The sequence below is a fragment of the Ovis aries genome, chromosome 1 (genome assembly GCF_016772045.2).
Source record: "Ovis aries strain OAR_USU_Benz2616 breed Rambouillet chromosome 1, ARS-UI_Ramb_v3.0, whole genome shotgun sequence".
NCBI classification, from domain to species: Eukaryota; Metazoa; Chordata; class Mammalia; order Artiodactyla; family Bovidae; genus Ovis; species Ovis aries.
In genome coordinates, this window is record NC_056054.1 from 85562026 (window position 1) to 85683921 (window position 121896).

Sequence of the window (121896 nt, forward strand, 5' to 3'; positions counted from 1 at the left end):
GTAATAAGACCAAGAAATAAAAAGCATGCAGAGCATTCAAGGGTAGTACCAAATAGTGGTTAACTCTACGGGGGATCTAGGCTGGGGAGAATTCAGGCAAAACTTGAAAACTTTACAGATATGGTGATGTTGGTTTGGGACATGCATAATTTATCCATTTCAATTACTCAGCCATAAATAGAAATGAATTTGAGCCAGTTCTAGTTGAGGTGGATGAACCTACAGCATATTATACAGAGTGAAGTAAGTCAGAAAGAGGAAAACAAATACCGTATATTAACATGTATCCTTGGGATCTAGAAAAACGGTACTGATGAGCCTATTTGCAGGGCAGGAACAGAAACTCAACCAAAGAGAACAGACTTATGGGCACAGCAGGGGAAGGAGAAAGTGAGGCAAATTGAGAGAGTAGCATTGAAACATATGCATTCAGTTCAGTTCAGTTCAGTTCAGTCACTCAGTCGTGTACGACTCCTTGCGACCCCATGAATCGCAGCATGCCAGGCCTCCCTGTCCATCACCAACTCCCGGAGTTCACTCAGACTCACGTCCATCGAGTCAGTGATGCCATCCAGCCATCTCATCCTCTGTCGTCCCCTTCTCCTCCTGCCCCCAATCCCTCCCAGCATCAGAGTCTTTTCCAATGAGTCAACTCTTCGCATGAGCTGGCCAAAGTATTGGAGTTTCAGCTTCAGCATCATTCCTTCCAAAGAAATCCCAGGGCTGATCTCCTTCAGAATGGACTGGTTGGATCTCCTTGCAGTCCAAGGGACTCTCAAGAGTCTTCTCCAACACCGCAGTTCAAAACCATCGATTCTTCGGTGCTCAGCTTTCTTCACAGTCCAACTCTCACATCCATACATGACCACAGGAAAAACCATAGCCTTGACTAGACGGACCGTGGTTGGTAAAGTAATGTCTCTGCTTTTGAATATGCTATCTAGGTTGGTCATAACTTTCCTTCCAAGGAGTAAGCGTCTTTTAATTTCATGGCTGCAATCACCATCTGCAGTGATTTTGGAGCCCCCCAAAATAAAGTCTGACACTGTTTCCACTGTTTCCCCATCTATTTGCCATGAAGTGATGGGACCGGATGCCATGATCTTAGTTTTCTATGTGTAAAATAGACAGGTAATGGGAAATTGTTGTAATAGTGCAGGAAGCACAGTGTGGTTCTCTGTGGCCCTAGACGGGTGAGATAGAGTGAGAGGGAGGTTCCAGATGGAGGGGACATGTGTATACCTACGGCTGATTCATGGCAGAAACAAATACAACATTGTAAAGCAATTATCCTCCAATTAAAAGTTAATAACTTTTTTAAAAAAGAAATTTATCCATACCAAGATGAAGAAGTGAAAGTCAAAGTAAGTGTTAGTTGCTCAGTCATGTCTGAGTCTTTGCATTTCCATGGACTGTAACCTGCCAGTCTCCTCCGTCCATGGATTCTCCAAGCAAGAATACTGAAGAAGGTTGCCATTCCCTTCTCCAGGGGATCTTCCCAACCCAGGGATCGAACCCACATTTCTTGCATTGCAGGAAGATTCTTTACTGATGAGCCACCAGGGAAGCTTATACCAAGATGGGAAGCACTAAAGTTTTAAAAGGTAGAGCATGGTCAGATTAGAAAGGTCACCCTATGGGGCAAAGTGAAGAAGAAATTTGGGTAGAATATGTCTCACAAGCCAGACAGAAAGACAAATTGACAGACTGGCTTCTTTTTCCATTCCTCATGATGCTTTCTCTTTCTGTGCATATCTTCCACCCCTCACCCACTTCCAAGTCCTGAGGGGACCACTGTATATCAGGTTTTTATGGGGAATAAGATTATTCATTTGTTTCTGTGCTTCTAGGTTGTGATTAAGACAAATGGTATAAGTGTGAGAGAAGATACAAGAACAAAAAATCTTGTCTCGTTAGACAGAGCTATAATTATTGCAGCATTTTCCCAAACGTGACCTTAGTGAAGGGCAGTGGGCAGAGTAGTTCCATGGCCAAATATTTGGAAAATTCTGAGTTAAACAAAATAGAAAATATTCACCATTAAGATTTTTGCAGAGCTCTTATTACACTACTTTACATGGTGCCTCTCCAAGAGGGGACAATTTTATAAAATGTTTCCCTAATATATTTGACCTCAGAACTTTTTCCTGCAAATTATCACTTCCCAAAATAAAACACACTTTGAGAAATGTTGAGGTGAGTTGGAATTTTCTGATGAGGTAGTGATTACCCTTTTGCTGGCATGTTTTAGAAGAGATTAGCCCTCATACAGATGGCGTAAAAGGACATTTCTTCATTGAGCAGGGTATTAGATTAAACTACTTCTGAAGTCACTTTCAACTCAACATGTCATTATTCTGTGGCTATTGATGATTTCCTCATGCCTGAAATCTGATATGTTCTACCTCTAATATTTCATTTTATTATTGATTTTTAAAGAGTAAGAAGTTTCACCCATTAATTAAATGGTAAATATAACTGGGCAATGATGATTGGATTTTTTTCCCTCAACCTACATAAGGTCATTCAGTCCCAGGATCAGACTACAAGAGTTTTCTTGGGCAAGAAACCTGATCCTCCTCCCACTCCACCCTGAAGAGCAGCTCAGTTCCAACACCATGCTCAATTGTGTGGCTTCCTCTCAGAAATGCATCTACATGACTCATGTAACCTAAGCTATGCCTGATTTTTTTCCCAGGGAAAATAAAAATCAAATACTTTACTGTTTCAAAGGAATGCTGTCACCAATAATGTAAGGAGGGTTGGGAAGGAACAAAGCCAGTCACTGTCTAAGGAGATGCTAGGAGGACACACCTACCTGTTGCCACTGGAATAAGGAGAGAGGCCCTGTGGAATGGAGTCATTCAGAACCAAAGATGAGGGACAGGAAGAAGGGCAGGAAGAAATTGAGGAAGGAAAATCATTTCTCTGCTGATTGAAGAAACTGCTAGTCTTTCACAGTCCTGCTCAGCCCAATGATGCTTCAGTCCTTGACACTCTTCCCACTTAACTCAGTTCTGAGTTACACAAGTACATCTGTTTGGCAAAATCTAAATTACAGCCATAACCTTAAGGGAGTCTTTAAAATGTGCCTTTTAGCTTTCTAGCCTCTACTGCACAGGAATGCATACTAGGAGAACGTTACAGCGGCCATGGAGAAGGCCAACAAACCCAGCATCCTCCAGACACAGAGACACAGCAAACCCAGCATCCTCCAGACACAGAGACACAGTACTTCCCTGGTGGCCCAGATGGTAAAGAGTCTGCAGTGCGGGAGACCCAGGCTTGATCCACGGGTTGGGAAGATACCCTGGTGAAGGGAATGGAAACCCAGCCCAGTATTTTTGCCTGGAGAACCCCATGGAAAGAGGAGCCTGGAGGGCTATGGTTCATGGGGTCGCAGACAGTCGAACACGACTGAGTGACTAACAATACACAGAATACAAATAGAATGAGTTGAGTGGGGTTCAATGACAAGTTATAATCTACTTCAGAAAGCGCCTGGTGATCCATTTACCCCACCAGCCATTAATAGCCAGTCACACTTAAGGTGAGTCTGAGTAAGGAGGGAAGATGTTTAGCATACTTTCTTCCACTTTCCCCTCCCACTCCTGTGGCAGACATTAATAATCAATCCCATCACTTCTGTGTTAAATTTAGACTCAATTTCAAATGTCTTTTCAGAACAATGCATCAGGCAACTAGTAACATCAATCAGAATTAACAAGAAAATTGAAAACTGTCATACTTCATTCAATCTTTATAACATTGTACTTTAAAAAATTTAGGAAACTCCTGATCTATCATCTATTGCCATAAAAATGGTAAGGAAACAAAACAAAAATCTCCCTCAAATTCAGAGATTTAAAGCAACACTCATTTACTCTTGTTAATGTATCTTCATGTTGACTAATCTAGATTAGGCATGGTTGGGAAAGCTCTGCTCCCCAGGTCCCTTATCCTCCTTGGAACAGTGAGCTAGTCCAGGCATGTTCTTCTCATGGCAATGACAAGGGTAAAAGAGGTGCTATGGAAATTCCCTGCCTCGGTTTGGAATGGGTATACTACCACCTCTGTGCACAAGTCATTAAAAGAACCAAGTTGAGCCCAAAGTCAGGAGTGGGGAAACAACTTTCAGCCACAATAAGGCTATGGCAAGGGTATAGAAGCAAGAAGTGGTGAAGAATTGGGTATAAAAATGCAATAAGTCACAGGTCCTCATCTAGGATCATTGTCAAAATTACATGTAATCTCCAATTTTTGTTGCCAAGAACTTTGAAAACTTCTTCCCTACATTGTAAGACACTGGCCTTTGTCAATTAAGAATGTAGATCCACATAGAAGTGCAGATTGATCCTAGAAGCATTAAAGTGAGTGTGAAATCTGCTGGTTGAAGAAGTGATACTCTTAGAACTCAATGCTACAGTGAGTGATGGTCATACTAAAGTGACTGAGATAAGGGCCATATGTACTTGGAGTAGTTGTATTTGCTCTCAGCAAGGCAGTCACCATAACATCAGAAGCATGCAACAACAATCACTTTCACGTAAAGGCACCAATTTGCTACTATTACTCAGCACTATTTATGCAGGAAATTAATAAGCTTAAATTTGTCATTTTGATAATCTTAAAAACCAAATAAAACTTACAGGTAATAATAAGTACTAGAGTATATAGGGAGCTGTAAAAAAAATTTTTTATGCCATAACTAAAAAAATAGCTAACAAAAAATGTTTTAACCATATAATATTATGAAAACCATATATTTTAACTATAAGTCTTCATAAGCAATTGTATAATTTGATGTTATATATTATATCTATAATCACTATTTTGATATCAATTAAAAGAAAAATATAAATACATTATGAGAAACCCTGTGGCTCAATGGTAAAGAATCCTCCTGCCAGAGCAACAGTCAGGAAACACGGGTTCTATCCCTATGTTGGAAATATCCCATGGAGAAGGAAATGACTACCCATTCCAGTACTCTTGGGCTTCCTGGGTGGCAATAATGGTAAAGAACCTGCCTGCCAATGCAGGAGACATAAGTAAATGTAGGTTCAATCCCTGGATCAGGAAAATTCCTTGGAGGAGGGCATGGTGACACACTCCAGTAGTCTTGCCTGGAGAATCATCTGGACAGTAGAGCCTGGCAGGCTACAGTCCATGGGGTTACAAAGAGTTGGACACAACTGAAGTGATTTAGCAAGCAGGCATAAAAACATTTGTTGGATCCACCAATGGTATAAATGCCTTTGAATAATTTGGCATCAGTGAGACTAAATTTCACAACACTTAGTGTTCCTAATTCCTTTCAAGACAGCTTAGTCTCAGTACTTTAATTACAGATTATTCTTTCTTCTCTCTTCTTTTATGCTCACATCTATAAGCACTAAAGCCCATGCAGGGTGGGGAGAAGGAGGAGAAAAGATGTTGGTTTTAAAAACTAGTGGCAGAATCCTTATAAGAGAAAAATATATTATACTTATAGCATCTTGATTGGCCTCTGGCTGTAGAAAGATATTCCTTATGAGTGCAGGATGGGCAATCAGTGAAGAAAGAGGATCAAATTGCCCTGTGTAATAAGAAGTTTTTGTGGAAGGGGGAGTTAGGGGTGGAATCTGAAAACAAGGTAGAAACTGAGGGAGGAGCTAAATGAAAATGGTATCAACCAAAAAATAATGCAAGAAGCTGCAAATAGGAAGAGAGTTTATTTGGGCTCTTACAAACTGCAATTCCAGAGACACAGATTTGAGTTGCCCCCAAAAGAGCGTTCTGAGGAAGAGAAAGACCCAGGGGCTCATAAAGACAAAAAGCCATGGGAATGTTAAGGCACCCAGTGAGACTTGTGATTGACTCTGACTTGAGTCAGAAAATATTCATCCCATGGTTGCAAGGATGGTTCAATGTATGCAAGTCAAAGTGAAATACCACATTCATAAAAGGAAAGACAAAACCACATGATCATCTCAATAGACTCAGATAAAGCATTTGACAAAATTCAACATCCATTCATGATAAAATCTCTCACCAAAGTGGGCATAGAGGGAACATATGTCAACATAATGAAAGAAATTTATGATCAATGCACACCTAAGTTATAATACTCAATGGTGAAAAGCTGAAAGGTTTCCCATGAAAATCTGGAACAAGACATAGATGCACTCTCTCACCGCTTCCATTCAACATAGTACGGGAAATCCTAGCAACAGCAATCAAACAAGAAAAAGAAAAATATGGTATCAAAATTGGAAGGGAAGAGATAAAACTGCCAAGATTCATAGATGACATAGTATTCCATCTAGAGAACCCTAAAATCTCCACACAAAAACCATTAGAATAGATTAATTCAGCAAGGTAGCAGGATACAAAATTAATACAAAGAAACCTGCTGCATTTCTATATACTAACAATGAAATATCAGAAAGAGAAAATTTTTTTTAAATCATGTTCAAAATTGTGCCAAAAAAAAGAAAATAAACCCTTAGGAATAAATTCAACCAAGGAGAAGAAAGACCTATAAGCTGAAAACTGTAAAACACTGATAAAGGAAACTGAAGATGAGTCAAAGAAGTAGAAAGATACCCCATGCTCTTGGACTGGAAGAATTAATATTGCTAAAATGGCTATACCTCCCAATGCAATCTACAGATTTAATGATATCCCTATTAAAATACCCATGACCTTTTTCATATAACTAGAATAATCCTAAAATTTATATGGAATAACAACAACAACAACAAAACCAGAATTGCCAAAGCAATACTAATGGAAAAGAACAAAACTGAAGAAGTAATATCTCCAAACTTCAGACAATACCATAAAGCTACAGTAATCCAAAGTGTGGTGTTGGCAAACAAACAAACAGATGTATAAATCAATGTAACAGAGCCCAGAAATAAACTCACACACATATGCTCAATTAATCTACAGCAAAGGAGGCAGGAATATGCAATGGAGAGAAGACAGTTTTTCAACAAGTGGTATTGGAAAAGCTGGAGAGCTAAATGTAAACCAGTGAAATTAGAACACTCCCTTACATCATACTCAAAATGGCTTAAAGATATAAATATGGCACTATACCATAAAGCTCCTAGAAAGGAACATTGGCAAAAAACATTTTCAGATATAAATCATAGCAACATTTTCTTAGATAACAGTCTTCCAAGGGAAAAGAAATAAAAGCAAATACAAAACATGGAATCTAGTCAAACCTAAAAGCTTTTGCATGACAAAGAAACCATCAACAAAACAAAAAGACAAGCAAATGGTAGAAAATATTTGTGAATGATGCAACCACCAAGGGATTTGTTTCCAAAGTATACAAACAGCTCATATAAGTCAGTATCAGAAAAATAAACAACTCAATCAAAAAATGGGCCAAAGAAGATATACAACTGGCTAATAAGCATATGAAAAGATGCTCAACATCACTAATAATAGAGAAATGTAAATCAAAGCCACAATAAGGTATCATTTCACATGAGTCCGAATGACTATCATCAAAAAGTCTACAAATAATAAACGCTACAGAGAATTCCTGGGTAGTCCAGGGGTTAGGATTCCATGCTTCTACTTCTGGGGGCATGAATTTGATCCCTGATCTGGGAACTAAGATCCCTCACACCACATGGTGTGGCCAAAATAATAATAATAAATGCTAGAGAGGGTGTGGAGAAAAGGGAACTCTCCTACACTATTGGTGGGAATGTAAATTGGTGCAGCCACTATGGAAAACAGTATGGAAGTTTCTAAAAAAACTAAAAATAGAGCAATCATTTGATCCAGCAATTTCACTTCTGGGCATGTAATCATAAAGGACAGAAACTTGGATTTGAAAAGATAATGCACCCCCAAAGTTTGTAAAAGCATTATTTACAATATCTAAGACATGACAACAACCCACGTGCCCATCAACAGATAACTGGCTTAAGAAGATGTGGTATACACACACAGTGGAATATTACTCAGCCATAAAAAAGAATCAAATATTGCCATTTGCAGCAAGATGGATGGACCTAGAGACTATTATACTAAGTGAAATAAGTCAGAGAAAGACAAATATGATATCACTTATATGTGTAATCTAAAAAATAGTACAAACGAATTTACCTACAAAACAGATATAGACTCACAGACATAGAAAACAAACTTACGGTTACCAAAGGGGAAAGAGGGAAGATTAACTAAGAATATGAGATTAATAGACACAAACCACTCTACATAATAAACAGCAAGGATTTACTGTGTAGCACAAGGAATTATATTCAATATCTGGTAATAATTTGTAATGGAAAATGACCTGAAATAATATTAATATATTGTTATATTATTTCAGAGTATATATATATATATATAAAACTTAATCACTTTGTCATATACCTGAAACTAATACAGTATTGTAAATAACTATACTTCAATTTAAAATAAAAATAAAAATCAATATTTGTCCTTAAGGAATCACAAGTTGTTTTAGGGTAGGGGTCCAGTAAGTAGATAGACCGTCACAAGTAAGTTTAGGGTAAGGATCTGATAAATGTCTTGAGTTTCTGGCAAATGTTCCAGATGACTTCATCAGGTCAAAATTTGATTCCATCCAGGCTGAGACAAGCAAAAATGATGCTTCCTTAATGGCCTCCCAGCTCCATTTTAGAGAGCACTCTTAGCAATACTAATTCCATTTTTATTTTCCTTTCATCATAGAGAGAAGGCTGGTAAAGTAACAAGAGCCCAGACAACAGATGGCTGTGTATAAATTCAAGGTTGTGGGCATAACTGTGGATCTTGAAGAACAAGTATAGCTAATATCTATTTCAAAGTGCTTGATGAGCTCTGCCGCAATATCACACAAACCTGACACCAACCTCCACACATCATGAGTAAAACACCTACAATATGTTTCAAAGCAATCAGAGAACTGTTTCCTTCAGGTTAACCAGGAGCAAAGAAAAGGGAATATTCATGAAAGGTGAAACAGAAAGAGGAAGAATTTGTGAGCAGAATATATAAGCAAGAGGTGACTAGGAGAAATGCAAGCAGGTAACTAGATAAAACGAAAGACACCCACAAATTTTAATTTCAGATCACATTTTTTTTTTGGTCTAAGGATATGTCAAATATTGCCTGAAAAATGTTTATATTTTAAAAAGTAGTATATTGCTAAATGTAGCAAGCCTCTTCCACCCAAGAATCTTTTGATATGTTGTAGCAAGCATGTGTTTCTCTCTTTAATTTGAGATGATTAAAGATTTCTCCCAACATTCTAGGAGATAGGAGGACCTGAGAAACTCCAGACAAGTGACTAATACGTAATACATCCACTTACCTTACCAGCTAGTAATTGATACTAACCCAGTCGTCTATTTCTCCCGTCTTTTAAGAGTACTTTAAAATGGGGACCATTGTCCCAGCAACCTCTGGTGCTACAGGGAATAAAATGTAAAGACTAGAAGTAGGCTTCCTTTTCTGGCATTATGGACAGATTAGATACTCTGGACAATCTCACAATTGAATTAACTAAAATGCAGGATAAAATGTTTCTTAGAATACTTTGAATGCTTCTGAGTCACTTTCACAGGAATCTATAGAATCCAGAAATGAAATGAGAGGAGGAACTCCGAGTGGTAAGCAAGTATGAAACTCTGCCTCGATGGTTTGCGCTAACTCTGGAGACGCATTCAATAAATCCACAGGATGCATGGCAGAAAGGAAAACCCCAGATACTACCCAAGATAGGGTAGCAAATAGAAGACCTCTGTACCAAGTTGAGATGGCAAATGTCCACACACCCAGGAAAAAAGTAATGAAACCAAACCTCTCTCTGCTGGAAGGAGCAATCTACCTCCACCTGTATGCTGGCTGGAAGAGGAAAAAATTCCACCTAAGATCTCATAACCAGAGGGCTCTCTCTCATGGGTTCACAGTGTAAGTTCACATCAACTCTGTGATCCAAAAATTCAAATTTAAAGGGCCCCAGGGGAATTCCTGAAAAAGAATGATGGAAGCATCATGAAATTATTGATTCTTTCTGAAACTCACCCTGAAACTAAATTGGACAAGCTAAAGATGCTGGCAAATGCTCGCCACCAAAGATTCCCCACCCAAGTGGAAAGCTGGGAAGCAGACCTGAGAATGAGTGTAACTATGAGGAACCCTCATGGGCTATGGATCTTGGTGCAAAAATGACACATTGGGGGTGGAAGAGGACAGTAGTCTCTGTCTTTCAGAATCTCAGATACCCAGGAATTGCCCTCTAGTGTCTCCCACTGACAAAGCCATAAGGAAGCCAGCCGACATGGGAACCCATGAAACAGGGCCTTAGGTGTCAGCTCCCCACATGACAGAGCAAAGCAGAGGAGGGGCAAAGAAAAGGGCCACAAGAAAACATGCAAGCAACCAGTGCAGCCATCCCTTCCCTTGCTGCTGTCATCCTGGCAGCGCCTGTCAAGCAGTGACCATGAGGTGGAAAGCCTCTGCCTGTCTACACTGACCTCTCAAAGCTGTGTGCAGCCACCCAACATTTTGAAGTCATTTGGTACTACAGCACAACCCAGGCTTAGCTTGAAAGACACAGAAATTGGTATTCTACCACTTCGAAGGACTCTGCTAATAACAAAAAAAACCCTCAATAGGGGACATTGGCTTAGTAATGTCCTTTCCTGAGTAATGTCCTTTTCCAATAGTCATGTATGGATGTGAGAGTTGGCCTATAAAGAAAGCTGAGCACTGAAGAATTGATGCTTTTGAGCTGTGGTGTTGGAGAAGACTCTTGAGAGTCCCTTGGACTGCAAGGAGTCCATCCTAAAGGAAACCAGTCCTGGGTGTTCATTTGAAGGACTGATGTTGAAGCTGAAATTCCAATACTTTGGCCACCTGATACGAAGAGCTAACTCATTTGAAAAGACCCTGATGCTGGGAACGATTGAGGGCAGGAAGAGAAGGGGACAACAGAGGATGAGATGGTTGAATGGCATCACCGACTTGATGGACATGAGTTTGAGTGGACTCTGGGAGTTGGTGATGGGCAGGGAGGCCTGGCGTGCTGCAGTCCATGGTGTGGCAAAGAGCTGGACACACTGAGTGACTGAACTGAACTGAGTAACAGGGAAAGTAATTAGAAACTAGAATGGCAATCAGTTGCCTACAATAGGAAGCATTTGGTAGAACTGTCACTGAAGTAATCTGGAAGATGTATCTAGTGAATTTATAACCCTAGGGAAAGAGTTCAAAAACCAAAATGTTAGTCATATGTTTTAGTTACAATTGGCTGCATTCAACAAGTTGCCAGGGGGAAGACAGGAGCTCACAGAAATTTGGCAGGTTTGCAGAAAAGGGCAAGAAAGAACAGAGTCCACAAACTGAGGAATTTGTACAGTGTCTCTCAACCTTGGGGTAAGATAACATTCAGGAAGTTTTGGTACAACAAAGGCCAATTAAAACTCAGCTTTGGGGCAAATACCTAGTCAAGGTAGGGACATCTGAATTAGTCATCACTACCATCAAAATGATAGTAGAGGTTGTCAGTAGAGGTTGAATCAGCAGTGTAATAACCAATAAATCCTCTCATTGGAACAATGGCTCAGGGTAAAGATAATGTGCTTATCTGGGATTTGGGTCTATTTTTTAAACACAGATTCCAAAAACAGAATGTGATAAACAGCTTTTTGTAAATTTGAAAACCATATAGGACAAATCAATTCCTAGGGGGGAAAGTCCTTACCAACAATAACTGAAGAAATAGTAAATCTGAATATTGTTACAATCATCAAATTCACTGGGTCACAAAGGGTAGAACATGACTGAGCGATTAACACAGACACAAAGAAAACTAGATTCAGAGAAATTCACAGTCAAATTCCATCAAATATTCTTATAAAAAGTAATTGTAATCTTACATTAATCCTTCCAAAGCACATTAAAAAAATTATTCCCCCTCCACAATTCATATTTTCAGGCTGCCATAATTCCATACCTAACCCAGACAAAGACAGTACAAGAAAGGAAGCTGATCACCAAGTTAAGCTCTACTTAAGAACAAAAGAATATCCTAGGGAAAATATTGTAACCCTGAATCCCAAAATTTATAAAATGATAATGTAACATAATCAAGTTAATTTTCTTCTCAGGAATGAAAGTTTGACCTAAGATTAAATATGATTAACCTAAATATTATTTCAGTAGATTTAAGAAAGGGCTTCCCAAGTAGCTCAAGTGGTCAAGAATTTGCCTGCAATGCCAGGAATCTGGGTTTGACCCCTGGTTCAGGAAGATCCAGCGTGGGCGGCTGTGACGTCCAAGGTCAGGGGCAGAAGCTGGGAGGACCCCATGCCCGAAGGGTGGCAGCCAAGAGGAGCTACCCTGCATCCGAGGCCAGGGGCGGCGGCCGGATGAAGCGACCCCATGCTCGAGGCCAGGGGAGGCGGCCAGGAGGAGCAACCCCACATTCAAGGAGTGGTGACTGCGCGGGCGCGGGAGGGCCTAGAGGAGCTATCCCATGTTGAAGGTCAGGAAGGGCGGTGGTGAGGAAATACCCTTTGTCCAAGGTAAGGAGCAGCGGCTGCACTTTGCTGGAGCAGCCGTGAAGAGATACCCCACACCCAAGGTAAGAGAAACCCAAGTAAGATGGTAGGTATTGCAAGAGGGCATCAGAGGGCAGACACACTGAAACCATATTCACAGAAAACTAGTCAATCTAATCACACTAGGACCACAGCCTTGTCTAACTCAATAAAACTAAGCCATGCCCATGGGGCCACCCAAGACGAGCGGGTCATGGTGGAGAGGTCTGACAGAATGTGTTCTACTGGAGAAGGGAATGGCAAACCACTTCAGTATTCTTGCCTTGAGAACTCCATGAACAGTATGAAAAGGCAAAATGATAGGATACTGAAAGAGGAACTCCCCAGGTCAGTAGGTGCCCAACACGCTACTGGAGATCAGTGGAGAAATAACTTCAGAAAGAATGAAGGGATGGAGCCAAAGCAAAAACAATACCCAGCTGTGGATGTGACTGGTGATAGAAGCAAGGTCCAATGCTGTAAAGAGCAATATTGCATAGAAACCTGGAATGTCAGGTCCATGCTGCTAAGTTGCTTCAGTTGTGTCTAACTCTGTGCGACCGCATAGATGGCAGCCCAACAGGCTCCCCCGTCCCTGGGATTCTCCAGGCAAGAACACTGGAATGGGTACATGAATCAAGGCAAATTGGAAGTGGTCAAACAAGAGATGGCAAGAGTGAACGTTGACATTCTAGGAATAAGCAAACTAAAATGGACTGGAATGGGTGAATTTAACTCAGATGACCATTATATCTACTACTGCAGGCAGGAATCCCTCAGAAGAAATGGAGTAGCCATCATGGTCAACAAAAGAGTCTGAAATGCAGTACTTGGATGCAATCTCAAAAACGACAGAATGGTCTCTGTTCATTTCCAAGGCAAACCATTCAATATCACGGTAATCCAAGTCTTTGCCCCAACCAGTAATGCTGAAGAAGCTGAAGTTGAATGGTTCTATGAAGATCTACAAGACCTCTTAGAACTAACACCCAAAAAAGATGTTCTTTTCATTATAGGGGACTGGAATGCAAAAGTAGGAAGTCAAGAAACACCTGGAGTAACAGGCAAATTTGGCCTTGGAATGAGGAATGAAGCAGAGCAAAGACTAATAGAGTTTTGCCAAGAAAATTCACTGGTCATAGCAAACACCCTCTTCCAACAACACAAGAGAAGACTCTACACATGGGCATCACCAGATGTTCAACACCGAAATCAGATTGATTATATTCTTTGCAGCCAAAGATGGAGAAGCTCTATACAGTCAACAAAAATAAGACCAGGAGATGACTGTGGCTCAGATCATGAACTCCTTATTACCAAATTCAGACTTAAATTGAAGAAAGTAGGGAAAACCATTAGACCATTCAGGTATGACCTAAATCAAATCCCTTATGATTATACAGTGGAAGTGAGAAACAGATTTAAGGGCCTAGATCTGATAGATAGAGTGCCTGATGAACTATGGATGGAGATTTGTGACACTGTACAGGAGACAGGGATCAAGACCATCCCCATGGAAAAGAAATGCAAAAAAGAAAAATGGCTGTCTGGGGAGGCCTTACGAATAGCTGTGAAAAGAAGAGAAGCGAAAAGCCAAGGAGAAAAGGAAAGATATAAGCATCTGAATGCAGAGTTCCAAAGCATAGCAAGAAGATATAAGAAAGCCTTCTTCAGTGATCAATGCAAAGAAATAAAGGAAAAGAACAGAATGGGAAAGACTGGAGATCTCTTCAAGAAAATTAGAGATACCAAGGGAACATTTCATGCAAAGATGGGCTCGATAAAGGACAGAAATGGTCTGGACCTAACAGAAGCAGAAGGTATTAAGAAGAGGTGACACGAATACACAGAAGTACTGTACAAAAAAGATCTTCACGACCCAGATATCACGATGGTGTGATCACTCACCTAGAGCCAGACATCCTGGAATGTGAAGTCAAGTGGGCCTTAGAAAGCATCACTACGAGCAAAGCTAGTGGAGGTGATGGAATTCCAGTTGAGCGATTTCAAATCCTGAAAGATGATGCTTGAAAGTGCTGCCCTCAATATGCCAGAAAATTTGGAAAACTCAGCAGTGGCCACAGGACTGGAAAAGATCAGTTTTCATTCCAATCCCAAAGAAAGGCAGTTCCAAAGAATGCTCAAACTACTGCACAATTGCACTCATTTCACATGCTAGTAAAGCCATGCTCAAAATTCTCCAAGCCAGGCTTCAGCAATACTTGAACAGCGAACTTCCTGATGTTCAAGCTGGTTTTAGAAAAGGCAGAGGAACCAGAGATCAAATTTGCAACATCTGCTGGATCATGGAAAAGCAAGAGAGTTCCAGAAAAACATCTATTTCTGCTTAATTGACTATGCCAAGGCCTTTGACTGTGTGGATCACAATAACCTGTGGAAAATTATGAAAGAGATGGGAATACCAGACCACCTGACTTGCCTCTTGAGAAATCTGTATGCAGGTCAGGAAGCAACAGTTAGAACTGGACATGGAACAACAGACTGGTTCCAAATAGGAAAAGGAGTCTGTCAAGGCTGTATATTGTCACCCTGCTTATTTAACTTTTATGCAGAGTACATCATGAGAAATACTGGACTGGAAGAAACACAAGCTGGAATCAAGATTGCCAGGAGAAATCTCAATCACCTCAGATATGCAGATGACACCACCCTTATGGCACAAAGTGGAGAGGAATTAAAAAGCCTCTTGATGGAAGTGAAAGAGAGTGAAAAAGTTGGCTTAAAGCTCAACATTCAGAAAACGAAGATCATGGCATCCAGTTCCTCGCTTCACGGGAAATAGATGGGGAAACAGTGGAAACAGTGTCTGACTTTATTTTTGGGGCTCCAAAATCACTGCAGATGGTGACTGCAGCCATGAAATTAAGAGACACTTACTCTTTGGAAGAAAAGTTATGACCAAGCTAGATAGCATATTGAAAAGCAGAGACATTACTTTGCCGACTAAGGTCCGTCTAGTCAAGGCTATGGTTTTTCCTGTGGTCATGTATGGATGTGAAAGTTGGACTGTGAAGAAGGCTGAGCGCTGAAGAATTGATGAGTTTAAACTGTGGTGTTGGAGAAGACTCTTGAGAGTCCCTTGGACTGCAAGGAGATCCAACCAGTCCATTCTGAAGGAGATCAGCCCTGGGATTTCTTTGGAAGGAATGATGCTAAAGCTGAAACTCCAGTACTTTGGCCACCTCATGCGAAGAGTTGACTCATTGGAAAAGACTCTGATGCTGGGAGGGATTGGGGGCAGGAGGAGAAGGGGACGACAGAGGATGAGATGGCTGGATGGCATCACTGACTCGATGTATGTGAGTCTGAGTGAACTCCGGGAGTTGGTGATGGACAGGGAGGCCTGGCATGCTGTGATTCATGGGGTCGCAGATAGTCGGACACAACTGAGACACTGAACTGAACTCAGGAATATCCCCTGGAGAAGGGCATGGCTACCCACACTCCAGTATTCTTGCCTGGAGAATCCCATGGACAGAAGAGCCTGGCAGGCTACAGTCCATGTGGTCACAAAGAGTCAGACACGACTAAGCAGCTTATACTTTTCACTTTCAGATATAAGAATTTAATAAAATTCAATCATTTTTGAAAACCTTAAGAAAGTAGAAACAGTCTCTAACTTATTGAAAGGTATCTAAAAATAACCGATAGCCAACCATACTTAAAGCAGTGGTTTCAGGACAAATACTGGGACTTCCCTAGTGGTCCATTGGTTCAGATGCCACACTTCCAGTGGACAGGGCATGGGTTCAATCCCTGCTCAGGAAACTAAGATTCCACGTGCCATGTAGTATGGTCAAAAAAAAATTTTTTTTTTAATTTTAAAGAAAGAACAAATACTTAAGATTTCACTTACATGCGAACTCTAAAAGCTAATAAACATAACAAAACAGGAAGAGACTCATAGATACAAAGAAGAGATGTGGTCACCAGAGCAGGGATAGTATGGGGATGGACAAAACAGCTGGATTAAGATGTACAAACGTCCAGTTATAGATTAAATAAGTCATGGGGATATAATGCACAACACAGGGAATATGGTTAATAATATTATAACTTTGTATAGTAATAGATGGTAACTAAACTTATCATGGTGATCATTTTGTAATGTAAAGGGACATCAAATCACTATGCTGTACACCTGAAACGAATACAGTATTGTAAGTCAATTATATGTTAATAGAAACAAATATATAAAGATAAAATTTTTAAATGTACTGCTTTCAGCATTTCACTCTCAGTCACTGACTGGCCCAAGACACAGATGCCTATTTACCATAACTTCTATTTAACATTGTACTAGAGATCTTAGACTACAGGTAAGGTAAGAAAAATATTTTTTAAAGGATTTGAAAGCAATAAATAGGCCAATATCTGCATATCATGACTGTCCACATACAAATTCAAAAACAGCTACAAATCAGTCAAAATCCCATGAAAATGTCAATCACATTGCTCTGCACCCTCAACAACCAGTCAGAAATCATAATTTTTAATAGATACATTTTAATATACTTTTTTTAAAAAATACATTTAGCTAGGGGAAAAACTTAACAAAAGATGTACATCTTTTTATAGAAAAAAATGTAAAACTTTATTGCAAGAGCATGAATGATCTAAAGAAATGGAGAGACATACCCTATTCCTAGTGAGAAAGATTTAATATCATACTGAAGATAATTCTTATCAAAATGACCTTTAGAATCACGTATACACTTTACAGATTTCCAAAATATTGTTCACAGAAACATACAAAAGGAAAAGAACTAGGAAGAGAATACTTAAGACAAATTTTTGAGTATCTATGTTTAGGTGGGGCTGAGAAGAGAATTGAATTGGGAAGGTATTTTTCCCAAGGTATTGGAGGCTTCTGAGGTTTTAGTAATGTTCTGTTCCTTAATCTGGGCCATAGATCTGCAGGTATTTCTTATCTTTCATTAAAAGGTACATTTGTGTTTATGCACTTTGACTAAATGTTTCAGAATTCGAAAAAACAAGAATATTTGCTCAAATTGTCCACTAGCCTATCTAGTTCTCTTAAAAACTCCTGATAATGTTAGCCCATTAAACTATGTAAGTACTGAGATTTAGTTGGCTCTAAATCTTGTTCTTCATACCTTTTTCCTTATCTAGTACAGGACCTGGGATGGAAAAACAGCTCCACAAATTATTTAAATGAGTGAATAAACAAAGCCTCATTAACTCTATGTAATGGCATGCATCCATCCGAAAGTCAATTATTCTAATCCTGTGAACTATGCTTTGTGTTCACATGTCTCTAAGCCTTGCTGGTGTTCCTATAGTTTCCTGCCCACTGTCTACTGGATTTCCTCTGCTGAAATGCTTGACTCACTTCCTCATATAAGTTTAATGAAGTTGTCAGCAAAGCCCTTTTTCATCAGACAGCCTAACTTGTGTTTCACTTAAGGTCTTATTAGCATGCCTAATTCTACTTCCTGAAACAGTTAATTAACCTTCTAAATTTGTGCACATGGCCTGGCATCACATTTAGTTTGCATCTACACACCAAGGGAAGTTGGGGAACCCAAACCACTTCCTGGGACTTGAGTAGCATGGCAAGAGCACCTGGGACTTTCCGGGGAGTTCACGAAGAATGGATTCAGGTAGTAGTTGGAGCAATGTAAATTGGGCTTAGCTTTCAGCAGCAAGGCAACCCACTCCAGTATTCTTGCCTGGAGAATCCCATGGACAGAGGAGCCTGGAGGGCTAGTCCACGGGGTCGTAAAGAGTGGGACACGACTGAGTAACAAACACACACTCAGCAGCAACAGTGATAGGAGCTCATCTGCTCCAGCCTGTGGCAGCAAACTCCTGAGTCCACCCTGACTGTGTTTTGGGGTTTAGTCCCCATGAAAAGCTTCCACAACACAGATTATTTCTCCCCAGAAGATTACTACTTTCTTAAAAAGAGACTGATGGTCCCCTGCATACCTCTTAGGGGCTCATGCTCATTAGCGTCTCGAACATGGGGTTTCTTCTGATGACTTTGACAGAATAACACCAAACAACTTGAGGCAGTTGGTTTCATGCCATTATGGGAGAAATTGGGGGCCTGGGGAAGATGAAGCAGAGCTAAAGTATGTCCAGACTAGCCCACTCCCAGGCAGCCAGAGAGACCCCCTGACTCTATCAGAATCTCCTCCGCCTGCTTCTTCTCCCCTCCCTTCCCTGCAGGGTTAAGAACTACCAGTGTACACTGAGTTCCTGCAATACACCCAAAGTTCCCCATGGAAGAGGTATGGATTAAACTCTAAATGTGATTCTGAGCTAATTCCATATATAAATATAACACATTCAGAGTAGGAAAAAAAACTTAACAGAATTCTAGTTCTTGGGTCTCAATTGCTTCCCAAGGTACTTTATGGCCAGAATCACGAACCCGAGGCTACTTCCCACCTCTAACAGCACGTCCTCTCAAAAGCACCAGCAGTTTTCAACCCTAGGGATGGAATGCAGTGATACCATTTTATCTGGCAACCCAAGCTGCCTTCTGGACCTAGAAGATGCATAACTTTGAGCATGTCATGCAAACTTCTTCACTCTCCCTTTTGGGTTGTTGATAGGGCAAAGGTTACTACATATATTAGGTGGTTTGAGAAGAGTGTGTACCCAGTAAACTGCAGCTACCTGACTTAATGGTAATGGGCTTCCTCAGTGGCTCAAAGAGTAAAGAATCAGCCTGCAATGCAGGAGACCCACGTTTGATCCCTGGGTCAGGAAAATCCCTTGGAGAAGGATGTGGCTACTCACTCAAGTATTCTTGCTTGGAAAGTCCTATGGACAGAGGAGCCTGGCAGGCTTACAATCCATGGGGTCACAAAGAGTTGGACAACACTCAGCAACTAACACACACACACACACACACACACACACACACACACCTGACTTAATACTATTATTATTGTTCCATCTCCCTCTCATGTCGCAGAGATACTCTCTCCCTTCCTTCCCAGAAATGCTTCATGAGACAAAAGCACTGACTGAGTCAGATTGTCCTGGATTCTAGGACTTCTCTTGTGGTTCAGCGGCTAAGACTCTGCACTCCCAGCGCAGGGGGTCTGAGTTTGTTCCTTGGTTAGGGAACTAGATCCCACATGCCACAGCTAAGACTTGGCATACCCAAATAAAAAAATTTTTTTTAATGTTCTGGGTTCCAATCACAACTATGCTGATTGACAGAAGTACAACCTTCAGCAAGACCCTTACCTTCTCAAAACCCATTGGGATAATCACACCTCAAAAACATTGGGATAATCACACCTCAAAAACCTCTTACCAGATAATTTCTGGAAATCAGTCAGTTCAATTCTCAGTAAACAATACTCTATTACTGCCTCAGTTTCTCAAAATTGCTAGTATCCCAATACAGATTACCTTAATTTATACAAAAAATTATTAACATATTTAATCTTTAGAATCAGTTATTTGTAAATCAGGAAAAATTTCTCATTTGTGGGAACACTGGAAAGATATTTTTCAATAGGAGGTCTCCCTGCATCTTTGGGGCCTCACTCCACACCCACATGCTTTAAAGAACAACTTAAGAACTGCACCCAACTTCTAAGAGGAGGCTGACGCCCGCTGTGAACCAAAAAACATTCCTGTTCCTGTTCTTAAAAGTGTAGGACAGCATGGGGTGATGAAGCAGTTATTTCCTTGATGCAATGCTCTTTTCTTTTTGGTGGGTGTTCCCTCTTCTCTTAATTTGGCAATTTAACATCTTTAATTAAAGATACTTCTGTAACCTAGAACTACTATAACATGTGTATCTACCCCGGGGACACATACGGGTATTTCCAGGGCTCACTTTGTCTGTTGCCCTCTGCCTAATGGGAAATGGGGTGTGGGAGGGTGTCTTTGAGGCTATGTGTGGGCAGACTGATCTGGCTGAGAACTAGTGACTCTCATAGCACTTTTCCTTCAAGTAAAATTCCTTAACAGTTGTCATAAACTAATTTAGGGATTTCTCTCTTTACTGACCTTACTCCCCATTACCACTCCCAACATACACACACACACACACACACACACACACACACACACACACACACACTGGCTATTACCTCTGTGATGCTGGATTTGGTCACCACAACATATCCAGCACCAAGCACCACACTGTACACATAGTATGAACTTATTAAGTATCTGTTGAATGAATGAGCAAATTTAAAGTTTCCTGTGGAAGTAGATGCTTTATGTACCTCTCTCTTTTGGGATAAATTTCATTTTAGGGTTAGAATTTTAGGGGTCAATAGTTCAGAGTCATTGAGGTGAGGGGGAAGTCATCAGACAGCCTTATTTCTGACATAATTGGACTGGAGTATATGGTGTGGATGTGTAATTACATGGACTTTCTAAGGCCTCCAGAATGAAGAGACTTACCAGAGACTTACCCAATCCTCACCTCCAGCTGAACAATCAGAGGCCTTCCTGAATGGATCAGGCCACATGGAGCATGGCAGAAATCAGATTCAGTTTAGTTCAGTTCAGCCGCTCAGTCATGTCTGACTCTTTGTGACCCCATGAATCACAGTACGCCAGGCCTCCCTATCCATCAACAACTCCCAGAGTTCATCCAAACCCACGTCCATCGAATTGGTGATGCCATCCAGCCATCTCATCCTCTGTTGTCCCCTTCTCCTCCTGCCCCCAATCCCTCCCAGAATCAGGGTCTTTTCCAATGAGTCAGCTCTTTGCATGAGGTGGCCAAAGTATTGGAGTTTTAGCTTCAGCATCAGTCCTTCCAATGAACACCCAGGACTGATCTCCTTTAGGATGGACTGGCTGGATCTCCTTGCAGTCCAAGGGACTCTCAAGAGTCTTCTCCAATACCACAGTTCAAATGCATCAATTCTTCGGTGCTCAGCCTTCTTCATAATCCAACTCTCACATCCATACATGATCACTGGAAAACCATAGCCTTGACTAGACAGACCTCTGTTGGCAAAGTAATATCTCTGCTTTTGAATATGCTATCTAGGTTGGTCATAACTTTCCTTCCAAGGAGGAAGTGGCTTTTAATTTCATTTCACCATCTGCAGTGATTTTGGAGCCCAAAAAAATAAAGTCTGACACTGTTTCCACTGTTTCCCCATCTATTTCCCATGAAGTGATGGGACCAGATGCCATGATCTTCATTTGCTGAATGTTGAGCTTTAAGACAACTTTTTCACTCTCCTCTTTCACTTTCATCAAGAGGTTTTTTAGTTCCTCTTCACTTTGTGCCATAAGGATGGTGTCATCTGCATATCTGAGGTTATTGAGGTTTCTCCCAGCAATCTTGATTCCAGCTTGTGTTTCTTCCAGTCCAGCGTTTCTCATGATGTACTCTGCATAAAAGTTAAATAAGCAGGGTGACAATATACAGCCTTGACGTCCTCCTTTTCCTATTTGGAACCAGTCTGTTGTTCCATGTCCAGTTCTAACTGTTGCTTCCTGACCTGCATACAGGTTTCTCAAGAGGCAGGTCAGGTGATCTGGTATTCCCATCTCTTTCAGAATTTTCCACAGTTTATTGTGATCCACACAGTCAAAGGCTTTGGCATAGTCAATAAAGCAGAAATAGATGTTTTTCTGGAACTCTCTTGCTTTTTCGATGATCCAGCAGATGTTGGCAATTTGATCTCTAAGCCTACTCTATGGATGAGCAACTCCAAAAGAGTGAAAGTGGAGGGAGGCTGGCTGGGTCCAACATGTTTGTTTCTTTCTGAAGTCAATCAAATAAGTTATTTCCTCCCATTCCCCACATGTGGGGAAGAATGAGCTGGGCCATGGATTAAGTACAAGGCCAGATACATCATTTCATCCTGGAAAGACCCACCTCCACCAGATCAGCAATCAGTTAGCCAACAATCTGGTGAACCCCAGGCTGGGGTCATGATGCTTAGCCTAAAAAGGGCCAGCCCTTTTTAGTGTGACGGCTCACTGTCACACTACAGTGTGACAGGTGACCAAGAGAAGGCCCTCCACACCTGGCCTGAGCTGCTGCAGCTGTCAAAAAACAAAGAAAATGAGGTTTTCATGTTGTGAACCAGGCTGATACCATTTACAGTGCCATCGGAGACAGAAAGGCACACATACAGAGAGAGAGAGCTTCCAGGCCCGTCTAGCCAGGTTGGGAAGTATCCCCAAGTTCCCAAGTAAATGTCAATGGAGCCACTCACTGGATCAAGTGAAACAGTGGCCCCGGTCTGAAGGTCAAGTTTGTCTAGACCTGAAACCCTTATCCAAGGTCCTGAAGGGCGAGGAGGGAGTAGGCAGGTCCTACATACTTTATAGCAGTCAATCCTCAGCCTCCTTCTCATTTCCCTCCTTCCTTCTGGCACCTCATCTCCTGCCCAAAGTTCCCAGCATTCTTGCACTTTCAGCTTCCCAGAGGCCACCCAGATCTATTCTCTCTGGAGTGTCCCCCCAAAATCACAAAATTAAGTCTCTAGTTTTCCCATCATTATTCCTGACCCCAAACTCAAGCTGCCTCAAGGAAGCTAAACTAGATACCAGGAAGAAAACATATCACTGAGTTAATTTACACAAAGGCTCTCCTTTTTTTTGTCCCAAACACAACTTAGTAGAATTACACGAGCAGGTGTGTCTTCTCTGAATGTAATTTCTGGGATGTTGCTGCAAATCACAATCCCCTGGAACACTAGCCTTGGGCTGAAGCTGACAGTGAAGACAGCACAATAGAAGGAGAAAGGAATCTGCGGCCTCGGTGGCATAACTGAGTTGATGATTGTAACATGCCTGGAGCCTACCATTTTCTTCCTATGGATTTCTTATCATGTAATACAGTGATTTCTTATTATTATATTACTCATGGGTCTGGTGGTAAAAGTAAAGTCTGATGCTATAAAGAACAATATTGCATAGGAACCTGGAATGTTAGGTCCATGAATCAAGGTAAGTTGGATGTGATCACATGGGAGATAGCAAGAGTAAACATCAAATTTTTAGGAATCAGTGACCTAAAATGGATGGGAATGGGTGAATTTAACTCAGATGACCATTATATCTACCACTGTGGGCAAGAAACCCTTAGAAGAAACGGAGTAACCCTCATAGTCAACCAAAGAGTCTGAAATGCAGTATTTGGGTGCAATCCAAAAAATGATAGAATGATCTTGGTTTCTTTCCAAGGCAAACCACTGAACATCACAGTAATCCAAGTCTATGCCCCAAAAACTAATGCCAAAGAAGCTGAAGTTGAATGGTTCTATGAAGAGCTACAAGACTTTCTAGTACTAACACCAAAAAGACATGTCCTTTTCATCATAGGGAACTGGAATGCAAAAGTAGGAAGTCAAGAGGTACCTGGAGTAACAGGCAAGTTTGGCCTTGGAGTAAAAAATGAAGCAAGACAAAGGCTAACAGAGTTTTTACAAAGAGAATTCACTGGTCATACCAAACACCCTCTTCCAACAACACAAGAGACAACTCTACACATGGACATCACCAGATGGTCAACACCGAAATGAGATTGATTATATTCTTTGCACCCAAAGATGGAAAAGCTCTATACAATCAGCAAAAACAAGACGGTGGCTCAGATCATGATTTTGTAAGTCTGCAAAATTCAGGCTTACATTGAAGAAAGTAGGGAAAACCACTAGGTCATTCAGGTATGACCTAAATCAAATCTCTTATGGTTACACAGTGGAAGTGACAAATAGATTCAAGAATAATTCAACAAATAGTTCTTCAGAGTGCCTGAAGAATAATGGATGGAGGTTCATAACACTGTATAGGAGGCAGTGACCAAAAACCATCCCAAAGAAAAAGAAATACAAGAAGGAAAAATGATTGTCTGAGGAGGCCTTATAAATAGCGGAGAAAGGAGAAGCTAAAGGCAAAGAAGAAAAGGAAAGATACATGTATTTGAATACAGAGTTCCAACGAATAGCAAGAAGAGATAAGATAGGCCCCCTAAGTGATCAACGCAAAGATAGAGGAAAACAATAGAATGGGAAAGACTAGAGATCTCTTCAAGAATATTAGAGTCCTGCAAGGAGGTCCAACCAGTCCATCCTAAAGGAGATCAGTCCTGGATGTTCCCTGGAAGGACTGATGATAAAGCTGAAACTCCAATACTCTGGCCACCTCATGCGAAGAGTTGACTCATGGAAAAGACCTTGATGCTGGGAGGGATTGGGGGCAGGAGGAGAAGGGGACAACAGAGGATGAGATGGCTGGATGGCATCATGGACTAGATGGAAGTGAGTCTGAGTGAACTCCGGGAGTTGGTGATGGACAGGGAGGCCTGGCGTGCTGTGATTCATGGGGTCGCAAAGAACCAGACATGACTGAGCGACTGAACTGAACTGAACTGAAGGAAAGGGAACATTTCATGCAAAGATGGGCACAATAAAGGACAGAAACACTATGGACCTAACAGAAGCAGAAGACATTAAAAAGAGGTGGCAAGAATACACAGAAGAACTGTTCAAAAAAGGTCTTGATGACCCAGTTAACCACAATGGTGTGATCACTCACCTAGAGCCAGACATGCAGGGCTGTGAAGTCACGTGGGCCTTAGGAAGCATTTGTTATGGACAAAGTAAGTGGAAGTGATGGAATTCCAGTTTTGCTATTTCAAATCCTAAATGCTGTGAAAGTGCTGTACTCAATATGCCAGCAAATTTGGAAAATTCAACAGGGTTGGACAGGTCAATTTTTATTCCAATCCCAAAGAAGGGCAATGCCAAAGAATGTTCAAACTATAACACAACTGCATCCATTTCACATGCTGGCAAGATTATGCTTAAACCTTCAAGCTAGACTTCAGCAGTATGTGAACAGAGAACTTCCAGACGTACATGCTAGATTTAGAAAAGGCAGAGGAACCAGAGATTGAAATGCCAACATCTGTTGGATCATACAAAATGAAAGAGAATTCTAGAAAAACATTTACTTCTGCTTCATTGACTACACTAAAGCTTTTGACTGTGTGGATCACAACAAACTGTAGAAAATTCTTAAAGAGATGGGAATACCAGACCGCCTTATGTGCCTTCTGAGAAACCTGTATGCAGGTCAAGAAGCAACAGTTAGAACTGCATGTGGAACAATGGACTGGTTCCAAATTGGGAAAGGAGCACATCAAGGCTGTGTATTGCCACCCTGCTTATTTAACTTATATGCAGAGTACATCATGCGAAATGCCAGGCTGGATGAAGCACAAGCTAGAATCAAGACTCCCAGGAGAAATATCAATAACCTCAGATATGCAGATGACACCACCCTTATGGCAGGAAACAAAGAACTAAAGAGCCTCTTGATGAAATTGAAAGAGGAGAGTTTAAAAGCTGGCTTAAAACTCAACATTCAGAAAACTAAGATCATGGCATCTGGTCCCATCACTTCATGGCAAATAGATGGGGAAACAATGTAAACAGTGACAGACTTTATTTTCTTGGGCTCCCAAATCACTGCAGATGGTGACTGCAGCCATGAAATTAAGACAGTTGCTCCTTGGAAGAAAAGCTATGACCAACCTAGATAGCATATTGGAAAGCAGAAACATCACTTTGCCAACATAGGTCCACATAGTTAAAGCTACTTTTCCCCTAGTCACATGCAGATGCAAGAGTTGGACCATGAAGAAAGCTGAGCACCAAAGAATTGATGCTTTCAAACTGTGGTGCTGGAGAAGACTCTTGAGAGTCCCTTGGATTGCAAGGAGATCAAACCAGTCAATCCTAAAGGAGATCAACCCTAAATATTCATTGGAAGGACTGATGTGAAGTTGAAGCTCCAATACTTTGGCTGCATGGTGGAAAGAACTGACTCATTGAAAAAGACACTGATGCTGAGAAAGACTGAGGGCAGGAGGAGAAGGGGGTGACAGAGGATGAGATGGTTGGATGGCATTGCCAACTCAATGGACATGAGTTTGAGCAAACAGTAATAGATAGTGAAGGACAGGGACGCCTGTCATCTTGCAGTCCATGTGGTCACAAAGGAAAACAGATTACTCTTTACAAAATTCTCCCAGGATTAGGGGAAGTGTGTAAACTGAGCAAATGTAAGATTAGATTCTGACTTCATTTATAGATCTACCTTATGACCCAGCAATCCCACTTCTGGGCATACACACCGAGGAAACCAGAATTGAAAGAGACACATGTACCCCAATGTTCATTGCAGCACTGTTTATAATAGCCAGGACATGGAAACAACCTAGATGTCCATCCGCAGATGAATGGATAAGAAAGCTGTGGTACATATACACAATGGAGTATTACTCGGCCGTTAAAAAGAATTCATTTGAATCAGTTCTGATGAGATGGATGAAACTGGAGCCGATTATACAGAGTGAAGTAAGCCAGAAAGAAAAACACCAATACAGTATACTAACGCATATATATGGAATTTAGGAAGATGGCAATGACGACCCTGTATGCAAGACAGGGAAAGAGACACAGATGTGTATAACGGACTTTTGGACTCAGAGGGAGAGGGAGAGGGTGGGATGATTTGGGAGAATGACATTCTAACATGTATACTATCATGTGAATTGAATCGCCAGTCTATGTCTGACGCAGGATGCAGCATGCTTGGGGCTGGTGCATGGGGATGACCCAGAAAGATGTTATGGGGAGGGGAGGTGGGAGGGGGGTTCATGTTTGGGAATGCATGTAAGAATTAAAGATTTTAAAATTTTAAAAATAAAAAAATTAAAAAAAAATAAAATAAATATTAAAAAAAAAAAAAAGAAGAAAAATAAATAAAATTAACAGGAATATAAAAAAAAAAAAAAATTTCAATATTTTATTCATTGTAGTTTTATACAGAGAGGGTGAGATAAATGGGGAGGGTAGCAAGAATGCATATACAATAACATATGTAAATAGATGGCCAATGGGAATTTGCAGTATGACTCCAGGAACTCAACCTGGGGCTCTGTAAAAGCCTAGAAGGATGGGATTAGATGGTAGGTGGGAGGGACATTCAGTAGGGAGGGGGACATATGTACACCTATGATTAATTCATGTTGATGTATGACAGAAATAAAACCAATACTCTAAACCAATCACCAATCAATTAAAAATAAATAAATTAATTAAAAATAGTTGAAATGAAAAAGACAAAATAAATACATTGCATTTGAATGATATTAATCCTTGTTACTGACTTTATTATTTATTTTGGTGCCCTCTCCCAAATCTACACCCAAGGCCAATCCCTCAGTTACTTCACCCCAGTCATAGTTCTGCTATTTCTTTAACATTTTTTTTTGACATGGATTTTTTTTTTTAAGTCTTTACTGAATTTGTTACGGTATTGCTTCTGGTTTATGTGCTGGGTTTTTGGCCACAATGCATATGGGATCTTAGCTCCCCAAACAGGGATCAAACCTTCATCACTTGCATAGGAAGGCAAAGTCTTAACCAGTGGACCTCCAGGGAAAGTCCCAGCCCTGCTACTTTTAGTTGCAATTTTGTTATAGCAAAAAATCATTCTCAGATTGAATAAAAGGGAGGGAGAATTGCATAAAAGTAGGGAAATTGGCTATGGATATAAGGTAAATACTAGAGGAATTCTAACTTCAGTTAGGCCTGGGAAATGCCTACATGCTAACTCTGTATTTCAGGAAGGAGAGAGAACAAATACAGGGAGATGAGAGCCACAGCTTTGCAACCAATACTGCTCACGGCTTAGTCTTGCAGGATGTCTCGAAAAAAGCAGTATGAAACCACTGTGTCTTAGAACTCCTTGGAGGAGGATGGGCAAGCCATCTAAAGGCTGACATTCCCCCTCCTCTCTTCTCTGTCTTGGTAGAAATCCACCTGCTGGAGCTTTGACTCCTTCACCCTCCCTGGTTGTGTGTCCTGCCAGGCAGGCCCTGGAGAAGTCCAAGCCCCCTCCCAGGTCCCATCTAATCAGGGTGCAGGTATGATGGACTTTCCTCAGCCAGTGCCAAGCAAGAACACCTTCGTCTACGGCCTCAGTGGCCACAGCGTTAGGACCGTGAGAGCAGAGAAAGCCATCTGGCCAGGAAAACAGGGTCGGTGGCCAGATCCAGGCTGGGCCAGAAGCTGGCTCTGGTACAGATCTCCACATCCCATTTTACACAATTTCCAGGGCATTTAAGCTTAACTATTCTTCAAAGAATAATAAACTATAAAAACACTAGAGGAAAATAAAAGAGCATAGCTATGCTATTTGGGAGAAGCAAAGGCTTTCTTAAGATGCAAAAAAGCAAAATCATAATAAAAAGCACTTTCAATTTAATTGTACTAATAATTAAGCTTTGCCCCCTGGGGGACGCTTGGCAATACATTCTCACTTGCCCAAACTTGGGAAGTGAGGTGGGATAATACTGGCATCTAAATGCACTGAGGCCAGGGCTGCTGCTAAACATCCTACAATGTACAAGACAATGGAGGCTGATCCAGCCCAATCTGTCAATACTGCCAAGGTTGAAAAACCCAACCATAAACAATGTCACCAGACAAGTTAGAGAGAACGAAAAGCTGTTTGGTATATATATCCCCAATAAAAGATTAGAGTCTATTATGGAGACTTACAAATCAATAAGAAAAAGATTCCTCATTGTTTTGATTGGTAAAATTAAAAAAAAAAAAAAAGATCCAGAGAGATGACATGGGGTGGGAGGTGGGAGGGGGTTCAGGATTGGGAACTCATGTACACCCGTGGCTGATTCATGTCAATGTATGGCAAAACCAATACAGTATTGCAAAGCAAAATAAAGTAAAAATAAAAAATTTAAAAAATCTAATAGTATCAAGTGGTAATGATAATTTAGGAAACAAAGCCTCTCATATACAGCTGGCAACCATGTGAATAGGTATAGCTCCCCAGAAGAGAAAGTTATTTGACAGAATTTTTTTAGATTTGAAATGGTCATAATCCATCAATGGAGCATCAGTGAAAGTGAGGGTGTACATTTGTAGGTCTATTCCTGAGAACACAGGTGTAAGCTCCTCCAGGCATCTTCCTGACAATGGGATCTGGAGCTATCTCTGACCTAACTTCAACCATGAAGACAGAAAAGAGAGAAGGAAGGCCTGCTATTGGCTGTGTGGACAAAGCCACCTTGCTACCTGAACTGTTCACCTTGCAACTATCATGTGAGAAAACATACATGTCTGGTTTTCTTTAATCAGCTATATTTGGGGTCCTCTTTGCTGAAGTAGCTTGCTTTGACCCCACTAATACAGTTGACCCTTGACCAACATAGGGGTTAAATGTGCCCACTCCCCCTGCAGGACCTCACATCCATGGTTAAACATCCAGAGATTTATGTACATATTTACAGATTCTTTGCCACATATTTAGTGAAAAAAAAATCCACACATGAGTAGACCTGCACAGTTCAAACCCAGATTGTTCAAGAGTCAACTGTACAATGTGGGTATGTGCAGTGTGTGTAAACACAGAGAAAGATCTAGAAGACTACACACAAAGCTCACAGTAGTTTCCTCCTAGCTGGGGGATGGGTTTGGGATGAGTGGTCAAAGATTCTGCAATGTTTTTCTTTTAAGTAAGAGAAGGTATTCACATATTATGCATGTTTTAAAATATCTTTTAAAAACAATTGACAAAGATCATGTTTCCCAAACCTATTCAACAAATGGTAATTACTATCAGTAAGAGGCAGGTGCAAGGTAACTGAAAGCATATGCCTTGCTCTCAGGAGACCCACATCTGCAGGTATGTTCCAAAGTCAGCTGCCAGACCTTAGTCAAGGTGCTTTCATCTCTGAGGCTAAGTTTCTTCAGACACGAAATACGTACAGTAATGCTTCCCTCACATGGCTGTTGTGAAGAATAAAGGAGAGAAAGTATGTAAAATTCTTAGAATGATGCCTGTCATTTGAAAAGCATTCAATAACTGGAAGTAATAATTATTGCTATCGTTATTATTAGAATATGTGTGAAAGCCAAAGAAAAGCTCTCTTTTTTACTAGAAACATGTTTGTGAGAATAAAAATGAAAGGGTTATATAGCTGGCAAAGAAGGAAAGTAAAAAAATTTGCTTTCATGTCACATGCATGTATTAAGCACCTATTATGTGCTAGATAAGCATGACCTAGTCTCCTGCCACTAAGAAGCTCAGAATCTAGTTGTGGAGACAAGTGAAACTGAACCTGTAGGTACTATGTAGAACCTGTAATCTGTGTAACAAGAGAAACTGGCCATGCCTTCTACAGTTCATGGGAGAGACTGGAACAGAAACAGCTTTCGAAGGGAAGATGGTAGAAAACATGAATAGAAATATGAATAAAAGGCAGGAAAAGTCAGGATAAGGGCAGTATGGCCAAGTGGAAGCCATATGCAACGAGATGAAAAAGGGCACCATCGATGTTTGCCAGAATCCAGACATGGAAGTAGTCACAGGGGTGAGAGAGGAGACTCTAGAGGCATCAGAGGCCCAAACAAACAGGGAGGTCTTGAAATGCCATGTTTAAGACCTGGCAGCCAGGTGGAGGACGGGTTTGAAGGGAGTGAAGCTGGGAAGTAGGAGGAAAAGGAGGGAGATATAACTGAAGTTAGAGCAACAAACACAGTAAGAGCAAAAGGGACCCAGAAGAGAGGCTACACTGGAGGCAAAATTCAAAGTAACTAATGCATTGGACACAGGGGAAGAGAAAAAGGAAGACGCTGAGGATGGCCATTGGGTTTCTAGCCAGTGACTGGTCATAGCTCTGAAGCGCAGGGTTCAAGCGGGGGTGGAGAGAGCCATGCAGCAGATCTGTTTACCAGCTTGGCGTAAGAACAAGCCAGTCGATTGCTATGCTGCAGGTCTGAGGTGTGAATGAATGCCTGGGTGTGTTACCAGATCCTGTAGCCTGACGTTGGACAAGACAGCTGCTGGCCTCTGCTCTCCACAGAAGCCTCCACCTCGTGGCTCATGACCAAGTGCTCAAATATACCCTCGAATGGCCCAACTCACATCTAAATGCAGAAATGTCTTTCACGAGCATTTCTGCTTTCATTTAAACCTTATCGGCTGCAAGGGTTGCAGAGACAGAGGGAAATGTGTTATCCTGTATTAGAGTCCCTGGTATGCATGTGCCTAATCTTTAATATATTCAATTAAATCATGAGGAAATAATTATGCAAACCATAATTTCACCATCCGCAGGGAAATTATTAGTTTATTATTCTTGAGAGGTTTGTATCAGGGCATCTAAATTTTTAGATAAGGAGCTAATTTTAGTTCCCCTTCTGCTAAGATTTTATCATACTCTGGGGTAATATATACAAAAAAGGGGAAAACGTGTGAGGTCCCTGGGTCAGGAATACTGTGATTATTAATGAACAGAAATTTATCTGTTTTACTTCGTTCTTGTTCAGTCTTTAAGTCGTGTCCAACTCTCTGCAACCCCATGGACTGCAGCTTGCCAGGCCTCCCTACGTCTCCAAAATTCCTTCTTACATACTATCTCATTTATTTGTAAAGATAATATAGTGAAAATTTCAAAAAAAAAAAACCTAAATTAGACGAGTCAAATTTTACGTGGGGAAAAGCCTTATTTTACATATATATATAAAACCAAGCATATAACACTTTTGAATTGTAGAGTTCATGGCTGAAAGAGACCATTCCACAGAGCGTCATGCATTTCAAAAGTGAAACGAAGGCTCAGAGCAGCAGGTGGACAGCTTAGTGAAGTTCACACAGTTGGGTCGTCACAAAGAAAAGACTAGAGCTCAGGACTTCTATCATACATCCAGCATTCTCTCCTCCACCCTACCCTATTGCCCTAACTGACATTTTTCATTCTTTCCAAATGCATGTTTCACTTTTAAAACTGAAAATGTTTCATTATCCCTAGTTGGCCAAACTCATCTCCCTTATTCTGTCTCTACCCACTGGCTTGAACCTCTGCTCTCTGCTGGGTTTTCTCAAGTTCATAAACTTATCACGCTTTCAAAACAAAACAGTATCCCTCTAATCCTGCCTCCCCCTCAAGTTCCTCCCTCCCTACTCCTCCCTTCACAGGCCAGCTTTCTGAGCAAATGTCCACCCTCGGGTTCTCCTCTTCCTTCCCCCAGTCATTCCTCCATGGCCACCTGGAGCCTGCTGCTGCCACTCCTGGGAACTCCTCTCACTGCAGGCACTAGGGACCTCAGTCCTGGCAATGCCCAAGGACCTGTCTGTGCTGGGCTTCCTGCTGCATGTGATGGTGTTGGCCATGTCTTCCCATGTGATACTCTCTCATCCCAGGTTCTATGATGCCAGCTCTTTGGTGCTTCCTTCTTCCCCAGTCTCATCACGGGCTGTCTGCCTTTATGAGTAGGCAGGGTGGTGGGGCATGGGTGAGTGGATCTGGCAAGGGATGGAAGGGAGACACAACCACCCTCACATACAGCTTTTCTTGACATCCTGCATCCACCACCCCAAGTCAGTAGCCCTGCCTTGCCTTCCTTCACGTATTCTTCATTTAACATCTGTCGAGCACCAACCATGTGGCAAATAATGTTCTTGACCCTGGGGATGCAGACATGGAAGACGAGAGTGTAGTCTCTCTGCCTTCAGTTTGTGAGTGAGACAGTGTTAGTTGCTCAGTCGTGTCTGACTCTTTGCGACCCTATGGACTGTAGCCCACCAGGCTCTTCTGTCCATGGAATTCTCCAGGTAAGAATACTGGAGTGGGTTGCCGTTTCCTTCTCCAGGGGATCTTCCCAACCCAGGGATCGAACCCACATCTTTCGTATTGGCAGGCGGATTCTCTACCACTGAGCCTCTAGAGAAGCCTTCAGTCTGTACCTGCCACCAATTCACTCCCCTCCTACCCAAGCACCTTCTGCAAAGATTTGGTAGGTCCTGTTACTCCCTTCTGATGGAATTCCTCCAATGGGTCTCTTTTTAAACACAACTCCTCAGAATGACACAAAGCTGGTTGGGTTTACTCTGTCTAGCTATTACCTCCAGCAAACACTCCAGTCACATAGAACAACACACAATTCCCCAAACACACCATTTCATGCTTATATGTCTTTACACTAGCTCTCCCCTCCCTCTCTCTGAAACACCCCTACTTATCTTCCCTGTGTGGCAAAATTCTCATCTTTCAAAGACTGAGCAAAAACGTCATCTCCCCTAAGATGCCTTGTCAACACCCCATCTGTTGTTCCCACTGTACATTGTACAAACTCGTTACAGCACTTATCACTTTAAATTGAAATTGTTTTTTCATGTCAGCCTTTTCAATAGGCTGTGAGCTCTAAGAACAAAAGCTACACATTATTTATTTTCACACGTCTAATGCCTAGCATAGTCCCTGGTATGCTGTTACTAGCGCAGACATCAATAAAAACGCGCTGAATTAATTACTCTATTTTCAGTGGTACCACAAATCCTCGGTGCTCGGGCTTTCCATCAGCATTTAATATGTCCTGGGTTGATTGCATGCTCTTTACCATTGTCTTCATCTCACTGCTTCCTTTTGTTCTATTTATGTACTTCAAGAGGAAACGGCAAAACCTGACCTCTTTTCTTATCCCTCAGGCTCTTCTTCTTTATTAAATTGAAACCAAAAATATGAAACCATGAAAGACTTTTGGCTCAAGCCCCTCCTCCTGTAGATAGCAATAAGGACAGATTTCCTTTCACTGGATTTATTTCTTCATAATGGAAGAAAAATTAACTTCACGGAAACAGTACCTACAGTCAGAGGTAATTCAACAACAAACGAATGAGATATTACATAACAAAACAGCTTAATTGGCTGTTCTTGATTTAAAAGGCAAAGCCTCTATAGTTTACAATATTTAATTTCCTTTCATTCTTTCTAATTTTGTCATTGTGCAGTAATTACTGCATATCCCTCTTTGAAAACCCTGTCTTCCGCTCATCTTATTCCTTGTAAATGAACTATGCCCACACACACTAGACCTCATTGGGATTGAATTAAAAAGTCACCACAAGAAAAAGCAGGTCATTGCTCTGCCTGCAGGATGCTCACTGCTCCCCCGCCCACTTGTGCCTCCTATTTTGTCTCGTACCATCATAACGCCTACATTTGGGGTTTGTACCACGGCCCCATACTTTCTTAGCATCGTGAATCGATGATTTTGCTTGGATGAGCTGTCTCTCTCCGTGATCGCCACCAAGCGGTCCCCTGCCTCAGGCCACAGAGGAGGACCCCTGGAAGAACAAGCTTCAAGGAGCACTTCCCCCCGCAGCTGGGCACGGAGAACAACAGGTGTCATTTCTGAGCACAGTCCTATCTTCACACTTTTCAAATTCTCCCTTTCATCAGCTTCCTGAAATCTTTAGCCTCATAAAGGTCTAACATCGCCCTCAGTCTCTCCCTTCTTCTCCTCTCCTGCATCCATGAGGACACACCCATTGCCCTCCACAAAGTGAAAGGTGGGATGTGTGTGCTCCTCACTGTCCACTTCAACTTCTAGACCATTCCCCACATAGGCATCTCTCGTGAGACCCCATCCCACCAAAGGCTCTGCCATGACCACTTATTCCCTTGGGAGTCAACACTTTTCTCTCTTTCCTCGCCACGTGCTCTTGTTCATTAAAGACTTTAGGTAGCTGGGACATGAGAAATTGTCAGCTCCCCAGACTGGTTCTCTGTCAGATTTATAACTCAAAATCTCTGTTTGACCCACCCTCTCTCGATTTATATACCAATCATTCCCACAACGTCGTTCTTCGAGTTCACCAGGGCCTCCGGGCCGCCAACCCCCCCCCCCACACTGCTCTGTGCGCCCATCTCCTCCTTCCCCTCGCTCTGCTCGGACTCCGCGACCCTGACCGTCCTCAACTTCCTCTCCAGTATCCGCGATTCCTTTCTGGTCTGTGCGTTCACGGCACCTACTCAATTAACCAAGCTATCTGCTGTCTTGGTGCTTACGTCAGGGACATCAATACCAGAGGAAATCAAGTGTGGGAGGACAGGGTTTTCTTATCTTCTTCCTCTCCTTGCCCAAGCAGCCTTCATGGAGGGAAAACTCTCCGTCCCTGCTCGGGCCTCACCTTCCCTGGCATCCGACGCCGCCCATGTCTCAGATTTTCCTTCAGTCTCACTGCCTCTCATTCTCATCACCTGGACTGCTTCCTCTTCATCTCTCTGAACTCTTACTAGAGGGAGGCTTCAGTCTTCAGCCCTTGTCTTCTCCTCCTTATCTGTCCTCATTTCTGTAACTATCTGATCTGGCTTTAAATACCACCTGGATGTTGATGACTCCCGAAAGTCTAAGTCTGCGTCCCCTGAATTCCAGATATGCCTTCTTGAATTTTACCTTGGATATCTCATAGGAATCTCAAATGTCAAATGCTCCAAATCCAATTCTCCACCTTCCCACCCAGTCCGCCTCTTGGTGTTAACATACTCTTCCCATCTCAATAAAAGGCAACTTCACTGTCCTATGTTTCTTGGTTCAAAAACTTAGTCATCCTGTACTCAACAATTTCTTTTAAACCCCTATCTTATCTGTCAACAAATCCTGTCAGCCCTCTGTCCCGTTCTCCTCTGTGTAGGAGGCTGGAGAACATTACTCTTTATCCATAGGTCTCTCATCTCAATTAATAACGTCCTTTATACGCAGTGATCAGAAGGAAACCAGTCTGCAGTGGTTCTCAGACTCGACTGCGCTCTGGAATCATCGAGAATGGGGGAGGGGTGAGGCTTTAAAAAACACCGGTGCCTGTGTTTCACCTCCAGGGATTCTCATTTAATTGGTCTGGGGGGCATGGCCCTAGACTTTTAAATACCACTCCCTGGCCCTCCTACCCAGCTGAGTTTTAAGACTGAAAGAGAGAGAGAGAGCGCAAGAGAGACCTGGTGAAAATCATTAGTACTAATCAAGTACTATTTAATTTAATTGTACTATTTTATTATTTAAATGTCAAGTACATTTCAGAATCAGTGTCACATACTAAAAACAATATTCCCCAAGTAAAATTAATAATAATAATAATAAAAACTGGGAATCTATATCAATATGTTCTATTCTTCTTGAACAAGCCTTGTGGCAATCATTTATAATCTTTTTTTTCTCATTTTTTTGTAAGAATCTGTTTTATTAGTTCTAAACCCTGATCATTTGAAAAGAAAATTTAATCCTTGGCTAAAAATTGACCAGAATATCACCAGGTCTCAGCTCCAGATTCTTTCTGTGTTTCCTTTTCAAGCACCGACATTTTTTCAAATTTTGAGGGAAATGAGCTGAAAAACTCATCTCAATTTTAGGCAGGGTGAAAGACTAACAATTTAACAAGGCCAATTTTATTACCTTGATTTTCTTTTTCAATTCTCAATCACTTTCCTCCAAAGCCATTAGGTTGCGCAGTGACCAGCTTGCAGTTTTTTAGTAAATCAACAAACGGGGGGAAAGCGATAACTGAGAATTTTAAAAATCATAGGGAAAAACAGCTCAAAGAGTGGTAGGTGAGAGGAAGGAGGCAGGAAGAGGCAAAGGAGGTGGGGCCAGTACTTCTCAGTTCCTGTTATCAGTGGGATATGGGAAACAGGTGAGCAGCTGGTGGACGCTGTGAAGGGGGCCCATCATCACATCAGAACTGAGTATTTCTGCTCCCCATCCTAATCTCTGTTTTTCTCTGGTCAAAATTTATGTTTGTTAGGGTCTGTGCAATAAAGTGTCTGCAGTCATATTTCCCCTAAGAAATTCCCTATGGATGTCAGAACTGTATATTGAACAAATGTTTATATTTATATAGTTGCATACCATTGAAATACAAACTTAGCATTAAAAAACCCCTGTTTACTAGAATTGAAGGATACTTTAGATTAATCCAATAATACAGATTGAATTGTCTAATGGTAATATTAAATCCTTCCCATGATGCTAATTATTCCAGAGATTTATCAGAGCAAGCTTGTCTTAATCTGAAACCTAAACTGTATTTCTTTTAAAATACAGCAACCAAAGGGCAATTAAGGAAAACAGCTTCTTGTTTAAAAACAAACAAAACCACCCAAAGGAGAATGGGGCAAAACTCAAATCTGTGGTGCATTTTACTTGTTTGTTTTATTTTATTTTTATACTTATGTTAACTCCCTTGTACTTCAAACTTGAATTATGAATACACTTCTTGAAATATTTTAAGCAAATGAAAAAATATTCATCACACTATGAAAACAAATGTTCCAAACTATCTTCTAAGGTCACAATTTTCATACTGGAACATTTAAATATAACTGTGTATGAGAAGTAATGCTGTTTTTTTTTTTTTGAATCACTTCTAATTTGACTTGCAAAACATGGAATTTTTCTATTTTTGAAAAATTGCCTAAAAAAAGTAAACAAGCCTTTCTCTTCAATGCTACACATAAATGAACTTCTTTGTCACCTTCTCTCCTGGAATGGTAACAAACCGAACCTACCTCCCCTCCTTTAAACAAGGCAATGATGGTTTGTGCAGGAAATTCAAATCTGGCCTGAAGCAGCTCAGTGATTTTCCAGTTGCAGGCAAAGGGAGAGAAAGCTGAGAGGCTCCAGGTACCTGCAGGTCTGCAGAGCTGGGAGAAGTCTGCCACCCGGTGGAGAATTGAGGCCATTACACTTATTATTATACCATGGAATGGTATAATACTGTAATAGTTTGGTGCTGGGACATTTGGGGCATCAAGAATGGCTTCCCTGGGGTCTTAGGTGGCAAAGAATCTGCCTGCAGTGCAGGAGACCCGGGTTCTATCCTTGGGTAGGGAAGATCCCCTGGAGAAGGGAATGGCTACCCATCCCAGTATTTTTGCCCTGAAAATTCCATGAACAGAGGAGCCTGGCAGGCTACAGTCCATGGGGTCACAAAGAATCGCACACGACTGAACAACTAATACACACACGAACTGCTTCTACAGCGTCCTGGGTCATAGGTTCCACTGGACACATGGTGTACTATTAGGAGAATGCCAACAAGACGCAATATTCAAACCCAAGACACAAAATGTTCCTTCCTGTAAATGACAACTACACAGCAGTTCCCTCTACAAGCACACAAAGTAGTGCCTTTAGGTGAAGTACTGAGTGTTTTCAATATTTAACAAATCCCACCTAATTTCTACAGCGATTACTAACTGTGTGACTTTTCCTCGGGATCTGCTGTCTACCACAAATCCAGTCCCTGGGGCCAAAAAGGTTGGGGACCATTGCTCTCTAAGATGATTTTCAGACACCACCCCATCCTGCAGTCTCCTACCTCTCAACTTCTGATTGTATTTGCTTTCTTGGTCACACAGTCCTGTACTAAGTCCTGGGAATTCAGGTTAGTTTTAAAAGTGCAATTAAGTGACTGCACAGTAGTTTTCACTGCATGCCTAGTGTTCACTGTAAGTTCCTTTTTATTCAGTCTTCCTCATTTGTCCTGAAGTTTCTGTCTTTCAGGGTTCTTGCATTTTTGCCTCTATTTCCTAATGATGTTTTTCCTTAACCTCTTTGACTCATCAGGGATCAGGGGTTCTGTTGAGACCCCTTTCTCCTGCATAGAGTTTCTTTGCAGTGCCTTCCATGGTGATGCTCCAATCTGGAGCCCTTCTCTCTGTGTCTGTTGCCAGCCTCAGACTCCCTGACGCTGCTTTCCCTGGTTGGATCCACTATTGACAATATCCTGTTCTTTTTCACCTGGTATATTTACTCCCTTACTTGGTTATATCCTAAGAAAGAATGTGTGGGAAGTAAACTTCCTTTCACTTTGGAAATTTATTGTTCTCCTCTTCAGTTTAGTAAACAGTTGTATTGCTTTAGATTCTCAGTTATCATTTTCCTACTTTTTAGGGATACAGCTGCAAAGTCTGATGCATTTTGGTTCTGTTCCTTTGCAGATGGAGGTGTTTCCTTCTCCATTTTGGAACCTATTCAGATCTTTTCTCATTTTCCTTGGTGTTCTGAACTTTGCAATGGCAGGTCTAGATGTGTGTGTGTGTTTGTATGTGTGTATCGTGCTAGGCATTTGAACTGTGGTGTCGGAGAAGACTCTTGCGAGTCCCTTGGACTGCAAGGAGATCCAACCAGTCCATTCTGAAGGAGATCAGCCCTGGGATTTCTTTGGAAGGAATGATGCTAAAGCTGAAACTCCAGTACTTTGGCCACCTCATGCGAAGAGTTGACTCATTGGAAAAGACTCTGATGCTGGGAGGGATTGGGGGCAGGAGGAGAAGGGGACGACAGAGGATGAGATGGCTGGATGGCATCACCGACTCGATGGACATGAGTCTGAGTGAACTCCGGGAGTTGGTGATGGACAGGGAGGCCTGGCATGCTGCGATTCATGGGGTCGCAAAGAGTCCGACACGACTGAGCAACTGAACTGAACTGATCGTGCTAGGCAGCAGCTACCAAAGAGGTTTCCAAAGGCAGAGGGAGGAAAAGAAATACCCTGGCTTCCCCCTTCCTCTGCCCTCCAGTCTCCTGCCAGTGCCCCCACTGGCCAGCTTGACCTGGGAGCAAGTAGTCATACCCAGGAATATAGAGCAAGGAAGGGGAAGGGCAAGGAATAAATCTGAAGGCAGAAAGGCCCAGGATCAGGACAATTAAGATGACAAAATGCCATACAGAACACAATCTCACTTTGTTTTTTATGGTTTTAAAGGTTATGAAAGTCAAACATACTAGCTGTACAAATTCAAACAATAAGCCGGTCTACATTAAATAGTGAAAGTCTCATGCACAGCCCACCCAGGATACTCCCTGCCCCAGAGAATAACACTGTTTCAACAGAGATCCGTATCTGTGCCTTTCCAAGCTTTACAAACACATGCACATGTGACATGTACATTACACATGCTGTTTCTTTTACAGCCCCTTTGCTCAGATCTGGTAGGCTAAGTTCTCAGGGTTTTTTGGTCTTCTCTAAGTAGATTAGAAATAACACAGCAATTTTACAGTTTTGGTTCAATATCCCAATGAAATATTCTATATAAAATATGTGTATATATAAAATATAATGTGTCTCCATTACTTGGCCTAAGATTTAACAGTATTGCTGAAGTATCCACAATGTCCCCTAAATCATAATCCCCTTCCGCCCACCAACAAGCACTAATCTGAATGTTGCTTTTCTTAAAACTATAATTTTAAACTATCTATTACCTTAAATACTCTACTGGTAACTCACTGTGCTGAGTTTTTTAAACATATATGAAAGGCGATATACTATAAATATTCTTATGCAACTTGCATTTTTTACTCAAAATTATGGCTTTTGTTAGATTCACACATATTGCTATGAAACTATATCATCAAGAAAAAATTTTTTAAATTTATAAATGGAGAGAGATACCTTTTTCATGGGTCAGAAAGATGTCACTTCTCCCCAGATTAATCTACAGATTTAATGTAATGCCAGTTAAATTTCCAACAGCCTTTATTGTACACATTGACAAGCTGATTCCAAAATTCATATGGAAATGCAAAGGACCTAGAGTATCCAAAACAACTTTGAAAAAGAAGAATGAAGTTGGATAATTTACAGTACTTGATTTCAAGACTTACGAAGCCACAGTAATGAAGACAGTGTGGCATTAAAACACGCAAGCAAATGAACAAAACAGAACAGGGTCCAGCAACTGACTCACGTATCTATGGATAACCAACTTTCAACAAAGGTACAAAGATGACTCAGTAGATAAACAATAGTCGTTTCAACAAAGGGTACCAGAACCATCGAATATTCATACACGAAAGCTTGAACTTCGATCCACATCTTGCATCATACACAGAAATTAACTCAAAGCTGATCATAGACCTAACTTCAAAATCTTTAAATTACAAAACTTCTAGGAGAAAATGTTCTTAAAATTTTAGGAAATCTTAAAATCTAAGAAATTTTTCTTGGATATAATACTATGATTCAAAAAGAACAATTGATAAATTGGACTACATCAAAACTAAAAACTGCTCTTCAAAGACATAACTAACAGGAGAGAGAGACAAGCACCAGATTGAGAGAGAATATTTTCAAAGTATATACACGATAAAGGACTTTCTATGCCAGGCTGGATGAATTCCAAACCACAATCAAGTTTGCCGGGAGAAATATCAATAAGCTCAGATATGCAAATGACACCACTCTAATGGCAAATAAGGAACTAAAGAGCCTCTTGATGAAGGTGAAAAAAAAGAGTGAAAAAGCTGGCTTGAAACTCAACATTCAGAAAACGAAGATCATGACATCCGGTCCTATCATTTCTTGGCAAACAGAAGGGGAAAAGTGGACGTGGTGACAGATTTTGTTTTCTTGGGTTCCAAAGTCACTGTGGATGGGGACTGCAGCCATGAAATTAAAAGATGCTTGCTGCTTGGAAGGAAAGCTATGACAAACCTAGACAGCGTATTAAAAAGCAGAGATATCACCTTGCTGACAAAGATCCATAAGGTCAAAGATATGGTTTATCCCATAGTCATGTATGGATGTGAGAACTAGTCCACAGAAAAGGCTGAACACCAAAAAATTGATGCTTTAGAATTGTGCTGGAGAAGACTCTTTAGAGTCCCTTGGCCTGCAAGGAGATCAAACTAGTCAATTCTAAAGGAAATCAACCCAGAATATTTATCAAAAAGACTGCTGCTGAAACTGAAGCTCCAATACTTTGGGTACCAGATGCGAAGAACTAACTCATTGGAAAAGACCCTGATGCTGGGAAAGATTGAAGGCAAAAGAGAAGGCAGTGGCAGAGGATAAGATGGTTGGATGGCATCACTGATTCAATGGACATGAGTTTGAGCAAACTCCGGGAAATGGTGAAGGACAGGGAAGCCTGGCATGCTGCAGTCCAAGGGGTCACAAAGAGTCAGACACTACTTTGCAACTGAACAACAACAATGAGCAATTATCATAGTGAAAATAAGGCTGTTGGTTCAAATCTCACCTTAAGCACATGTCCATAGATCTGTACTGAACCAACCTCTCCAGGTCTTTCTTCCTGCCCCTCTTGACCAAGAGGAACTCCACTGCTGGGTGTTCGGAGAGGGGGAGGGAAATATCTCACCAGCAGTCATCATCTGATTATTAGTTAATTAAGCTGAAACTCCAGTACTTTGGCCACCTCATGAGAAGAGTTGACTCACTGGAAAAGACTCTGATGCTGGGAGGGATTGGGGGCAGGAGGAGAAGGGGACGACAGAGGATGAGATGGCTGGATGGCATCACTGACTCGATGGACGTGAGTCTGAGTGAACTCCGGGAGTTGGTGATGGACAGGGAGGCCTGGCGTGCTGCAACTCATGGGGTCACAAAGAGTCGGACACGATTGAGTGACTGAACTGAACTGAACTGTGCCATTAAAAAAATAGAAAGAATTTTGCTGAATCGATGTATGTCTCATGATGTTGTCAATCTTTGTGCTGGTTGCTTTGTAAGAACAATCAGGGAATTATTAATGCCTGGTAGAAATAGGAGCATTTCCCATAATCTGGTCAGAATTCCCTAAAACAATAGCTGTACATTTTTACTAGTCAAAGAAGACAAATATACAAAAGAGCCAAACTTTCAAACTATAGCAAAATTCTTCAATTGTTTACTTTCTTCTTGCCTTGATATAGTTTTATTATCTTATGGATGATTTTCTCTTATTTGTCCAGGAGGGACATCTTTTTAAAGGGTAAAGAGGGAGAAAACAAAATCAGAGGAGGAACAAATCACGAGTGGATGGACTTTAAAGCCCAGCACAGCCTCCTTGTTTTCTTGCAGATCCTTCTAACTGTAAGAGCCTCGAGCCCCTGAGTCATTATCACCTGTAAGTCTACACTTGCACCCTATCACCCATGTCTTCTGAAGGCTTACACTCATATTCCCTAAATCATCCAGAAACGAAACAGATTTAGAAAGAGTTCTAACTCTGAAGAATTTTATCACCCTTTTCCACATTACAATTAATTTTACCCTCTACCTTCCATCACCTCCTAAGCCCTTGAAAAGTATCAACTCTGAATTATACTATTGACTTTTCATTTAGGACACTGTTTACTGAACCACCTGGCCATGAAGTTGCATTGCCACTTACCGGTAACATTCTGGGGATTTAGAGATTCAGTAGGCAAAGGATGTGTTGTTTCAAGTGAGCAGAGCCCACCACTCTGTGGCACAATGACACTCATTCCTGAGACACAGAGTACAAGGAGTAGGAGGCAGTTAGAGAGCCTATGGTAAAATAACCGAGAGATTAATATATATTCATTTTCCCCTGTATGTTCCCCTTCATCTCATTTCAGACAAGGAATTTAGGCTTTAGTATCACCTCCCCTCAATGATTTTTAAAAATGGAAAACAGAAGTCACTTTCAATCAGAGGCTCTTCTGTCTTGCAAGTTACCTGCAGATAAGATACCAGGAGTCCCAGGGGATGAGCAGATAGGTGCCTTTAAGAGCAAAGAGACAAAGGGTCAAACCCAGGGACTTAGAAGGAGATAAAGGTTGGTGGATCCCAAGGTAATGAGAGAATCACATTCAACTCCTCAGCGTTGCAGAATGCAAAGGCCAGACCCCAGGCTCAGATGTCCCATGTCTTACCAACTACTACCATGCCAAGCCCAGCACAGCCTCTGGATCCAAGGGACCATGCAGGCTGCAACAAAGGGCCCCTTAGCAGCAACTGGTGGGGCCAACTAGAGGGCCAAGATCCCAGGTCACTGGCATAACACTGAGTAGTACAGAGCTTCCAGCTGGATTTAAGCTAATTTAAATAAACTTCAGAAATGTCACATTTTTTTTTTCCACGTCAGTTGCCACCCCAAGATTCACAAAGGGACTCCCTGTGGAGGCTGAGTGATGCATATTTGCTGCTGACACTGATCACAGGTGCTGGGATTGAAGCCAATTCATCCTAAACTCATGGTTGTGACTGCATTGTGTGGAACGATGTGTAAAGAGATGAGTGTAAATGCTTCAAAAACACACCTGATTAGCAAACACCAAGGGTTTGTGATAAGTTTCAGTTTGAAAGAGTACTTTAGAATGCCTTAGAATCCCTGGCCCCCTGTTAAGAGTAACAAAATACCAATCATGTCTTTGGTTGCTATTATCTTCACTTCAAGAAAGTAATTCAAAGCAGGATAATATCAACTAAAAAAATAAAAGGATTGCTTGCAATATTGTACAGCTTGTACAAATTATAAGCAAACCCTGGGCAGATACAAGGTGGTCAGAGAAGGGAGTGAGCACAACATGGCTGTGTGTGTTTGCTAAGTGCTAAGATTCAAGTTCTCTAACTCTTAGAAAACCATCTAGAAAGATTTTAGGGTCTCTAATTTCTCTTTTTAAAAAAATCAAAATCCTCCCTGGAGAGGTAAGGCAGAGAGTAGCCAACAGACCCACCACCTGGGGAAGGGGTCACTAGGCTGGGACAGCAGTTGCAGGGAAAATCATTCTGTGTGCGATGGACACGATGGTTGCAAGAGTGCAGGTGTTTTCCAATGATGCTTCCAATAATGAGACTCCTACCCCTAGAGGAGAGACATCTGAAACGTGGTTATGAAGCATCACCACGAACTGCGGTCATTGCAGTACTGGAAATGCTAAGCCGACTGGCCTCCCTCCAGCCCTCTGTGGCTCCACCACTTACTACTCACCCTTCTGCTCCCCTCACTCCAGCTACTCTGGCCTCCTGGATGTTCTCCTCCAACCTGGGCCTTTTCCTGCGTTCTCTCTGCCTGGAATGCCCTTCCTGGACAGACATCAGTGTGGCCCATTCCCATGCCCCCTTCAGCCCTTTACTCAAACAGCACCTTCTCAGCAAGCTCTTCTCTACCTAAAATCACCACCTCAGCCTCAGCCCTGCCTTCTGCACTTACCACTGTCTGACATATGACGTATTTTACTTACTTTGTTGTCTGTCTCCACTGGATAATCTCCATTAGGCAAGGCATAAAGTCCTGTTTAGTGTTGTGACCTCAGTACCAAAAAGTGTCTGGCATACAGTAGGCAGTTAACAAACACTCCTCGAAAGCATCAAAGAGCAAGTGAATGTTGATGGAATAAATGACAAGGGGACCAGGCCTGGAGCACTACCGCTTTCACAGCAAACAGTGCTGCAGTGGCTGTGGCCGGGCATCTGAATATAGGGCTGTGGAGCCCAGTGACAACCAGAGAATGGGCACATTAGCAGACAAACAAACAAAACAAGCAACAACAACAACAAAAAACACATACACAGAAAGTTGTGAATAGGTGTCTTCAATTGTGGTCAGAGGGCAGCAGCAGGCTCAGACCTAGGCAGCTTGGACCTCGGCACAGGTCTGTCCTGCAAGGAAGCAGGAGGGCAGACGGCTCTGTGCAGGGTGTGCTGTCCCAGATAACGGTCTAAACAAGTTCAGCCTGCTCTGTGCGTCTCTCAAGTGGGGCATGTGGCAAAGGAGGTGAAGGGGGGTTGTCGGTCACTCCCCTCTACACCTAATTACTCCTTGGTGCTCTTCACAAAACAGAGAAATTCCATGAGAGCAAAAGAACCAGGAATATTCTTATTTGGGGATAGGGAAACCATGCCACGATTTTATACAAGGGACCTGATGTAAAGCTCAAAGTACAAAATAGTCAAAATACAGTGTCTGTTCCTGTGAAACTTACCCTCTGGTTGGGGATACAAGACAGACAGGTAAGAAAAAAACTGGTGGCATTTTTCTAAGAAAGGGTCCCTGAGAGTCAAAGAGGGCTAAGGGGTTTTTCCAGGAGGCTGGGGAACATTCAGGTTGGAACACAGAATTTCTTTGCAGTCTTATGTTTTATCTTTTTAAGCAAAATTTATAAATCTGAATTAAATAATTGCTTAATTACTTACCAGTAAACTTACTTGGGGGCTTCCCTGGTGGTTCAGACAGTAAAGAAGCTGCCTGCAATGCAGGGGACCTGGGTTCGATCCCTGGGTTGGGAAGATCCCCTGGAGAAGGGGATGGCTACCCACTCCAGTATTCTTGCCTGGAGAACTCCATGGACAGAGGAGCCTGGTTGGGTACATTCCATGGGGTTGCAAAGAGTTGGACACAACCGAGTGACTAACACACACACAAACATACCTAGTTTTGTTTCCCACAACTTCAAGACAAACTGATACTCCACCAAATGTACCAAGAAGACTGTGACTTCAGATTCTCCTTGGCATTGTGAGCCTCAGGTAGGTAAGTATTAGCTGTTTAGTTGTACCAGACTCTGTGACCCCATGGACTGCAGCCTGCCAGGCTCCTCTGTCCATGGAATTCTCCAGGCAAGAATACTGGAGTGGGTAGCCATTCCCTTTTCTAGGGAGCTTTCCAACCTAGCAATCAAACCCAGGTCTCCTGCATTGCAGGCAGATTCTTTTACCATCTGAGCCGCCAGGGAAGCCTGTGACCCCCAAGGGTATCACCCTTATTGGTAAATGTGGAATTTGGACATCACAAAAAACATCATCTTATACCAAAATGTATGACAGATTTAACAATTGTTGCAGCTGTTCAGAAAAGGGCAAAATATTTGGAAAGACTATAATAAGTCTTACCCAATAATACTATAAACATTATTCAAACTGCTGCCAGTGATATAAACTATATAACAGCCATTTTTTTGGTCTCAGTTACACTATTTTTTTTAAATGAGGAAACAAGACATTTCAAAAACAAACATATATGTATTTTTAATTATAAATGTAAAGCAAATATGCAGTAATGCCAGAAATAAACTATTCTTGACTCTGGGCTCTTTTCAAAAGATACAAGATTTTTTCAAAAGATACAAGATACACAGATAAATCACATTCATACCTTACAAATGTTAAATAGAAAACAATTTAAATTCATAATGAACAATGAATTTTTTCAGTAGCCTGAAATTTTACTCATCCTATAATTTCATGAGTGAAAAAAAGAGCTAATCTAGTACCTTAATATTATCATTTATGCATTACTCAAAAGTACAAACACCCTGAAGACAGAGTTTCACACTTATTATACGTATTATAAAAACATTGAGATATTTATCAGGCATAACAAATATAATGAAAACTATATGTTAGGATACGTTTCACAAACACAAGTTCAACATTTCTCTTTGGTTTAGAAAACATGAGAGGTAGGTTCAAATAAAGTAAATGCCTACTATGTCACCAGATTTTCATTAAAATGTTGACAATTTATGACAGAAATTGCTAGAAATCAAACTTGAGTTTAAGAATTACACTGAAAAGTGATAAGAATAATTTCAACTACTAAATAGTTGTCTAAGTCCTAATCACACAAATCAGAAAAGACAGTTGATTATAAACATGGCTTCAGTAAAATAAAATCATGCTCTCGCTCCATTTTAAGTTTTCTAAATCAAAACATGTTCCTAAAACTGGGGGCGAGAGAAAATATGAATGTACTTGTTTATAAACCAGGCCTTTCATTTCATTATAGGCCCCAAATATGCAGAATTAATATATACTATTTTTAATACATACTATTCTGCTAGGTTTGCACTGCCCAAGTTGAGAATTGCAGGGTCAAATAAATGGTGAGAGGGTAAAGAGAATGCCATTCACCCATGATCAACCTATTTCATGTAATTAAGAAATTTCAGATAACCAGGAATGGCCTCCAGAAGCCTTCTTGGTGAAAACAGGAGTTTGATTCAAGTAGGAGACAAAGGACAAACAGAAGAGAGGTGCTCTTTAGAGACTGATATAAGTAAAGGAGTTTTGTTTCCTGATGCTTTTCAAAACAATGATAATAAACAATCTCTCAAATAAGTTGCCTTGTGTGGGCAATTTACCAGTGATATGCTAATAATCAGTGTGTGGTCCTGAAAACCAAACAATAGTACAAGCAAAATGGAGAAGTGGTCACTGAAATAAATATTATTTTGTCACTCCTCCTTACACAAAAATTATATGAGTGGACTAGGGTATTCACATGCCTTGAAATTCTGCCATTTAACGTTCATTCTTATTCTGCTTAAAGAAAGAATATAAATTCTATACCTATTTGGCTGCTGTAAGGTATGTTTTCATGCAATGATTCTCCATTAATGATCCTACAAGGAAATTTTAAGAAATTCAAAATATATCAGCAATTTAAGTTTCCAAGTTTCCTGATCATTTTGTTTTTAAGAAAATGATATTTAAGTATAAAGGAACAGGCATAAACTTGAGCCAACCAAAATAAAGATGAAAGATTTAAAATTCTAGCACACAAATTTAGTTCAAGCAAGTACATTTCTTCAGATTTAGGATTCTGGGCAGAGATTGTAGAAAGAACTAATAAGAAAAGATAAACTATAATTTTGTGGCCTTCTCAAGATTGTATGAGCTTATCAAAACTATGATTTTTTATATATTTCTGAATATATAAAATTGAGTCCAAATGTCTGAAATTATCATTAATATGCTCTTCCTTTTCGTGAAAAAAATAAATAAAGCTTCTTTTTGCCATAGATTTGTTTCAATTCTAGGAGAAAATGTCACTCTGGAGACAGTTGAAAGTTTCAGTAATCATGCTAAAGCAAAAAATTCAACATGTCATTTCTGAGTTATTCCTAGAGTTTGTTTCATATTTTCATAAACCACATAACTGATGCCTACAGCAGGGAGCACCTTCATAAAGTTTGGGGTGATGCCTCTGTAAAGTCCTGGTAGTCCTTCTTTAGAAATTATTCGTCGAAAGAGCCCAACCATGTTCAGCTGTGGGCTTGTTTCTATCATGGCTAGAAAATTTAAAAAAAAAGAAAAGAAATCAGGCTAATTTAATATTCACACACTTTATTATGACTATATGCAATTATGATTCAGAATGATACTCTAGAATACAATAAACAGATAAAATTTATTCCAAGGGCCCTCAAAAAGTGTCCCTTTATATATTTCTCCCTGGATAGCACCTAAGAGTGAGTGCTCTGGTAAGAATAACAATGGTACTATCACTTTGTGTTAGATGTTGGGTTAATTACTTGATATACCAATCCTCCAAGGTAAGAGTTATTATATCCATTTAGTAAGTAAGGAATCTTAGAAAGATAGAGAAACTTGTCTCAACACACTTAGCCAGCAAGTAGGAGAGCTGACAGCTGATGGTCTTTCTCCTCTGTAAATGGAATGAAAACTGTACAGTGTTGTAAGAATCAGTAACAGCTATGTAAATCAGCTGGCATTTGTCAAATTCTCAGTAAATGGAGGCTAGAGTTTTTATTATTATAGGACCTAACACTTTTGAACTGTGATTCCTCCCCACTGTGACACTGTCTCCTTGGCTTTGATTACACCATGCCTTCTGGATCTCCTGTCATCTAATTGTTCTCTTTGTTCACAATTTGCTGACTAGAATCCGCCTGCTAATCCAGGAGATGCAAGAGATGCAGGTTTGATCCTGGGTTGGGAAGAATCCCCCTGGAGAAGGAAATGGCAACTCACTCCAGTATTCTCGCCTAGAGAATCCCATGGACAGAGGAGTCTGGTGTCCGTCCATGGTGTCACAAAGAATCAGATACGACCAAGCACACACGCATGAATGCATTGCATTGCTATATTAAATAGCATGAATTCTGTGCCTCTCTTTTCATCTCATCCCTGGCCTATCTCATCCACTATCATTTCTTTAAACAGTACGCCCTGAACATCCACACCTCTATCCGCAATCTCTCTTCCAAGTACCAACCACACATCCCCCAACCAAGCAGTCAATCATTAATTAACCAGCATTTCCAATGCAGATGATTTGTAAATACAATGTAAGGAGTGGACTACATGGCACATTCCCATTCTACTTTTTGGAACTTTCTGGAGTTTGGGAGTTTTTCCCCTGAGTATTTTCAATCCACGGTAGGTTGAATCCTCAGATGCAGAGCCCACGAATGGGGACAGCCAACTGTACTCTTAAAACATGCATTCTCAACATAAGCATGAAAATCTTACTCTATTTGTGCAGAAACCACAGACACACATTCAGTATATGCATAGTGTATCTGTGCTATTAAGATTTCATGAAAAAGAACTGATTTAGAAAAGAATTTCTAAAAAGCTTCCCTAGGGAGGCAATAACGTAAAAAAACGGTTAAGAAATATTATCTTAAAACCACACTCTGCTGTCTTAGTGGAACTTGAGAGTTCCAGAAGCACGTTATTGACGCCATACTTTTAAAGCAGTGTCCTGCTTTCATTCAAAACTCACCTTGAGCCTGCATGCGTGTTCTCACCAAAGCCAAGGGGTAGCTGGCCAGCTGACCACAGGTACTGGATAAGGCACCACAACCCAGCAACACCATGACTCCAGGGTTCACAGAGTCTTTGGCAAAATTATCTAGCCAATGAGACTTTAGGAGCTGCCAGAGAAACAGAAAAGAAAAATAATAAACAGCTACTTACAACTGCTTGCACTCAACAGGGACATTCCCACAGCAGCTCTCATCCTGGCAGAATCAGCAGGCTACACTTCTGCAACGCTGGGCAACCTGTTCCCAGGAGCAGCAGCTACTGCAGAGGCAGCAGTTCTGTAGAGAGGCAAGGAAGCCACCAGGGATTCAAAACACCAACAACTTGCACTGGGTGCTCCCTTCCTTCTGAGTAAATGTGAGGATCAATCGCATACCAATGTAGGATCTAAACAATATTTCCTACAGTATCAATGAAAATAACATAATACTATGAAGTACATCTGATTTTTACTTTACATATATGTTATTTCATTCAGTTCTTCTACAAAAGCTCTACAAAAGGTGGAGCTATTCTTCTGATTTTAGAAATGAGACTCAGTGGAGTGTTTTTTAAACAAGGGTGTAGAATCAAGTGTACTGATCCCCAGGCCACACTTTTTCCCTGTTATCCTGGCTCCCTGTACTTCCATGAGCGGGCCATAATTGAGAGAAACTATATAAAATATACATGCTAAATTACTTTTTAAATAAAACTATCTTAATTTTTAAAATATATGCTAATATATGGGAGAAATCATACACTACTTAAAATATTTTAATGAAAAATTTATTTGCATACTTGGACCTCACAATTATATAAGAGACCTCACAATTATATATACAAAGAGCTTTATATATTTGGGAGCAAAAATTACATTTAAGTGTTTATTTAATATTCACTTAGTACTATAATATATGACAATAAATAGAGTCATGAAGGCTAAAGATAATCATGTCTGAACTGCAGAAATAAAAGAAGTGATTAACTAGAAACTAATCAACTGTTTACACTGTGAAGACTAGAACAGGAGGAAAACAGGGAGGAAAACATACTCTTGGAACAATTAAAGTTCCATAAAATATATATGATCTTGCAGTCCTCTCTGTTTATTCCATAATCCATTTTCTTCTCATGCTAAGGGCCATTATCATTACCTATCTCTCAGGTCATGCTATATTTTTAAACTTTTTTACTTATTTATTTTTATTTCTTTCTGTCTGTCTCTCCTTCTTCATTAGCTCTGTACCCCTCAAAATTTTATCTCCTTATGAAGATTCTCTGGCAACATCAGGGTCATAACAGGGTCCTGATTCAATAGGACTAGTATCTTTATAAAAAGAAAACACCAGAAAATTCACTCACTCATTCTCTCCCTCTGGGAACATGGCAAGAAGACAGCAGTCCGCAAGCCAGTTAGACAGCCTCCCCACAAACCAAATCAGCCAGAACCTTGATCTTAGATTTCTAGCCTCCAGAACTGTGAAAAAGTAATTTCTGTTGTTTAACCCACCCAGTCTCTGGCATTTTTTTGTTTTGGTTTTTGGGTTTTCTGTGTGTGTGGTTTTTTTTTTTTTTTGGCCATCCCATACAGCTTGTGAGATCTTAGTTCCCCAATCAGGGATTGAACCTGGGGCCCTGGGCAGTGAGAGCGCAGAGTCGCAACCACTGGACCACCTCAGAATTCTTAGTATCTAGTATTTTGTTATGGCAGTCCAAACAAACTAGCACACTACCCAAAGCAATCTACATATTCAATGCAATCACTATTCAAATTTCAATCATACTGTTTGAAGAAATAAAAAAGAAAAATTCTAAAACCCAAATGGAATCTCAAGGGTCCCCAGCTAGCCAAAATAACCTTGAAAAAGAACAAAGTTGGAGGCCTCACACTTCCTGATTTCAATATATACTACAAAGCAACAGTAATCAAAATAGTGCCATGCTGGCATAAAGATGAATACATAGATCAATAGAACCCAGAAATAACTTCTCTTCTCAAATGGGAAAACTGGATATCCACAAGCAGAAAAATAAAGTTGGACCCTTCTCTTACAATATACACAAAAAACTAACTCAAAATAAATTAAAGGTCTAAACATAAGACATAATAGTATACAATTCCTAGGAGAAAACTCAGGATAATTAAAGCTTTAGGACATTGGATTTGGCAACAATTTCTTGGATATGATACTAAAAGCACAGGCAACAAAAGCAAAAATAGATAAATGGATTTCATCAACTTAAAAACTTCTGCACAGCAAAGGAAATGAGAGAGAAAAAAAGGCAACCTACGGAATGGGAGAATATATTTGCAAACCATATATCTGCTAAGTAGTTAATATCCGAAATATATAAAGAACTTCTAAAACTAAACAACAACAATTTTAAAAACCTAATTAAAAACTGGGCAAAAGACTTGAATAGACATTTCTCCAAAAAAATAAATAGATGGACAACAAGCATATTAAAAGATCCTCAACATCACTCATCATCAGAGAAATGCAGGTCAAAAGCACAATGAGATATTGTTTCACAACTGTTGGGACGGATACTATCAAAAAAACCAGAAACTAACAAATATTAGTGAGGATGTAGAAAAGTATACTGTTAATGGGAATGAAAAAGGGTACAGTGGCCACAGGACTGGAAAAGGTCAGTTTTCATTCCAATACCAAAGAATGGCAATGCCAAAGAATGTTCAAACTACTGCACAATTGCACTCATCTCACATGCTAGCAAAGTAATGCTCAAAATTCGCCAAGCTAGTCTTCAACAGTACATGAACCAAGAAAATCCCAATGTACAAGCTGGATTTAGAAAAGGCAGAGGAACCAGAGATCAAATTGCCAACATCCATTGGATCATCAAAAAGCAAGATAATTCCAGAAAAACATCCATTTCTGCTTCATTGACTATGGTAATGCCTTTGACTGTGTGAATCACAACAAACTGTGGAAAATTCTTCAAGAGATGGGAATATCAGACTACCTTAACTGCTTCCTGAGAAATCTATATGCAGGTCAAGAAGCAACAGTTAGAACTGGACATGGAACAATGGACTGGTTCCAAATTGGGAAAGGAGTACACCAAGGCTGTATATTGTCAACCTGCTTATTTAACTTATATGCAGAGTGCATCATGTGACCTGCTGGGTTGGATGAAGCACAAGCTGGAATCAAGATTGCTCGGAGGAGTAGCAATAACCTCAGATATGCAGATGACACCACCCTTATGGCTGAAAGCGAAGAGGAACTAAAGAGCCTCTCGATGAAGGTGAAAGAGGAGAGTGAAAAAGCTGGCTTAAAACTCAACATTCTAAAAACTAAGATCATGGTATCTGGTCCCATCACTTCATGGCAAATAGATGGGGAAACAGTGGAAGCAGTGACAGACTTTATTTTCTTGGGCTCCAAAATCACTGAAGATGGTGAGTGTAGCCATGAAATTAAAAGATGCTTGCTCCTTGGAAGAAAAGCTTTGACCAACCTAGACAGCATATTGAAAAGGAGAGATATTACTTTGCTGACAAAGGTCCATCTAGTCAAAGCTATGGTTTTTCCAGTAGTCATGTATGGATGTGAGAGTTGGACCACTAAGAAAGCTGAGCGTGAAAGAATTGGTACTTTTGAATTGTGGTATTTTGAACTCTTGAGAATCCCCTGGAGTGCAAGGAGATCCAACCAGTCAATTTAAGGAAATCAGTCCTAAATATTCATTGGAAGGACTGATGCTGAAGCTGAAACTCCAATACTTTGGCCACCTGATGCAAATAACTGACTCATTGGAAAGGACTCGTATTCTGGGAAAGATTGAAGGCAGGAGAAGGGGATAACAAAGGATGAGATTGTTGGATGGCATCACCGACTCTATGGAAATGAGTTTGGGCAAGCTCCAGGAGTTGCTGATGGACAGGGAAGCCTGGTGTGCTGCAGTTCATGGGGTCCCAAAGAGTCAGACAAGACTGAGTGACTGAACTGACAAAAAGCTTAACATGGAATTACTACATGACCCAGCAATTCTACTGGTAGGTATACACCCAAACAAACTGAAATCGGGGACTTGAAGAAATATTTGTATCCCTTTTTCTCAAAAGGGGAAATTATCCTTGAAATTAATTCAACCCCTCAACAATGAGCGGCATTCCAAGCTCCTCAGCCTTGTCAGCAGTTTTTGCCCTTAAGACAAGCTCAGAAGGTAACAAAAACTTGAAACTCAAAGAAGTCCCTGAGAGACTTGGCAAAATCCACAACCCACATTGGGCAGATTCATCTGAGTCCCCCAATTCAAATTCAGATAGACCATGGTAAGCCTGTTCCTAACATCAAACAATGTCCTTTAAGTCCTGAGGCCTTAGCAAGAATTCAACCAATCGTACATGAATATAAGACATAAGACCTCATAGTTCCCTGCACTAGCCTCTGTAATATACCCATTCTCCCTATTAAGAAATCCCACAAAGAATGGAGATTTGCCCAAGATTTGAGAGCTATTCATAACACTGTCATTAATTGCTATCCAGTTGCCCTTGACTTTCATGCTCTTTTAATGGCAATTCCTACAGAGAGTAGTTTTTCATCATAATTGATCTCTGTAGCACCTTTTTCAGCATCTCTGTGGATTGTGAAAGTCAAATGTTATGTGCTTTCATGTGGGAAGGACAATACACCTGGACATGTCAGAAGTCTGGACTGAAAGCCCTACTTTTTACAGATACTAAAAGCAGATTTAGCATCTGTCATTTTCCATAAGTGCCCACTCTTTGCAATATGTTGATGACCTTCTCTTCTTATCTTCCAAGGAAGCAAGTGAGCAAGTCAGCATCATCTCCTCAAGCTGGTTAGCAACTGAAGGTCATGAAGGTCTCCAAAGAGAAATTACAACTTGTTCAAACATAGGTCAAATACCTAGGACACCCAACCTCAGATTAAGGGCTCCTTTTAGACCCTACTAGGATTTAAAGTGTGTTAAATTTCCCACAGCCACAGACCAAAAGACAACTTTAAAACATCTGGAGCGGGCGGTCCTAAGATGGCAGAGGAATAGGATAGGGAGACCACTCTCCTCCACAAATTCATCGAAAGATGATTTGAACACTGAGCAAATTCCACAAAAAAACTTCTGAATGCTGGCGGAGGACACTAGACATCCAGAAAGGCAGCCCATTCTCTTCAAAAGATGGTAGGACAAAATATAAAAGATAAAGTGAAAGTGACATCGCTCAATCATGTCTGACTCTTTGGGACCCCATGGACACAAGGCTCCTCCATCCATGGGACTTTCTAGGCAAGAGTACTGGAGTGGGTTGCCATTTCCTTCTCCAGGGAATCTTCCCGACCCAGGGATTGAACCCAGGTTTCCTGCACTGGAGACAGATGCTTTACTGTCTGAGCCACCAGGGAAGTCCATAAAAGATAAGAAGAGAGACAAAAGAGTTAGGGACAGAGACCTGACCTGGGGAGGGAGTTGTGAAGGAGGAGAAGTTTCCAAACACCAGGAAACCCTCTCACTGGTGGGTCTGTGGGGAATTTTGGAATCTCAGAGGGCAACATAAATGGGAAGAAAAAAAAAAAGCCACAGGTTACGTACCTAACCACAACTCCCAGCAGAGAAGTAGCTCAGACGCTCACAATCACCAGCAGCAAATGGGGGCTGAACAGGGAGGCGCAGGCTGCACTGCTTAGGGTAAGGACCAGGCCTGAATGCCCTGAGGACAATCTGAGGGAGCTAATGTGAGATAGCAACCCAAACTGTGGGATAGCCAGAAAGAGAGAGAAAAGAGAGAAAGAGAGAATTTTCCCATGAAAAGCTCTAACCTAAGGCACTGCCGGACTGGCTCACAGAACAAAGAGCTGAGTGAATATCAGAGGACAGCTAGCCAGGTGTGGACCAGCCCATCCCATGCTGGAGGCAGAGAGGCAGGCAGGTGACACCCAAAGCCAGAAGGTGAGGGGCAATCTCAGTCCCAGGGACAGCATCCTCTATCAAACTGCGATCAGGCTCCCAGTTGCTAACCAAGTCTTCCTGGGATCCTGGATGGTTGATATCTGCCAGGAGGGCCACAGCCAGAGATCAGCTCCCCAGAGGAGACACACAGCACACCTGAGATGATGCCCCCACTGCACACCCAAGAAACCACGCAGCTGGGACTGGGGAGGTGATAAGATGCACCCCCCACCTGGGGAGAGTGTGCTCGCCAAGCACCTGGTCACCTGAGCTGGTTGCACCTGGGAAGGGCACAAAACTCAGGCCCAACCAAGTCTGTGCCTTTGTGGAGTACCCAAGAACCTGAACCTGAGCGGCTTAGACCTGGGAAGTGCACGCAACCCAGGGCCTGCTTTAGATAGTTCCCCTGCAGAGCAACCTGGAACCTGAGCAGTGTAGACTGGGAAAGCACGCACACCATGAGCAGGGGCCAACCCAGTGTGACCCAGACACTGAGAGCACTCCTCACACATGCCAGTGATATTTGTTTGCAGTATTTCTCCCTCCCAACAGCACAACTGAACAAGTGAGCCTAAATAAGTGACCACCTTCGCCACCTTGTGTCAGGGTGAAAATCAGACACTGTAGGAAGCCAAAATAAACAAAGAGGGAACCGCTTTGGAAGTGACAGGTGCAACAGATTAAAACTCTGTAGTTAGCACCGACTACATTGGAAAGGGCCTATAGACCTGGAGAAGAAATATAACCTGGAACAAGGAACTATCTGAAACTGAACTGACCCCACACTGCCCTCAACAGCTCCAGAGAAATTCCTAGATATATTTTATTATTATCATTAAAAATTTTAATTTTTGAGATCATTATTACTCCTTTAATTTTCACTTTTATAACCTACTATTACCTTGCAAAAAAAGACCCTATTTTAAAGCAAATTTCATTTTTAATAATTTTTGTGATTTTGCTGTTTTTTTAATATTATATTTTTGAGAGTCTAACCTCTACTCTAGATTTTTAATCATTGCTTTTTGGTATTGGTTATCAATTTTGTACCTTTAAGAATCCAGTCTTCAGTACCCATTTTTACTTAGGAGTGTGATTACTGGCTTAATTGTCCTCTCCCCCTTTTGACTGTGTTTTCTCCCCCAGGTCATCTCTATCTCCTCCCTCCCCCTTCTCTTCTCTACCCAACTCTATGAATCTCTTTGGGTATTCTGGGCTGTGGAGAACACTTAGAAAACTGATTATGGGCTAGATCTGTCTCTCTCCTTTTGATTCCCCCTGTTCTCCTCCTGGCCACCTCTATCTCCTTCCTCCTTCTCTTCTCTACGTAACTCTGTGAACCTCTCTGAGTGTTCCAGACTGTGGAGAACACATAGGGAATTGATTAATGACTAGCTTGCTGTCTCCCCTTTTGATTCCCCCTCTTCTCCTTCAGATCACCTCTATCTCCCTTCTTCCTCTTCTCTTCTCCATGTAACTCTGTGAACCTTTCTGGGTGTACCTCACTGTGGAGAATTTTTTCTCAATTAACCTAGATGTTTTATCATCAGTGCATTATGGATAGAGAAGTCTTGAGGCTACTGTAAGAATAAGATTGAAAACCAGAGGCTGGAGGCTTAAATCCAAAGCTTTAGAATACCAGAAAACTCCTGACTCCAGGGAACATTAATTGACAAGAGCTCATCCAAAAGCCTCCATACCTACATTGAAACCAAGCTCCACCCAAGAGCCAACAAGTTTCAGAGCAAGACATACCAAGCTAATTCTGCAATAATGCAGGAACATAACCCTAAGCATTAAAATACAGGGGGCCAAAAGTCACACCGAACCCACAGACACCTCAAAACTCACTACTGGACACTTCATTGCACTCCAGAGAAAAGCAATCCAGCTCCACCCACCAGAACACTGACTCAAGCTTCCCTAACCAGGAAACCTTGACAAGCCACTCGTCCTACCCCACCCACAGGGAGGAACCTCCACAATAAAGAGGAACCACAAACTTCCAGCATTCAGAAAGGCCACCCCAAACACAGCAATCTAAACAAGATGAAAAGGCAGAGAAATATTCAGCAGGTAAAAGAACAGATAAATGCCCACCAAACCAAACAAAAGAGGAGGAGATAGGGAGTTTAAATGTAAAAAAATTCAGAATAATGATAGTAAAAATGATCCAAAATCTTGAAAACAAAATGGATTTACAGATAAATAGTCTGGAGACAAGAATTGAGAAGACGCAAGAAATGTTCAAAAAGGACCTAGAAGTAATAAAAAAAGAGTCAATGAATAATGCAATAAATGAGATCAAAAACACTCTGGAGGGGACCAACAGTAGAATAACAGAGGTAGAAGATAGGATAAGTGAGGTGGAAGATAGAATGGTGGAAATAAATGAAGCAGAGAGGAAAAAAGAGTTAAAAGAAATGAGGACAACCTCAGAGACCTCTGGGACAATGTTAAATGCCTCAACATGTGAATAACAGGAGTCCCAGAAGACAAAAAGAAAGGCCATGAGAAAATACTTGAGGAGATAATAGTTGAAAACTTCCCTAAAATGGGGAAGGAAATAGCCACCCAAGTCCAAGAAACCCAGAGAGTCCCAAATAGGATAAACTCTAGGCAAAACACCCCAAGACATGTATTAATCAAATTAACAAAGATCAAACACAAAGAACAAATATTAAAAGCAGCAAGGGAAAAACAGCAAATAACACACAAGAGGATTCCCACAAGGATAACAGCTGATCTTTCAATAGAAATTCTTCAGGCCAGAAGGAAATGGCATGACATATTTAAAGTGATGAAAGAGAAAAACCTACAACCCAGATTACTGTACCCAGCAAGGATCTCATTCAAATATGAAGGAGAAATCAAAAGCTTTACAGACAAGCAAAAGCTGAGAGAATTCAGCACAACTAAGCCAGCTCTTCAACAAACGGTAAAGGATCTTCTCTAGACAGGAAACACAGAAAAGGTGTATAAAATCGAACCCCAAATAACAAAGTAAATGGCAATGGGATCACAGTTATCAATAATTACCTTAAATGTAAATGGGTTGAATGCTCCAACCAAAAGAAAAAGACTGGCTGAATGGATACAAAAACAAGACGCCTATATATGCTGTCTACAAGAGACCCACCTCAAACGTAGGGACACATACAGACTGAAAGTGAAGGGCTGGAAAAACATATTTCATGAAAATGGAGACCAAAAGAAAGCAGGATTAGCAATACTCAGATAAAATAAACTTTGAAATAAAGGCTGTGACAGGAGACAAAGAAAGATCAATCCAAGAAAAGGATACAACAATTATAAATATGTAAGCACCCAACATAGAAGCACTGCAATATGTAAGGCAATGCTAACAAGCATGAAAGGGGAAATTAACAATAACACAATAATAGTGGGAGACTTTAACACCCCACTCACACCTATGGATACATCAACTAAACAGAAAATTAACAAGGAAACACAAACTTTACATGATACAATGAACCAGTTAGACCTAATTGATATCTATAGGCCATTTCACCCTAAAACAATGAATTTGACGTTTTTCTCAAGTGCATACAGAACCTTCTCCAGGGTAGATCACATCCTGGGCCATAAATCTAGCCTTGGTAAATTCAAAAAAACTGAAATAATTCCAAGCATTTTTTCTGATCACAATGCTGTAAGATTAGATGTCAACTACAAGAAAAAAATTATTAAAAATACAAACATATGGAGGCTAAACAACACCCTTCTGAAAAACCAACAAATCACAGAAGAAATCAAAATATGCATAGAAATGAATGACAATGAAAACACAACAACCCAAAACCTATAGGATTTAGTGAAAGCAGTGCTAAGGGGAAGGTTCATAGCAATACAAGCTTACCTTAAGAAACAAGAGAAAAACCAAATAAATAGCCTAACTCTACACTAAAGCAACTATAAAAGGAAGAAATGAAGAACCCCAGGGTTAACAGAAGGAAAGAAATCATAAAAATTAGAGCAGAAATAAATGAAAAAGAAACAAAGGAGACCATAGCAAAAATCAACAAAGTTAAAAGCTGGTTCTTTGAGAAGATAAATAAAAGAGACAAACCATTAGCCAGACTCATCAAGAAACAAAGGGAGAAGAATCAAATCAACAAAATTAGAAATGAAAACACAGAAATCACAACAGACAACACAGAAATACAAAGGATCATAAAAGACTACTATCAGCAACTATATGTCAATAAAATGGACAACTTGGAAGAAATGGACAAATTCTTAGAAAAGTATAACTTTCCAAAACTGAACCAGGAAGAAATAGAAAATTTTAACAGACCCATCACAAGCATGGAAATTGAAACTAATCAGAAATCTTCCAGCAAACAAAGCTCAGGACCAGATGGCTTCATAGCTGAATTCTACCAAAAATTTAGAGAAGAGCTAACACCTATCCTACTCAAACTCTTCCAGAAAATTGCAGAGAAAGGTAAACTCCCAAACTCATTCTATGAGGCCACCATCACCCTAATACCAAAACCTTACAAAGATGCCACATAAAAAGAAAACTACGGGCCAATATCACTGGTGAACACAGATGCAGAAATCCTTAACAAAATTCTAGCAAACAAAATCCAACAACATATTAAAAAGATCATACATCATGACCAAGTGAGCTTTATCCCAGGGATGCAAGGATTCTTTAACATCCACAAATCAATCAACGTAATACACCACATTAACAAACTGAAAGATAAAAACCATGTGAGTATCTCAATAGATGCAGAGAAAGCCTTTGACAAAATTCAACATCCATTTATGATAAAAACCCTCCAGAAAGCAGGCATAGAAGGAACATACCTCAACATAATAAAAGCCATATATGATAAACCCACAGGAAACATTATCCTCAATGGTAAAAAATTGAAAGCATTTCCCTAAAATCAGGAACAAGACAAGGGTGCCCACTCTCACCACTACTATTCAACATAGTTTTGGAAGTTTTTGCCACAGCAATCAGAGAAGAAAAAGAAATAAAAGGAATCCAGACTGGAAAAGAAGCAAAACTCTCACTGTTTGCAGATGACATGATCCTCCACATGGCAAACCCTGAAGACTCCACCAGAAAATTACTAGAGCTCATCAGTGAATATAGCAAAGTTGCAGGGTATAAAAGTAACACACAGAAATCCCTTGTATTCCTATACACTAACAATGAAAAAACAGAAAGAAAAATTAAGGAAACAATTCCATTCACCATTGCAACGAAAAGAATAAAATACCCAGGAATAAATCTACCTAAAGAAACAAAAGATCTATATATAGAAAACTATAAAACACTGATGAAAGAAATCAAAGAGGACAGAAATAGATGGAGAAATATACCATGTTCATGGATTGGAAGAATCAATATAGTGAAAATGAATATACTACCCAAAGAAATTTATAGATTCAATGCAGTCCCTATCAAGCTATCAATGGTATTTTTCACAGAACTAGGACAAATAATTTCACATTTGTATGGAAATACAAAAATTCTCGAAAAGCCAAATCAATCTTGAGAAAGAATGGAACTGGAAGAATCAACCTGCCTGACTTCAGACTATACTACAAAGCTACAGTCATCAAAACAGTATGGTACTGGCACAAAGACAGAAATATAGAACAATGGAACAAAAAATAGAAAGCCCAGAGATAAATCCACACACCTATGGACATCTTATCTTTGACAAAGGAGCCAAGAATATACAATGGACAAAAGACAATCTCTTTAACAAGTGGTGCTGGGAAAACTGGTCAACCACTTGTAAAAGAATGAAACTAGAACACTTTCTAACACCATACACAAAAATGAACTCAAAATGGATTAAAGATCTAAATGTAAGACCAGAAACTATAAAACTCTTAGAGGAAAACATAGGGAAAACACTCTCTGATATAAATCACAGCAGGATCCTCTATGACCACCTCCCAGAGTAAGGGCAGTAAAAGCAAAAATAAACAAATGGGACCTAATTAAACTTAAAAGCTTTTTCACAACGAAGGAAGCTATAAGCAAGGTGAAAAGATAGCCTTCAGAATGGAGAAAATAATAGCAAACAAGCAACTGACAACAAATTAATCTCAAAAATATACAAGCAACTCCTACGCTCACTTCCAGAAAGATAAACGACCCAATCAAAAAATGGGCCAAGGAACTAAACAGACATTTCTCCAAAGAAGACATACAGATGGCTAACAAGCACATGAAAAGACGTTTGACATCACTCATTATCAGAGAAATGCAAATCAAAACCACAATGAGGTAACATCTCATGCCAGTCAGAATGGCTGCTCTCAAAAAGTCTACAAACAATAAATGCTGGAGAAGGTGCGGAGAAAAAGGAACCCTTTTACACTGTTGGTGAGAATGCAAACTAGTACAGCCACTATGGAGAACAGTGTGGAAATTCCTTAAAAAACTGGAAATAGAACTGCCATATGACCCAGCAATCCTACTGCTGGGCATACACACTCAGGAAACCATAATTGAAAGAGACACGTGTACCCCAATGTTCATCACAGCACTATTTACAATAGCCAGGACACAGAAGCAACCTAGAAGTCCATCAGCAGACAAATGGATAAGAAAGCTGTGGTACATATCGCAATGGAATATTACTCAGACATTAAAAAGAATGCATTTGAATCAGTTCTGATGAAGTGGGTGAAACTGGAGACTATTATACAGAGTGAAGTAAGTCAGAAAGAAAAACACCAATACAGTACACTAACACATATATATGGAAGTTAGAAAGATGGTAACAATAACCCTATATGTGAGACAGCAAGAGACACAGATGTAAAGAACAGTCTTTTGGACTCTGTGGGAGAGGGTGAGGGTGAGATGATTTGAAAGAATAGCGTTGAAACATGTATATTATCATATGTGAAACAGACTGCCAGTCCAGGCTTGATGCATGAAACAGGGTGCTTGGGGCTGGTGCACTGGGATGACCCTGAGGGATGGGATGGGGAGGGAGGTGTGAGGGGGTTCAGGATGGGGGACACATGTACACCCATGGCTGATTCATGTCAATGTATGGCCAAATGCACCACAATATTGTAAAGTAACTAGCCTTCAATCAAAATAAATTAATTAATTTAAAAAATAAAGTCCACCAGCCTAAAATAAATAAATAAAACATCTTGAGCTGACCAAACACTTCTGGTTGCCCAGCCTCTTTATTCACTGCTCAAAGCTCAAAGACAAGATCCTTTAGAGTAGGAAGAAGACATCTTTATGGCTCCAGAACCTGAGAAGTGGAGTTTGTTGTCTCCTGCTTTAGGACATTCTAATTATCAGCTTCCCCTTTTCTACCTCATGTTCAAGAGCAGAGAAATGCATTAGGATTGCTTACCCAAAGGCACAGAAGTCAACACCAATCCCTTGGCTATGACACTCAACATTTGGACCTGTGGCCAGAGGTCTGCCTCCATGCATAACAGCTATTTCAGAAGCAGCAGCCCTTACAACATAACTGAGAAAATGGTTACAGTCTCTCCACTTATCATCTATGTTCCCCCATGCAACAGGAGGCTTGCTCAATTCTCATCACACTCAATACCTTTCTGCAAGCCGTCTTACCCCATATGAAATATCATTACTAACTTGTGACATAACCCTTTCCTGCTACAACAAGCTCAACCTTGCAACTCTTCTCCCTTTACATAGTGGCAAAACTACTCATTACTGTCTGATCCTAACTGGTCAGTTATCAACCCTTAGCAGTGACTTACAACTTCCTTATGAGTCACCAAATCTGCCCAAGAGTCATTTGCTGAATATCTCCCTGTTGCTCAAATGTGGTCTAACCCTATGACACTGACTCTCTGAAATAAGCATTGGAGATTAAAAATTCTCCACAACAAGGAACATGATTTTATGGCACAGGTCCATCCCAGAGATATGGGACAAAGTAAACCTCTTAACTGTTTGGCAATGCTTTTAGAGAATGATCTTGATCCAAAGGGCGATATGTGAAATAAAATGGAGTCATTTATGCCAAGGGCTTTTAAAATGAAGCCAAAAGGCCATTCAAGAGTTAGACCTTATGTACATCTCACCAGGTGGAACCATGAACTTAAGAACTGGGCCACACCACAGATAGTCCAAGGACTCTGCAAGAACACTGACAACTTGTCACAGTAACGAATTCTTATCTCCCTCCAGTGATAGCCTTAGCCATCAATCATGTTTAGCCAACTAAATTCTGCCTTCAGCTCCCTCTAAAATTCTTTGTAATGAAAACCTCCCTTCTTTGCCATTAAAAACCCCTTTTACTCCCTCGCAGGCAATGTTGATATTGCTACCCAAATCTGGGTGCACTGAATTGCAATTCTTTGATCCCAAATAAATGATTTGTGTTTGATTATTTCCTGCTAGGTTTCTTCAGGCTGGCAAGTACAAAGAATAAATCTGTGCTACTCACACATCAGTCTCTTGGCTTTATCAAAATGAAATTTTTACAAACCAAAGAAAATGTGCCATTTTTGCTTATTATCTCTCTCTTTAAAAGCCCTAGTATCATCTTCCAAGCTGAACAACTACATCTGTAATAATTTTTTTAAAGTATAACTAATTTACAATGTTGTGTTAGCTTCAGGTATACAGCAAAGTGATTCAGTTATACAGTCTTTTTTTTTCAGATTCTTTTCCATTATAGGTTATTACAAGACATCGAATATAGTTTCCTGTGTTATACAGTAGCTCAGTGGTAAAGAATTCACCTGCCAATGCAGGAGGCACAGGTTTGATCCCTGGATTGGGAAGATCCCCTGGAGAAGGAAGTGGCAACCCATTCCAGTGTTCTTGCCTGGGAAATCCCATGGGCAGAGGAGCCTGGCAGGCTAAAGTCCACTGGGTCGCAAACAGTCAGACACTACTTAGCAACTAAACAAAACAAGGTCCATCCATCTTGCTGCAAATGACATTATTTCATTTTTTATGGCTGAGTTTCCACTGTGTATAAATACATATTCTTTATCCATTCATCTGTTGATGGACCCTAGGTAGCTTCCATGTCTTGGCTAAATAGTGCTGATATGAACACTGAGGTGCATGTATCTTTTCAAATTAAAGTTTTCTCTGGATACACACCCAGGAATGGAACTGCAGAAGCATATGGTAGCTGTATTTTTAGTTTTTTTAAGGAACTTTCATACTGTTTTCCATAATGGTTGTACCAACTAACATTCCTACCAACAATGTACAAGGATTCCCTTTTTTCCACACTGTGTCCAGCATTTGTTATTTTTAGACTTCTTAATGATGGCCAACTGACTGCTGTAAGGTGATGCTTCACTGTAGCTTTGATCAGCACTTTCCCGATAATTAGTTATATTGAGTATATTTTCATGTGCCTGTTGGCCATCTATATGTCTTCTTGGGAGAATCATTTGTTTAGGCGTTTTGCTGATTTTGTGATCGGGTTGTTTCTTGATATTAAGCTGTTTGTGAATTTTGGAAATTAACCCCTCACTGGTAGCACTGTTTGCAAATATTCTATCCTAGTCTACATGTAGTCTTTTCATGTTGTTTATGGCTTCCTTTGTTGTGCAAAAGCTTTTTAAGTTTAATTAGGCTCATTTGTTTTTGTTTTTATTTCCTTTACTCTAGGAGATGGGTCCAAAAAAATATTTCTGTGATTTATGTTGAAGAGTTCTTCTGCCTATGTTTTCCTCTAGGAGTTTTATGGTATCCAGCCTTAGCACTTTAATCTATTTTTATTTTATTTTTGTATATGGTATTAGAGAATTAAACAACTATATCTGAATATGAGTCTATTATCTTCATTAATAAAAATAATTAACAGGGAAATCTAACACAAAAGATCACAGGCATATGGGGTCTCAGAAAGATCAAAGAATATACCCTTGAATTTACTTTCGTTTACAAACTGTTTCCTGACAGACATGTACTTCTCTATATAAAGTCAAATTCTAACAATGAGAACTACTTAACTATATTGTTGGATTCAAAAGATTGCTACAAACTCACCTCATATACAGCAAGATCTATACCTGCATAAGGTATGATGCCTAATAAATTGGGAACATAACCTTTGTAAAAAGCTCCCATGCCTTCATATTTCAAAATCTTCTTGGCACAATCAAACATTCCAGAGTATTGTCCAGTTTTGCCTACAGCCAGCCTGGTTTTCAGAACCTGGTTATGAAAGAATACAACAAATACTATTATTAACACTAATGCTATCATCATAGAATTTGAAAGAAGTAATTTTACAGAGAACAAATACCTAGCATATATTGTCACTCAAATGACTGTCCAATTTGTTGATGTGTAAGAAACTCTTACACAGTATCTCTCTGGAGGGTCTAAGATCAGAGTCAAGAAGATGCTTTAGTTGTAAAAAGAATCTGAATTAGGGCAGTGGCAGAGGAAACAGAAGGTAATCTATTGATACCTTAACAAAACTGTGACAAATTAGATATGGAGGGTGGGGGAAGGATGACTCAAGAGTTTCTAGCATGGAACTCAGGATGTGGCCAGCAGGATAGAGGGAAGGTGATGCTATTAACTGAGGTGGAGGATGTAAGAGGAAGCTTAGATATTAATTAGGATATCTTTTGAGGGGTGTGTGGAGTAATATGAACAATAATATTAAGATGCTTGAAAGGAAAGCTATATTAACATACATACCATAAAGATGAAAATTAAAAGTATTTCTTAGGTCTTTTCAGTTATTAAAAAACCCTTTGTCATATCAATAAAGATATCTACATCTATAATATTATTTTTACCCTAAAGGAGGAGTTGGTGAACTTTTTCTATAAAGTGAATATTTTAGTTTCTGCAGGACTAAAATACCAGGTCTCTTTTGCAAATTCTTTGGTTTTGTATTGTGTTGTTTTGTTTTTTAAACCACCTTTGAAAGGTAAAAATGCAAAAACCAAAAAAAAAAAAAGGCTGTACAAAATAGTTCACAGATCCATGGTTTGCTAATCTATGCTCTAATGGAAGGATGTCCAGTTAGGATTACCATCACCTAATCTAATTCTAAGGTTCCATTATAAAATTTATGGTATAGAAACTCTTTAGAGAGAATTGGGTGTTCTAATTCTTATTAACACTATTGCAACCAGCCTTCAAGATAAAGCCCAACTCTCCCAGCCTCCTAGTATTTATACCATGTGTATCCCCTTCCACAGTCTATCAGGGGCAGTCTGTGCAACCTACAAAGTAGAGCAGATGTGACCAAAGAGTGCAATTTCTATCTTGGGTGTTCTCTTGAATAACTAATTTGGAAAAAAATACAGCTACCATGTTATGAGGATACACAAGCATCCTATGGAGAGGCCCATGCAATAAGGAAGAGATATGTTCAACCAATAGCTATGGAGCCCTGGCAATACACACAGGAATAAACTTAAGAGGAAGTCCATCCCCCATTGATACCTGCAGGGACTGCAGCCTTGGCTGACACCCTGGCTGCCGGTTGTGAGAAATCCTGAACCAGAGGCCAGATTACTGACCCACAGAAACTGTGAGATGATAAATATGTTTTAAACTATTAATTTTGGGATAACCTATTATGCAGCAATAGATAAAAATACAAACACCACTAATACAATAGACTTCATAATAGTACTTACCTCCATAGGATAAATAAAAGTCTGTGCAGTTGCTCCAGCCATGGAACCAGATACAAATCTCTCAAAGGTTCCTATTTTCTGTCCATCCTCAGTAAGCAACTTCTTGTACTGTATGAATGAAGTTTTAAATGTGCACATTAATATTGCTATAGAATGAACTGTGTTCTTTCCCCATTTCTCCCTCCCACCTGCCCCCCCCCCGGATTCATATTTTGAAACTGCATTAACCTCCAATGCATGGTATCTGGAGATGGGGCCTTTGGGAGAAATTATGAACTGATCATGAGATTGGGCCCTCATGACAGGGTTAGTGTTCTTACAAGAGACATCAGAGTTCTCTTTACCTTTCTCCCACATACATGTTCAATCTCATCCTCCTTCCCTCCCCTTCACTTTTCTCTGCCTCTTCCTTTCTCTCTATCTCCCCCCTCACCCAACATGCATGCACCAAGGAAAGGCCATGTGAACAGTTAGTGAAAGGGTGGCCATCTGCAAGCCAAAATGACAGCCCTCACCAGAAACCAAAGCACCTTGATGACAGATTCCCCAGCTCTAGAACCATGAGAAATAAACTTCCATACTTTAAACCACCCAGCATATGGTGCTCTGTTACGGCAGCCCAAGCTAAGACAATACCAAAATACAAATCAGCTCCTAGAAATCAATTAATTGACAATGTGATGTTTCTCAAAATGCACACACTGCATTAACAGTATCTAACAGAAAAGCAAGGCTTGAATGCTAATAGACTCATTTACTGGAGAGTGATTTTCAAGTTGGAATTCCACAAAACACAGATGGTCCACAGAGGTGACCCTGTAGCTCCTTTGCTGAAACAGAATCACAGCATTCTTCTCCAGATGCACAGGTTAATAAAGTGCTCACAGCTTTTAGATACTGTCCCCATGGTTTTCACCAGTACAAATAAATCAGAAACAAACACATAATAAAACAACTTAGAAAAACAGTTTTTGTAGATAATACATATGATTACACTAACAAAACAACCCCAGACCCCTTGGCCCACCAGTACTAAAGCAAGTGACAAGGCTGATCTGGCCACGGCTGGAAGTCTGGCACAAGTGCAGCCAAAGTACCGATGGGGCAGGATGTTAATATCATGGGCTCCAAAGGCAGGCAGACCTGAAATGGAACCCCAGAACTATATGGCTCTGAGTAAGTTCACAAACATACCCAAACTGCAGGTGCCTCATCTGTGACAACAAGACCTATACCAAACGGGCTTGATGAAAGAGTTATTAGGTAATACACATAACACAGTTAGCACAGTGCTGGGCAAATGTTCAATAAACGTTGTTGTTGTTATTATTATTATCATTATCATCTGTATACAGCTTGGCGAGAAAACCTCTGCCCAAATTAGACTATGGTTAGAAGCCAAGCAAATCAGATTCTTTCTCCTAGAATTGTGACATGGGTCTGTAAGTGTAATTAGGCACTGATATCAGAGGGAGAAATGGACAAAGTGACAAAGCAGCAGACACATGGAGAAGGGACAGGTCAGCGAGGTTCCACTTCTGCACTCCCTAAGGCTCCTCCCCTTAATGCCCCAGGCATCCCCGCAGCGACCCCTACCCCCACCCCCACCTGGCTTTCCTGAGCCAGCCAGAGTTCAAGTCCTTAAAATCAGAATAACTTAGTGCAAAATTACAGGAATACTTTGTCCTAGTACAGTTGTGCTTCTCTGCTCATGATGAAAATTGAATACAATTTCAAAAAGTTCCCCAAATGGCAGATATCTGTCTCCCCCAGAAGTCAATGTTTCTATGGGCTCTATTTCTTGAACTACATCATAATATTAATAACCAAAACTCCTCTTCTGCATAGGCCCTATTAATTTTCCTGTATGTTAGATCATCACAATCATTAAAAATACAATTTATCGAAAGCCGTCCTGCATGTGAATAGGAACCTTGAAGACATATCTTTTACATACTGTACCCCAACCCAAAGCACCCATCAAAAGTACTCAGTAAATACTTAGTGACTGGTAGAAAATAAACATTTTAAGAGTATGGGTTTGGGACTTTGGCACCCCAAAACATACCATGCACAAAGGGAAGAGTTGAGGACAGAGATACAGGGTTAGGCAAAGTGACAAGGGCTTAACCCTGTGTCACCCAAGCTTAGTTTCTACCCCAGGGATGTGGTGTCAGGTGAAAGAGGCTTTAAGAGGCTTGCTCAAGGCCACAGAATTTGACTTTTTCAAAGGAGGCTTAGATGGGCTCTCAAAGCCATTGAAACCTTTTCAGGATTTCAATTTCTTTCCTTTCTTTCTTCCAATTTGTTTTTCTTTCCATCCACCCCATCCATGTCAACTCTCTCTCCCTTTGTCAGAATATCTATTTCAACCTTCTCCATTCCATTCTCCTCCAGCTTCCAGTACCACTTCCTCCCTTATTCTAACAAAAAAAGAAAAGTCCTTTCTTGGGAACTCAAGGAAGAACAAAGAGGCCAACAGGCAAGGATATCTTGGTATTTCTGTCCACTTCCCACAAAATCACCCACATTCACTTCTTCCTAAGCTGACATGACAACAGTTCTCCATGCACTCAAATGGCAAATCCTGTCACAGTCTGGATGACATTTCTTCCTCTGCCCTTCCACTGCCTACCCCACACACATACTTGGCCTGAATACTTACAATACTTGTCTAACTCTCTCACTTATATTTTTTGACTTCCTTCTTTGTACTGACATGCTTCCTTCAGCCACAGGCATGCCATGAAAACAAAATATCAAAACCCAACATCCTTCCATTCTGTCACTCTCTCCCTTGTCTTTTCTCCTTCCTTTCATTGAAGGTAAATTCCTAACAAACGTGTCTACTGTCCAGTTTTCTTTGCCTCCCATTTCCTTTAGCTCATCTCAATTGGTTTCTCACCTCATTACTTCTCTGAAACATTTATACCAAGTTTTCCTAGCCCTGAGGTGATAAATCCTAAAAGATAAAACTTTGTATCATATTTCCTACCCTTCATGAAAGTCTCTCCTTCCTCTGACTTCTAGGCCATCACTTTCTATGGATTCCTCTCTGTCCCCTTGGCTGCTCCGTCTCAGTCTCCTTTGCAGGTTTCTCCGTCTACTCCCTGGGCCTATCCCCAGAACTCGTCACATTCTATAAGTCTGTGGAGGAGCTGGAAGGCTTTGAGCAAACACTGAAAATGTATTTGCTCCACTCATGACGAAGCTTGGAAGCTGGAACGAGCATAACAAAGGGTTATGAGCGTTCACCGAGTGCCTGAGGCTGGGAATGGACAACGAAGGGTTATACACCCGGCCTTGAGGCGTTCGAAGGCTTCCTTCTGACCACCTGTTTCTGAGAGCAAGGACTGTTGTTTCATGATAAGACTCCCTTTAGAGTTTCGCCAAAGCTATGTTATGTCTTGGGCAATGGGAACTGTATTTTATGCTTGAATGCTTTAGTGTTTATCTGGAATGGCTACATGCAAGTCTGCCTTATGCTCTATTCCCTAAGAATTATAAAACTGCACAGTTAGATAATAAACTTTATCAGTCCACTAGAGGCTGTCCCTGAGTGTCCTTTTCAGAGTGCGGTTCTCCGAGCCTTATAAACTCTTCTTGAGTGATCCATTCCAAAGCTTTCACCTCAATGACAACCTATCAGAGATTAAAGGTCCTATGGTCTACTCCTTCCACATGTTACAGAAAGAGCTCAAACCCAGCCTGTGCAAAATGCAACCTGTCATTTGATCTCAAAATTGATTCTTCTTTTTGTCTTTTCTGTGTATTTGGTTGCTCAAGTTAGAAATCAGAAATCATTCTTGATTCTTCTTTTTCACCTCCACATCCACTCAGTGAGTTCTGTTATTTCTGTTTCCCCAAATATTTTTCAGTTCACATCAGTTTTTCTCCAATCACTGCAGCCACTGCCTTATACTGACACTCATCATTTCCTACCTGAATCCCTGAATTATTTCCTTACATAGTCTTCCTGCCTCCGATGGAGCCTCACTCTCTTCCAACACCTCTCTACTTCCCAGGTTGATATTAAATACAAATATACTCATTCTACTTCCCTACATAGGACATTTCAATAATGTCCTCCCCACATTCAGGATAAAATCCAGACTCCCATCACATCTGGCTCCTGCCTATCTGTCCAGCCTGTTTTCATCATCATCTTCCTGGACATACACTCCGTGACACTTGAGCCCAGTGAAACTTTAGCTTCCTTAGTGAACGATGCTCTCCTGTGCCTACATTTCTATCCACAGGCTGCCACTTCTGTTCAAAATACTTTTCCCTTCATCTTAATGAACTTAAGACTGAGGGCAACCTTGGGCTCCAAACCCAGCTCTGGCAGTTCTTTGTTTTCATTCATTCAACAGGGATTTTCCGGAACTGGAACATACACTGAAAACAAATACTGCCTAAGGAAGCTCACAGTCCTGAATTCAATACTGAATTCTGATGAAAGCACTCACAGAGGAAAACAAAGGGAAGGTTTCCTAGAGGAAATAACTCTCCAGTATAAGTGCTGAAGCATGTTTACCACCATAAGACCTAGAGAAAGAGGAATGGGATATGTGTGTGTGTGTCTGTGTGTGTCTGTCTGTGTGACTAGAGTTGGGGTGGTGGAGGGATGACTGTGAAGTACCCCTGGGATATCTAGGTGGAGATGCACAGATATGCAGTGCACAGGTGGATGGGTAGGTACCAAGATGAATAGAAAAATGCTAGAAGGGAAGGCAGTTAGAATACAGATGGCAGCTGAAACCATGAGAACACAACACCACACTGCCTCCCTGATCCTGATAAAACTGCACTGTTACACCAGTGAGAACCAAAATGGACCACCACTTTATCCTCTGTTGATGTGTTTAAGAGATCTACCTACCAGGCTGACACTATCCTTGTCTTCATTTTTCTAAACTGTTAGTTTTTCAATGAAACAAAACCTATTTGAATCCAGAAGGGAGCTAGCTAGGTACTCTGGGAAATTTGAGAATAATAGTTATCCCAAAGTAGTTTACAATTCATTGGGAAAAAGAAAGGGTTTTCTATTATCCAGTGGAAAACTGAATATTCCATAATATAGTATTCTAAGGAAGTCAGGCAGGTGAGGCATCAGTTTTGGTTGGGATGCTTAGGAAATGCTTCTAATAGGAAGCTGGACTTAACAGAGCCCTGAATAAACAGACCTACACCAGGGAGAGAAAATAAACAGGTAAAACAGGCCCCAGAGACTACCACAAGGACACTGCAGCACCTTGTGCAGAGAGCTGTCTCCTGATCTAAGAAAAGTTATCATGCAGAAATTAGAATACTGTGAAGAGCACCCAGAAAGGAGTCTGGCTGGATGGAAGCAGAGGATGCCTGTTGGTGGTGTCCAAGGTGAAAATTAGCCAAGTAGCATAAAGTGTAATATACATAACTGCTTACACTAATACAAACTTCCACAAACATTGACTTCCTGCCTATGGAATAATGGTTTTATTAATATACTTCAACGTTTGTTTTAGGTTCTGGCTTTCCTATCATAAAATCCAGTATGTGGTCAGAATAACTTACAGGTATCTAAAATGTAAGCACTAACTCATGATTTCATAGAGGGAAAATATCCTTCCCAATGACAGGCTGTAATTTAAGTCATAGAGGCTAGATTTTTTTCAATTTTTTTCTTTGCTTCTCTATTCTTTTAAGCCAAGAAAAGACTCCTCTAGACTTTGTAATCTTCTCAAGAGTATTCTGTTGCTCAAGAACTAAACACTAAAAAAAAAAACAAACCAAAACTAAACACTCTCAAAAATCTATTTGAAATAATACAACATATAAGGTGGAGTTAAATTTCAAGGTTCTTATCTATGGTTAACAATGACAAAATAAATCATGGAAAGAATAATTTTGTGCATGCTTAACTAGACAACTCTGCTACTGACCATAAAGAGAAGCCAATTCTAAAATCCACTAGTGTATTTCCTCTTAACATCAAATTAACAGAAAGGTTAATTCAGAAGTAAATCACATTCATTCATTTACTCATTCACTCACTCATTCAACACTTATTGAAGACTTATCACATGCCAGGCTCTGTCCATGTGCTAGAGTGCATGGAGAAGCAGCCAAGCCCCCAACAGATGGAGCTTTCATTCTAAATTCAACTCAGTTTTATAGCAATGTCAGATTACGCAAAGGATCTGAACTTAAAAGTTTTCCTTCCAAATTCTGGATGGGGACCCTTTCATAAAAACTTATGTTCATGTGCAACTTCTATTCTGAATTCAAAATGAGTAAGCTAAAATCTTGCATTTCCTTTAAGAGCTACTTAGAAAACACAAAAACCTTTCTGATATAAGTAATATGAAATTCAGAATCCCAGAATTTAGTGCGGAATCTCTAAATTAATCTAACCTTCTGTAACAGAAATTCTTCATAGAGTATATGTGGAAAATTATCAGTATTAAAATAAATAATCTAAAATGCATCATATTTTAATTGTTATTGAATCAGTTTGACTCCTACTTATTAACAAATTCCATAGGTGATAACTATTACCTGTTCATACGCCCAGAACTTAACAGCTGTCTCAGGAGCAATTTTAATGACGTTTGTACCATTTCCTCTCCAAAGCGAGCGGATACCTCCTTCTTTCACCATCTGCCGAAAGCCGCCATATATGTTCATTTTCGCTGATTTTGATCCATGGACCTAAAAATAAAGCAAAATGATATAAAATACTGGTAAGATGTTATCATTACTATTTCTAAAGCAGCAATACAACCACTCTCTTTCCTTCAATACTGTTTATTACTACAAAAAGATGTATTTGAAAATATAGAAGGTTGAGAAAATATATGATGGGAAGAACTATTGCCACCATTGTAGGAGCCTGACTCTAAGAAAAATTGATATCCTCATTTTGGGAAAGCAGAGAAGACATGATTGAAATTAAAATCATGAACAACACCCATAAGATAAAATGAACCAACTTAATACTTATTAGGCTATGAAACACCCTTTGGCATATGAGCAAGTTCAATGTAAGAAAAATTAGAAAAATATAGTGAAGGCAATATATTATTCCTCCTCCCTGAGAAATAAGACAGACATAAAATATAAATGGGACTGAAAACAATTTGGATATTATGTTTATCAGAACCATAGAGACTAGGATATACATAGCCTGACACCAAAAATAAATTCTATGGCTTATCTTGAGGTATCATGTGTGAACTCCGGACCCAGTGAGTATCGATAAATTACCTGACTCATAATACCAATGTCATAGTTGTTTAAATAAACTAGACCTTATGCTTGCCTCTATCTAAAACTGATTACATATAATAAACCCCAAATAAGCTATTCTTTTTTGTTTTTATTTTGCACTGGGATATAGCCAATTAACAATGTTGTGATAGTTTCAGGTGAACAGCAAAAGGAATCAGCCATATATTCACATGTATCCATTCTCCGCCAAATCCCCCTCCCATCCAGGTTTCTACATAACATTGAGCAGTTCCATGTGCTACCAGGGGCAGTAGGTCCTCATTGGCTATCCACTTTAAATACAGCAGTGCACCACATGTCCATCCCAAGCTCCCTAACAATCCCTTCCCTCTGGCAACCATAAGTTTGTTCTCTAAGCCTGTGAATCTCTTCCTGTTTTGTAAGCAAGTTCATTGTACCATTTCTTTTTAGATTCCACATTTAAGGGAAGTCATACAATATTTCTCCTTCTCTATCAAAAGTCAGCTATTCTTCTGATTGTTTCAGCTTACAAAAAATGAGTCACTACTACATTAAAAAAATAATAATAATAAGATCAGAGGAGCTGAAGATTAAAAGTTAGCCATGAGGGCAGTATGTGATGTAGTCACGATAAAAACCTTCAACATCAAAGACTTTGGTGAGCTTCCTTGACTGGTGTGCAACTCTGTGCATGCTGTCACAGGCTAATGCCAAGAAATAACACACTGTGACTCTTCGGGGAGAAAACAACAGAAATTCTGCATTTGATTCTTCCATGGACTCAGCCCTATGCTCTTTGCTCCTTGGCTGATTTTAATCTGTATCTTTAGTTCTAAAAAACCATAACCATAAGTATAAAAGCTTAAAGTGAGTTCTGTGAATTACTGAATCTGAAGGTACTTTGAGAAACTTCCTGAACTTGTAGGAAATAAAGTCAAAATATATCCATTCTATTTTAAATAAACTGCACAGTAAAATATGACAAAGGAAAGATGAATCCTTATTCAAAATTTCTCAAAGTCAATTTACTACCATTCCTAAAAACAAAAATACAAGCCAATTCTCTCTCCTTTCTCTTTAAAGCAGTATCATTACCCCTAAACATATTTTGAGATGTAGATATATTCTAGATGAATTCTAGAATTCTAGTTGAAAACATTGTCAGAAATCATTCTGTACAGAAATCTAAGGACAAATACAAAAGTATTGACCACAGGAATAATAACACAATTTTCAAAAACCTTCTTAAAGCAACTACTATATTCTAGTGGGATATTCCAGCCTACTAGGCATTTTCCCATAACTTACATTGTTTAATGTTTTTACCACTCTTGTTAGATAGTCTTGCTCCCATTCTAGAATGAAAGAAAATGGAGCCTCAGGGGTTTCATGCAGTATGAGAAATATAGTCAAAAACACTCCATTCCTTGTCTAATCTGTTGTGAAGGAAAAGTTATTCAACTCTCTGAGCCAAGTAATATGAGGATAAAATCCCCTGGCTGCATTATTAGAAGATCAAATGGGTTACCATAATGAAAACCAAATATTAATCCTTTCCTTTTCCTCTTTCTTTCCACTCTGACCAGCCAGGGTTACACTGCTGGTAAATAGCAAAGGCAATCTATAAAACCAGGTCCTTTCTACTAACCTCAGATTTAGAATAACTTTTAAAATTACATCTTTGTTCCAACAGTCTAGATTTCAATAAAAACCCTCTTTTAAGAAAGTATATAAAATAGAAGGAAAATATAAGTAGTTTAAGGAGAGTACTACAACAATGGCTAGAGATTTTCCTTTCTAATTAAACATTTGAATAGGCACAGGATGCCAAGATTAAAAGTTCATCAAACACATGTTCATCACACCTTCCTGGAGAAGGAAATGGCAACCCATTCCAGTATTCTTACATGGCAAATCCCATGGACAGAGGAGTCTTGCAGGCTATAGTCCATAGAGTCACAAAGACTCAGACACGACTGAGTGACTGAGCACATACCTATGTACCAACAGCTTAAAGTAAATGCTTACATGGGCTGAATTTAGGATTAATAGCAATAAAAATGAGAGACTCTTTTTTAAAGGTATGATTATTACTGAGATATCTTTTATCTTTTTTCAAAGTACCACATTTCTCACTATTTCAGAATATTTTGTTCACATTTAGACACACGGTCGTAAAGCTTACCTGCATCATGACTTTCAGTCGATCCAGAGGGGCCGTGCTTGTCCGAGAGACGGCCCCGGCAACACCTCCTGCCAAAAGCTGCCTCCACCACTGTCCCGACTTTTTTTCATCTTCTGTGAATTCATCTGGAATAGTTAAACTATCTCCGATGTCAATACCCTGTTAAAATGGAAGAAAAATCCCCAGGCTCCTTCAATTAAAGATAGATCATTCCACAAGGTTTGTTTCTTTTAGAGAATTACGTGTTATTTTATAACGATCAGTTTCAATCCTTAGAAAGTATTATACTGAACCAATCTGAGCATTTATGATTATAAACAGCCTATTTACACTAAATAAAGTACAGTATCAGTCCACAAGAAAAGAAAATTAACAGTAATTACAAATTTACAATACCAACTATTACAAATTTTCTTAACAGATTCAGGATAACTTTTCTAGGTCTCAGTTAGAATGAAAGAGCAGTGTTTTATCAGATGTAGAGAATCTTACTAGCTATAGAAAGAATTATTTTGTCAGTTCTTCAAAGATACTCCTTTTATCTCAAAATTATATCTACATTATATTTTATATCATGATATGTGCACTAAATATATAAATGAAAATTAAATTAAAACTGTAATGTGAATGCCCCTAAACTTATATCCTGTATATAAATATTTTTATAAATCTAACTTGCCATTTAAAAATTTAGCTAACAGGGAGGTACTGTTTAAAATTATCTACCTTTCAATCTATTCTAAACATTACAGCGGATAACAAATATAACTTGACAGAAACAAAATCATATAATAATATTTTTACAGCTTTATTATCTAAATGGTTCTAGTATAAAAGATTTTATAAGTAAGAATGCCAGGGTTAGAAGCTATGCTATGATAGAAGCCCTCTACTTCATTTTTACTATCAAAAAATGGATATATGGTTATAGCCTCAACTATTAACTATCTCCAAAGATAAAATAATAATTTGATTATGTAAATATGATTTCACATAAGCATACATAAATTTTATCAAGGCAACTGAACTACTAATATAGTATTATTTACACTCAGAGTTGAAAAGGCATCATTTTCTGTTGTTCAGTCGCTGAGTCATGTCTGACTCTGCACCACAGGGACTGCAGCACACCAGGTCCTGCTGTCCTTCACTACCTCCTGGAGTTTGCTCAAACTCATGTCCACTGAGTCAGTGATGCTATCTACCATCTCATCCTCTACCAGCATTTGTCACCATTCATTTTACAATTTTCTAGGTGAGGTTAGGCATTGTTACTAGTGGCAATGTGAATGCTAGGCTTCACTGAGTACATATAAAATGTACTAAAAACCAGGAATAAGTATAGAAGTCAAGCCTATTAGAAAAATTAAAATTCTCTCAAAGAGTTTCCATTGTTTCCAGGAACAGATTGCACACTGAAATGAATTTTTATTTAGGTCAAGATATTTCAGCAGGATATTAATAGAATTTAATTAAAATGGGAAAGTTTTGAGGACTACAGAGAGATAGGTGTGCAGTGCTGAGCAGATGAGCCAAACATTTATTTAATTTACAATGATTATTATGATAGATGCTTTATTCCAGAGATAAATCTGAACAAGCAAGTTTCAGAAGGGATCTTTGGCCATATCAACCATGAGGCACTGAGATTATCTCAGTGATATATTATCTGTACAAAGTAACAGCCTGTAACCTTTACCCTTCCCTAAGGCAGAATCCACCGAGTCAAAGGCTTTGGTATAGTCAATAAAGCAGAAATACATGTTTTTTGGAACTCTCTTGCTTTTCCATGATCCAGCGGATGTTGGCAATTTGATCTCTGGTTCCTCTGCCTTTTCTAAAACCAGCTTGAACATCAGGAAGTTCACGGTTCACGTATTGCTAAAGCCTGGATTGGAGAATTTTAAGCATTACTTGACTAGCGTGTGAGATGAGTGCAATTGTGTGGTAGTTTGAGCATTCTTTGGCATTGCCTTTCTTTGGGATTGGAATGAAAACTGACCTTTTCCAGTCCTGTGGCCACTGCTGAGTTTTCCAAATTTGCTGGCATATTGAGTGCAGCACTTTCACAGCATCATCTTTCAGGATTTGAAATCGCTCAACTGGAATTCCATTACCTCCACTAGCTTTGTTCATAGTGATTGCTTCCTAAAGCCCACTTGACTTCACATTCCAGGATATCTGGCTCTAGGTGAGTGATCACACCATCGTGATTATCTGGGTTGTGGAGATCTTTTTTGTACAGTTCTTCTGTGTATTCTTGCCATCTCTTCTTAAAACCTTCTGCTTCTGTTAGGTCCATATCATTTCTGTCCTTTATCGAGCCCATCTTTGCATGAAATGTTTCCTTGGTATCTCTAATTTTCTTGAAGAGATCTCTAGTCTTTCCCATTCTATTGTTTTCCTCTATTTTTTTGCATTGATCGCTGGGGAAGGCTTTCTTATCTCTTCTTGCTATTCTTTGGAACTCTGCATGCAGATGCTTATATCTTTCCTTTTCTCCTTTGCTTTTCACTTCTCTTCTTTTCAAAGCTATTTGTAAGGCCTCCTCAGACAGCCATTTTGCTTTTTTGCATTTCTTTTCAATGGGGATGGTCTTGATCCCTGTCTCCTATACAAAGTCACGAACCTCTGTCCGTAGTTCATCAGGCACTCTGTCTATCAGATCTAGTCCCTTAAATCTATTTCTCACTTCCACTGTATAATCATAAGGTATTTGATTTAAGTCATACCTGAATGGTCTAGTGGTTTTCCCTACTTTCTTCAGTTTAAGTCTGAATTTGGCAATAAGGAGTTCATGATCTGAGCCACAGTCAGCTCCCAGTCTTGTTTTCGCTGACTGTATAGAAACCTATCAGTTTCTATATGCTGTATATACATATATATATATACATATACACACACACATATATATATAAAACCTATGCTGACTCTTGAGAAATCTATATGCAGGTCAGGAAGCAACAGTTAGAACTGGACATGGAACAGCACACTGGTTCCAAATAAGAAAAGGAGTATGTCAAGGCTGTATATTGTCACCATGCTTATTTAACTTCTATGCAGAGTACATCATGAGAAACGCTGGACTAGAAGAAGCATAAGCTGGAATCAAGATTGCCGGGAGAAATCTCAATAACCTCAGATATGCAGATGACACCACCCTTATGGCAGAAGTGAAGAGGAACTAAAAGCCTCTTAATGAAAGTGAAAGAGGAGAGTGAAAAAGTTGGCTTAAAGCTCAACATTCAGAAAACTAAGATCATGGCATCTAGTCCCATCACTTCAGGGCAAATAGATGGAGAAACAGTGGAAACAGTATCAGACTTTATTTTTGGGGCTCCAAAATCACTGCAGATGGTGACTGCAGCCATGAAATTAAAAGATGCTTACTCCTTGAAGGAAAGTTATGACCAACCTAGATAGCATATTAAAAAGCAGAGACATTACTTTGCCAACAAAGGTCCATCTAGTCAAGGCTATGGTTTTTCCAGTGGTCATGTATGGATGTGAGAGTTGGACTGTGAAGAAAGCTGAGTGCCAAAGATTTGATGCTTTTGAACTGTGGTGTTGGAGAAGACTCTTGAGAGTCCCTTGGACTGCAAGGAAATCCAACCAGTCCATCCTAAAGGAGATCAGTCCTGGGTGTTCGTTGGAAGGACTGATGTTGAAGCTGAAACTCCAATACTTTGGCCACCTCATGTGAAGAGTTGACTCATTGGAAAAGACCCTGATGCTGGGAGGGATTGGGCGCAGGAAGAGAAGGGGATGACAGAGAATGAGATGGCTGGATGGCATCACCAACTCAATGGACATGGTTTTGGGTGGACTCCGGGAGTTGGTGATAGACTGGGAGGCCTGGCGTGCTGCAATTCATGGGGTCGCAAAGAGTCGGACACAACTGAGTGACTGAACTGTACTGAACTGAAGGCAGAATCTTTAAATGCCTATAAAAGCTGAGCAGCTTATCCTCACAAGATTTCCAGAAGGCAGTAGCTCTTCCAAGTGTTGTGAATGGCAAACATAGGAACTACATCTGCAATCTTTATGAAGTCTTGGGCTTTTTTTTTTTTTTTTTTGTAAGATATTCAGTCCTGTCTGACTCTTTGTGATCCCACGGACTGTAGCCTACCAGGCTCCTCCATCCATGGGATTTTCCAGGCAAGAGTACTGGAGTGGGTTGCCATTTCCTCCTCCAGGGGATCTTTCCAACCCAGAGATCGAACCCAGGTCTTCCACATTGTAGGCAGATGATTTACTGTCTGAGCCACCAGGGAAGCCCCCACACCTAACAGAGTATGTAGAATTCTTATAAGTCAATGAGCTAGCTACAGAGACTTAGGCACCTGACCCACAAGTGTTGCAGAGTACTCCTGGATGATAACTATGCCAATGGTTTACAGCTCCAAATAATTGACAATTAATACATAAAATGGACTCACAGTAGAATGTTTCCAGAAACGGATGATTTCCTCAATATCTGTAACAGGGTTAAATAAGAAGTAGTCTCGCCATTCATTCCAGTCCACTGTCATTGTCCCATCGGCATCAATGCTGAAAACAAAACGAAGCTGGTTAAAAAATAAAATATAATTTTTAAATAAAAATAACATTATTGGCCACGTTGCAGAATGACAGTTTTTCTTCCAACTCAATATTCTTCTAAGGTTTTTGGAAATGGCAAATGGCAACAAGCATTTGATGATCTGTTAGTTTTAACCATTTTAAACAAAAAGGACTCCAAATTTATACATCTCACTAAAAGCTACTTTTGGTGCTCCATCAAACTCCAAGTCAACGAGCTAACAAAGATAATATTGGGGGGTAGTCCATGGGTGATTCATGTGACTATATGGCAAAAACAACCACAATATTGTAATTAGCCTCCAATTGAAATAAATTTTCAAAAATTAAAAAAAAAATTGGGGGGTAGTAATGAATAAACTAATGATTCATTTTTCTTACACTGGCTCAGGAAGATAGTTCTTAATGTTCTATTTTAACATTTGGATGTAACTTTGGAATATACTCAATATATGCTATCAATTTCCTTCTCCAGTTTTCTCTATGCTAAGAAACTAGCAGTGATCATATATTTAAAAAATCTATCGTAAAGCAACCATCAATCAATTAAAAAGAAACAGAATTTTTAAAAAATCAAACTTGGTGATTTGGCCTTTTGAGTCTTAAGAAATCCTAGTACCTTATCTTCAATATTTATAGTTAATATATTGTAGCTTTGAATATTTTTCATTAACTTTTTGCTTGTTTTAGAAGTTTCTTGGCAATAATGTCATTTGTACCTGTTTTTTTTCCCTAAAAGTGACTCTAAACTGCCCAGGATTTTGACTGTTTTGTTCACTACTGTGAGATCCTGGACATAAAGTGGTCAGCAAAAAGAATGTGCTCACTTATTTGTTTAATTAACGAATATCTCTGAAAAAAAAGCTTAAGCATCTCCTCTTTTTATTTATTCTATGAATTGTGTGAAAGTGATACATAAAGACATCAGACAAATAAAATTCTATTTTCATATATTTTTGATATTTCCCAGCTCCATTTTTATCTTTGATCTGCATACATGAAATTACACTTAAATTTTCATTTGTTCTAGCACACAGGTATTAACATTTCCTATTTGCCTAAGTCCTAGTTACTACTGATGTTTATAACATTATTCTTCAGGGTTGCCATATTTATTACTCTATTTTTAGTATCATTTTCCATTTTAATGCAATTGCTTATTGTCTGATCCTACCCCTCAACGCTCCACATGCAAACATCCTCTACAAGGCAAGGATGTTTGTTTATTTTATTCACTGATATGGCCAAAGTGTTTAAACAGTGCCTGGCACAGAGCAAATCACTAACTAAATGAATAAATGAAATTCAAACTCTAGCTTACAGCCACAGAACCCTCAGCGTCAACAAACTTAAAATAGTCCCATGGTGGGTTTAAACTGTATTTCTCTTCAAATTACTACCGCAGCTGACCAATTTATCCTTTTCACCTGCTATTCATTTTTTCTTCTTGTAAAATGCTTGTTCATATCTTTTGCCCATTTTTCTAATGGGCTGTGTCTTTTTCTTAAATGTATATAGTTTTTTACATAATTGATTTAATCCTTCAAGTTATAAATTAGCAAGTACTTTGTCTTTTCACTTTATTTATAGTATCCATGAATTATTGTTGTTCAGTCGCTAAATTTATGTCGAACTCTTTGTGACACCATGGACTGTGGCACGCCAGGCTCCTCTGTCCTCCACTATCTCCCAGAGTTTGCTCAAATTAATGTCCATTGAGTCAGTGATGCTATCTAACCATCTCATCCTCTGCCACCCCCTTTTCCTTTGCCTTCACTCTTTCCCAGCATCATGGTCTTTTCAAATAAGTCAGCTTTTTGCAACAGGTGGCCAAAATGTTGGATCTTCAGTTTCAGCATCAGTCCTTCTAATGACTATTCAGGGTTGATTTCCTTTAGGATTGACTGGTCTGATCTCCTAGATGCTTTTAATTTTAATATAGCTGAATTTATCAATCTTTTCATTTATAGCTATTGACTTCCGTGTTTTTCAAAATAAACTCTTCCCTATACTGATATATAGACATCTGCTTATTTTTCCCTTAGAGGTATTACACATTTAGTTTGATTTTTTTAAAATTGAAATATAGTTGATTTACAATATTATGCTAGTTTCAGGTATATAGCAAAGAGACTCAGTTTTATATATTTCAGATTATTTTCTGTTACAGGTTATTACAAGATACTGAATATAGTTCCCTGTGGTATACAGTAAATCCTGTTGCTTATCTATTTTATGTTCAGTAGTTTGTATCTGTTAATCCCATACTCCTAATTTATCCCTCCCCTTACCCTTTCCCCTTTGGTAACCATAATTTGCCTTCTGTTTCTGTGATTTCTATGCATGGCGTAAGGCAGGTATCGAACTGTATTTCTGTCTGCATGGATAACCAGAAGCACCAGTACCATTTATTGCATAGTCTCTTCTTTTCAAAGGAATTTGCAAAGCTACTTCTCTCATGTGACAAATCCCAAACATGGATGCGTCTGTTACTGGGAGGGTAAGTTCCATTTGTCAATTTGTCTATCTGTGTAGCAACACCACTCACTATATCTTAATTATAGCTTATAACAACTCTTGATAATCTGATGGAGCAGGCCCCCAGCTCCTTATGGCTCTCCAAGAATGTCTTGGTTATTCCTGGATCTGTACAGTTTCATTTTTCTCTGGAAATACTTCATAGTCCAAATGCTGGGGCAAAGAGAACAATTGAGAGGATAGTTCAGGATTGGGAGAAAGCAAGTAGGAATGGTGAAAGAATCAAGAGAAGACTGATGAACTGGTGGAAATGAAGGGGCCAGAGGTCTGTAAGTCAAAATGCAAGTACCAGAGGAGCAAGACAGGGTAGAATCTAGAGGAAGAAGGGTCATAAGGTAGGATACAGGTATTTAAGACTTCAGAAAAGGAGCAGCTTCAAGTTATGATACAATTGGAGAGAGAGTGGGCTACCGAAGCAAATGGAATAAAAGGCTCAGGTGTTGGGGAAAGTGAGGAACATTAATGCTAGAAAGTAAGGGGAACCACCAGCATGAATACTGCAGCTTCCTAGGACTTTGGACAAAGAGAGAATGACCATTTGACAAGTGCCAATGTCCTCAATAGATGTAGAGAGGGAACTAGAGGTAAGGGAATGAGAGGAAAGATGGATGGAGATGAGAGCCTAAAAGGAAAGTGGCTTTTTTACTTGGGGGCAGAAGATAAAGATACATGGAGCATACATATTTGGATAGACACCTATTTCAGCTACTCCCCACCATATCTTCTATGTAAAAAGGAGAACTAGGAGGCTATATTTCAATAGGCTATGGTTCCTGTCTCATACTCTGATGATTCAGCCACAGCTGTTTCAAACAGCACCTTTCACATTTCTTTTCCATGAATTCAGTCTTGGAAATGGTAAGAGAGAGTGAAATGGCAGAAAAGAAACTGACATTTGGAGGTATATGAGTCACACTGATGGCTGAGCCCTCAAGGGGAAATCTGTGATTTATACTACTGAAAACACAACTCTGAGATAATAGAAAATGTATAATTTGGTCTCTGTTCACTGATCCTGCCTCAGAGTCCCTATAGCCCTTCTACTTTATAAGTGATATAAGCTCTAGGGCATCTCTGGTTCTAATGAGGCAGCTCTGGCTGGGCACCTGGATGAGGAATGGTCATCAGAAAAATTAAGCCATGATCAGAAGCTTGGAATTTTCAGCCCCTTCCTCCCAACCCCAGCCCCCAATTATCCAGAGAGGGGAAAGGGACTGAAAATGGAGTTAATAACTGATGATGCCTATGTGAAGAAGCCTCCATAAAAATCCCAACAGTATAGGATTCAGGGAGCTTCTGGTTAATAAACACATCCACACACCAGCAGGGTGATATATCCCAACTCCTGTGCTCGGGACCCTCCCAGACCTCCTCTTGTGTGTATCTTTTTATTGGCTGTTCACCTGTATCCTTTATAATATTCTTTCATAAACTGATAAACACAAGTACACATTTCCCCAAGTTCTGTGAACCCGTCTGGCAAATAACTGAACCCAGTGGGGAGGCCATGGGAGCCTCTGATCTGTAGCCAAGTCAGGCAGACTATGTGGGTAACCTAGGGACCTCCTACTCCTTGTGACTGGCATCTGAAGTGGAGAGCAGTCTTGTGAAACTGAGCCCTGAACTTGTGGGATCTGACACTACCTCCAGGTCGACAATGTTAGAACTGAATTATACAGTATGACATCCAGCTGGCATCGCTGAGAAGTGCCTGTTGTGGGGGGGAAACCCACATATTCAGTGACCAGAAGCTTCAGAAGTAAAGTGTTTTGTGGAGTAACAAAGAAGTCTCGTAAAAGGGAAAATTGAGCTTCTTTTCTAATCCAAACATATTCTAAAATTTGTACTGAAAAAGTATAAATAATAGTAATAGCCTAACAGTGCAAAAGAATATACATTAGCCACTGGGGAAACAAAAAAAACCATGACATACCACTTCATAACCACATACCCACGGTTAAAATCAAAAGACGGAAAATAACATCAGGGAAGATGTGGAGAAATTCAGGCCCTCCACACACTGCTGCTGGGATTGTAAAACGGTGCAATCACTACGGAAAGCAGTCTGTCGGTTCTTCAAGCAGTTGAACACAGAGTTACCATATGACCCAGCGATTCTTCACTAGGTATATACCCAAGAGAATTATAAACAAGTTCACATAAAACTGTGTGCACAAATATTCATAGCAGCAATATTCATGATAGTTGAATATTGGAAGCAACAAATATTGGAAGTGGAAGCGACCCAAATGTCCATCTGTTGATGAATGGATAAATCAAGTGTAATATATACATAAACTGGAATATAACTTGGTCTAAAAAAGGAAGGAAGTAGTGATGCATGCTACAATTTGGATGAAGCTTGAAAACACGCTAAGTGAAAAAAGCTAGACACAAATGCCACATGCTGAATGATTCCATTTTTTTATGAATGTCCAGAACAGATAAAGTAGATCAGTGGCTGCTGGGAGCTTGCAGGGTGAGGAGTAAGGAATGACTGCCAGTGAATACAGAGTTACTCTGGAGGTTGATGAAAATGTTCCAAAATTAGATAATGGTGATGGTTGCGCAACTCCCTGAAAATAGTAAAAACCAGTGACCTGCAAACTTTAAAAGAATGAATTTTTTGTATGTAAACTACTTATCAATAAGGTTGTCATAAAATATTTATATATACAATTATATAGTGTCATTTAAAAATCCACCCTCTATATTACCTGTGATATATTCTGCAGCTTAGGCTAGAATTTGCATTGGTCCTAAAGCTACCAAAAGGAATATAGGAATAGGATTTCTGGCCAGCAAATCAGAGAAATACTCTCAGTTTCCTGGAAAAATGTGGCTTTGGGGAAGAATATTGCATACCCCATATTCCACTTTCAAAATGCTATTTAAGGGCCTTCCCTGGTGGTCCAGTGGTTAGGACTCCATACTTCCACTGCAAGGGGCACGGGTTGGATCCCTGGTTGGGAAACCATACACCACACAGCGAGGCCAAAAATTAAAATTTTAAAACTGCTGTTTATCTCCTTTTCATGTTTTAGCTTTACATTTCCTCAGGAAAACCTTTCCGATCCAATGTTAACAAAAGTGACGCCAATGCATAGCTCTGAGATTTGGGCCTTCCTATTAAGCAGCTGCTTGCAGAGGAAATTCTGAATAGACAGAAGGGAGGAAAATGCTACAGATACAAAAGGAGATAAACGTGACAATAAAGCCATTTGGAAGAAACTTTTTAGGTACTGTTGAAGACTGAAAACACTGACAAGAATACTAATATAATGTAACTACCCTTTTCTATTTTCTGTTACACTTTTTTTTTTAATTGGTCCCTGTACTGTATTTGTAACAAAAAAGCCTTCAAGGACACTTAGACTTCAGAAATTATCACTCTATCCTGTGAAATAACACACTAAATCTGACTGCCCTGGGCAATAATGTTCAAACTGTACCTCTATTTTCTGAAAGAAATAGGTATTTCTTTTTATGTGTGTTGGGGGGATATTTTCTCTTTTTTTCTTTTTTTTTTTTAATCAAGGTAGAACTGATTTATAATTTATCAGTTCCAGGTGTACAACAGTGATTCAAAATTTTTATAGACTATACTCCACTTATAGTGACCATAAAATATTGGCTTTATTCCCTGTGCTGCACAATATATCCTTGAAGCCTATTTATTTTACACATAGTACTTTGCACCTCTTGTCTCCCTATCTTGCCCTCCCCACTTTCATCTCCTGATTAGTAACCACTGGTTTACTAATGAGTTTACTAGTGAGTCTGTTTCACTAGCCTGTTCACTAGTTCTTTAGATTCCACATATAAGTGATAATCTACAGTATTTATCTGTCTTTGTCTGACTTATTTCACTAAACATAATCCCTCTAAGTCCATCCATGTTGTTGCAAATGGGAAAATTTCGTCCCTTTTTATGGCTGAGTAATATTCCATTGTATATATCTACCATGTCTTCTTTACCCATTCATCTGTTGATGGCCACTTAGGTTGCTTCTTTTTGACTATTGTAAATGGTGCTGCTATGAATTCTGGGTGCATGCATCTTTTGAAATAGTCTTTTCTTTTTTTTTTTTTTTTTGATATATACCCAGAGTGAAATTGCTGGATCAAATAGTTCTATTTTTAGTTTTTTGAGGAACCTGCATACTGTCTTCCACAGTGGCTGCATCAAGTTACATTCCCACCAACAAAGTACAAGGGTTCCCTTTTCTGCATGTCCTCATCAGCGTTCTTTATTTGTGATCTTTTTGATGATGGTCATTCTCACAGGTGTGAGGTGCTATCTCACTGTAGTTCTGACTTGCACTTCTTTGATGATTAGCAATGTTGAGCACTTTTTCATGCTCCTGTTGGCCACCTGTATATCTTTCTTGGAAAAATGTCTGTTCAGTTTTTCTGCCATTTTTTTATTCGACTTGTTTGTTCTTTTGAAATCAGTTTCTTTGTCAGTCAGTGAGGAGACCTTTGGGATCTCTCTCTTATCCAGTCATGTCACGCATAAGATTAAGAAGTGATGCATCTGCTTGACTCCTCATCTTGAAACAATGAGTTCTACTGTCACATTAGAAACCAAATAGGAAACAAGATAGCACTAAAACTTTTAGGCTCCTTCTGTAGAGATTTAGCACCTTCCTATCATTCCACCAGTCTTGGAGGCCTTGAGAGAGTTTTCTCATTCCTATACTTTAGGTGCATGAGCACACACAAAATGAAAAGGGAGAAAAGCAGGAAAAGATATTGTGAGGAATGATAAGGTGCAGAGAATTGTTTTAAGCCATGCTTACAAATGCAGATCTCTAACACAGGATATTAAAATTAAAAAAAAAAAAACCAGTTGTCAACACATGAAGAGCTTACCTTTGAAGAATCAACTCTGCTTGTTGTTCAGAAATATTTAGACCTAGTATCTGGAGAGACTGGACAATTTCAGAAGCCTCAATTTTTCCTTTAAAAAATAAAAATTATAAACTCAGAAGTGACAAGGACCTTAGAAATATGACTTTCAAATCCCTTACTTTATAAGGGAAAGCCTTGAACTGATTAAGGTAGTATTATGAATTTAGATGAGTTACAGATTTGCTTAAATACATACTGCAACACCAACTCAAATTTTAACAAATATATTAAATAAATACACATATATTATTTCATTCAAAAATCATAACAGCCTTGTAGGTAAATAATGATTCCATCAAAAGAAGAGACTGAGCTTACATGGCCCTACAAAGAAACCACATTAAGAAGCAACAGAATTGAAGTACAAATCAAGACACTCAAATTTTGAAGTAAATTCAGTTAAGGTAGGATCTCTTAAATATAAAGTATGCATTTATTAAATGATGAAGCATTTATTATGCATAAAGATGTATTGCACTGAGTTAAAAGAAAGTAGAAAAATGACTAAATGAAGCCAAAGAGTGTGAAATATTCTTTTGAGAGATCTGGCAATAAAAATGAAGAAAGCAGGGATAGCAGGATGATGGAAGAAGGAAAATTATTATGATGAGAGCAATTAGAGCATGCTGTGGAAAGGAGAAACAGAGAAGAAGAAAGAGAAAATACAAGCAGTAAATTGTAAGACTGCATTTCCCTGAAGCAGTTCACAGACTCATAATGATCCTAAGACTAGTATGAATAGAAAAGGATGAAACAAAACAAGAGAGGGTCTGATGCCAAACCAGGATTAATAGCAAAGTTCTCCAGGAAAAGAGGAAGACAAAAATTACTGTTAGTGGTGAGAGGAAAAGACTGCATTTAAGAGAAGGACTTTGAAGGGATGATAGGATTGGGAGAGAACTTTCTAGGGAGAAGAAAGGAGCAGCATGAGAATCTGGACAGCCAGAGGCTTTCAGAAACAGCCAGCCTTTTTAGCAATGAAAGTCTTCCAACACCGTTCTGAATAATCACATTTATAATTGCCCTCTCAAAGAAATACAGTTGATTTTCATTATTCAAGCTGGTTACTTCCTATAAGGTCACTATGAACACAGAATTAAGGGAAACGGAACCATTGTTCCTAAGGGAAATATGGGGTTAGGTTCCTATAAGCCTCTCGTTTTCTCATCAATTTTCTCATCAACTGATCAATACAAAAACTTGTTTGCTGTGTGTTTCTGTTTAAATTCACCTTGTTTTATATATATATATATATATATATACACACACATATATATAAAAACTGATATATATATGTTATTAACATATTAAGTTATATATACATACATATATATATATATATATAAGTTAATGCTGACTCATCAACAGTGAGCTCATGGTCAATAGCACTATAACTCTTGTCTGAGTAAAGTGTTTTGATACATATATTTTTCTCCAAAGACACTTCACAGCCTTCCCACATTTAGGAATGCACATCAACATTGTAGCACTGCTCTTGGTAGCCATTGTAAATAGTGAAATCATTAACAAAAAAACACAAAAATGCAAAAGACATGGCACCAAATAGGCTGCAGAAGGACTTATTTACAGTACAAAAGCTACAACAGGGAAGCAGAGCATCACCTTATTCTGTCTCAGCTAGAAATGTGCTCACCAAGCAAATGAAGCTTGTGGCTTCTCTATGCAAATCCATGAATGACTGCAAAAGTACTGTGAGCATAATTTGGGGGTTACTTCTGGAGTTAAATTTTATCAAGTAGACAAATTCTCAAATACAGAATTCATGAATAATTAGGATAGATTATATATGCTTTCCTTTGTTGTTTGTTAATCGCTAAGTTGTGTCTAACTCTTCTGCAAGCCAATGGACTACAGCCTGCCAGATTCCCCTGTCCATGGATTTCCCAGGCAAGAATGCTGGAGTGGGTTGCCATTGCCTTCTCCAGGGAATCTTCCCAACCCAGGAATCAAACTCATGTCTCCTGTATTGGCAGGCAAATTCTTTATCAATGAGCCACCAGGGAAGTCCCAGTTTCCTTCATGAAAGTCTAATAAACACAAATATGAACCTATAATGAGAAAGTGTTTTTAAATATACAAACAAGATAAATTGAGAGGAAACTGTTTGATCTACTACAAATGTATCATAAGTTTCACCTTTAATACAACATTGTAAGTCAACTATACTTCAATTAAAAAATAAAATAGAAATACTTCACCTTTATTTCTTCTGGTTCATTTAGAACTTTCTGAAATTAACCATTGATGTGTGCACACCATACACACTGGATGATCAGCCTCTACTTATCTGGAGATGATCCTTAGTTAGCTTCATCTCCAGGAACTGCCTGACCTAACACTATATAGACAGTCTTAGGATGAAAGTTTGCGGGAAGAAACTAAGTTGACTGTAAGAATTGAATTTTGCTGTAAGATTAGACTAAGGTAGAGTTTGGGCATACAATGTAAGGTTTATGGGTGCTAATAAATGTTCTAACAGTACTACTTTCCACCACAAACTCAGTTCTTCCTAGCTGAGAGTCACAGATTTGAACAATCATCAAAACCATTCAAAGGATTTAGTTGTTTGTTTGAAGGAACTTGCCTTGAATCTAACTAAAGTTATGGTTCAGTATAAACCAGGGCTTCGTTGGTGGCTCAGTTGGTGAAGAATCCACCTGCAACGCAGCAAACACCAGTTCGATTCCTGGGTGGGGAAGATCTGCTGGAGAAGAAATAGGCTCCCCTCTCCAGTGTTCTTGCACTTCCCTTTTGGCTCAGCTGGCAAAGAATCTGCCTGCAATGCAGGAGACCTGGGTTCGATCCCTGGGTTTGGAAGACCCCTGGAGAAGGGAACAGCTACCCACTCCAGTATTCTGACCTGGAGAATTCCATGGACTCTATAGTCCATGGGGTCACAAAGAATCGGACTTGATTGAGCGGACTCACTTCGGGCTTCCCTGGTGGCTCAGCTGGTAAGGAATCTGCCTGCAATGTGGGAGACCTGGGTTCGATCCCTGGGTTGGGAAGATCCTCTGGAGAAGGGAACAGCTATGCACTCCAGTATTCTTGCCTGGAGAATCCCATGGACAAAGGAGACTGGTGGGCTACAGTCCATGGGGTTGCAAAGAGTTAGACAAGACTGAGAGACTAACACACACATAGTCGATGGGGTTGCAAAGAGTCATACACGACTGAGAGACTTTCACTTTCACTTTTCAGTAAACTATAACCTTCTGGCCAAATAAGGCCTGTTGCCTGCTTTTACAAATAAAGTTTTATTGGTACACAGCTATGCCCACTCATTTACATATTATCTAAGGCTATTTCTGCAGGGTGACAACAGAGATGAGTGCCTGCAACTGAGATCATATGGCTCACTAGGCTAAATATTTCCTATCTGGCCTTTTATTAAAAAAAAAAAAAAAAGTCTGCCTACCCTGGTATGAACCATATTTTCTGTTTATTTGTTTAACTTGTTTATTGAATAATAAATCTGTGAATGGAATGGCCTCAACCACTTATACATAGGGAGGGGTCTGAAGCTACATTATATATTTTTAAAATAAACTCCCTCTTCTTATCAAAGGTTGCCTCTGGTGATAAGAGTTTGATAGCTGCTTCCTTTCTCCTACTGTGGCCCTTGCTTTTTGCTCTACATGACTGGGACTCTAACTCCAAGCTAGTAATAAATAGAAAAACCTTAATCCCAATCAGAAGGTATATATTTAAATATCTATTTGCTATTTTCTTTTCTAACTTTCACAATCAGAGAGTATCTTCTCTGATCACAGGTAATTCTTTCAAAAAGACTTATCAAATATAAGATAATCTGAAAGTTATTTAAAGTTTAGAATATAAAACACTTGTGAAAGTGAAGTCACTCAGTTGTGTCCAACTCTTTGCAACCCCATGGACTGTAGCCCACCAGGCTCTTCCATCCATGGGATTCTCCAGGCAAGAATACTGGAGTGGTTTGCCATTTCCTTCTCCAGGGAAAACACTTGTGCTTAGTATGAATAAAAATAAATCTCTCTTGCTCAGAGAGCAAGAAAACATAATTGTTATTTTTAAACCATAACTTTAAGTCAAATCAGTATAAGGTTCCATAATTAATATTTTACCAAAGGCCCTACTCACAGTTTATGATTCATTGGACAAAACTACACATAACTTTTCCCCACTAAAAACATTCTATATAAAAATCATATACTAAGGAAAACAAATATTAACATAAGCAATAATTATCATCTTAAAAAGACAGACTAAAATATACATTCTTTTAGACTTTTGGAAGCATAGAAGTGCTTCTTCATAGCTGTTGATAAACAGAAAATAAAGACAAACCATCATTATTTTTGTCCAAACTCTTAAATGCCAATTTCATTTTTTTCTCATGGTCTTTAAGGTACTTCATAAATTCTTCAAAATCCAGCTTCCCATCTTTGTTGACATCACCAGTAGTGAAAATTTTCTATAAAAAAGAAAAAAATTAGAGATATTTTATATGGGTTAAAAATACTGAATTTTTTGTACAAAAACTTTAAGCAAATTGGCTATTTTCCTATTAAGAAATGTATTTTATAAATTCTAAGATAGAAGACAAAATCTTGACCTAAATTTAAATGTTTAAAATAGTCTTTTTCCCTTTGAATTCCCAAAATTACATGACCTTTTTCCTAAAGATGATCCTTATAAAAAGCTGTCATATCAAATTGTCTCTCTCTATCAAGAAAAATAATTTGTTTTGAGAAATATTATTTCACAAACAATAATATACATACACTCTCTCTCTCTCTCTTTCTCTCTCTCTCTCTCTATATATATATATAATGTTCAGTTCAGTTCAGTCGCTCAGTTATGTCCGACTATTTACGACCCCATGAATCTCAGCACGCCAGGCCTCCCTGTCCATCACCAACTCCTGGAGTTTACCCAAACTCATGTCCATAGAGTCGGTGATGCCATCCAGCCATCTCATCTTCTGTCGTCCCCTTCTCCTCCTGCCCCCAGTCTCTCCCAGCATCAGGGTCTTTTCCAATGTATATGGATACAATAATAAAATATGTATACTATGTATATAATTGTATGAATACAACACAAGATGGATACTATATATTCACATATAATACTATAATATGTATACACATAACACTATATATGGACACACATATATACAAAAGATAAATGTATACCAGTAATGTAGGGTTAGGTTAACATGTTTTGTTTTGTTTTTTTAATCTTATCATTTACCACAGTAACAGAATAAAAAAGTCATATGATCACCCCAGTAAATGTGGAAAAAGTTTTGATGGATTCTACATCATTATGACTAAAAATTCTGAGCAAACTAAAAACTCTGAGTAGTGCTTCCTCAAACTAATAAAGGGTATCTACAAAGAATTCTGGTCTTTTTTGTTTAAACTAGTATCAGTAGAATTCTCTTATCTGCAACCTAAATAGTCTTGATTCAAATGCCACCAATCATTACATTTTAAAAGCAAATACATTTTATTGTCACTAAAAAATAACTATTAATCTTTAATTACTTTCAAAATTAGACTAAGGATGATCTTCATCTAGAAATCATTTTCTGATTACTCAATACATGCACTGAGATTTGCACTTGTGTCTTGGCTCAGAGGCAGGAAGAAGAGTGAGAAACTTTATAGTAGGGAAAAAGGAGTTTCCCAGCGTGCCCTGACTGGAGACTGCTGGCCTGGAAAACTTTTGGATTTAAGTGGGTCACCCTGTGTGATTCGCTGGGGGACATATTTAGCTCTCTCTGGTTGGTCCTAAATTGGAAGGAGGGACAAAAATAGGGGAAACTGTCAGTGATCAATCAATTCCTGGCCATTTGGGGCTGTTACCTAAGTCATTGTTTAGCTTCTTGGACTGTCACCAGAGATAGCATTCCCTGAAATAAAAGGTTTTGTGTGGTTACTGTATTGCTGTAAAGGGCAATATTGCATAGGAACCTGGAATGTGAGGTCCATGAATCAGGGCAAATTGGAAGTGAAAAAACAGGAGATGGCAAGCGTGAACATTGACATTTTAGGAATCAGTGAACTAAAATGGACTGCACTGGGTGAATTTAACTCAGATGAGCATTATATATACTACTATGGGCAAGAATGCCTTAGAAGAAATGTATTAACCATCATAGTCAACAAAAGGGTCTGAAATGCAGTACTTAGATGCAATCTCAAAAATGCCAAAAATGATCTCTGCTTGTTTTCAAGGCAAGCCATTCAATATCATGGTAATCCAAGTCTATGCCCCAACCAGTAATGCTGAAAAGCTGAAGTTGAACAGTTCTATGAAGACCTATAATACCTTTTAGAATCAACAGCAAAAAAAGATGTCCTTTTCATTATAGGGGACTGGAATGCAAACACAGGAGTCAAGAAACACCTGGAGTAACAGGCAAATTTGGCCTTGGAATATGGAATGAAGCAGGGCAAAGGCTAATAGAGTTCTGCTAAGAGAACACATTGGTCATAGCAAACACCCTCTTCCAACAACACAAGAGAAGACTCTACACATGGACATCACCAGATGGTCAATACTGAAATCAGATAGATTTCACATCTATCAGAAAGATAGATTCATTGCAGCCAAAGATGGAGAAGCTCTATATAGTCAGCAAAAACAACATCGGGAGCTGACTGTGGCTGTGGCTCAAATCATGAACTCCTTAGAACTCACTAGACCATTCAGGTATGACCTAAATCAAATCCCTAACGGTTATACATTGGAAGTGAGAAACAGATTTAAGGGACTAGATCTGATAGACAGAGTACCTGATGAACTACGGACAGAGGTTCGTGACATTGTAGAAGAGACAGAGAGCAAGACCACCCCCAAGAAAAAGAAATGCAAAACAAGCAAAATGGCTGTCTGAGGGGGCCTTACAAATAGCTGTGAAAACAAGAGAAGCAAAAATCAAAGGAGAAAAGGAAAGATATACCCATCTGAATGCAGAGTTCCAAAGAATAGCATGAAGAGATTAAAAAAAACCTACCTCAGCGATCAGTGAAAAGAAATAGAGGAAAACAACAGAATGGGAAAGACTAGAGATCTCTTCAAGAAAATTAGAGATATCAAGGGAACATTTCATGCAAAGATGGGCTCAATAAAGGACAGAAATGGTATGGACCTAACAGAAGCAGATATTAAGAGGAGGTGGCAAGAATACACAGAAGAACTGTACAAAAAGATCTTCACAACCCAGAATCATGATGGTGTGATCACTCACCTAGAGCCAGATATCCTGGAATGTGAAGTCAAGCAAGCATCACTGTGAACAAAGCTGGTGGAGGTGATGGAATTCCATGTGAGCTATTTCAAATCCTGAAAGATGATGCTGTGAAAGTGCTGCACTCAACATGCCAGCAAATGTGGAAAACTCAGCAGTGGCCACAGGACTGGAAAAGGTCAGTTTTCATTCCAATCTTAAAGAAAGGCAATGCCAAAGAATGCTCAAACTACCACACAATTGCACTCATCTCACACACTAGTACAGTAATGCTCAAAATTATCCAAGCCAGGCTCAACAATATGTGAACTGTGAACTTCCAGATATTCAAGCTGGATTTAGAAAAGGCAGAGAAACCAGATATCAAATTGCCAAAATCCGCTGGATCATTGAAAAAGCAAGAGAGTTTCAGAAAAAACATCTATTTCTGCTTTATTGACTATGCCAAAGCCTTTGACTGTGTGGATCACAATAAACTGTGGAAAATTCTGAAAGAGATGGGAATACAGACCACCTGACCTGCCTCTGGAGAAACCTATACGCAGGTCAGGAAGCAACAGTTAGAACTGGACATGGAACAACCGACTGGTTCCAAATAGGTAAAGGAGTATGTCAAGGCTGTACATTGCCACCCTGCTTATTTAACTTATATGCACAGTACATCATGAGAAACACTGGGCTGGATGAAGCACAAGCTGGAATCAAGATTGCCAGGAGAAATATCAATCACCTCAGATATGCAGATGACACCACCCTTATGACAGAAAGCAAAGAAGAACTAAAAAGTCTCTTGATGAAAGTGAAAGAGGAGAGTGAAAGAGTTGGCTTAAAGTTCAACATTCAGAAAACGAAGATCATGGCATCTAGTCCCATCACTTCATGGCAAATAGATGGGGAAACAGTGGAAACAGTGGCAGACTTTATTTTGGGGGCTCCAAAATCACTGCAGATGGTGATTGTAGCCATGAAATTAAAAGACACTTACTCCTTGGAAGTAAAGTTATGACCAACCTAGATAGCATATTAAAAAGCAGAGTCATTACTTTGCCAACAAAGGTCCGTCCAGTCAAGGCTATGGTTTTTCTAGTAGTCATGTAGGGACATGAGAGTGGGACTATAAAGAAAGCTGATCGCCGAAGAGTTTATGCTTCTGAATGGTAGTGTTGGAGAAGACTCTTGAGAGTCCCTTGGACTGCAAGGACATTCAACCTGTCCATTCTAAAGGAAATCAGTCCTGAATGTTCATTGGAAGGACTGCTGTTGAAGCTGAAACTCTAATACTTTGGCCACCTAATGCGAAGAGCTGACTCAGTTGAAAAGACCCTGATGCTGGGAAAGACTGAAGGCGAGAGAAGGGCACAACAGAGGATGAGATGGTTGGATGGCATCACCGACTCAATGGACATGAGTTTGAGTGAACTCTGGGAGGTGGTGATGGATAGGGAGGCCTGGCGTGCTGCAGTCCATAGGGTCGTTAAGAGTCGGACCTGACTGAGTGACTGAACTGAACTGAACTGATGTGGTTATTGCAGAGTCCACTGGAGTTTTGATACACAAGCCCTCATCAGCAACAAAAAGCCTTTTTCTATGGCTCACACCATCTATTACCAAGAAAAACAACAAACAAACAAACAAAATTTTTGTTTTGATAAAGAAGTAAAGTGTTTCAAAGACTGAACCTGTTGATGGCATAATCTAGAATTTCTTATGAAAGGTTAGTTTATTCCTAATAAATAAATAAAAGTCACACTTGAAAATCTAAGTACAAGAGAAGCTTTAAAAAAGCATTAAGGGCAACAGGTTTAAAAAGAAAAACATAAAAATCCAAGTGCAATTTACAGAGAGAATATTTTCGACTGGCCTGGTCTATAGACAACATGCAGTCCAGGCCTCCGATGTTACAAATGAAGAAATCAAGACACGGTGCTTGGCATATAAAATGTGCTCAAAATACAACTGATCAATGACTGAATGGATGATTAAAATATAGACTTCCAAAGTTCACACAGCTTATTAGAAGAAGAGTTTTACCAAATCTTAACATGACAGAACTCAACTGACAGGTTTTTGAGCATGAAGTGCCAAATTTTCAAATGAATTTGACAATCTTTACCTCTCATGGATCTCCCAGTCTTCTGAGTTAAACATCCAAAGAGCAAATATTATTGGAAAACAATAATTATACTCAATAATAACTTCCAAACAGAAAATTACTTGGAAATAACAAAAATGCATGTGGCATCACATACTGAGAAGGATCCTCTCACCTAGGTTGCTGGGGGAAAGATCTGCAGAGCAAACAATGCCCAAGCTCATTTTTAAAAGTCTGATGATTAAAGCAAGTTATAAGGACATATTAGCTTGGGTGAGACCCCAAGACTACAAGCCATTCAGACTGATTGTCCTCCTTCAAAGTCCAGTATTAGAGAAGTTTCAACTACCACACAACTCTCAAAACTCACACATAGTGATTATGCCAGTTCCCTAAAGAGGGGAGGGAGCATTCTTGGGGTTGATGCTCATAGGCTACTAATAACAGGTGAGTACCTTGAACAAGGTGACTCCAAAAACCAGTCTGCATCCAATATCTTGAGAGCAATTTGAATTCAGAAGCCCGAGTTCATCTCTAGTTAGTTATTTTGTCTCAGGACTTGCCTTGAAGTCTTTTTCCTTCCCTGGATACTTTTGGAACACTTAATAATGATTAGTTATTGTATTCCTTACTATATTCCTAAATTATCATATTAGAGCCAGGGAGGAAACTGAGAAAAATGCTTGAGAAGACTATTAGTAACATTGTTATTCTTCCTACAGTAATGTTGGTAATTGACCTGAAAACTACACTGGCAGCCCAGATCAAGTTTAGGAACCTGTAAATTTGACCGTAGGCTTCTCTGCCCAAGGCTCCGCCAGAATTCTCAGCCCCAACATCTCTCCGATCACAGCCCCTCTGAAGCCCACCTTCTCTCCATCCTGAACGACCCCTACACCCTGCAGGCCTTCCTGAAGCTCAAAGATGTCCAGGGTCCCGTCTTCATTATGGTCTAGGTGAGAAAACAGTTTTTCATAGGAGGCGTCCATCTGGGATGTCTCTGGCGAGAGAAGCGACTAGAGTGGTCCACGCTGTGACCCTGTGAGTCTCGAGGTGAATGTGAAAGGCAAGATGGCAATCTCTGCCCACCGCAGGCCGAGATGGAAGAGACCTGAAGTAGCAGCTGTCTCTCTGCTACCAAAGCCAAAGCCCTTCTGCCAGGTACAGAACAGGAAGGCGACCATGCAGGCAACGGCTCCAGAGCAGAGGCACACGGTGCACGCGGCGTTGGGGGCCAGATCTGGCGTCCGAGGTCGCTGAGTTCCCGCCCCACCCCCTGATCATCCAATCAGAAAGCCTGTTTCCACCTCACTCCAGGAAGAGTCTTTTCTCCAGAAGCTTCCTGAAAGACTTCTGCACAGGTCTGTCTCTAAAGGTAGAACTTCTTTTTAGAGAAAAGTGGGTAGGGGAATTTTGAGACATGGACTGTGGAGTCGTAATGACTAGTGGTGTTGGTCTACCATTTTTTTCTTTTTTTTAAGTTGTTTAATCACACTTTTTAAGACTTCTTCTAAGGTTAAGGAACTTGGGAATCCTTGTAAAAATGCTAGGAACCTGAATGAAAATTTGCCAGCATGGGCCTTTCCTTCTGTGATCACCCCCACACCCCTACGCCAGGTCATTATCTTCACTGGGTTTCTGCAGTGGCTCCAGAACAAATATGAAATTCTGTGAGCTGCTTACCTTCTAGCTCTTGGTAATCCTCTCAGCTGTAAGAGTCCTATGACTCTTATGATTCTAAGTCTGTCCTGACAAAGTTACAGTAAGAGAAGAGTTTGTGCCTGTGAATACATGGCAGGCAACTGAAGTTTTAAAATTGTCCATGACTTCAGAGGCCAACTGAACACAACTGTTAGATCGGTTAGCTGTGAACACGGGTACAGGAATATCTTCATATGCTACACAGTCTGCCCCATTTTCCCTTCCGCTATTAATAAAAGAATTGCTACTAAATGGTGCCACGATTTGAGGAGAAATAAAAAATAATCTGTAAAAATCTGTATAAAAAAAGTCAAGATCTTCCTTTTTTCATTATATTGCCTTATTCATTCTAAATCTAGATTTGTTTGTTTGTTTGTTTGGTCCTATACTATTACAAAGCTTTCCAAGCCTAAATTGAATCAACATAAGAACTTCCAGGTAAAATTGCTGACTCTTCATCAGTTTATTTTTCTGATTTCCATTTCAGTAAATTAAAATTCAGATTATTTCTTCTCCTCTTTGATGTTTTGAATTTTTTTCCTCAGAGTATCTCAAATCATATCCAAATATTAATATCCTTTTAGAATGTTTTAATGTGGCCTTTGATGAAAAACAAGGAGGAGGAGGAAGGGCAGAAGGAAGAAAAGGAGAGGGAGGAGGGGAGGGGAAGGGGGAAAGGGAGGAGGGATATTCTAAGAAAAAAAAGCAGACAGAATTACTAGATTCTTGTGGGAATATTAGTAATAACTACTGTATTTCCTTGTTTCTCATACTACCTTCTACAAATAACTCCTGAACCCTAGAACTTAATGTGAATTTTATCTCTTCTAAAACATTAATTGCATAATGAGGCAGTTTGGAAACATGTAAAGGCAGGGTCAATCAGAAGAAGAAACTGTAGTGCATTCACTTCTGGCCTGTGTGTCAGGCACTGTGCCGGGGGGGCTCACTGGAAGGACTGATGCTGAAGTTGAAACTCCAGTACTTTGGCCACCTCATGCGAACAGTTGACTCACTGGAAAAGACCCTGATGCTGGGAGGGATTGGGGGCAGGAGGAGAAGGGGACGACAGAGGATGAGATGGCTGGATGGCATCACCGACTTGATGGACATGAGTTTGAGTGAACTCCGGGAGTAGGTGATGGACAGGGAGGCCTGGCGTGCTGTGATTCATGGGGTCACAAAGAGTCGGACATGACTGAGCGACTGAACTGAACTGAACTGATGCTACAAGCGTAGGCAAGAAACCATAAAAAGAGCAATTCACCAAGAAGATATAACAATGCTAAATCTGAATTCACCAGTAATACAGTCCACTGCTGCTAAGTCACTTCAGTCATGTCTGACTCTGTGCGACCCCATAGACAGCAGCCCACCAGGCTCCCCTGTCCCTGGGATTCTCCCGGCAAGAACACTGGAGTGGGTGTACAGTCCACTATATAGTCTATTTTTAAACTATAAAAGGGGGAAACTGACAAAATTATAAAGTTGGCAAATCTACAATTACAGAGACTCTGACACTTCTTTTTAATAGTGACTATAAAAACAGTATTAGATATTTAAAGCCTATAATTAGTTGATTGTTTATTAAATACCAGGTATTATTCTAAGTATTTAACATTTTAATTCATTTATACTTCACAATAACTCTATGAAATAAGTACTGATATCACCTCTGTCACAGATGTGGAAACTGAGGCTAGAGAGATTTTAAAATTTGCCCCAAAGTTACCAAGTAAGTAGCACAATCGTGATTTAAACCCAGATAGTTTGGCTAGACTTTTCTTGCAAGTTTGTCTATGTGTGCAAAAAGATGTTTATCTGGCAAAACTATGGAAACAAAAGATCAGTGGTTGGGGGTGGGAATGAAAAGGCAGAGCACAGAGGACTTTTAGGGCAGTAATAGCACTCTATATGATATTATAATAATGAATACATGTCATTATACATTTGTCTAAACCCATAGAATATACAATACCAAGAGTGAACCCTAAAGTAAGCTATGAACTTAAAGTGATAATGATGTGTCAATGTAGGTTCATCCTTGGTAAAAAAAAAAAAAAAAAAAAAAAGTACCACTCTGTTAAATGATGTTGACAGTGGGGGAGGCTTATGTATGTGATGTCTAGGGGCAGAGGGTGTATGGGAAATCTCTGTACCTTCCTCTCAATTTTGTTGTAAACCAAAAACTGCTCTAAAAAATACTTTTATATGTTTATCTTATCTTATACAGCATTTCGGAGAAGGCAATGGCACCCCACTCCAGTACTCTTGCCTGGAAAATCCCATGGACAGAGGAGCCTGGTAGGCTGCAGTCCATGGGGTCGCTAAGAGTCAGGCATGACTGAGCGACTTCACTTTCGCTTTTCACTTTCATGCATTGGAAAAGGAAATGGCAACCCACTCCAGTATTCTTGCCTGGAGAATCCCAGAGACAGAGGAGCCTGGTGGGCTGCTGTCTATGGGGTCACACAGAGTCGGACACGACTGAAGCGACTTAGCAGCAGCATACAGCATTTCTGGGCATCTTACAACAGGAGAACTTTTGGCTTTCTGTCCTATATATGCTGGAAATAAAACCATTAACAACTGCTTTACAGTTGAATATTTAATTGATTAATTTTTAATAACCAACTTTTAATTATTTCAAATGAGCCACAGCCTTGTTTAGGGTATTTCAAATCACAAGCCTTAAATCTTTTTGTATCACTATGCTTAGATCATGAGACATGATCCTCATCTTCAGGATGTTTGGTATTAGTGGAGGACACAGTCAATAAATAAAAATACCTTCTGGAGAGACCAGTGATGAACTCATCTATAGAGGGTGGTCCAGAAAAGCTCATCCCAGAGAGATGATATTTAACTTTTTTTAAAAATCCTCTATTTTTTCCTAATCATAAAAATAATAATGTATGATCATTTTAAAAAACTGAAATACAAAAATTATGAAGAAGAAAGTAAAAAGGTAATTTAACTCCTACCATCCAAAAGCAATCATTATTACACTTTTATTGAAGAATCAAAAAAGAGTACTGAGAATAGTTAATATCTGGCGTGAGCACAGACGGTGATAGTATGTATATGTATGTATGTGTAAAATATATTTTATGTATAGGTATAAGATACGTATACTAGGCATGTGACAAATACATGCCATCCTGTTATATACGTTTGCATACACATAGTTTTATACAACTTATTTTATAATATATTCTTACAGAAATTTTAGAAAACTGAAGACATTTTTTATTCCTGAGTTCCCTCTTTTTCTTAAGCAGTCTTGCCAGAGGTTTTATCTATTTTATTCATACTTTCAAAGAACCAACAAAGAAAGCATATATTTTGAAACTTAAAGCACACATTTAAATAATTCATGGGTCAGGGATGAAATCATATTGGACATTAGAAAACACTGGGAGCTAAGTTACGACAAAAATACAAACTTATGTGATGAGACAAAAAAAGTGATCAAAGGGATACTGTAGCTCAAAATGGGCTTCCCTGGTGGCTCAGATGGTAAAGAATCTGCCTGCAATGCAGGAGACCCAGGTTCGATCCCTGGGTCAGAACGATTCCCTGGAGAAGGGAATAGCAACCCACTCCTGTATTCTTGCTTGGAGAATCCCATGGACAGAGGAGCCTGGCGGGCTACAGTCCATTGGGTCACACAGAGTCAGTTACTGAATCAAACATTCAACTCAAGAAATCAGAAAAGGGGCAAATGAGTAAACCTAAAGAAAGTAGAAAGCAATAAACAAAAGCTAATGGGAGAAAATTTAAAAACAGACAATCAGCAAAAAATACCAAAGTTGGCCGCCACAGGGAGAAGGACTGGCAAGAAAAAAAGATCTGGTGAGACTGAAGGTGGGAGGAAGAAGAAAACAACTAGAGATACAGTCAGAACTTCTTTAAAACCGTAAGTGAATGTAAGTATTATGAACCTTAGACAAAATGGGCAGTTTGCTAAAAGTTGTAGCTTACTAAATCTGACTCAAGAAGAAACAGCCACTTGAAGAGACCTGTAACTACTACAGGCATTGGATGAGTAGCTTAAAATACTACTGTAAAACAGTTGTCGGCTCTCAGAACGTATTCACTTTCCCTCTCGGGATAGAGAATGCCAAAGTGACCTCTCACGTTTCAGAGGGGCTGGAGAGGTTCCAAATATCTCCGCCCTGCTTATAGGAGCTGCTCCCAGGCTCACAATTATGACTCAGAGAAGCCGAAATTGCTCAGACGACGGGCCAACCCTTCAGGTCAACTTGTGGACTTTGGGTATTAAGAATGTCTTAAACAATGGAATGTTGCCTCTCCTCCTCAACGGGAAGTTGGGAGGGAAATACGATGGTTTTTCAAACAGTTCTAAAACTGCAAGATGTCTGGTGTAAGTAAGCAGCTTCGAAGAGAGATACAAAATGTGAGCCTTTTTACAACTTGGAGCCACTGAAGTGTGAGAGCTGAAAAAAAAAAAAAAACTTCATTAAATGCTTGCAGAGGCTGAGAGCTACAAAAAGGGAGTGGAGGGGTACCAAAAGTACTGGGAGGATTTTGAACTGTTAGGAGCGAGCTAGAGCACGGCCGCACTCATTTTTCTGGAAAAACACCAGTAGCCTTTCAGATCTCGACGAGCATCCGTTCCGGAGTACCTGGCCGCGGTCCCCATCCCCGAGCTTCTGAACCATTCGCGGGCTGGCCGCCTCAAGTCCGGCCTCTTCCTGCAGAGCAGCGGGCCGCCGCCCTAGTCCTGGAGCACCCAGAGTCCCTGCAGCCCTCCCGGCCCTCGGGCCGCGCCCCGCAGGGACCCACCTCCTCGGCGTCCTGGCCCAGGGGGATGCCCAAGCTTTTGAGCCCCTCCTGCAGCTCGCTGATGTCCACCACGCCGTCCCCGTTGCGGTCCAGTTTCTGGAAAAGGGTCTCGTAGCGCGTCGGCGGCTCCACGTCCTGGCAGGCCGCCGTGGGCAGCACGAAGCCCCGCAGCCAGCGTAGCATGGTCCCGGAGGTGCTGGCCCGCCCAGCCGAGGGAGCTCAGGGCGGGCAAGGCCTGGCGGCTAAGGGAAGGCCACTTGCAGTCCGACGAGCCGAGACCCCACGAGCCGCCTCGGCGCACAGGGAGTGGCCGCTCTCGCTGCGGCTCTGGGAGGAGCTCGCTGGCGCCGGCCTCCCCGAGAAGCGCGGGGGACGGGCCAGGCGCAGCCTGGGACGGGCAGGAAGTGCAAAGGCTGCGGGGTGGGGCCCGGGAGGGGCACTGGGACCCGGCGAGTGAGCGCTGCTACATCTGAGTGGAGCAGCCGGAGATGCCCCAGAGACTGTGGGGTTGTGCGTCAGCCTGTTAAAGAGGAGCGAGGGTGTGCGTGTGTCGGGGTTGGGAGTCGGGGGGCAGCCTGACGCTCAGGTTACTTAACTTCAAGCCCTCCCTCCCTTCACGGTTTGTAGCCCTGGTGAACTGCCCAGAAATAGTTCTCTCCGCAGGGAAATTGGGCCTTCTCCGGCTTTGTTTCGCACACATCTCTTTTTTCCCTGCATCTCCACAGATCCAGCCTCTGGATCTGTTTTCCGTTCACAGAAATGAGAGAGTTGGGTGGCCGTACACCTGGGATGGGAATTAAGCTTTAAAACGCAGAGGAGTTAAATCTGAAAGCAATTTAAAAAATGAAAAGGAACACCTTAAACTAATACAGGGTTGTATAATTGTAGCTCAATAGAAGTGGGCTTGGGGGTGGAGGAGACTACTATTTCGCAGAAAAAGTCAGCATCCATCCAGGTGGATGGGGCTACTTCGATCTACAGCTTAGTGTGATCTGCCTGATGAGTTTTAGACTCAGCACATATCAGAAAAACTTCAGGCCGCTCCTCCTCAAGATGGATGCTGCTACAAGGCTTGGGATTACTGCCCAGGAAATTCAGAACTCTTACTGCATAACATGGGGTAAGCGAAGGAGTGGTGGACTTACAGAGAAAATACCAGGCAGGGTCCTAATCTTTCAGCTGAAATGTGAAATCAGAGATGTGTCATAAGCTCCCTGGGTAGCCTCTCATCAGTAAAAGGAGAGTATGAGTATCTGCCTCTTAACAGGGTTGTATACTGTATGTGAAAGATACTAACACTCTCAAGTACCACCAGTCAGGTGAAATATTAATTTAGTAGTGCTCTGTTCATCCACAGCTGCTTATAACAACTATCACTGGGTTCCTATTATCTGCAGGAGATACAGATCTGTACTTATAAATAAGGATCTGCCCACATCTTTTGAATTATTAAACAAAGACTAGTTGCAGCTAGTTAATTAGTCCAGAGTAATTACTAAACAAAACCCAGAAACTCAGACCTTGAATTTACTTCCCCTCATACTATTTTGTATATTTAAGACATACGTAAATCTAGAATTTGTAAACTGAGGGCTGCCTCTTTAGTTATAATCATCTTGAAACCCATTTATTTGCTTTTTTTTTTACTCTCAATTTCCAGTTTTGTTAATCAATAACCTCAGATATGCAGATGACACCACCCTTATGGCAGAAAGTAAAGAGGAACTAAAAAGTCTCTTGATGAAAGTGAAAGAGGAGAGTGAAAAAGTTGGCTTAAAGTTCAACATTCAGAAAATGAAGATCATGGCATCCAGTCCCATCACTTCATGGGAAATAGATGGGGAAAGAGTGGAAACAGTGTCAGACTTTATTTTTCTGGGCTCCAAAATCACTGCAGATGGTGATTGCAGCCGTGAAATTAAAAGACGCTTACTCCTTGGAAGGACAGTTATGACCAACCTAGACAGCATATTCAAAAACAGAGACATTACTTTGCCAACAAAGGTCCGTCTACTCAAGGCTATGGTTTTTCCAGTGGCATGTATGGATGTGACAGTTGGACTGTGAAGAAAGCTGAGCGCCGAAGAATTCATGCTTTTGAACTGTGGTGTTGGAGAAGACTCTTGAGAGTCTCTTGGACTGCAAGGAGATCCAACCAGTCCATTCTGAAGGAGATCAGTCCTGGGTGTGCATTGGAAGGACTGATACTAAAGCTGAAACTCCAGTACTTTGGCCACCTCATGCAAAGAGTTGACTCACTGGAAAAGACCCTGATGCTGGGAAAGATTGAGGGCGGGAGGAGAAGGGGACGACAGAGGATGAGATGGCTGGATGGCATCACTAACTCAATGGACATGAGTTTGGGTGAACTCCGGGACTTGGTGATAGACAGGGAGGCCTGGCGTGCTGCAGTTCATGGGGTCGCAGAAAATCAGAAACGACTGAGTGGCTGAACTGAACTGATCCTCTTCCTTTGGAAAGGTCCTTAAACATCCTCAAATTTTCTATCCATCCTTGAAAAATCTCTGTTAATCCCTACTATGAACACTCTGTAATTGAAGAGAAGCTCCTTGAAATGGTCGTCTCAGACTCTAATTTTTTTTTCTTTTCCTTCTTCTTTTTCTTGTAGTAAATAGAGGAATTAATTGTCAACATTTTGACTGACAGAGAAAGACAAATATCATTCATTAATGCATATATATGGAATCTCAAAAGATAGAACCGATCATCCTATATTCAGGGCAGCAAAGGAAACAGAGACACAAAGAACACACTTTTGGACACAGTGGGAGGAGAGGGCAGGATGATTTGAGAGAACAGCATTGAATCATATACACTGCTGTGTGTAAAAGAGATAGCCAGTGGGAGTTCGATGCGTGACGCAGGGAACCCAAAGTCAGTGCTCTGTAGCAGTCTGGAGGGATGGGGTGGGGAGGGAAGTGGGAGAGGACACGTGGATGCCTATGGCTGACTCATGTTGAGGTATACCAGAGGCCATCACAAAGTACTAGAATAATTATCCTCCAATTAAAATAAATAATTTAAAACTTTTAACTTAACTGACAAACTTATATTTGCACAAAACTTGTACAGGAATGTTCATAGCTGCTTTCTTCATAATTACCAAAACCCATAAATAAGCAAAAAGTTCTTAAATGGGTGAATGTTAGATAAGCAACCTATGTTGCATTCCTACAGTGGAATACTACTCAGCAATGAAAAGGAATGGACTGATGCATGCAGCCATACATTACACGACATCCTAGAAAAGGGAAAACTATAGCGACAGAAAACAGATCAGTGGTTATCAGGTGCTGAGGAGCTGGGGGGAGTGATGGAACTGTTCTATGTTTTGATTACAGCTGTGTTTACACAACTGTATGAGCTTGTTAAAATGCACAGCACTATGTACTAAAATGGTTTCATTTTACTCTGTGGAAACATACATCAATAAATCTGACTTTTTAAATATGCAGATGACACCACACTTATGGCAGAAAGCAAAGAACTAAAGAGCCTCTTGATCCCACGAAGAGTTGGATCACCTTAGTGACTAAACAAGAATAACTTTAACTAGCAAAGATTTTCAAACTTTAACATGTGAAAGATGACCTGGGGCTCAGTGTAAGTGCAACTCTTATACAGTAGACCTGGGGAACTTCCAGATGTTCAAGCTGGTTTTAGAAAAGGCAGAGGAACCAGAGATCAAATTGCCAACAACCACTGGATCATCAAAAACACAAGAAAGTTCCAGAAAAATATCTACTTCTGCTTTATTGACTATGCCAAAGCCTTATGACTGCGAGAATCACAACAAATTGTGGAAAATTCTTAAAGAGATGGGAATACCTGACCACCTGACCTGCCTCTTGAGAAATCTGTATGCAGGTCAGGAAGCAACAGTTAGAACTGGACATGGAACAAGAGACTGGCTCCAAATCGGGAAAGGAGTATGTCAAGGCTGTATATTGTTACCCTACTCATTTAACTTATATGGAGAGTACATTGTAAGAAACGCTGGACTGGATGAAGCACAGGCTTGAGTTAAGATTGCTGGGAGAAATATCAATAACCTCAGATATGCAGATGACACCACCCTTATGGCAGAAAGCAAAGAAGAACTAAAGAGCCTCTTGATGAAAGTGATACAAGAGATGAAAAAGTTGGCTTAAAGCTCAACATTCAGAAAACTAAGATCCTGGCATCTGGTCCCATCACTTCATGGCAAATAGATGGGAAAACAGTGATAGACTTTATTTTCTTGGGCTCCAAAATCACTGTAGATGGTGACTGCAGCCATGAAATTAAAAGACGCCTGCTCCTTGGAAGAACAGTTATGACCAACCTAGACAGCATAGTAAAAAGCAGAGACATTACTTTGCCAAGTCAAAGCTATCGTTTTTCCAGTGGTCATGTATGGATGTGAGAGTTGGACTATAAAGAAAGCTGAGCAATAAAGAATTGATGCTTTTGAACTGAGGTGCTGGCTAATCTCCTTGGAATGCAAGGAGATCTAACCAGTCCATCCTAAAGGAAATCAGTCCTGAATATTCACTGGAAGGACTGGTGCTGAATCTGAAACTCCAATACTTTGGCCACCTGAAGCGAAGAACTGACTCATTGGAAAAGACCCTGATGCTGGGAAAGACTGAAGGCAGGAGGAGTAGGGGACAACAGAGGATGACATGGTTGGATAGCGTCACCAACTCGACGGACATGAGTTTGACACCTACTCTGGGAGTTGATGATGGACAGGGAGGCCTGGCGTGCTGCAGTCCATGGTGTCCCAAAGAGTTAGACGTGACTGAGAGACTGAACTGAACTGAACTGAACTGAACAATAGCAACTTTCTATGTGAGAAAAGAAAATGTTACATAGATATTTACACATCCGCATGAGGCAGGGCATCCCTACCCACTTGTATGTTATTGCTAATTGCCAAAGACTAGTGTTTCTACAGAGGCCAAGAGCAGAAACCCTGAACTCATTCACTTGCTTAGCACAATTTATTTCTGTAGTCAGGACAGGAGCCTGGGTTCAGCCTAGTTCAACTTGCTTCTGTTTTCCCTGACATCTAACCTTCTCATGTGCTACTATCTTCCATCACAACCTTTTAACTTAAACAGTTTCACCTACTTTGGTCTTCGAAAACCTCTTTCAATATCTACTTTGAATACCATATAGTTAAGGGGTTCTGCTTGAATAACCACTTGAGATTTTCATATATTTTGCTGGTAAATAATCTTACTCTTGGAAAAAAAAAAAAAAACCTACTGGAGTACTTAGTTCCAATAAGACCAAAGTTTCAGCTGGTCCACAAAGCTCTGATCATATTTCAAACCCTGATCATTGCTGTTTCAAATTTAAGTGTTCACAAAGTGGGATAACTAAGAGTTTGAGAGTGTGTGTGTGTGTGTGTGTGCATCAGTCCTGTCCGACTCTTTGGGACCCCATAGACTGTAGCCCGCCAGGCTGTCCATGGGGTTTTCCAGGAAAGAATACTGGCGTGGGTTGCCATTTCCTTCTCCAGGTGATCTTCCTGTTGGCTTAGCATAAAGTTATCACCATCACTGGAAAGACAGTTTTATCATACAGTGAGTTTTAAATTTCAATGTTCTAGTAGTCTTTAGGAGACAATAATCATTTTACGTTTTGACTCATTTATCACAATAAAATAAGTGAATATTCTCCCCACATTTTCCAAGGCATCTAACAGACAGAATCCAGAAAAGAAGGTGAATTCCGATCTTACTCAGCCTGTCCACTATCCCCAACCCTTCAAAAGGTAAATGCAGACAATTCTCAATCACAGAAACACGGCACTTAATTACTGAAAAACTACCATTGTTATTAAATCATGTAAATAATTGTCACTTCAAACCAGTTGTGTCAAATTCAAAATGGATTCAAAGCCACATATCTATCTCAGAACTTTGAAAATATTTCAGTCTGAGCACAGACTTTCTTCATTTTGTGATCATTTGTGTAAATTTTGTTCTGAAGACTGATAGATTAAAAATGCAAGAAAAAAAACTGGGCATCTATTGAAGAATCAATAATCATTGAAATTGTATCAATATTCTATACTTATATTTTTGTATGTAAAGCCTCCATTTCCTGCCCTCCCTCTCTCCCTTCCTTCTGGAATCATCAGTTAAAACTATTAGGCAGGCTTGAGAAAAGCTGCCCAGCATGGGTCAAAACTCAAGGAAAAAAGGTAGCTAAGCAGGGAAGTAGCCTAATGTTTGTGAGACTGATTACATACAAAAGGATAGGGCAAATAATTGAGTATACTGACTTCTTGTTGTCAGAGAAGTGAGTTACAAATATGCCAGGGGAAAGCTAGAATGAATCCTACAGAGTTGAATTTGAATTAGTGGTATTGGTGTGAATTCAGTTTTAAATATTTTTAGATATAGAAATACAGAGGTGGACTCTGTACTCATGGAACATACAGTTTATTCAAGGCAGACAGAAAATAAATTAATCATACCTCTGGGATAACTTTAACTAGAAGAAATTTGGGTCATATAATAACAATAAAACTAAGAATCTACAAAGCAATAAAAATTTGCTTGTTGCACAACAGAAACTAATACAACATCGTAAAGCAATTATCCTCCATTTTTTTTAAAAAAGCCTACAATAAACCATAATGGGAAATAATATTTATGTATAATGGAATGACTTTGCTGTACAATAGGGATTAACAACATTGTAACTCAATTATACTTCAATAAAAATAAAAAATTCGCTCTTCTAACATTCATTTTAACAGTTTCACAGTGCATAGAGAAATTTCAAAGGCACATTTTTTTTAAAAGGGTTCATCACTCATATTTAAAATGAGACTCTTCGCTTTATTTCTTTCATATATTTTTGCTATGCATACTCAAAAACTAAATGTCTTTTACATTGTTTTGCAATAAGACCTTCAAACTCATGATCGCTTGTTTCTTTGTAATAATGTGACTGAACCTGTATCTTTGTAACAAGTTTGATAGTTTGAGAGCAATTCAGTTTGCAGAAAGTCCATCTTTTCAGTACATTTTAGTGTTATTTTCCTTTTGATGGAAAATGATCCACTATTGAAAAAATGTCCACAATGTAATGTTGCTACCAGCTCAGCAGAGGGTGCTCCAACTTACAGATGAAGAACAGCTTTAGGGTATATATTAATAGTAAAAACAGATGGTAATGCAGGCAGCAGAACAAAGGAAAGAAGGAAGATTAGTAGGTCTTTATTTTTTAGTCATCAATATAGTTACAGATTCCTAAAATATACCAGTAAAAAAATACAGAACTAAAATACTATTTAAGACCTGGGTAAAATATTTTTTTCTTTTTAAAAAAAATATTCTCTGTCCATCTTCATTCACTATGTGCTCCAGTAAAACTAAAGGAATGCTTTATATTAAAACCCATTACGTTTGTTTCTTTTAAGTGAATATATTTTCTTTAAAAATATTTTATATATTGCAAAAACAATCTATTACATCAACATCCTTCCATCAATAACAAAATAAGTTTCCTTTGGAGTCCGAAACTTTATGATCACTGTGAATGATTTCTCAGTGACTCAGTCATCTATTTAAGCCCTGAAGGATATAATGTAACTTTGTGCTGTGGCTGGTTGGGGTTGGGGGTGGGGGGGAAGTGGGGAACAATGGTTAAAGTTCATTTAGTAACCCTTGAAACCTGTTGTCAAAATGTTACACTTTTTAAAGTTGTTATAGTGTTGATTCTTCTTCATTATTGTTGTTGATTTTAATTAACCTTCCCTTTTCATGTCTTTGGGCTTCCCTAGCAGCTCAGCTGTAAAGGATCCGCCTGCAACGCAGGAGACCTCATTTCTATCCCTGGGCCGGAAAGATTCCCTGAAGGAGAGAACAGCTAACCACTCCAGTATTCTGATCTGGAGAATTTCATGGACTGTGCAGGACATGGGGTCGCAAAGAGTCCGACAGGACTGAGCAACTTTCACATTCATGTCTTTAAAAGTCTTCTGGATGTTGACTCTGTATAAGGCACTATATTACATGTATGCGAACACAGTCAATTTATGGTCATATCCTAATTCTGTATTTTTTATTTTCAAAGAAAAATACTGGAAGAAACTTAGTAGGCTATAAAGAGAAAGTGTTTGGAGAGTCCAGGTGCCAGAAACCCAGACTAACTGATTAATGCAAGAAGTGGAGGACTGCAGCTGGACCTCAGGCAAACTAAGAACCATGGGGACTTCCCTGTAGTCCGGTGGTTAAGATTCTGCACTCCCACTGCAAAGGTTTGAGTCCTTGTGGGGGAACTAAGATCCCACATGCTCAGAGACATGACCAAAAAAATAAAAGCAAATTGAAGCAAGAATCATGAACTGGACCAGCCTCAAGATTCTATATCTTGTGTCTCTGCTCCCATCTGTGCTCCTGCTTCTGTCTTCTCCCACAATGCAAATCCCTTTTCTTTACATAGTAGGAAACATAGTTGTAATATCTCCCAGTTTCATATCTTACTACCTCAGGCACCAGAGACAGCCTTTTGAAACACTTTTTCTGACACTACGTTTCCAAATCCTCTTGGACTCTTCAACTTAGGTTAGGTGGCAACCCACTCCAGTTCTCTTGCCTGGAGGATCCCATGGACAGAGAAGCCTAGTGGGGTCCATGGGGTAAGTAAGTCCATGGGGGTCCTGAAGAGTCAGACACGACTGAGTGACTTCACTTTCACTTTTCGCTTTCATGCATTGGAGAAGGAAATGGCAACCCACTCTAGTGTTCTTGCCTGGAGAATCCCAGGAACGGGGGAGCCTGTTGGGCTGCCATCTATGGCGTTGCACAGAGTCGGACATGACTGAAGCAACTTAGCATGAGCAAATAACAATGTCCATGGGCCAGGATTATAGCCGTGCATTGCAGTTCCCAGTGAATCCAAATAAGAAAGGGGAGAAGTGGAAGAGTATATAGATGTACAAATAGATTTTTCTTATTAAATATAATTGATTTGGGTTTCAGTATACCAGATTATATGTAATTTGTCAAATGTTCAAAGGTTAGTTCCATTTGAAAACAATTCAGAAAAACTTAAGCATCTATGAAATTGACTTAGTTCAGTTTAGTTCAGTCACTCAGATGTGTCTGACTCTTTGTGACCCCATGAACCGCAGCATGCCAGGCCTCCCTGTCCATCACCAACTCCTGAAGTTCGCTCAGACTCACGTCTATCGAGTTGGTGATGCCATCCAATCATCTCATGCTCTGTCGTCCCCTTCTCCTCCTGCCCTCAATCTTTCCCAGCATCAGAGTCTTTTCCACTGAGTCAATTCTTCGCATGACGTGGCCAAAGTATTGGAGTCTCAGCTTCAGCATCAGTTGTTCCAATGAACACCCAGGAGTGATCTTTAGCATGGACTGGTTGGATCTCCTTGCAGTCCAAGGGACTCTCAAGAGTCTTCTCCAACACCACAGTTCAAAAGCATCAATTCTTCAGTGCTCAGCTTTCTTCACAGTCCAACTCTCACATCCATACATGACCACTGGAAAAACCATAGCTTTGACTATACAGACTTTTGTTGGCAAAGTAATGTCTCTGCTTTTGAATATGCTATCTAGGTTGGACATAACTTTCCTTCCAAGGAGTAAGCATCTTTTTTTTTTTTTTTAATTTTATTTTTTTATTTTTATTTTTTTTTTTAAATTTTAAAATCTTTAATTCTTACATGCATTCTCAAACATGAACCCCCCCTCCCACCTCCCTCCCATAACATCTTTCTGGGTCATCCCCATACACCAGCCCCAAGCATGCTGCATCCTGCGTCAGACATAGACCGGCGATTCAATTCACATGATAGTATACATGTTAGAATGTCATTCTCCCAAATCATCCCACCCTCTCCCTCTACCTCTGAGTCCAAAAGTCCGTTATACACATCTGTGTCTCTTTCCCTGTCTTGCATACAGGGTCGTCATTGCCATCTTCCTAAATTCCATATATATGTGTTAGTATACTGTATTGGTGTTTTTCTTTCTGGCTTACTTCACTCTGTATAATCGGCTCCAGTTTCATCCATCTCAACAGAACTGATTCAAATGAATTCTTTTAACGGCTGAGTAATACTCCATTGTGTATATGTACCACAGCTTTCTTATCCATTCATCTGCTGATGGACATCTAGGTTGTTTCCATGTCCTGGCTATTATAAACAGTGCTGCAATGAACATTGGGGTACATGTGTCTCTTTCAATTCTGGTTTCCTCGGTGTGTATGCCCAGAAGTGGGATTGCTGGGTCATAAGGTAGTTCTATTTGCAATTTTTAAGGAATCTCCACACTGTTCTCCATAGTGGCTGTACTAGTTTGCATTCCCACCAACAGTGTAGGAGGGTTCCTTTCTCCACACCCTCTCCAGCATTTATTGCTTGCAGATTTTTGGATCGCAGCCATTCTGACTGGTGTGAAGTGGTACCTCATTGTGGTTTTGATTTGCGTTTCTCTAATAATGAGTGATGTTGAGCATCTTTTCATGTGTTTGTTAGCCATCCGTATGTCTTCTTTGGAGAAATGTCTATTTAGTTCTTTGGCCCATTTTTTGACTGGGTCGTTTATTTTTCTGGAATTGAGCTGCATAAGTTGCTTGTATATTTTTGAGATTAGTTGTTTGTCAGTTGCTTCATTTGCTATTATTTTCTCCCATTCAGAAGGCTGTCTTTTCACCTTGCTTATAGTTTCCTTTGTTGTGCAGAAGCTTTTAATTTTAATTAGATCCCATTTGTTTATTTTTGCTTTTATTTCCAGAATTCTGGGAGGTGGATCATAGAGGATCCTGCTGTGATTTATGTCTGAGAGTGTTTTGCCTATGTTCTCCTCTAGGAGTTTTATAGTTTCTGATCTTACATTTAGATCTTTAATCCATTTTGAGTTTATTTTTGTGTGCAGTGTTAGAAAGTGATCTAAAGTCAGGAACAAGACAAGGGTGTCCACTTTCACCGCTACTATTCAACATAGTTCTGGAAGTTTTGGCCACAGCAATCAGAGCAGAAAAGAAATAAAAGGAATCCACATTGGAAAAGAAGAAGTAAAACTCTCACTGTTTGCAGATGACATGATCCTCTACATGGAAAACCCTAAAGACTCCACCAGAAAATTACTAGAGCTCATCAATGAATATAGTAAAGTTGCAGGATATAAAATCAACACACAGAAATCCCTTGCATTCCTATACACTAATAATGAGAAAGTAGAAAAGAAATTAAGGAAACAATTCCATTCACCATTGCAATGAAAGAATAAAATACTTAGGAATATATCTTCCTAAAGAAACTAAAGACCTATATATGGAAAACTATAAAACACTGATGAAAGAAATCAAAGAGGACACTAATAGATGGAGAAATATACCATGTTCATGGATTGGAAGAATCAATATAGTGAAAATGAGTATACTACCCAAAGCAATTTACAAATTCAATGCAATCCCTATCAAGCTACCAGCCACATTTTTCACAGAACTAGAACAAATAATTTCAAGATTTGTATGGAAATACAAAAAACCTCGAATAGCCAAAGCAATCTTGAGAAAGAAGAATGGAACTGGAGGAATCAACTTGCCTGACTTCAGGCTCTACTACAAAGCCACAGTCATCAAGACAGTATGGTACTGGCACAAAGACAGACATATAGATCAATGGAACAAAATAGAAAGCCCAGAGATAAATCCACACACATATGGACACCTTATCTTTGACAAAGGAGGCAAGAATATACAATGGAGTAAAGACAATCTCTTTAACAAGTGGTGCTGGGAAAACTGGTCAACCACTTGTAAAAGAATGAAACTAGATCACTTTCTAACACCGCACACAAAAATAAGCATCTTTTAATTTCACAGCTGCAATCACCATCTGCAGTGACTTGGAGCCAAAAAGAATAAAATCACTCACTGTTTCCACTGTTTCCCCATCTATTTCCCATGAAGTGATAGGACTAGATGCCATGATCTTCGTTTTCTGAATGTTGAGCTTTAAGCCAACTTTTTCACTCTCTTCTTCCACTTTCATCAAGAGGCTCTTTAGTTCTTGTTCACTTTCTGCCATAAGGGTGGTGTCATCTGCATGTCTGAGGTTATTGATATTTCTCTTGGCAATCTTGATTCCAGCTTGTGCTTCCTCCAGCCCAGCGTTTCTCATGATGTACTCTGCATATGTTAAATAAGTAGGGTGACAATATACAGCCTTGTCATTCTCCTTTTCCTATTTGGAACCAGTCTGTTGTTTCATGTCCAGTTCTAACTGTTGCTTCCTGACCTGCATACAGTGTCTCAAGAGGCAGGTCAGATGGTCTGGTATGCCCATCTCTTTCAGAATTGTCCACAGTTTATTGTCATCCATACAGTCAAAGTCTTTGGTATAGTCAATAAGGCAGAAATAGATGTTTTTCTGGAACTCCCTTGCTTTTTCGATGATCCAGTGGATGTTGGCAATTTGATCTCTGGTTTCTCTGCCTTTTCTAAAACCAGCTTGAACATCTGGAAGTTCACGGTTCACGTATTGCTAAAGCCTGGCTTGGAGAATTTTGAGCATTACTTTACTAGCGTGTGAGATGAATGCAATTGTGTGGTAATTTGAGCATTCTTTGGCATTGCTTTTCTTTGGGTTTGGAATGAAAATGGACCTTTTCCAGCCCTTGGCCACTGCTGAGTTTTCCAAATTTGCTGGCATATTGAGTGCAGCGCTTTCACAGCATCATCTTTTAAGATTTGAAATAGCTCAACTGGAATTCCATCACCTCCACTAGCTTTGTTTGTAGTGATACTTCCTTAGGCCCCTTTGACTTCACATTCCAGGATGTCTGGCTCTAGGTGAGTGATCACACCATTGTAATTAACTGGGTTATGAAGATCTTTTTTGTACACTTCTATGTATTCTTGCCACCTCTTCTTAATATCTTCTGCTTCTGTTAGGTCCATACCATTTCTGTCCTTGATTGAGCCCATCTTTGCATGAAATGTTCCCTTGGTATCTCTAATTTTCTTGAAGACATCTCTAGTCTTTCCTATTCTATTGTTTTCCTTTATTTCTTTGCACTGATTGCTGAGAAAGGCTTTCTTATCTCTCCTTGCTATTCTTTGGAACTCTGCACTCACATTGAATCAAAGCAATGGCAAAATGGGATTCAATTAACAAAAACCAAATTAATAAGCAACCTTGTAGGGACATAAATTTTATATAAAGTAAAGTAGAATTAACAGGCTATCAAATAGAAATTTAGCTAAGATACCAAGACAACATATATCCTAAGACAAAATGAGATGCAGGGCCATAAAAGCAGAATTTTAAAAGGACATGTAGTAGAAAGTCAGTTTTGTGGCCCTTGAACCCCTCACCCATATTGAGAATACAAGGGGTTGGGTTGGGATTAGAAGAAGCTATTTAGAGAGAGCTGCTACTGTACTGATTATCCCCTTCCACTCACCCCCACCTCCTACCCAGGGAAAAGGGTACCTGTCTCTCACCTGCAGCCTAGGGCAAGGAACTTCAGTGAGATTACCTGAAAAGTTTCGTATAAAAATCTTATGGTTTTTAAGACACAGTGGCCTGGTGTCTGATTCATGCTTAGGAAAGCTGTGCTAACCATTCTCACAATAAAGTGAAAGAGAAGCTGTGCCTTAGGCAAGTTACACCCTCAGAGTGTGTTGAAACAAAGAATGTGGGACTATTTCTCTTGTACCAGAAGTGGGCTGTGAAAAGAGAACCAAGGTGGAGTTGTCTTAGATCTTGTCTGAAAGGACTAAAGGGCTGTTTGAAGAGATTAACTTCAGCAGGGGGGAAAAAAATGGTGGAGGCACCATCAGATATCTAGAGATTGAAGAAGGAGACATAGTGACCAGCATGATATCCAACAAGAAACTACAGAAGAGAGTTTCCTAGTAACCAGGTGGGTCTACAAAGAACCCACAAAAGAGCTTCACAAGATGTCAGGGCAGAAAACTCAAGTGCTGCTCACCATGGTCTTAGGTAAGAACTGGCCTGCTGGCCCTTTCCTCACCTCTCTATTCTGCTGGGACTCTGATGGTGTTGGCAAGCTAGAGAAAATGAATCCTAGATGAGAAAAAAACAAGAAGCCAAAAATGCCTCTCTCTCATCACAGGCCTTTTGTCTGTGGCAGGTCTGAGCAGAGGTAGAGAAAGAAATTTTAGTTTAAATCAAGATTGAAGTTTTGATGTCTGTGCTAGGCCAGACATTTTATTAATTGAAAGTGATAAGAAAAGTTGTGAGATTTGCCCTGAAGTTCATCTAGAGCAAACAAAGAACCAGCCTCACAAAATGAGTTCAAAGAGACTCCGGGAAAAGTCACAAAGGCCTTTACATCACACAAGTTACAGTTGTTCCCATACCTAAAATACTCAGCACAATACCATCTCATACCTGTTAGAATGGCTGTTAACAAAAAGACAAGAATAACAAGTGTTGGTGAGGATGTGAAGAAAAGGGAACCCTCATGCACTACTAGCGGGAATGTAAACCAGTATAGCCAATGAGGAAAACAGTATGGGGATTAGTCCAAAAACTAACAATAGAACCACCATATGACCTACTTGGGGCTTCCTAGGTGGTGCAGTGGTAAAGAATCCACCTGCTAATGCAGAAGGTGCAAAAGACACAGGTTCAATCTCTGGGTCGGGAATATCCCCTAGAGTGAGAAAGGGCAACCTGCTCCAGTATTCTTGCCTGGACAATTCCATGGACAGAGGAGCCTGGCTGGGCTACAGTCTATGGGGTCACAAAGAGGCGGACATTACTGGGCAACTGAGCGTGACCCAGTTAACCCACTTTTGGATTTTTATCCAAAGGAAATAAAACCCTAATCTAAAAAGATATATGCACAGTGAGCTCCAACAGTCATCTTGAAATTGGTCATGTGGTGGTCTGATCAGCATCATCTTGATTGTTTTAAGCATTAGTTAATCTTCATTTCTAGGGCTGATTTTTCCCACTTTCTTGAGGCCAGTTCTTGGAACTATGCAAGCTGGAGCAGCTTATCTCATGGCTACAGTCTGGTTATCACACAGTTAGCTTTTTCACTCTGGTTATAGTAACTGCAAGACAACTCAGGAATGTGCATCAGACACTGTTATCTGTGTCCTTCAGGGAGGAAATAAAGATTCTGTGATGCTGTTGTCCTGATCATTAACTGCCTGAGCACTTGTTTTGTGTGTGTGACAGAGAGAGACTAAGAGGAGTCCTGGGCGACTACAGATTTTTTTTACAAAGAGGCAGGCGACATAGAGGGGCTTTCATACCTCGGAGGGCCCTGCACAGTCTTGCTTGGTTTCAAAATGAATTGAGGCAGCTATTTAGGATGTTAGAGAAACATCCTAAATTCTAGACACTTTACATATATAATTCTCATTTAAGTCCTATAACAATCCTCCAAAGTAGGAATTAATAACCCCTCTTTTTTTCACATATATGATGCCTATCAAGAAGACTGGGTGACTTTCTCAAAAAACAGAGTCATGATACATATTCATGTTTATCTGGTCCCAACAAACACGTCCTTTCTAATGGTCACATTAGTTCCTGTTTCTGAAATCTTTAAATTCCAGATAATTTATCAAAAATCTCTGAGCTCTAGTTTCTTTGTGGACAAGATTGGATTAAAAATGCCTGCTCTCCTTCCTTCTAAGGATATTGGAAGAATCATGAGATAATACATTATATATTATAATGAGGAAAGGAATAATACCTTATTGTTCCTTCCTCTGCAGACAGATTTATATTGGAGGTAATCATATGAGGGGATTATGAATATAATCATAAATTGCTTGGGATATACTATACTAAAAGTCATTATATCTTCTCTGAAAAACATTTAGAAATGGAAATGCTTGCCTTAAATATGTTTACTGGTCCACGAACATAAAACAAAAGTAGAGAAAGGAAATAATTTCTTTTTCACTTGTTCACTGAAACAAAAAATGTATTTGGATTATGCAAGTCATTGCTGCTGCTGCTGCTAAGTTGCTTCAGTCGTGTCCGACTCTGTGCGACCCATAGATGGCAGCCCACCAGGCTCCCCCGTCCCTGGGATTCTCCAAGCAAGAACACTGGAGTGGGTTGCCATTTCCTTCTCCAATGCATGAAAGTGAAAAGTGAAAGTGAAGTCGCTCAGTCATGCCCGACTCTTAGCGACCCCATGGACTGCAACCCACCAGGCTCCTCCATCCATGGGATTTTCCAGGCAAGAGTACTGGAGTGGGGTGCCACTGCCTTCTCTGATGCAAGTCATTACCAATCTAATAATTATCTTGGCTGCAGTAACCCAGACTGTACATGAAGGAC

The 121896-nt window shown here is 40.0% G+C and overlaps 1 protein-coding gene across 1 annotated transcript; it reads right to left on the reverse strand.

Annotated features, from left to right (window-relative positions):
- Positions 1 to 47121: 47121 nt before the first annotated feature.
- SLC25A24 (solute carrier family 25 member 24) lies at positions 47122 to 105881 on the reverse strand. Its single transcript, XM_015092151.3, has 10 exons — positions 105564 to 105881; positions 94051 to 94177; positions 89665 to 89752; positions 82110 to 82221; positions 77671 to 77829; positions 74793 to 74945; positions 68253 to 68360; positions 66637 to 66804; positions 50653 to 50803; positions 47122 to 49192 (listed from the first exon to the last, which is right to left on the reverse strand). Exons 1-10 carry the CDS (start codon positions 105744 to 105746, stop codon positions 49008 to 49010), a joined length of 1434 nt encoding a protein of 477 aa, XP_014947637.2. The 5' UTR covers positions 105747 to 105881; the 3' UTR covers positions 47122 to 49007.
- Between the last annotated feature and the right edge of the window lie 16015 nt (positions 105882 to 121896).

What these genes read in the sequence shown, in the direction of transcription:
- SLC25A24 (XM_015092151.3), bottom strand. Translation starts at nt 105,746, where the DNA reads ATGCTACGCTGGCTGCGGGGCTTCGTGCTGCCCACGGCGGCCTGCCAG. An exon ending in TTTGGACAAAAATAATGATG is followed by an intron (nt 89,753 to 94,050) that starts GTTTGTCTTTAT and finishes TATTTTTTAAAG; the next exon opens with GAAAAATTGAGGCTTCTGAA. An exon ending in GTTTCTGGAAACATTCTACT is followed by an intron (nt 77,830 to 82,109) that starts GTGAGTCCATTT and finishes CCATTTTAACAG; the next exon opens with GGTATTGACATCGGAGATAG.